Below are 144,179 nucleotides of genomic sequence, written 5' to 3'. Positions count from 1 at the left end.
TGTCAACTTCACTTCTAATCTGCACCCCCTTAGATTTCAAGATGATTTTCTCCATGATTTCTGATCCATGCAATTAGCTTGAGGGTGAAGTTATATATTTATATCCATAGGCGCCATCTTGATTTGGAAGTAGAAAGTGGAGGTAAGATAAGGAGAGCCAAAAAAAAAAAAAAAAAAACACGCTTCTTTTTGATCTGTCACACTCTAGTGTAGTGACCCATTCTCTCTGTACTGGTGTAAGGTCAGTGACTAAATTAGACAAAAATTTAGAACAAGGCAGCATGCCCCTAATATTTCCAGCAGCAGTAATGCTCCTGGGTTTCCTTTCTTCATGGGTTCATTGCCAAGCATTTCTATCAGATGAGGTGAGAAGGCTTCCCTTTAGTCAAATGCTTCCCTCTCTCCCCCAGCTGCCTGTCTGGTTTCTTTCTTCTCACAGTAAGTTCTAGGAAGCAACCCTCTTATTGTCAAAACTCACAGTCATAAAAGGGTCATCCTTTATTTGATTTAGCCAACAGTTTAGAAATGCTTGAGCAGTGCGGATTAGATTACCCAGTTATGGTCAGATCTGAGAAGCAAAGCAGAGAGATGACTGTTGGTCTACTACGGAACACATGGAGACTAAGTGGCTGAATAAAATGATGTCTGCCAAGCACCAGCACATTGCCTGGCGTGTTCTCAACATGCCTCTCTGAACTCCAAATGTCAGCGCACCCAACTCTGTTACAGCCTTGCCTCTTGGGTCTACACTATCTCTTCACTGGTGATTTCATGCAGGCCTGGGGCTCTAAATGGCCCCAATGTCTTCATGACCCCTGAATTTACCATGTAGTCCTGACCTCTGCTCTGAGCTAGAGTTATATATGCAATTGCCTATCTGACACTTCAGCTTGTATCTCTAGCAGGCCACATTCAGCATTTCCCAAAGAAAGCTCATGATTTCCTGCTCTGCTTCCAAAACCTGCCCCTCCTCCATCTCAGTAAAAGGGACCAGCATGTATCCAAAAACCTAGGAGTCATCGTCAATCACTCCCTTTCTTTCATCACCCCCTGCCCTTTCCCTACACACATCCAATCTGTCATCTAGATCCATAGGCATGTCCTCCAAAATGTCATGAGCTGGATAACTTATATCCACCTCTCTGGTTACTCTCCTAATCCAGACCACCATTCTCTTTTCCCGTGACTATTATAAACTAGCAAAATGGGTCTCCCTGCTCCCATTCATGCCTTCCCATGATCCATTCTCCACAGAGCAGCCAGTGCAAAATTCTAAAACAAAACTCAGACCATCTTACTCCCTTGTGTGACAAATGCCCACAGCTTCTCCTTGCACTTAAAATAAAATCTAAACTCCTTGTTCTGCCGCTGAGTCATGGAAGGCCCTGCACTGATTAGCCACCTACTTCTCTCTCTCAATCACCCTTCTGCTTTCTCACTAGTTCCAGCCACGTTCCCATCCTTAACTGGTGAACTTCTGTTTTTCCTTTAAGACTCAGATACTGCTTCTTCCAGAAAGACTCTCCTGAGACTTGCAGCCTGAGTTGGATGCTCTTCCTCTGATGTCTGGTAACACGTCTCTCTCTCTCTCTCTCTCATTCCACTCACACTACCCACATCAAACTGGATTTACTTCTCTGTTTAGGAACCATCAACCCACCATATTGTGAGCTACCTGAGGATGAAAATCATGTTCTATTCATCTCTGTGGCCCCGCATAAGTGGTGTGCTATCAATGTTTATTGAATGTAAAGTAAATTCACCCCTCCTTCTGGCAATATGAGCACCAGCATGCAGGAGCAGAAAATAGGGAGTTAGGTAGGCAGTACCTGCTGTTGCAGACTTTACTTCTTTCCACGTGGCCAAGTCCCGATCGGAGACCCTTACCTCATCCACAGGGCACACGTGCTCCACCCACAGGAGTTCTGGGTCTGGAGAACGCTGCATAGTCATTGAGCCGAGGAAATGTGGGCAGCCCCTATGCAGCTTGAGTCTCTGAGTTCCACCAGGTGCTCTGTCGTGCTCTGCAGATCACACGTGAGGCTCAGAATCCACAGTACACAACACGTGTTTCTGTCCCCCATCTGCCTTGCAGCAACCCTGACTTAAAGGAGCAAGCAGAGAAACATATGGAAATCCAACGATGAAGAAGTAGCCACGTGCCTGTATTTGGAATTTGCATAAGTTCTCACTTAATACAACTTTCTAGAAAATGTCAGTGAGCTTAGCCAGCAATCCTGTTGACTTGCCCCCAAACAAATGTGGACAAAACAGGTAATGCCATTGCTTTGATTCCATGGTTTACCTTTAGGGCTATGACTCTCAGGTTCAATGACTAGACCTCTCCCCATCAAAGGGTACCTCGATTGCTTTAGCTGCATGGCTCAAAATCCACTGCAAAGTCATAAGAAATGGAAGATTCAGCCATGTCAGTCCCCATACAAAGAATGTACCTATCTCCCTACTTTCTATAACAACACAAACTGGATGCACACAAGTATAAATGATATTTAGGATAAAAAAGAGTTGGCAAAGGATCAATGCCAGGTGTGGCGGCCATGAGAATATATCTCATAGACCTCTAACTATTACAAGGAGCATAATTCACCAAGGGATGCAGCTCTGAAATCCACTGCTGCATTTGTGCTGAGGCCACAATTCCTGGGAGCTGCTGGTGCATTAGGGATACCAAGGCCAACCTATTTCTGGGAAACACGGGTCTCCTGTGATGCCTAACTATGGTTCAGAGACTTACCAGCAGCCTAGCCGGGGCTTCCTTAGGCTAGACAGTAGGCTAGGACATTTCCGCCCAAACTTCCCTCCCTCTTTTCTTCACTTGGAGTCAGACTTGAATCACAGTCTGTCAACTCTCCCGAGCTTTTCCAGCTCCCTCCCCATTTTCTCTAATACAGGCATTTCTCCTAAGAAAATTCTTGCACATTTAATCCTGTCATGGCATCTATGTCTTGGGGAATCTGGACTAAAATACCAGGCAACATCAAATACCATGTTCGAGAAAAACACCAAACTAGAAAGTTGGAAACATGTCATTATCCCAGCTCTGTCCCTTTCTAGTGTGTCAGTCCACTTCTGAAAACCTCATTACCCCATCTGCCAAATAAATCAGCTAGAGTAGATGTCTCTAAGTTCTCTTTTGGCTTCCATATCTTGGATTCTATAGCTCCACATCCTGCCATTTATGACCACAGGATTACCAGCATCATAGGAGACAGTATCTCTCAGCATGAGGAAGTCTCAGGTGAGGAGGTACATTTCCACACACTGCCTTTGTCAAGAGAAAGCTAAGAGTTAGCCAAGCCCTCAGCAGCTAATGTAAGGGTGTCCTTGGGCTGGGCCCCACTTGAGAACTGAGTGAATGGAACCTACATTTTGTAGCCCAAGTTGCTGTGTGAGAGCCTCAAAGCAATGAGCTCACCTTGAAACCAGAACACTGGTATGCTACTCAGCTCAAAGAGATTCTACCCACCTCCAGAAGAAATGAGATGTGCCCCCTTTTGACCCCCTACAACACTGTGTCAGACCCATCTCTAGGCACTTAGCACTTGGACCTCACAAAGACCTTGGAGTCTGACAGATCCAGGCACACCTTGGAGATACTGCAGGTTCAGTTCCAGACCACCACAATAAAGCCAACATCACAATGAAAACGAGTCACAAGAATTTTTTGGTTTCCCAGGGCATAGAAAAGTATGTTTACACTACACTGTAGTTTATTAAGTTTGCAACAGCATTATGTCTAAAAAACAATGTCATAGGAGTAACGTCAAAGATCCCTGATCACAGATCACCATAGCAAATATATTACAATGAAAAGTTTGAAATATTGCAAGAATTACCAAAACGTGACACAGAGACACAAAGTGAGCAAATGCTGTTGGAAAAATGGCGTCTATAGACTTGCTTGATGCTGGGTTGCCACAAACCTTAGATTTGTAAAAAATGCACTGCCTGTGAAGCACAATAGTGAGGCACAATAAAACAAGGTTATGCCTGTATAAGTTAAAATCATTGGTGAGCCAGTGAGAGGTTACATCAGTTAGAATTAGGTATGGCCACCTGTGAGAGAAAATCCAAATTCACAGTAGCTTAAACATTCAAGATTTTACTCTCTCACAGAAAAAGAAGTCCAGAGGTAGACAGTCCAGGGCTGATAGAGTGATTCTCCAACTTCAGGACCTAGATTCCATTGGCCTTCTACTCTACTATCTGTTGATCCAAGGTGGCTGCTAGAGGTCCAGCCATCACATCTGAGTTTCAGACTACAGGGTAGAAAACAGAAGAAGGGACCACTTTCTCTCTTTAAGCACATTTTCTACAATTTTCACCATCACTTCCACTTGCATCTATCTTACTGGCCAAAACACAGTCATATAGCTACAAGGGAAGCTGGAGAATATAGTCTTTTAGCTGGTAGCAATGTGTTCAGCTGAAAATCAGGGTTCTTGTTACCAAGGGCAAAGAACTGGATATTAGGAGGTACCTAAGAGTTTCTATCACAAAGACTGATGGGAAAAACATACCTGGAGGAGTGGGAAGAAAAAGGGTTCACAGAGAAGGGGAATGAATCTAACATGGAAAAGAGGTATCACTCACCATTTGTGGGGGCCATAGATTGTGCCTGTCTTGAGTTTTTATCATAACCAAAAAAGAATTGGCAATATTTACTCTAAAAACAAATATGAACATGCCTTATATTGTACAATACATGGAGCTAATTCAAGTCCCATATTATTTTATGTTGTTATGATTCAGACATATTTTTATAGTGCTTTCTCTCAGAGTCAAGATGTAAAGTCACAACACAGGTGGGGCAGATCTGTGGTATTAGAAGTGGACAAGAGCTTCTCGGCACACACCCTACCACCCCCACCTCTCCCGCCAGTAAGTGAGATGCTCTTATGACTTAGATTCCCCAGTCCTCATGTTCTTCACCTGCAAAATGAAGATAGTAATGCTAGGATGGGCTAGCATGAGGATTAAAAGTCATGACGGTGGACTTCCCTGGGGGCGCAGTGGTTGAGAGTCTGCCTGCCAATGCAGGGGGCAAGGGTTCGAGCCCTGGTCTGGGAAGATCCCACATGCCACGGAGCAACTAGGCCCGTGAGCCACAATTACTGAGCCTGCACGTCTGGAGCTTGTGCTCCGCAAGAAGAGAGGCCACGATAGTGAGAGGCCCGCGCATCGCGATGAAGAGTGGCCCCCACTTGCCGTAACTAGAGAAAGCCCTCGCACAGAAACGAAGACCCGACACAGCCATAAATAAATAAATAAATAAATAAATAAATAAATAAATAAATGGATCATCACGTTTTTAAAAAAAAAGAGTCATGACTGAAGAGCAGCCACTGCAGGTCTGGCTCGTGGCTAAGTGCTCAGTAAAGGCTTCTGTTAGTTCTATATTGTTATTTCTGGTCTCCACTTCTAGGTGGAGGTTCTCAGAGAGGAAGAATCTGTCTTCTTTGTATCTCCTCCTTTTTCTGTTTTTTGAATCATAATATTGCAAAACAAAATTCTATTAAAGAGAACTTGTGGTGTCCCATTTAACATTTTTAAAGCTACATGCACGAAGAAACTATTTTCAACAAAACACAAACAGGCTTGGAAGGGAACTGTTGGGATAGTTACTCATTTGTTCATTTATTCAACATTTATTTGAGAACCAAGCATTGCGGACACAAAAATGAAAATGGCACAGCTGTGAATTCACAACGATTAACCTAAGAGGAGGCACAGGCAGAACAAATCATGAGATGCAATAATAACTACAAAGAAATGTAAATGGTGCTGTGGGAGCACAGAGGAGGGGCCAGTGATGCCCAGGAGACTCAGAGCTTCCCCCAAAAAGGTGAAATTTGCACTGGTGTTTTGAAGGATAAATAGGAGTTTACTAGATGGAAGAGGAGGGATTAGGAACTAACCTTAAGTATTAGACCTAGAAATCATGAATAATCAAGAGGGAAAATGTGGTTAATGCACTGAATCAGCAGATAAGGAGAAAGAAATCTCTTCTAGTTAGAACAGTATGGAAATGAAGATTGTGCTTATCAACATCATCAACATCATCATCATCATCACCATCATCTCTCTCTTACCTCATGCTTTGGAAGCCAAGCTGGCAGTGCGCAAGGCAGTTAGCCCCTCACTGGGAAACAGCACAGGGGCTGAGCTATTACATGTGTGGTCTGACTGCTTGCTGGCAGACTGAGAAGAAAAGACTCTTGAAAAGAACTTTCAAGACCATGCCAGGAAAAGACTCACAGTTAAATCATCTTCCCACTGCAGGTTTCAGAGATCCATATAAAAGCTCCATCCCACCAACCACCTGGTAGAAAGAAAGAAGAGCACGGCAGTGATAGATGGCCTCCTCCATAGTGTCATCACTGGGTTCAGAAATGCGTTCCCACTTCCATAATCCCCACAATTCAGAACATTGCATTGGAGTAAGGAGTAAGGAAACAATCGGAGGAGACCAGTGTGAAAACTCCTACATCCTCTTTGAGAAGAAAGGCAGTCCAACCAATTAACACACATTCAGTGATTTGTCATATCAAACCATTGCAGCAACTTGTGAAAGTAGAGGAGGTTCTCAGGAGCTAGGAGCCAAGACGGTGCCACCTTACAGAATCTAGAACTCTGTAATGCAGAAACACCTTTCCAGGAAAGCCCCTATGCAGTGGATATGGCACACTTGGGCCAGCAACCCCTCTTACTCTAGCACAGGGTTTATCAACTCGAGACTACAATCCCTTAGGAAATCTAAAAGTCATTTATCACAACAAGCTTTTTTGAAATCATGAAATAGAATGGAATGGGGCGGAATGAAACATGATGAATGGCATGAAATAGAATAGCATAGAATTGGAGAGAGTAGAGTTGCATCGGGTTGGGTAGGGTGGAGCAGAGTTGAGCAGAATAGACTAGAATAGAATAGAAAGTATAAAAGTGCATTGCATATAAAGTTAATACTGTTTTGTAAAATGTGAACCCATGGGTGCACATGCACACACACACACATACACAATCTGAGTGCTGATTAAAACGTATTTTTAACTTTGGTTTCCAGGCAAAAAATTTCTATACCCACTATCTTAGCATGTCTTCTAAAACTGCAAAGACTGAAAAAAACTAAAAACGGTATTTCCCATAATCTATTAGAGCTAAAATTTGAACATGATTGAGGTTGGCCAACCATATATAACTGCATGACATTTGTTCCATGTAATGAAGGTAAAGGTCTCATTTCAGATCCTTCTGATGTTGCTGCTGATCAACTTCATGGCGGCACTGGGTTTCCTGCAGTAGCAATGCCACAAGTCCCAATATCCAGTTGCTGACTTCACAGAAGTAAGAGAAGGAGTTTTAGGGTTCATGTTTTGCAGAGGTGGATCTGGAAGCTGTGGCATAGTTCTGAAAGCTGTTGTTGCTGTTGTAATCTATGCTTGGATTACAACCCAGAGAGTGTATTCCTGGACCCATCATTTGCTGCGTCAGCTTCCTGATTTTCTAGCTTCATGATTGCGGCTGAGGTGGTATCTACCCAAGCAGGATGATTCTGGACATCACTCCTGAAGTCTCAGCCCACTCTCCCAACCATTCAAGGATTTTATGAGCACCTAATTCCCTTTCTGATTAAAAATAGCTAGATTGGTTTATGTTAGCTACAATTAAATCCTGTCTGATAATGGAAAACATTCAGAGGCATTAAATAAATCACCCAAAGTTTCATCTCCGAGTTGAATTCATGGCAAGGCTGGTACTAGAACCCAGTTCTTTCAACACTAAGTCCTCTGTGCTTGGTATCCACTCAACTACATTTTGTAGGGATGGAAAGGGGGAATGAAATTAAGCCTAAGGAAAGGGCTTAGGTTTGGGATCAGGTTTGGTACACAAATCTTACTCCCAACTGCCCCTCTCCTCTGGAGTTGTTGGCTAAGAAAGCATTCACACAGCAACAACTATCAAATAAAAACAAAACATTATTCTTTTAAAAACAGAACAAGCCTCTGACACTCCAATAAAGTGGCTTCTAAGGTCAATGGAGGAGGTGCATGAAGTTTAGGCTTCTTCCCATTCCAACAGAGACGGTGGGATCTGTGAGCAGACCCCAAGCTTCTGACCTGAGCAGCCAAATGAATGAGGATGGCCAACCTGTAACAGGGGTCCTTGGGTGTGGTTACTACCTGGGGGCAGGACCCATAGGAGAACTTATCATACACATGGGAATCAGACAGAGAGAGAATGAACAATGAGTTCCATCGATATCTCAGGACCTGACCACCCGGAGTCATAGCTCTTTCTCTTGTATTGCAGTGAGAAAAAGGCAGCTAGAAAATGGGTGGAGAGAACAATGGGAGGACAGGCAGAATTCTGCACCCTTATTGGGAAGAGGTGAGAATGTGGGCAGAAGATCCTGAGCATCCTTCTCTCTCTACAGAAAGCAGACCTGATGGGGAAATCCAGGTCCTGGAGTCTAGGCTATCTTGACAACCAGGGGAAGCACGAGAGTACCATATTCTGGAAGAATTGGAGGAAAATTTGAGGAGAGAAAGGTTAACAGAAAGATACAGGGCATTGCAAAGATCCCTTGCCCTGTTTCACCATCATGCTCAAGAATCTTTCAGAATTTAGAATTCTTACATCACATGGCTGTAAGAACACATAAATGTGGAGATGATCATCTCCTCCAGATTGGTGTTGAGGAATACAAACCTCTTACATCTCTTGCTGGGCCAGCTTAGCTCCATCCCCTTCTAAGTGACATTTGTTAATAGGCTGGCATTCATCTCACTCAGGCGAGTTTATTTTATCACAGACACACGGAGGGGAAAAAAAAAATTGCAACTTACCACAAGAAAGTAAATATCACAAGATAAATGACATTGTTGGAATGGAAACCACTTAGGGACTCAGAATGGTCAGATGCAAACAGTTTTTAGACTATTAGCTGTTAAAGGTTATGCCTTACGTCACCCAGAAGGGTTTTCCCCTAGATTTATAGCATAATCTCCTAGAAGATTTATTGCCTTCTTAATTTTTTCCCCCATTTTAACTTTATGAACCACCAGCCTGGAATTCCTCCTAAGTCATTTAGGAATGAGGAGTTGCTGGTTTTTAAGAAATGCTTGTGGTACATTTTCTGCAATGTTAATATTCTTACCATGAATCCGATCATGGTGCCCTTGAGTAAGAACCAAATCATCTTCCATTTGCTTCCCCAGATTTACTCTCTAATGTTTTCCACCCTGCTGTCTGTCCCAGGAAACTGACCAGCAAAGATACAGAATAAACGTTCTTGCCTTTGGTTTCTAGTTGGGTACAGACACAGGAAGAACTGGCCAGAGACTGGAGGGAGGGGGGCATTTATTCCCCCATTTCCCTCGTCCGTGCTCCACGGCTGACTGTCCCCTCGATGCAGTCACCGCTCCTGTCAGGCAGCCGTCTCCTCATAGCTCTCTCTCTCTCTGTCTCCGGGTTCCAGTAATCACTCCCTCCCCGTGATCGACAGTATCATTTGTTCACAAATTTTCATTTTCACTCTCACGAGTATAACCCTCACCCTGCTGATTTTATTGGACTTGGCCACTTGCCTTGCTTTGGTCAATGGAACATAAGCAGGTATGACGTTCATCTCATCAGAGCAGAAGCATTATATGTGTTCTTGCATGGTTTGGCTCTGCCCCCTCTTATTCTGCCTTCCAGCATGAGAATAGTCTCAGTGAAAGACTACTGTCAGCCTGGGTTCTCAAATGAGAAGCTATATGGAGGTCACCCAAGCCTAGCTAAGCCCAGCTGAGCCCCAGTGAACCCAGCCGAGGCCAGCAGAGTCAAGCAGAATCACCAACCGCCTACACCCTTCAGGTAACATGCACAAGGAATGAATGTTTGTTGCCATAAGCTACTGAGATACTGAGGTTGTCTATTACCACAGCAAAAATCAACTGATACACTCTCTTCGCCCCTCCAGACCTAGGGGTTTGACCAGTACCTACTGCTACTCGGTTCAGAGATTTGCAACACTCCTTGTGGTTGCCCTACATCCTTCCGAAGCCTTTATAAACAGTTTCTTTATTAAAGACTCCTCAATCTACACGATATGATTATGTGATCTGTTTCTTACTGAGACCCTGACTGGTACCTGTCATGTTTAGAGCAGAGAATATTAGAAGAAACCACAAAGAAGCTTGATATGGAGTAATGTTTACCAAACTCTAAAAATAAACAATAGTAAGGAGAAAAAGAAAAATGGGAGGAAAGAAGAAGAGGAGGAAGAACACAAGGAGAAGTAGGAGGAGAAGAAAAAGATGAAGGAGAAGGAGGAGGAAGGGGAGGAGGAGAGGGAGAAGAAGAAGGAGAAGAGGAGAAAGGCAGTGGCAGGGGAGGGGAAGGAGAAATAATAATAATGAAGGAGAAAGAAGAGGTGGAGGGAGGGAGGGAGGGGGAGAGCAAGTGGAGGGAGAGGGAGAAGAAAGCAGTTACTGAGGTTTTACTCTGTGCCAGACACTGCACTGAGAACTTAAAGATAACCTCATTCCATTCCTACAACAATCCTAGGTACTACCAATTATGCCCACTTTATAATAAAAAAAATAAGATAAAAAGAGAGTAAGCAGCTTTTTCAAGGTCACCCCTAGAAAAATCCAGACAAACTGCTCCACAGCCTCAAAAATAAAGGAGAACACATCTAGTAATGGGTGGTAGGAAGGCCTCCTGATGACAGCATCTTGAAGGATGGTGGAGTGAGGCTGGTTATCCAAAACTCTTGACCAATGGATGCCAGAAAATCTTGCCAGCCAAGGGAAAATACATCAACAACTTTGCAAAATAGCAACAGATAAGTAAGCCAGTTCTTGCCTTTATAAAATATGAGTCTCTGAGTAGCTTGATTCATTTGGGTTCTAAGAATTTTGTGAAAGAAGCTCCATGAAACTGCCAAATATATGCACAAGTGAGCCCCTTGTAATGCTGGGATCATCCACGGCGTTGCAAAAAATAGTGAATCCCAGGGCTCTCCTCTTAGTGAGGGATTAACAAACAAGTTCCCATTGTCTCTTAGCATTTTATTTCTGCTTCAAGATTGTCCTCAAAGAAGTGACTGTTTGAAAGAAGGCTCCACCTTGCACAGATCTTCCAGTCATGTGCTGTCCATTCACCAGCCTTTCATGGAAGTCTGCCTCTAGAAATTCAGGCAGATGAGCCACTATTCAATTCTAACAAGCCTTTCGGAGGAAGCCACGCACAAGCAGCTCTGCTGCATCAGCAATGACCGCTTACAATCAACACTTTATCCACCGGCTACCGATTCCACTGTTGGATCCTCTAATTTTTCATTCCTTTCAGTTTCATCTCCTTGCTTGTAAGGACTTTCAATCACCTGTGTATCTGCCAAACTCCTTCACCTTCAAAATGTGACCCCTTCCCTTGTTTAGTCCTTGCTGAGCCGGGATGAATGGCTGGTTGAGAAACATAATATTTATTGACCGCTTGATACATGCAGCCCTGTATCTACAATCTCCCTTGATCCTCAACAACCCTGAGAGCACGATATTATTACCTCCACTTTACCAATGAAGAAACAGGATCAAGGGGTTAGGTAACGCCATGGTAACACAGCTCCTGGTCTTAAGACAGTCTTTCTGCCTCTCTTCCCATCTACCGTGCCTGTCCTGGTGTAGACCACCTGCAACCAGCCATGCACCAGCCACACCCAAGGCCAGATGGTCTCAGGGAATGGTGAAGTCCCACAGAAAACTCTTTGTTGCCTGTGTTCAGATATATTGATATTCAAAAGCATTTAATGCCCTCCCTGGGGGAAGACTTTCATCCCTGTCCCATTGGCAGCAGCCTTGGCAGTGCCACTTGATTTTGCCAGAGAAACATGAGCAAAGGAGATGTGTTCCACTTCCAAGCAGAGACTTCAAGAGCCAGCTGAGAGTTTGCCATATTCTGTTTTTCTTTCACTACAAGCAACACGACTTTCAAGGTAAAGGTTGTTCCATCAGTCTGAGTCATGGACTGAAGCCATCCACAATGGACACGAAGCATGAGTGCAAGATAAACCATTGGCTTGTAGGTCACTGAGATAGTATCATTTGTCACTGCAGCATGAATTAGCCTATTCAGGGCTCTGAAACTCCAAGGGGCAGATCCACTGCCCAATGTTTGTTAGCTTTTTTTTTTTTTAATTGATTGATTTATTTATGGCTGTGTTGGGTCTTCGTTTCTGTGCGAGGGCTTTCTCTAGTTGTGGCAAGCGGGGGCCACTCTTCATCGCGGTGCGCGGTCCTCTCACTATCGCGGCCTCTCGTTAAGGAGCACAGGCTCCAGACGCGCAGGCTCAGTAATTGTGGCTCACGGGCCCAGTTGCTCCGCAGCATGTGCGATCTTCCCAGACCAGGTCTCGAACCCGTGTCCCCTGCATTGGCAGGCAGATTCTCAACCACTGTGCCACCAGGGAAGCCCCGTTTGTTAGCTTTTTAAATGTATGATAAATAGTCGAGTGGGCCACGGGTCTACACTCAGAAAGAGTTGGGTTTGAATCCTCACTTGCCGTTTACAACCTAGCCATGTGCCCTCTTGGTCAGTTGCTTAACCTTTCTGAGCCTTCATTTCCTCATCTGTAAAACTGAGAATAATGGGGACTTCCCTGGCGGTCCAGTGGTTAAGACTCCATGCTTCCACTGCAGAGGGTACAGGTTCGATCCCTGGTTGGGGAACTAAGATCCCACATGCCATGCGGCGCAGCCAAAAAAAAAAATGAGAATAATGCCTGCCACATACACATTTGGAGTGAAATCTAAGAGATAACAAATGTAGAGGCCCTCACTCTGCTTCTGGTGCTCTATAAACATCCCCCCAGCCTTCCTCCATCTCTAAGTGCTGCCGCAACACACAAACCGATGTGTACACATATGCCCAGCACACCTTTGCCAAGTCCTCATTGCATTTCCCCACTCCCTGTGAGCCCTTTCTTCCTGCCCTGTCCCCATGACCAGTGTTCACACCATCCCCTGCCCTCCCCTACACTTCTGGACTTTCTCTCCTGTTCCCCTTCCCTCTCCCCAGCACCCTGCTGTCCCCTGCACCCACACCCAGACACTCATCTTCCTTCTGATGCCTTCCCTTCCTCTCCCTCCTCCAATAACAATTGTCTTACTTGACAGCCTCAACCTCCTTCCCTGCATCTGTAGTCATCACTGAAATGCTAAGCACAGCTTGATTTTCAAAGCCAATGGTTAACTGCAGGGAGCTAAGGGTGACCCAATGGCAGTTTCAAGTATTTAGAGTGTGAAGTAAGGAAGATGCTGGTGAGCAGACAGCCTGATAATCAGCATACAGTCCCCCTGAATAGGTTCCAAGGGTTCTGATGAAAGTGCCTCTCCCCAGCTGGTGAGGCTTGTGCTTGAGCTGGGAGGCAGACAAGAGCCAAAGACCACCCCAGGGAGATGCACGGCGGGGAGGGTGCATCCTCAGACCTACAGGAGGATTTTGATAACTTCCCCAGTTGCCATAGCAGCTGGGCTCAGAAAGGATTACACAGGAACTAAGCAGCAAAATCTTTAATGAGGTGATGACCTTCAGGGCCTAAGTCTCCCCTCACCAGACATAGTGGTCCCCTCCACCCCATCACCATTAATGAGTGACCCCATTAACACCCCTCACACAAAGAACAGGCCTACCCTCCCCCATGGATGAAGAGGGAACCTGATCAAATATGTCATATCCCAGCTGAGAGTTCTGAAAACCTTGAGAACAGTCAGTCTGTGCCCCTATCATAACTTTCTTTGTCTAATCCACAAATATTCAGACCACAATGGGTAGATAATACCCAAGGAGTATTACCGTATTACTCTATGGGCCATCATATGGTCATATGGGTTTATCTGAATGGAGGGAAGTTTCCTGAAGAGTCTTCAACTTTTAAAATGCAGCAGTTTTTTAAGTATTTACTCTATGTCAGCCCTGAGGACAAAGCAATGAAAAACTTAAGGCCCCTGCACTCAAGGAGTTTATCACCCAAGGAGGAGAAACAGAAACAAGCAATTTTAACAGTGAGGTAGGCCCAGGAAGTGTGGGGAGTGGGGAATGAAGAAAAGTGCTTACCTTGTGACAAGTGTTTGATAAAGGATTTAATGTAAATGAATTTTTTAACTGTGGAAATAATCAATAACTGGAACAACACACCAGGTACCTTCCTACGACAGGGCATTTTCACCTTCTGTTCCTCTGTTGGCAATACTCTTCCCCCAGTGACTACTGTATGAGTTTCCTGTTGCTGCTGTAACAAACTTCTATAGACTTAGCAGCTTAACACAACATAAATGCATTCTCTTACTGTTCTGGTGGCTGGAAATCTAAAATCAAGGAATCAGCAGGGCTTCATTCCTTCTGGAAGCTTCAGAAGAGAATCTGTCTCCTTATCTTTACCAGCTCCTAAAGGCCACCTGCATTCCTTCACTCCTGGTCCTTCCTCACATCACTCCAACTTCTTACTTTGGTTGTCGTATCTCCTATGACTGACTGTGACCTCTTTGCTTCCCTTTTATAAAAATCCTTGTGATGACCTTGGGTCCACCAAAAAAACTCAAGATAATCTCCCCATCTCAAATCATTAATGACATCTGCAAAGTCCCTTCCACCAGGTAAGGCAGCATAGTCCCAGGTTCTGGGGATTAGGGTGTGAATATAATTGGGGGGCCATTATTCAGCTTTCTGAAACTCTCATGACTCCTGTTCTTAACGTCTCTGCTTAGACACTACTTATTTCTGAGGTTTCCTTGGCCAATCTAGCATCAAATCAACATACTACCTGTACCTATGGCACTCCCTGTCTTCCTTACCCTGATTGATTTTTCCCCTTTATTTACTCCCATCTGAAATACTATGTCTTTACTCATTTATTATGTATTGCTCCCCCCTGCCAATAGAATGTAAGCTGCATGAAGGCAGGAACCTTGTTGACTCTGATGTCACCAGAGCCTAGAACACTGCCTAGTACTTAATAAATATTTGTCAAATAAATGAAAACCTATAAGCTGTAGAGGAGATGGCACTGATGATGAGAACTTGGCCAGGCAAAGGGCTAGTAAAGAGAAAAGGGGGGTAGGGAAAGTTCCAGGCAAAGAGAAACCATGAACAAGGCAAGAAACATCATTAGTTCCAGAAGCATAAAGAGATTAAATATCACTCTGAGGTGGACACTGTTGGTTGCCCAACTGTAATCCATTCTCCCATTTCTCTTCAAATGGAACCCCAGTTCTGAGCATAAACCCACTACTCATGTACAACACCACACATACACTGATCTGATGCTTTGTCCTATATCACACAGCCCCTGGCCTCAATGGGCTGCATTTCCCAGGTTCCCACATCAGCCACTGACTTGGCCCATGGAGGTGCTGGTAGGAGATAGGAAATGTAATGGACTATATTATGTCCCCTCAAAATTCGTATGTTCAACCCTTACTCCCAATGTGACTGTACTTGGAGGTGGGGCCTTTAAGGAGGTAATTATGGTGAAGTGAGATCGAAAGGGTAGGACCCTAATCTGATAGGACTGGAGTCCTTATAAGAAGGGGAAGGGACACCAGAGTGTGCTCTCTCTCTCTGCACACACAGAGGAAAGACCATGTGAACACACTGCAGGAAGGCAGCAGTTTGCAAGCCAGAAAGAGAGGCCTCATCAGGAACCAACCCTGACAGCACCTTGCTCTTGGACTTTTAGCCTCCAGGACTGTGAAAATAAATGTCTGTTGTTTCAGCCACCCAGGCTGTGGTATTTCCATTACGGCAGCCTGAGCAGACTAAGATAGGAAGGAAAGAGAAAGAAAAAGCCAGGATATTTCTCCCCCTTCTTCCCTGACTCAGACAGCTCTGTCTCATCAGTGGCTCCTGCTGGACAGGCCCATGTGGTCCCTGCTTCTGCCAGGTGACCGAGGCCCCATCTGTGGCCTTTGTCCCTACACCTATGACTCTCTGCTGGCTAATCTCTGGGTGGCCACATCATCCCTTGATGGCTTCTCAGCCCTTTTTTGCCTGTCTGATCAATTCCCTGTATTCAGTCCCCTCTGTTTTAAGAATTCACAAGGGTTTCTATTTTCCTGGTGGGACCTTGCTTGACATCCCTTATGGCACATAAGGCGTGTGTGAAGGAAGCTGCACCAGAGGATGCTAGAGGGTATTGCGGGGGCTAGTTCACCAAACTCCTTGCCCATCAAATTGCCGGTGGCAACGTCAGAACTCAAGGTGGGGTGTATCCAGGGAGCAATAAAGGCCAACACAGAAGCATTTGTAGCAGGGGGAGGACCATTTTCAGGGCTCCATTTTAGAAAGATCATGTCACAAAAGTCATCTACCTGTAGCACCTGTAGGATTATTATTCTCTGGGGCTTACATTTTCCACATGGGTTCTCGAACGCTGTATAGACACTACCTAAGATTTCTCTCCCAAAAGGAATGATAGTGGGAAGGAAAGGAGAGACAACACAATGATTAGAAGGCGAAAGCTGACCCTCCCACTGTCTCTGGACCTAGGCATTCTGACTCGTAAATTGTGTCTAACTCCTAAATCTTGACTAAACCACAGCTAACATGGTTGGGCATGCAATGGAAACAATGGTGTCCCCATATCCACCCTTCCTCCCTTTACAAACCCCGAATTCTTGTGCTTAAAAGCCAAGAACAGTAGGGGCTGAAAAATGCAAGCAAGAAACTCCCCGATCGGCACTTTGAATACAGGATTTATCGTTTCCAAGTAAGGGTGTCATATGGGTGATACAGCAAATACCAGCTGGTAGCTGTAACTCAGAGGGCCAACATTTTGATCTGTACAATCAATCATATGAAGCAAGCAGAGGCCTATTTGTTCTTTGTCATCCTTCAGCAAAAGTTCTCCAGTTGATACACTTTTCTCCCTCTTTCCTCAGCTCTTTCTTTCTCATTCTTTTCGTTTGTTTGTTTGTTTTTTTTATATTCTTGGAAACGCTTTTCTGCCAATCACTGTCAGCAACTACTCAGGCCTTGGTAAAGCAACAGCAGATGCGCATGAGACATACAGACTTGGAAATGAGCTACGGAGGGTGTGTGGGAGGGAGTCTTCCCCACAGAAAAGAGCAGATAAAACACTAGATGCTAATACAGCCTAAGACAAATTCTAATCTAATAAGAAACATTCTTCAGGTGCACAGACGGGCAGAAAACGGAATTGAACGCTTCACCACGCAGAACTGATTTCTTTTAGTATTAGAAATGTTATTTTCCTCCAGAGGAAAGCTGCTGAGATTTATACGTATTGCTAATATATTTAAGGCAGAAGAGGACAAGACAACAGCCTTCAACAGGATCAAGGGAACTAAATGGAAACAAACAACATCAGAGCTCAAGGTGGGTCCTCCTGTCCCGAGAGGCCAGGAATCATCTGAGATGCTCTAATGTCAGGTGCCCTTGATTATCAGGGTCAGAGGGTCCAGCTGGGGTGAACAGATGAAGGGAAACAGGGTTTAAGGACATTAGCCTATTTTAGAAATCAGCTAAGGTTTGAAGAGTTTAAGAAAAGCCATGGATTTCAGGAAAAGGCTCAAAAGAAATCTGGACGATCTCCTGGTCCCTCTCACTCAACACCACTCTGCACGAACCTGTTGGTCAGTGTACACGAGCCATCCTCTGCCATCTACACAGAGTCACCCACACGCCGAGGACTCAACAGGGCCTGTGGCTAGGAGGTAGCAGGGTTGGGTGGATAAGATGCCATCGGCCTCAGGCTTGGACTCTTGCTGTCAGTCTCCAAACATTAGCGTGTCATAGTGTGTCCTTGAGATACACTCGCAAGACTAATTTTACAACCTGTTTTGGCATTTCATCATTTTTTAATACAGTAGAGATGATTGGGACTTCTCCTAACACCGAGAGGCCCTTGGTATCAAGGATTTGATAAAGTCTCATCAATAAGACCTGCATGTCTCAATGCCCCCCGAGAAGCAGATAAACCCAGACTTCTTTGATACTTTATGTACGAGGTCTGAGTTGGGTCTCCTTAGAATGTATGCTTGGGGTGGGAGTGGGGGTCTTTTTCCTGGAAAAAAAATGGAACCATTGAATCCCAAAGGAGAGAACATGAGGAAGGAATAGGAATAATTCTTTTTTAAACCCCCAGAATTTCTATGACAATTTGTCAGACATCATCTCTGCCCTCTCTACCCTTCTCTCTTTTCTATTCTCTCCCTCTCTCTCTCCGGCCCCCCTGCCGAAGGTCCATAGCCCCAGCCACTCACTCTCTCTGGAATACTCTTCTAGCCCCTCTTTACCTGGCCAACTACTGCTTGTCTTTCCACCCTCAGCCCCAGGAAATCCCTTCCTCCAGGAAGCCTTCCCGACTTTCATAACAGCGGGCTCTCTGTGATACCACCCTGTGGTCTCCTATACTTCTCCTCCGTGGCTCTAATCACAATTGCAAGTCACTGATTGCTTACGTGACTGTTTGTTTAATGCCTGTCTCCCCCCTCCAGACTGTCCATACCAGGAAGGCAGTGCGGTAGCCCCTCAGGTCTCCTGCTGCAGGGAGGGTGAGTGACCACTGGCCCCAGCCGCTGTGCTCATCTGCATCCACCATGGTGTTGCACCAAGGCCTCGCTTCCCATGGGCTGTTCCCAGCCACTGATCAAGGTCAGCACGAAATGCAGGTCGTTCCTGCCAGATGCGGGACTCCTCTGACAAGACAACTTCACTTCAAGGGCTCCCTGTTCACCTGGCCAAAACTTTCTCAGAACCGGGCTGCAGTCTGAGACCCTTGCTACCTTGTGTTCCTCCCTGCCCTCTCTCCTTCACAAGCCCATCGGAAGTTTCTCCCCACCCCTCCAGCTCCCTCCTCTTTCTCTCTCGAAGGGCATCTGCTTCCTAAGGACCTGGAGGACTCGTACTGACACAGGCAGTAATTCCTGCTTATTCCCCACTGTTTCCCCAGGGCCTGGAACAAGGCCTGGTGTATATGTAACAGGTGCTCAAATATATGTGTAAAATGAATACATGCTCGCAGACATGGTGAAGATCAGTTGAGAGAGTGTAGATGAATCAGAGCATATCTAATTCATCCTCTGGGAGAACAACAACAGGAATATGCCCTATAGAATTGATACCAGTACCCCATTCGTCAGAATCTTTGTATTGTGAGAGTGACCATACCCATGGCTGGAGAAAAAAGCTGTTATCAACATCAGCACCAACACTACATTTTACTGAGCACCTTGTATGTGTTAGGCATTGACCACACAATTTCTAAACATTAATTTATTGCCTTCTCAAATAGCAGTACAGGGTTGATCTTACTCCCATTTTACAGATGAGAACACTGAGGCTAATCAGGATAAAGTTTTGCTGTGGTGATAAAAACCCTCAAATTTTGATGGCTTAAAAGTATTGTATTCAATACAGAAATACAAGTTCTGTTCCTGACATCTTGTTCCTCCTTCTAGCCTTTCAAAGGAGCTGATAAACCTTTTGAACCGTGCCAGGGGCTGTCTGACCTCTGCATCCTGAGTTGTTGGGGTCCTGCTTAGCTTGGACCTCGCATCACCAGGGAATATCTGTGACTTTCTTGCTGGAGTCGGGCTCCTGGGACCTGAGGTCATAGTGATAGACATGCTCTTGCACTGACACTCCCGGCTCTCACCAGTTCTGGCAAAACCAAATCAGCTGGCTTTCTATCCACAGTGCAAAGCCCACTTGCTAACCTTTCTTGTCCGTGATGAAAGCTGGCATCAGCCCTTCCAAAGACAAGGCATTTTATTATTTTTAGTCTTCACATTATCGCTGTGACTGTGTCCAGAATCCCCTTACTCTGAGCTTGTTGTTTTAGCCAGGCAACTAGGAAAGAGTCTACTTTTATTTCAGCCTTCCTTTGATAAACGTTAAAATCTCCGTATCTCCCAACAATTTTTAGACTGACTAGTTATCCCAAGTGACCAAGAAAATTTGATTGAGCTTCCCTTTTGGCAAGTGCCAAGATGGGCAAGTTACAAAACCAACAGATTCCCTTTTTATTTTAATTTCCCCAAATACAAAATTAAACCATAACATTAAAAAGTGTATTCAAACTAAACCTAACACTCCCACTCCTCTAGCCCTGCTGGGGACACTTCTGGAGGTTCTGCTGTGCCCCCAGTTGGTTACTACTGTTCAGTAAGACTGCAAGAGACAAATGATATCACAACCATCTAGATGGGAATCTATTTGGTTCCAGGATACTTCTCCGGAGAGACAACCTCAATACAGGCCACTCAAGGGACGGAAGAAACCAGCTCATGAAAGAAAGAAAAGAGACCCTGTTTCCACATTGCGCCGCTTGTCTTTGACTGACTGCAGCCTTCCGACTCACAGCTCTGATGCTGCCAAACTTCTTTCGCCCTGAAGCAGCATCTGGTTTCCTGATTCAAGTCTCTCTTTTGTGAAAACGGGTTCTCTCCCAGCAGGGTCTCAGGTCCCTCTAACGCTTCTTAAGCCTAATTGGAGTCGGGGATCTGAGAAGTCTCAGCCGCTTTGGAGAGTCAGGTAGTCCCCGGGAGAGAGACCTTGGTCCCATTCCTAGGACCCGCCAGTTGTGTTGGCCAGAGTCCTACGTCCGTGATCTAAGCCAATCCCATAACCAGTTTCAGTACCTCAGTTTCCCCACTCATAAAACTTAGCTCTGGGACTTGGGAGTCTTAATGAGCATTGGCCTTTCCTGGAGAAATTAACCAGGTGCCGGAAACATCTGTGGCTGGAAGTGGAGTCAGCTGTATAAACAGAATATAGTATTCTTATACACAGGACTGTAGCTAAAGCTCAAATACCAACGAAGCCTGACTTCATCCTAAGTCCTATTTAGTATGTCTCTTGGGAAAAGGCAATCTCTTCTCCTCTGGACTAGGTTATATTTGAAGAACTCACCTTCTCATTTAGCTCAATCTCTTCAACTCAGGACAAAGGGTCTTCTATAAAAAGTAGAGGAATCAATAATTTTTACATCACCACTTTCCATTTAAATCATGTAACAACACTCAAGAAATAAATACCCCCAAGGGAATGTGTGTTCCATATGGACATAGACAACATCTGTCTTACTTACCACGATATCTCCAAAGTGCTGATTCACAGAGGATACTAAAAAAGGTTTTGAATAAATGCAGAGATAATCCCCCTAGAAAACTAATACTATATGTTTGTATAGGTTTTAGACTGCCTTTATGGCTCTCCTTCCATGCTGTCCTCAGTTTATGAGCTTATTAGGGCAGAAAATACTTGATAAAGGCTCAACGAAGGCTCAGAGAAGTCAACTTGACACACCCAGTAGCAGATCAGGTCTCCAAATACCCAATTCTGTCTTCTTGATTTACAACCCACTGCTTTTCTTTGTCTAAAGTAAGGGTCAGAAAACTACAGCCCTGGAGCAAAATCCAAGCCATCGCCTGATTTTTGTAAATAAAGTTTTATTGGGACACAGCCACACCTATTCCTTTCCATATTGTCTGACTCTGTTTTCCCACTACAACAGCCCCAGAGTTGAGTAGTTGCCGTAGAGATCACATGGCCCACAAAGCCTAAAATATCTACTATCTAGCCCTTTACAGACAAAAGCTTGCTGACCTCTGCTCTCTAGCAAACTTCGCCTGGAATCCCGTCAGTCCTGGAGCTCTGTGGCCACACTGATTCAGTCACATAGCCCACACAACCAACTGGCCCTTCAGGAATGCTTGCTCCTAGGAGTGCAGAGAGCTGCACCCATGCTGACCTAAAACAAAGAGACCGCCAGTTATTTGTCCAGCAAAAATGGGTTTATTTGGGATCAACAGAGAATTGCAATTCTGCAACCATAGTAAGCTGTGTGCAAGTCCCCACATAGCAGGGAGAGGAGAACACTTTTTAAAAAGGGAAAAGGAAGTTGGGAGGGCAGTAGTGAACAGAGTCCGTTGGGGCAATTGAGAGTTCAGAGTATACCGGCTTTTCACTGGCTGAGCTGTGACAGTCTCTTATTGGCTGAGCTCTTGCCAGGCAAGAAGCCTTTCTTCCTTCTGTTGGGCTCTGCTATCTTAGGGCTTGGCTAAGAGTATAGGATGTGAGAGCGCCCTCTTCTGGCCTCCTGACTCTATTTTAAGTGAGGTTTCTACTAATTTTTATACCCACATTATCCTATTTAATTCTCCCAACAATCCTATGAGGTATGCATTATTGTACAAAGACATATTGTGCTAATAGCACTGGACTAAGCAATAAGAAATTGCTATTTTTTTGTAGGTCAAATACTGGCAATTTCAGGTAGGTCAAGCTAATACTATTATCTCCATTTTGAAAATGAGAACACAGGGGCAACTGGCCCATCCGCACTCAGTTAAGTGAAAGTGCTCAGATACTAACCAGCTCTCTGCCTAGGGCAGCCACTAGCTACACTGCCCCTTCTTAAAACTTTACACTTAGGGGAGGGGGAAGGGTAAGCTGTGGCAAAGTGAGAGAGTGGCATGGACATATATACACTACCAAACGTAAAATAGATAGCTAGTGGGAAGCAGCCGCATAGCACAGGGAGATCAGCTCGGTGCTTTGTGACCACCTAGAGGGGTGAGATAGGGAGGGTGGGAGGGAGGGAGACGCAAGAGGGAAGAGATATGGGAACATATGTATATGTATAACTGATACACTTTGTTGTAAAGCAGAAACTAACACACCATTGTAAAGCAATTATACTCCAATAAAGATGTTAAAAAAAAAACTTTACACTTCACTTTGTGTATTAAAGGTTGTGCTAATATTGAAGTAAAAAACTAGTCTAAGGCTGTTTAAGCAAGCCTTTTTCAAATTTATTTGACCAGAAAAGTTCTGGGGTTCCCTGCCTCCCCCAAGTAGCACCTACGAATATCCCACAAAACTAGTCTTCCTTGGCAAAACACATTTTGGGAAACACCTCCACTCCCTCCATCCCCATCAAAGAGCCTGCGACACTTCACAGGCATTGTCATCCTCAGTCCCCTGGCTGCAGCCACCTCCTGCCTCCCCAGAATGCCCACACAACTGTTCTGGGCATGCGCAATTTGAGACACACTGCCCCTTGCTCCACTGGCAAATGGAACTCCAATTTCACTAAGATAACCTGAATAGTTCTTGCTGTTGCTGCTGGCTAATTCCATTTACAGGAATAATGAAACTCCATGCTTGTGTGGCGTTGGATGTTCATTTAATACACTTTAACATCCCATTCCTCCCATTTGTAATGCAAATAAACTGCATCTTCCATCAAAACTGCTTGCTCTCCCTCTAAATCCAAATTCTTCATAGTATTTATGAGCCGAATCAGTTGCAAGCTTTTTTCCAACGGCAGTACCCAAAATCTGAGATTGCCTTTTAGTCCAGGTCAATTAAACAACGTGGTATATATACGCTTAGCGGGTTTATTTTTTTCCCTCCTTTTTAAAACAAAATAATGGAGGGTATATATAAAGTTTACAGTCAGGGCCTCATTTATTACAAATTTTCTTTAGGAATAATGTAAGTCCATAATTGTCATAGGCATCTTCCCCTGCCCCCTCCTAAAATATTAATTTGGTGGGGAGGTTAGAAATCTATCATAACCAATGACAGACATCAGGGCACAAAAATAGCAAGCCTCGAGTTTAATATTTTATTGCCATATTTTGAAACAACTGGTTAGGCAGATGCTACTGTTATCTTTCAATTACTTCTCATTTTTCCAGAGTTTTAAATGCAAGCTGTGACAAATTAAATCTAAATTTCTATATGCTTTTCTTTGAAAAAAAAAAAAAAAGGCAATTTCAGAAAACACTGCAAAAAAAGAATTGAAACAGAGGGGAAGAAAGGGACACTGACAGCAAGCAAGATGAGAACTCTATTCTCAATGCCTCCAATGATTTGTTTCGATGGCCTCAGGTATGCAGATATGCCTTCCCCACGCAGGCCACGCAGTCTCCATCCCAAAAAGATTCTTTGTACCCAAGAATATGCGGTTGCTAAAAATGCACTCTCCCTGCCAATTTTATGAAGGTGCTGAAGAAGAAATCCCATCACCGAATGCTGAATCTCTCTCATACTCTCGTGTAACACTCTACCAATGGTGCCCAAATATACAAGAAACCTCTCAAAAGATGTAATGGGTCATATTTGGGAGCTATCAGCTCAAACAGAATTGCGCATGATTTAGATTGACCACGGAGACAGCATACAGTGTGATTATCTTTTTTCTAACATCCACGTGCTTTTCACCATTAACTACGGGGATGGTGTTCAGCAATTACATTTCTGCTAGAAAAATAATATATATTTGAATCGTCTCTGTTTTTTAAAAATCTGACTCCTTGACCCTAATTAGGGGGAGTTAGGGGTGAAGGTAGAAGGCAAAATGTCACAACTCCCTCTCCTTCCTGCTGCCGGGATTCAAAGAGATTTCAAAACAGAACTCATGTCACTCTGCCTTCGCTCGGTTCAAGGATGTTAAGTGGCACACGCCGGTTTCCTTTCTCTGCAGTGTTAACACCGCTGCCTCTAGGTGGCCGCTGCCATCAGCAGTCAGGTAAACAAAGCCCCGCTACAGCTATTGTCTCAGGCTCTCTGCGCACCTTATAGCTATTGTCTCGGGCTCCCTGCGCACCTGCCTTGAAATGCTGGTGACTCTCAAGAGAAGGCTCCCTGGTGCCTGCATACAAGGCTCTCTGGAGGCGTGGGTCCCTCCACCCTCCGCCTTCTCCGTCCCTCTTCCTCCTCCTCCTCCCACTGCCTCCTTCCCCTTCTCTCCCACCTCTTCCTCTGTGCTGGTGTTGGCCAGGCATACCTGCAGCCCTGGCTTTATGCTCTGTCTGGAATCCTTCTCCAGGACTTGACATGACTATTACTCTTAACCTCTAATAGAGGTGACTACTCTAAAATAATTTATTGCATTCTGTCCTCCCAAAATCAGCTTAAGAAAAGAAAAAGATTCCCAGGCCTATTTCAGACCTGACTTTAAACTCCCCAGGCAATAATGACACACAGCCAGATTCAGGTGCCACTGTTCCAGAGCAATCTTTCACAAGCCTCTGAAACACCTGGGCACTTGTTAAAGCACCGGTTAGGCTCCACCCTCAAAGCTCCTGATTCTGTAAATCTGGGCGGAGGCCCAAGAATTTGCGTTTCTGACAAGCTCACAGGTGATGCTCCTCCAGGGGCCACACTTAAGAGAACCACTGCCCACGGGTAAGTCCCTTAGGGTCAGGACTGCCTGCAATTCCAGTCCCAGGGTTCAGCACCACGTGTGACGCATCTGCCTGCTGAACGACCACCACAAGGTGCTCCAACATTAATACGTATAGTACGGAGGAAAAAACACAACAGTTACCATTTAGAAAGTGTAAGTTTGTGATTCTACTTTCATCCCACAGCGATGCTCCATTTGCAAAGCTAAAACCCACTTGCCAAGTTAGACGTAAAGAGACTCAGAAGCACTGAACTAACAGAGTAAGCGACACTCAATTCTTTTTAAGGAAAAATGCTGCTCTTAATTGGTTGGTTGTTTGACTTTTCTTCCTAGAAGTAGTGAGAGACAAGCATCTACTACATAAAAGCATCAGGAGAAAAATCATCTTGTGGCCCAAGGGTGCTTAAATTGGGAGCAATGATTTACCGCTCACACTACATCTATTCAGAATCCAGGGAGGATTTACATGGCCAGCCTCTAATCACTTTCAGCAGAGCACCCCCCAGTCGCTACCGTCCATCCACACCAGACGGGAGATTGTCATCTGAGATTTGCCACATCAGGGCTTTGTCAAAACGCAAAATCAACACCTCCCCTTTCTCCTTCTCCTACCCCAGATGATTTCTGAATTTCTGTACATTTGTGAATTCACAGACGCATGAGCAGAATGACATGAACATCACAAATGCAAATGTCTTTGTTCCTAACAAACTGCTCCAGGTCCCCCCTCCCCTAAGTTTGGGAAGGGGAGGGGACGCACTCCACAGGTCATTTCATCCTAAGTTTCGAAGGCAGAGGCGAAGGTGAGTCACAGCATTCCAACATGTTTTGTCAGGAGGATCTTTTAAACACACACATACACACACCCCATCAAGTATCCTTTTTTCCAAAGCTGATTTGTACTTTGATAAAACTGACATCTGCATCTCTAAAGAAATATTTCACTGTCAAAAGAATCTAACTTAATTTTGTTTGCTTGAAATGTTTTCATCTCAGACCGAATTTAGAATACCCGGCCACCTGTTTACACCACCAATCTCCAGCAAAGTAGCAAAAGCTCACCTCTTCCATCCTCTTCCTAGCTGGAACAGTCAGGGTGACGAGGAGATAAATTACAAAAGGTTTTTAATTAGCCCCTAACATCTTGTTCTTTCTCGAGAGTGTGACCTTTGTGCTCCAAATGCTTCTGAGAACACACCTCAACTCCAGGGGGCATCGGAAAGCATCTCAAAAACAGAAAGGTTCAGCATGAAGGGGTAACACTCAAGCTCTTGAAGAAATGCTGAGACACAGAATAACACAAAAGAAGAGTGAATGATCTAGGCTATTTTGGAAACAGTATTTATAGCTCTTGAAGGCTGTTTCCTCATCGGTAAATAAGAGTGTGTGTCGTGCCACTGCTATATTTAAATGGATAACCAACAAGGACCTACTGTATAGCACAGGGAACTTTGCTCAATATTCTGTAACAACCTAACTGGGCAAAGAATTTGAAAAAGAATAGATACATGTATATGTATAACTGAATCACTTTGTTGTACACCTGAAACTAACACAACATTGTTAATCAACTGTACTCCAATATAAAATAAAAAGTAAAAAAAATAAATTAAAAAAAAAAGTGTGTATGGTGGCCAATAACTCAGGCTGGGTTCCCTCCTGCTCTAAAATGTCATTAATGTATTTGCAAAACAACTTTGATTCTTCTATTGCCTTGTAAGGCTGTACCTTCTCTAACCCATTCAGGCCTAATAGCAAATAAGCCTTAGTATATACATGAGTTGGATTAAGCATTTTTGAGGTTAAAAGCAACAGAAACCAACTCAAATTTGAAGGGGAAAAAAGGCAGTGTTATTAAGAAGATTCAAAAGTGTTTTTCTAAGACCCAAGGGCAGGAACACAAACAGGCCTCAGAAAGGGACTGGAAACAGAAAATCCAAGTGTTAAAGGAACTTGGAAGCATTCTTCCACCTTTGTACCTCTCTTGCTTCTTCCCCTAAGCTCTTCTCTGCTACTCAGCCCTATATTACAAAATGGTTAACAAGGTTAGATATTCTCTTGGCAAGAAATGAGCCCAAATGGACACTGGAATCCCTTAATTTCAATTCTTATTCATCAGAAAAGGGTCACTAATTGGGTGAGGTGTCCACCCTCCCTAATTATAAACATGGAGGTTGGGGGTTCACCACTGGGATCCTATGAATTTAGGGGGTGGGCTGAATTAGGGCGCAACACAGTTCGCCAAAATTGGTGGGAGGAGGGGAGAGAGTGGCTCACCACAGAAGTGAAGCTTTCATACAAATGGGAAGCCGTGCTGAACTGAGAACTATTTTCCTAGAGTCGTGTCAAGGAGGGAGAGTGTGCCGAGTACTCTTAAGAGAAATCAAGGCCTGAGCTCCGGTCTTGGTCCTGCCACCTAGCAGTGTGGGAGCTTTAGTTAATCACACCTTTTTGAAGTTTGGTTTCATCATCCCTGAGCAGGAATTACCAAGTACCAAACACACTGGCTTCATAACACATCCATACTCCTTTCCAATCTCAAATGAGAAAATACACGAGCGAGTACTTGGTGAACTGTAAAACAACGTGTTAATGTAGGAAATCGTTCTTCAAAGAGCTGTTTCAAATGCAATGCAATTAGTCTATTCACTTTCTTTTCCAAGTATCTGGGTCTTTCGCCTCCGTAACAGGAGTCCCCTTCCGCAGGTATGGAATATCAGAGGGACTACAAGCCAAAATAATACCACCCATCAAGACCAGACTAGATAGTTGTATGTAGGCAGCACATGCATTTTGTATTTCTTTGGCCCATTGCCTCCTAAGAGTGCATTTCTGTTATAGTACAGTGGGCTAGAAGTCATCAGCTGTAATTCCTCTCTGTATCTCATTAGAGGTCTAGTTTCCCACCTTTCATTAGTAGTAATGGTGGCTGCATGAATCAAAGAGAAAAATAATAGATAGACCCTCACCATTTTGATCAGGAGATGAGGTTACTGGGACACTTGCCTGCTTGACTGGACAATTATGACATTCAGAGATTCGTGATTCCATCAGGGAAAAAATTAAAATCTTTGCAACTGTTTAAGAAGAATGAAATGCAATTTAAAAGCCTCAAAATGGAGAAGGGTAAGAATCAAAACTAAAGAATCATAAGCAGACTGAATCTAAGAATGAGTTAAGCAAGTGAAAGCCAAATGACAAGATAAACAAAGGCGGGGAAAGATTACCCAGGGGATCTGACAAAACAAGAACTGTTTCCAATACATACAAAGTAAAACATTGGCAAAAAGAGACTCCAGTCCAAGAAGAAAAGGCAAGGACCATTTACCGTCAGAAGCAGTAAACACTGCTGAAAGTTAAACAAATCCTTTGCCTCCAGGTCCACAAAGGAAGATGGAAGATGCCAGAAATGTCTGTGCCCTGGAGAAGGGTCAATGAAAAAAAATATGACTGAAGGAAATAGAAATGACACCTGGGTTTATGTCTTGAGGTTGACACAAATGCTAGAAGCAATATTTTCCTACTGCAATCAACTTGACTGTAAATAAGGACACTTGGAAATTGGCCACCCTGCATTAAGGGTCTTACGAAGTGCTAGAGTCCTTCACTTTTGTCCAAATGTAAAAACAGTAATTTTTGGATTAAAAGAAGAGAAAAATCATTTTTACATTTCTTTACAGTACAGCATCTGTCAATTACAATTCTCCTATACTACTTTTTGGAGTAGGGAAGAATGCACATGGAAACTAAATGTGTATCTGCAACCTACTGAAAAGGACTTCCAACAAGTCCTAGGAGTGAGCATGGATTCAGCACCCCACCTACTATCCACTCAACTCCTGAAGGTTCCACGGAATACTTTAAGTTAGTGAGACTCTGAGACTGCATCCAATCTTTGGTAGTCTGCTAGCCATTGATTCAATGAAAGGATTGAAAATGGGTTGCCTAACTCATAGTTTTAAGAAAATGCAATTGACCTCAAAATCAATCCCACCAAATCAAATTGTGATTCTAATAAACTGATCATATGACAATTCATATGAGAACTTAGCCTCTGAGAACAAGGAGGATATAGGTATTTAAAGAAATATCTAGGACAGACCAAACCCCTACAGAATGACCCAAACTCCCCAAGCTGGGGGTGGTGGCTCTTGGAAACCATTCCGCATCCAGGAACTGTATTCCTAAAAATCACTACTGAGGCTTCAGTATAGCCATTCTGGGTTATGCTGCAGAGCCAAGCAGGCTTAAGGTGCATTATAGGGAGTATCTATGTAAAAAGGAAGCTGAAGGCAACGGGTATTAGGCCACAGCTGTTTGCTCCAGCAAACAGTAATTTCCCAATAGCTCTGGCTCCCCATTCCTCCTTCCCTATCTCAAGTAACTTGGAGTCAGATCAACCCCTGTTCCAATCCATTCAAAGAGGTTCAGACTCCAATTTGGGAGTCACTGCCCAACAAGCAGGTTTGAACTCCTCCACTGCACATTCTTAGGCTGTGGGAGGCAGAAACCATCTACTGCTTTTCTCTCATCTTTGTCAATATTAACAGACTCAGATCTTCATCCTTCCCTTCATTACTTATCTACTAACCACTGTCCCCCCCACTTCCATACATGCCAAATAAAGAAGGAATCCTCTGTTGCCAATGACGACTTGATCGTGCTTTCTATAGATGGGCACATGAGTCATTTGCTAAAATAAGCCCTTATAGGCATTTGGTTTGACCCAATTTGAGTATTATCAGCCCATCTCTATGACAGAACTATCAAAGAAAAAGATGCCTAATGAAAAGAGAAAACAGATAAATGGTATATTATATATTTAATTTGAATGAGAAATGTTTACTATAAGATGGAATTTACAACTTAAATAAAAAATTCTTTCATAACATTCTGATATCCACACCAGAGCTCAATGCCAGCATTGTTTGAAAGTAAAGCTGACATAGGTTTTCCAAAGAATGTTGTAAAAACATACTGTGAACAGTGTAGTAACATTTTAGAAGACACTAAAACTTAAATATTTAGATGCTGTAAATGAGAAATTACACTGAGCTCCATTAATGACGTTAACATTAGATAACCACATCTCCATTTCCAAGCTTCAAAAAATGGAGAAAAAAGTTCCTTTAGTTTACCTCCATATTAAAAGAATAAGGTATTTTGGGGAGGCTAAAGATTCATTCTCTCAGGTATTTTCAATTAAAAATGTTACATTATCTAGAAACTTATAAAGTATTATCCATGATTATGGGGTTAAATATCAATTAGGTTTTACTTTTCTTACTTTGTAACATTTAATTTTCCATTAGGTTAACATGCTAGTTTTTTCTGTTCTTTTTGTTCTTGGGTAAGTGAATGACTTATCAGACTTGGTACTCAGTTTATGAGCTTTTCTCATTTCAACTTGAAGAAACTGCAAATATTTATAGAAGATGAACCACATGTATTTGTTCCTGAAGACTGTCAGAATATAGCACTCAAATCAAATGCCGAACAGAAGCTATTCCCTAACACTACATACTGTGGAGATTTAATTTCCATTGACATGTTTTCCTAAACAGTTTTTCCCACTACAGTAATTCCTAACTCAAAAACTACTGAAATCTTCTGTTAAGTGTGTACTCACATATTACTGAGTTATGAGGACCTAAACAGTCACACAGAATTCAGAAAGAGCCGCATCTTTTAAAATACAATTGAATCCTGTTAAATTAAACATATACCATGAGGAAAACAATATATAAGATTATGTTTGAACTGACTTTCCTTCCTTTTTAGTTTGCTCTTTGATACTTCAAGGGCGCTTTGTTTATCCACAACAAAATTCCAAATCTAGGCAACTAGAATGCAGGGAAATGAACCAAGAGTATACCATCCACAAAGGCAGGGACCATGACCAGCTTTGTTTATGAATATAGCCCCTCTGCCTAACACAATCACACTCAAATGTGTTCACTCTAATAAGGAATCACCATGGGCGGGAGTGCAAATCAGTATCACCTTTCTTGAAGGCAATATAGCAATTAAAAGCCTTAGAATTATATATACCCTTTGACCAGTAAGTCCACTTCTAGGAATTTATCCTAGGAAAATTAATTACATGTGAGCAAAGACTTGAATTCTAGGATGTTCGAGGGCCAGATCTTTTTAAAAGCAAAAACCTGCTAACAACCCAATATCCTGAACGGAGGGCCCAGGGCGCGCCCTTCGTCACAGCTCCCTCTGAGGCTGCTCGACACCAACCACTGCTCCCCGTGGACCCTGTTAGCGCCCACAGCACCCTACACTGGTCTCCTTCTCTCACCTCCTCTGCACGAGGACAGGGAGGCACAACGTGTCTCGGGCCCACTAAAGGGAAAAGAGCCGGGGTGCGATCCAGCTGACTGATCCCAGAGCCCCAGTCTTGCCTCGAAAACAATGTTACTGCAAAAAAAAGGATTGCTCAACTCTTCTTACCCACCACCCATTCCTTTGATCATCTTCCTAGGAGCCATGTCTTCAAAGGGAAAACCATCCATAAGAGTCTCATAGGCACACCTCCGCTGGCTGGTAAATCTCACTGATTTTGGTGTTATACAAATGGCAGGATTTTTTTTTCTTCCAAATACAAAATTATTAAAATAGTCTTTTCCCCCCAGTGTAGCACTTGTCTCCCAATTCTTCTTTCCCCACTCCTAAAACTTGTTATTAGCATAATTATATTTTTGGTATAAAAGAAATAAACATGAAGTCCTCAATTAAAAAGAAAACACACACACACAGAATCAATTTCATTTTCATACAAAAACATGGTCCTTTGGTGAAATGATTTTTTTTTTTTTTTTAATTCTTGTGCCCGATGAATGGCCTATGAGCATGGGGACTGGGCAACAATCACCTGAAGAAATGAAAAGGCGGACCCACGGGAAGCACGCCAAGCGGTTCTAGGCCTGGGGACCAGGGGTGCCAGGGCAAGCACAGAAAGCCTGGGGCTTCAGGGGCGCTCACCTGGGAGCGAAGAAGTACCAGAACTCACAGTAGGCACCAGGGCCTCTGGGCCAGGCATCGGGACAAGCGGCACTGGATCCGGTGGCTGAAATGTGGCACCACAGAGGTGTGACAAAAGTGACGGAGCCTGTAGGTCTGAGCCTGGGGATGCTTCTGGTCAAGCCTGCTTTATCTTTGGAAATACATAGGTATAAGCTAAACAAAACTAAGAAGCTAAATATAATATGTCTAAAACCAAATGAGCAAGCAGTCGAGGTTGTTTTATTATTATTTTATTATTTGCTAGAAAGACTTTTCAATATGCAAGTGTGTTTCTTCCGAGAACTGCCCCAATGTGATCTCAAGAGTCCATGTTAACTCCTTTTCTGGAAACTTCCTTTTCTTAGTTGTTGTATTCTTGAAGAGCCTGGGCCATGAAGAGTTTGCCTAAGTTTTGAGCAGTGAACTCCTTGATGTTCTGGCAGTAAGTGTTAATCTGGCCTGTGCATTTGGGAAAGTGAGAAAGAGAGTCATAATGTTCCACAACTGTAAAATGACCCAGAATACTAATCAAACAAGAAAATCAGCATAATACAGCATCATCAGAATTTTATTTTATGTTTTGAATCAAAAACAAAAACGAAGCAGACACAGATATAGAGAACAAACTAGTGGTTACCAGTGGGGAGAGGGAAGGGGGAGGGGTAATATGGGGGTAGGGAATAATAAGAGGCACGAACTATTAGGTATAAAATAAGCTACAAGGCTACATTGTACAACACAGGGAATATAGCCAGTATTTTATAATAGCTATAAATGGAGTATAACCTTAAAAAACTGTGATTCACTAAATTGTAACCCTGTAACATATAATATTGTATGGCAACTATACTTCAATAAAAATTTTTTTAAAAGAATTAAGAATTCTATTCGTTCATAAGGAATAATAAAGAATATAAGTTTTGTTGTTTTTTTTTTTTTTTTTTAAATAAGCTATCTTCCACTCTTGGTTACATGGATAATGAAGAAAAACGACAACTTTTAAAAAGATTACCAGCAGTTAAGCACATATTAGCTGTCAATCAAAACGTACTGACTGTGCAGACCAGACCAACACTGTAACTAAGACAAGTGAGAAAACAGCACTGGCTCTTCTTAGCCAGGTAGAAAGGAGACACCAAATCACAGAACTGTAATTCTGGTGTAACCAGACCCACCTGACCCGGACGTTAACTACAGTAGTTTTCAGTCTGTGCTCCAGAAATATCAATAGCCTCCTCCTGCACCCCCAGAGCCCAGACAGAGCATGAGCAAGGAGCCCATGTGAGGAAAGGGCTCCACCACTGCATTAGTCTTAAAACAAATGATCTAATCTGATGCAACAGTTACACATTTCTTGAGAGTATAAGAAATACAGTTCTGCTTGAAGTGGCCCTTAAGTAAGTAATGTGTCTCAGTTTCCCGAGTCTCATTTATACAGGTACCAGAAAGCTTTAAGGAATTTGGAATTTCCCCCACACTAAAAATATATCAACAGAATTGAGAAACTGCAGAAGACCAGCTTTTCTCTGAGTTGGATTTTCATTCTAACAAATCTCTCAGACAACTGGCTGACTGAATCAAACAGTATTCAACAACATTCATACAGAAATAAGGTGATTATAGCTAAATAAGGGCATGAATGTTATATATTCAAAATCAAGTCCTAGCATAGGACACAACGGCTCTACTACCTTAAGGCAGTGTTAAATGTTTATCCCCAGAGAAAGTCCATGGAGAGTTACATTCATGTTGCTACAATACAAGTCAAAGTAAGGGAAATACCTCTTTGAATCAAAAACTTCAGTTCAATTCAAACACCCACTTACACACTGGGCTCAAGGCTAGGCTAGAACATCAAAAGTAAGGGGTTTGAACTCAATGGCCTTTTGCATTATGAGATGATAAACACTTTTTCTTGGTTTCCATGAAAGATGACTCACACAAAACCTTCCCATTTTAGAAAGTTTATATAATCCCATCTCAAAAGTGTTTGTTTAGATAAACACAGAGTGAAGCACTGAAAGGACCTTAGAAATAACAAAGACTGACAAATTCTTAAATTTCAGAAATTACAGGTGCTAGATTCAAGTTCATCATTTAACCATTTAAAATACACTAACTTTTAGATGTCTTACCCTGTGAATCTCTCACTGTCTTCGGCTTCCTAAAGAATAAAGAAAACCAGCCATGCTCTGCACTGGCTAACAGTACCTGCAATGAGCAGAGAATCCATCCTGGCAGGGGGTTGATGTGGTTTGAAGAGTTTGGACAGATCCTCCTCGGGGAGCGGGGGTTCTCCTCGACTCTGGCGCTGCATATTCTCCTGCTGGCGACGCTGCTGATACTAAAATTCAGAGAGGAAATGATTGGGTTATTTTTCTCTACCTGGGGAGAAAAAAGACCTCCCTCACTTATGTGATCAGCAAAATTCCACTGTTTTGAACTCCAATCTCGGTTTTATAAATGTAACCCTTCATAACTCTTGCTTCTAAGAGGCTAAATATGGTAACAGTCAAAGAAAACTTCCTTGTTGTAAACTCTAGTGTCACTCTGAGCTCTAAGATTATATAACTAATGATTCAGAAAAACAAAACTGGTTATGTGAGAAACGTGGGGCTTACAGGGAAAGAAGCTCAAGATTCATGAGCGAAAGGGAGTAACTTGACCAATTATGACAACTGGGTAAACAGCACTACAAGTATGATTCATCTTAACTTGAAGAACTAAGTAATGAAATACCGTATTGGGGAATTTTTTCAGCTTTATCCTTATTGACCAAAGTAACAATAATACTGATGATGTTACTATTATAACGTCACCATTCCTGTTATTATTATAACAGTAAATACTATCAATTCCTAACAACAGATAATCATCTGTGCTTTAGCTCTACACCGAAGAATGAATATTAGCTCAGATAATGCTTCAAAAACTTTCAAACTCTGGATTCTTATGACTCAATGCAGAGAAAGTGGGGTTATATATAAAGGTATATATCAACTATAAACTTATAGTTCAAACCACAATCAAGACGCTAATAGCTGTGGATTGCTTACGATAGCAGAGGAAATAATATCCCACACACAGCCTTAAAAGGTCAGGTAATGGGAAACCAGGGTAGGCTAGTAAAAATTTTAAGCCCTTAGATAAGGGAAGTTAACTTGCTTTGCAAAAATTTCTACTCATTATGGGGTATGAGAGGAGAAGTGAGACAAATCTAAAGAGGGTTATGAATGGTGCTAAGTAGAAATAAATGTCAAATGCAAAAATTTATGACATACTAGAATTCTAAAAACTATCTCCTAAGATTGGTTTCCAGAATCAACTGTTTCATTGGTGACAGATTTTCAATTTGATACTCCAGTTGGGTCTTTTACCTACAGGAAGAACCAGCAGGGAAATGGAATCAAGCTGGTTTTATTCTCCCCAGTTTATAAGAGATTTTCACCATCACCATCTTCACCACCATCTTTTCATTTAAAAATAAGATAGTTTAGGGCTTCCCTGGTGGCGCAGTGGTTGAGAATCTGCCTGCTAATGCAGGGGACACAGGTTCGAGCCCTGGTCTGGGAAGATCCCACATGCCACGGAGCAACTGGGCCCGTGAGCCACAATTACTGAGCCTGCACGTCTGGAGCCTGTGCTCCGCAACAAGAGAGGCCGCGATAGAGGCCCGCGCATCGCGATGAAGAGTGGCCCCCACTTGCCACAACTAGAGAAAGCCCTCGCACAGAAACGAAGACCCAACACAGCCATAAATAAAATAAATAAAATTTGAAAAGAGAAAATGCTCCCTATTAAAAAAAAAAAAAAAAAAAAGATAGTTTATAGATTTATATGTGTTTTAAAAATTCTATGTGTGTAGAAACACAGTATTTTAAATTTCACTAAATATATGAATATTGGTATTAAATTAATTTTTTAAATATGATATTCTCAGAACCACTTAGTTGTGCTTAAAATCCTACAGTTACCAACATCTAGTTTAAAGTACATTTTAATGAACAGAGTAATCAAACACTCACATGTATGTACATTCTGGAATCAACTTATCTATGAATCAAATGCTAAGAACATTTCAGAGCAATATAGTCCAAAACAGTATTCCAGGAACTGTGAAAATCATGTGGCCTTCAGGCAACACTAATAAAGATTAAGATTAAATGGCCAGAGCAGTGTGGATGTGCATATGAGAATATCCAGGTAATTCCAGGTAAATCTGTATTATACTATCTATTTCACAGCAGTTGGTCTATTATTTCCTATCAAAATTGCTTGCTCTTAATCACAACTGCTCAGTTTTTTAAATGAACTGAAGACTGATAACTGTACTGCAATGAGCCACTAGCAAACCAATTATAGTTAGTAAAGAAATGAGCTGTGACCCTCTAGACTCTCTCTGCCTCTGATTTTCTCAATAAATGTATCTCTTTTTTGCATAACCTTGGCATTACAATCTGAGCTTAATCTACCAGCTCTCTTCAAGATAGGTATTTTTAAGTACAACTTGTAAATAATATATTAGGAACATACTATATAAAGAATAATCTTTTAAAACATGATAGAGTTACTAGCTAAGGGTCAATGCTTTATCAAAGATAATTTAGATCATTTTGAAGATGACTCTTGAACCACCATACTTCGAAAGGAATTCTATGTTTGTTGAATTTTCCCATAATACCAACCTGATGTTTCTGCTGCTGCTGTTTACTCGTGTTCCTCATGTATGTGTTATATTTAACTATATCTTGGCTCATTTCATCCACTCTGTCCATCAGCAACTGGAGGGTCTTCCCCAAATGATTGCTGAAATATAAAGTAAGTATACTGACATGTCATACTTGAAAGTTATAGCTCTGCCACTGCTCTAAGTAGTTTTGAGATATTAAACTGATCTGCCATTTGCTAAAAAAAATGAAAGCACACACATACAGGAAAGCAAAGGCAGAGGAGAGAATGGTAGTCAGCTTGTTATTAAACTTTCCATATCGAACCCACAACTATTAACTACAAGGGTATCTGAAATAGCTCAATTTCTTAGTGTCAGAGCATACACATGTCAGAGTAGAAAGAGTTAAACATATCTAGCAGGGTATCTAAAATGGGTACTTTCTGAACAATCAAGTTTAACCTAGGCTCAGTACTCCTGAATCCGTTTCCTGAGCCCCACCTCCGCTCTCCCCAATTGTGCTCCAGAGCATTCAAATCAGTAGCCACAGAAAGGAAGAACCGGCAAACAGACTGAGACTTCTGGCACATGATTTCTCTACCCAGCAGGTTCTGAAAGAGTAACAATAGTATTTATTCTGCAAGGCCAAAGGAAGAAAGAGGGCTCCTTCCCCTCTGCCCTTCCCAGAATCTGAAGTACAATCATTCATCTTTCTTTTCCTCTCCATAAATTTCTACTGCAGCTTACTTACCAAAATCTTCTTACAAATTGATGCTAATGGTTAGTACGACACCCACCATATTCACTGATTTCTGCCCACAACTATCTCCTACCATGTTAAGGCCCCCTACACATATACGTACTCTAAAAATAACTAGCTGACAAATAGTACTCATTCATTCATTCCACACAGGTATCTACTAAACACCTATTATGTTCCAGCCTCAGTGTTAGCAAATAAGGAGACACTAGTGAATGAGACATTCCTGGTCTTGGTCTTCACTGAGCTTACAATTGATGGGGAGAGGGGAGGAGGGAAGAGGGGAGATAAGACACTTAGATAGTGTGGTCAGAATATCTCTTTTAAAAGGTGACAGGCTGAAAGCACAAGATTAGAAGGAATCAGCCATGCAGAAAGTATTCTAGGTGAAAGAAAGCCCAAGTGCTGAAGGCCTGAGGTGGGTAAGAACTAGACAGGTAGAAAGAGGAGGTCTGGCATGGGAGGAGCACAGAGACAGGCTAGGGAGGCCAGACAAGCACGTACGAGGAGCCATTAGCTGCCTCACACAACACCCCAACCACACGGTCACTTCGTGTGAATGAGAACCTGCGACTCTGACATGAACCCTGGTGACATGTTTTGCCTTAAATTTTAAAACGATTTAGACTGGCTGTTATGCAGAGAATACACCGGAGGGTAGCAACTAGGAGATGGTTAAGAGTCCACTGTGGAGTGCTGGCAAGAATGTGGAGAAATTAGAATACTCGTACACTGTGCGGAGAACGTAAAATGGTACGGCCACTGTGGAGAAGTTTGGTGGTTCCTCAAAAAGTTAAACATAGGGTTACCATATAACCCAGCAATTCTACTCCTAGGTATATACTCAAGAGAACTGAAAACTTATGCTTACACAAAAAAACTTGTACATGTATGTTAATAGCTGCGTTATTCAAAACAGACAGAAATTGGGGGAAAAACCCGAAAAGGATGAATGGATAAACAAACTGTGCTTTGTCCATACAATGAAATACTACTGAGTTATAAAAAGAACAAAGTACTGATATATGAATGAAACTTAAAGACATTATACTAAGTGAAAGAAGCCAGACACAAAAGGCCACTTACAACATGGTTCCATTTATAGGAAACGTCCAGAAGAGACAAATCCACAGAGACAGAAAGTAACTACTGGCTGCAAGGGGATGAGGGGAGGAGAAGTGACTACTTAGAGGCATGGGGTTTCTGCTTGGGGTGATGAAAATGTTTCAAAATTAGTGGTAATGATTGCACAATATTGCAAATGTATTAAAAACCACTGAACTGTATTCTTTAAAAATGGTTAAAATGGTAGATTTTATTTTACATGAATTTTATTTTAAAACTGCACGCGCGCGCACAAACACACACACACACACACACAATCTACTGTGGCACTGCAGAGAGAAGTAGTGGCAGCTTGGAACAGCCCAGTGGCAGTGAACATGGAGAAAAGTGGGCAGAACTGAGAGAGGAATCAAGGGCGACTCCCAGTTTCCTGGCTTTAGCAGCTGAACGGTTGGTTACGGCACTTACAGAGAAAGAAAAGGCTGAGGAAGAAACAGACTGGGAATATTGGGAATGACTAAAAGTAAATCCAGTTAAAACATGGATTCCATCTGTAACCTGAAGCTTTGGCTCTTTATCTTAAATAACAGAAAGAGCATAGATCTGGTGTGTGTGTGTGTGTGTGTGTGTGTGTGTGTGTGTGTGTGTGTGTGTGTGTGTGTGTGTGTGTGTGTGTGTAGATAAATTTATCTTTTAATCCCAGGTCTGGCACTATCTATCTTACCTCGATCCAGCAGCTTGGTCTAATGACTTAACTGAAGAATCAAGTGCTTTTTTCAAATTAAATTTTATTTCATATTTATCTTATTCCATTGTAATTTTGTGAACCATTTTTCACTTTTAAATATTTCTTCTTTGGACATCAGATTAAGTATTCACTTTTCTGTTCTTTTCCAATTTCTTAATAGTCTGATTTTAATTCATCCATAATTTGAGCTGATGGTGCAAGATCGGGAATTAAAATGATTTTTATTTTCCCCAATAGCTAATCAAATGTCCAGATCCACTGATTATTTAGTTACAATGCTTTCCAAGTAACTTCAGGGCTGAAATTTAACAATACTGTGTCCTCTCACATGCATTCTTTCAACACACATTACTGAGTACATACTTACTTTTCCAGTCACTCTGTTATAAGATACTATATAAGACATTGTTGCACTCAAAGCATTCTAGTGAGAAGCAAGGAACACAAAAAGAAATGCAACACAGTGGTAGTAGATTCTATAACAGAACAGAAGCATAAAAGATAGTTTGGTAGGATCAGATGAGACTTTCCAGATTACGTGACAGTTGAATTTTGAGTTTCTGAAGGAGCTGAAGATGGGAGTTGGAGACAAGGAAGATGCAGAGGGACACTGCAGATACTGTGTGTAGGTAGCATGGTCAGAGACACTGGCATGAAAAGCATGATACATCTGAAGAACTGCAAGTAACTCAGTCCATCAGAAGCACGGGAGAAGGGCAAGACTGGGAAAAAAGAGAGCAATGAAACTGAAGAGGCAAACAGTCACAGTGCAAAGACTCTTGGAAGTTGGGCTATAAGTTTGGATGCTACTCCAAGGGCAATGGGGACTCAGCCAAAAATTTTAAGCAAAGGAGTAATATGATCATACAATTTGCATTTAGCAAGATCACTGCAATGAAAGAGGAAAAGGTTAGAAGCAGGAAGTTAGGAGACTGTGAAAGTAATCAGGAAAAGAAATAATGAGGCCCTGACCTAAGGTAGCAAAAGACAAGGAATAAGATGAAATCACCCCAGGAATCACACACAGGAAGACAGACCCCAAGGAACACTGATATTTAGGGATGAGCAGAAGAAGGTTGACTGGGGAGAATGAGAAGTAACCCAGAAGTAACCTAGTGGTAGTATCCTAAACTACAAAGAAAGTATTTCAGGAAGAAGGTATTATCAACATATTAAATTTTCAACACTCTATAACATCCAGCAGTATCGTGATAAAGTCATCTTTTGCAACTTCAGCGAGAACTCTAACAACACAGAATAGATGGAATACTAAGTGTTTAGGATAAGTGGGAAGTGAGTAAATACAGACAGCGACATATAGAAAATCCTATGAAGAAGTCTGACTGTAAAAAAAAAAAAAAAAGGGAGAAAATGAAGTAAAAGGTTAAAGGAGATGGATAATAACGGCACGAGGTCAAAAGGTGTTTTTTTTGTAACTTTGTTGTTTAAGATGACGGTGACTTTACACAAGTTTAAATGTCCTTACTTACTCTTAGGAGATGCATGTTCAAGTATTTAGGGGTTAAGTGCCACGTCTGCAATTTACTTTCAAATGGTTCAGGAAAGAAAAGTACCCATTTACGTCTGGAGAGAGAACGAGAACAGGTGCAAATGTAGCAACACATACACCTGGTGAATACAGGTAAATGTTTATGGGTGTTCACTGTATTACTTATTATCCTTTCAATTTCTCTCAACTGTCGAGCATTAAAAAAAAAAAAAAAATTAATGGGAAAATCCAGTCAATAAATGTAACAGAAAAGAACCAGTACAGAGAGGAACTGGAAATACCCAAGGAGAGAGGGTGCAGAAAAAGAGAGACCTGGATGAGGCCTCAGGGGAGACACTGATCCCTCATTTTCACCAGTGGAAGAACTGAGGCCCAAAGAACTATATTAAATACAAGAAATACTGTAATTAACTACATGATTACTTGTTAAATAAGTCATTTATGTTCTTAAGTGCAAAAGAAATTCACAGAAGGGAAAGATCATCACCAATCCTTGACTGGGTGGTCGAGGAGAGAGCAGTGACACTGGAGAAAGCCATTAAGAAGAGTTAACTGCCATTGCAGAGAAAGATCTATTATTTTTTCCAGACCTTACATCTTGGAGACTGACTACACTGATTTTAGCAATGAGAAAGGTGCTACTAGAAGAGAACTTCCCTCTCTACTAAAAAGCGTCCTTAATGGAAAGTACTAACATTACGTGTTGTAGGTATATGTAATTATAGTGAAAGAGCACAAGCGCAGGTGTGTGGACTTTAAACATTTCATAACATTTCTGTTGCTACAGTGCTCTTCAGAAATCTAACCAATACGAAATACGTGAAAATCTGCACAGTACAGGTCTTGAAGGGCAAAAGGAATTAACAATAATACAGAACTATTTCACAGATAACACTCATAGGAAATCAGGTCCACTACCAAGAGCAATTTTATGGGGATCTTTTCAGTACCAGTTCAACGAGAATAGTGAAACAGGGAGTTATTGTTGCCAGTTTCAATAATACAGTCTTTTCTTTTATTGCCAAGGAAACAAAGAACTGAAAACAGATAACTTAAACAGATGTGAACAGAGGGGTGCAGTGATAAGTCTGCTCTGGCTACAGTATCAATTTGTCCTTATTTCCCTTCATGTATGATGCCCACCCTTAGTTTACTTTCTTAAAGAGGAAATAAGAACAGAATTGTTTTTGCATGTGTGAAAAGCCAAAGGCTTGTGTAACAGATTTTTAAAAATTAATAAAGGCTGCTATGAAATAACCATTACCAGAACTTCCATCTAATAAAATTAAGAATTAGAATTTTTTAAATGAAAGGGAATACAATATGTTTTATTCATAGCATAAAGCAAATTTATCAGGTAAATCAAAGAACTGGAACATGCATATGCGTTGTGATAAGCAAGACCAAGCAAAATGTTTAAGGAGCTACTTCAGAATGATTTCTGATGCGGTTTCTTAGAAAAAAATTTTATGGCAAATGATGATTAGCATCATCATGCTACTAATGTTAGAAATTAAAATTTGAGAGGTACAAAGGTTACACTTCAGTCTTTTAAATTAGTACTATCAATTTGTGCCAATGTAACAGTCCATTAGTATAAGCACGGCTTCAAGGTTGCTTCTTTTTTTTTTTTTTTCCTCCCAACAGGAACACCAATTTACCCTTTTAAATAACTTCACATGGAAAGCAAACGTCTTCTCTTCCTATTTCACATAAAATACAGAAGATAAAAACTATAATAAAATATTTGTCCAGATCTTAGTTGCTATGGCGAACTGGGAACATTTTCTTGGCTATTCTAAATGCTGCTTTGGACAAACAGACATTACAGACCAGCTCATTGGTAATGGGAAAGCAGAGAAGGGCTGTATTTGTTTTGTATCCTCAATAAAGGAAGCTTGGGGAAAGGTGAAGACATAAATAATATGTAAGCAAAAGCTTTCACATAGTAAATTTAAAATTATTATATAACTATATACTTAATACATCAAATTGCATGCTGAAAAAGGTTCTTAGCTCAATGCTTTAAATACAGGTGTGCCGAGTGTGTTTGTGAAAGCAATGAAGAAAAATATGACCTTCTAAAAGAGACAAATTAAAGGACTATTGTGAACATACGTTTGCAGTCAAACAGTACACTCACTCTTTAGTGCCAAATGACCCTTGCAACCTGGCTGTATTACTGAGCACTCCATTTACCATCCAGTTTCCATCTCCTTCCCCTGTTAAGACTTTCTAGTGGCTGCTGTGATGAATTCATGCAATGAAGGTGGCACTTCAACCACAGTCCCACCCATCCCAGTGCATGGAGAAGAACACTGGGTACACTGGTCCTTCTGGGTTTATCCCTACTTGTCTTATATTGAAGAAGTACAAAGCCTGCGTATTCTTTTGTACTAGCTTCTATCTGGGATAACTAGAAACCTGATAAATAACTGAGCTTCTGTTCCAAACTGGTTGCTTTATGAAAACACACCTTGTTTTTCTAAGCCATTCAGCAAATGCATACTGATAGATTACCTACTTGCTATTAGCCTTCTCCTGCCACAAAACAATCACTAACATCAAGCTTAAAGGGAATTTAAGAGGAGCTACACACATGACTCTCTTCATATTTCTGTTAAAAGCAATAAATGAGGGGAAATGAAACATTAATTCCATAAAGGAAATAATCTGTTTTAGAACACCTCAGTCAGCATTTTATCAATATAATAAATAATATCTTAGCAACTAGATAGCTAAAGCAGTCACGATGAAGCAAATGATGTCACCACTGTCTAAGATAGCAAAAGCCAGTGTCAGGTTCAGAAAATTCTAATTTTGGTTGAAAATTCAAATGGAAAGTTTACTGCTAAAAGAGTCTACATCTGAACAAGGGCAAATGCCACAGTAAAACAGAGAAGCATTTTTGGTCTTCTCCCAAGCGTTATTAAACATCCAGACATTATACCATAGCCTCTAAGGACACTGTACAATAAATAAAGCTGAGCCAAATCAAAACACACCTCCCCTGTGGGCATGTACCATCTCAAAGCAAAAATGACACAGAAAAGGCAGCAGAGGGTTCCTACAATAACAGGAGCTATTAGTATTCAAACACCATCTCACTTTATCAATAACCATGGTGTTCTTCCTGGGATTTTAGCAGAGCTGGACAAGTTCTACATGTTGTTACTATGTCTTAAGAACCTCAAAATGTGCTTAAGTAATTTTCTTCTTGTTTCACAGGTTAAAGTCTAAGTAAAAGACTCTTTTGCAGAAAGTGATTAAAAAAGGGACTTTTCATTAGACAGGGCCGCTTACCTGCTGGCAAGACTGAGCAATTCATGTTTATCTGCTACAGCTGACTTCTTCTCAAGCTCCCACATTAGGACGTTGATCAGATGTGAATTTTTAATTACAATCGGCACTTCTTCAAACATGTGCTCAAAGGTGATACTTCCCTTTTTCAATCTGTGAAGCATGTTAAAAATACGTTAGTCTGGTGGTCAGAAGTAAGTGTTAAAGTGATTATTTCATACATTTTCCCTAATTACAGGCCCTCTTCAGGATTTTTGTTTGTCTCATTAGCACTCTTTTAAAAAGGGAGAGAAACTAGAGTTTTACCGAGTCAAGCATAAGTCGAGTGATTTGAACAACTCTGAAAATGATCCGAGTTGGAGCTCTAAGACTAGAAAATAAGACTCTTAGCAAAAGAAACTATTGTTTCTTCACAATCAGGTATCTTCAAAATTTCAGATACGAAAATGTAAATGCCATAGGAAATCATGCTATATAATCTACATCTAAAACATTTAAAATAGCTAGAAAAGAGAAATACTCTAGTTTTTGGAAAGTTCACTTTAAAAGCCAACTGAACTCGAGAGATTAACAAGTAGCAGGACACTCACACGTTACTCCACACGCAGTGGCTGAGAACACAGCAAGAACGCAACTCCTCATAGTTTAGTTATAACTACCATGCCCAGGAATTGTTCATGAGTTAGCTTTTCTTTTTAAATTCTTTGCATCTTAACTTCTTTAGGAGCCAAATGGTAAACTAGTAATGAACTGTCTGTCCTACATGAAGTCAAAAGCACTAACTTTAATAAGAAATAAAAATTCCTATAATTAACAGAAAATGAAAGAATTCTGAATTTTTAAAATTTTAATGTAAATATTCCAATGCCATTATGTAGGATCACAAAACAGCTTTTTCAATTAATTCTTTGCATACCTGTCACCCATAAAATATCCAAAAAATCCACATTCCTTACTGAACCCTAAAAAATATTTGTATCTTTCCACACACCGCCCCCCCCCCAATGAAACAGGAGGTCAGAAAATAAGACAAACAGCTCACAACTGTTCTGACACAGAACTTACAATCTGACAGCCACTGAACACTCACTCATCCCATCTCCCTTTATTTAATCATATATTTCTTCAAATCCAGTAGCTAATTAATCCCGACTCTAACTGAATTCACCCATGCTGAGAACAACAGATGAGACATTCCATAAAGAACAGTTTAAACATGGAAAGGGAGAAATCAAGTGGCACTCAGCCATGCAGAAACTTCTACCGTCCACATGGCAAAAGCATTACCACACCACCACCGAGGATTCAATACATGTGGCAAACTAATATCTTAAAAGAAAAACACCCGATCCTTAACACATGCCTTATAGGCCCCCAAACACTTACGCTTCGGGAGAAAAATCCTTCTCTTTACAAACTTCCATCAGTTTAGGAGTCAGTCTGTATGCCTTTAGTGAGAGAGACCCTTGGGCAGTTTTTATGGGATCTCAAATAAGGAAAAGAAAAAGAAATTACTAAGAATTCTGTCGCTACCAGTGCCCAAATGACACTGGTTCTGGGCACATTCTGTTAATTATCATAGTCTTTGCAAAACGAAGATCAAAATAAATAATCAGAACACAGTTTGAAGCAGATTCAAACCAGCATAGCAAACAGTAAGTGAAAATTCAGGAACCTATCATCCTACTTATAATAGGCAGAATAACTTCCTCCCGAAAGTATAAACAGAAGATAAAAAAACACAGTTATTTTCAAATCTATTCCTCAGCTAGAACCAGCAATCTTGACAAGAATTAAATATAGCATATGTTCTATACATCTTACATACATCTTGTATAATTAGAAGGAAAATACTAATGAATACTAAACATGAAAATTCACTGGACGCATTGTGTAGTTCTTAGTCCACTAATTTAAATGAACAGCCCTTCCAAAATTTATCCATCCTAACAATCACTGTTCAAATTTTTTAGTTAAAGCAGATTCTAAAAACAAAACCACTAAAGTCAAAGTGCAATCACAAGTGTCTCTTTAGTTTTAGAGAAACTAATTTTGTCAAAGCTAACTGCTTAAACACTCCGTGAGTAAGGGAGCTTAGCACTTGCTGCATGATAACGGCTCCGGCATGCCAACATTCGCCTAAAACCTGTGTTAACATTCATGTTGCCTGAAACTTAACACAGTGAAACTTTTAGCAATAGGTGATAAAATGAAAACCAAAATAGATTGAAACAAGTGGAAAATTCATCAAGGTCTGATGATGCAATGTTTCCAGCCAGTATAAGTACACTTTAACAACTTGTTCTTTACTGTAATCCAATTGTTAACATACTGAAACAATTTGGGGGCAGCTCATAAGATTGATCGTATTCATTAGTATTTTTTCTGACAGATACTCAGGACGTTACATTTACTTCTCAGCTGGAAACTATATGCAAGTCTGCCAGATATGGCAAACTGTGAGTGTTTGGGGAGGGGGAAGGCTATAAAGCTGTTAAATTGCCTACAGTTCTGATACAGCACAGAACATCTGGTCTGGAGAGCTTGAGGAAACACCATTAAATAGGCCGAAAAGAAAAAAATCTTTGTGCTAAGAAACAGTCCAGGTTTTGTACGCTGCTGTCAGAGGTATAAAAAAAAAACTTGGCACACTGTGTTACGATTGGTCAGTCACGTACAGAGCCAGACACTCTAGCAATCGGGGTTTGTTAGACATCTGGTCTAGTTCCACCAGCCCCTTCAAATGAGGGAGGGGAGATGGAGGAATAAAAATGAAGCAGCTACTCCAGCATTCCAAAATGTACACATCAGGGCTCTGATAGCAAGAAAAATAAACAGAAAGAAGGAAACCCTGTCTAGACTTAGCTGCTGCTGAGGCTGCTGCAGAAACAGGCTTGGTATTTACTTGAGAAGGCCTGCCAGGCTGCTCTTAGAGGCGAAAAGACAGAAAGCAAAAATAGTAGTAGTAGTAATAATATTAAGGGAAGAAAAGAATAATAAAGGAAACTCCTACTAACCGTAAATGAGAACGACAGATTCTTCAATGGCATGCTGGTAACTGAACTGAGAATCCAGAAGCGCCCGGGTGACGAACGAGCCGTAGTATGTGGACTGGTACCAGCCCACGTGGAGATGGTCGATGTTTACGTGGCGAAGGCTCCGCATCATTTCCATCTGATATTGGACTAGAGGATGGGGACGAGAGGGACAAAAGAAAAACTATGTAATGACATTACCCAGATTAAAAACAAGCCCTTCTGGAAACAAATTTCTACACAACTATTTATTAGCTAAAGGGAACAGGTTTCCAGATTTTAAATTCATTCGCTTCACATGTAAAGAAAACAAATTAAGCTCTCAAATCATTAGGGCATTCCTTTTCTCATCAACAAAAGCACATTTTGTAGAAACAGAATTAAAAATGTAATAATAATGCCTTATTCCAAACAAGTAATTATTTATTAAATGTGTCTCCACTTTTAAGGAAAAAATTTGTGTAATTACTAAATTGGTTGGTTTTAAGAAGTTATGTTTGAATTAGTAAGTTGAGAGTAGTTATCGATGTCTTCAACACAGCTTTTAGAACTGAGAAGTTAAAACCATCAAGAAAACCAACAGGAAAACAATTAACTACCACATTATTTAAGTATGAACAGGATACAAGCTGTAGCTGATTAAAAATATAAGAATTCATTTTTGCCTTCAACTGGTGCCCCCTGCTGCATGTGCTAAATTTAGAAAAGAATTCTTTTTTCTTGTCTGTGTGTTCCTTTGTGTTAAGTAATCACCAGTATTTTTTTTCATTAGAATAGTTATATTTTAATCGCCATGTATAGAATGAAACAGTTGGATGACTTTTACATGTCAAATTAATGACTATAATGTATATTATTAACTCAAAGCCGTATTACTAGAAAAATGGGTGCAGACACTATAATAAATAATGTATTCTAAAAAGCAATATAGGCCAATAATGAGTAGCAAATATGTAAAACAGGAGAAAATTTTATAGTTAACATAATATTCAAGCTATTTCTATTATAATAAAAATGCATGACTGTGTTGAGTAAACATATTTGCTTAACTCAAAATCTAACCATTTCATTTTCAAAACTCTTAATCAGGTTTTAGCAAAAGTAAAGTTAAATGTCTGTCATTTCCTTGGTTATAGCACTACGGTTTTACAAAGCAAACAAAATTCAGGATCATAAAGTATAAAAGAAACTTCCCCAGATGGACACGGTCTTTTCAACACGTGTTACTAGGTAAAGAAAGTATAAATCTGCTTATTCCAAGGAAGGTTATATTTCTTATGATAAAAGATGGCAGCCAACTCATCAACTACTCAAGAATTATGTGTTTTTTGAAGTTTTCTTTTTATATACAATATGATGGCCTCAAGAAGAAGCAGTATAAAATTAACACGGTAATCTTGAATCAATTATCTTTTATCTTAATTTTTCGCTCTCTAGCATACAAGATACCCCTCTTCCTAGCCAGTTTAACAGATTCCTATCAACCACATAAAACTGGGATAGAACCATCGCTATTGTCTCTTTCTGCTTTAAAGTTTCATAACTCTTTTAAAGTAAAATCACTGATTTGGCTAGTAAAATTTAATCAAATGTAACTTATGAATGAAAAATTCTAATATCACCAGTAAAACAGGAGCCAGAACTAAATTTAATATTTATTTTAAAGGGATAGGAAAGAGGAGACAGGGAGCAATTACCAAGCAACTGACAGTACAAACACGATTTTATAGGATGAGTTTTTTAAAATTGGTACTTCTAAAACATCTGTCAATGTACAATTTAGCTGTAATATAAGCAGAAGACAGATTCTACCAACTGGCAATAGTAGAAAAGAAGAAAAGACCCGGAATCCTAGACCCGGATCTAGGTTCTCACGTCGGCTCTGAGATTTCTGCCGTGGGGAATCTTGCTGTCCTTCTCTGATGCTCAGTTTTCCCATCTCCAAAAAGATCTGAGAGCTCATCCCAGTCAAAATGCTACGATTCCACACTGTTCACTGGATATGCTAATTACAAGTAATGATTTTTCTATAAACTAAAGCAGGTAGCATGCATTAATAATTAAAATAAAAGTGCTTTCCTATGAAAAATATTCTGTAATCTTACTAAGTCAAACAGCCTGAATACAACAGATTTTATAATAGCATTTTCAGGATGCATGAAGTAGAAAACTTTACAATCAGTAGCAAACCTCCAGATTCCTTCTTCATCCAGAGTCTTACCCATCTTACAGCCCCTTGGTTAACGATAAGGAGGAAAATGAAGTGTTTCTCTCAGCTAGAGAAGAGACTAAATACTAAGCTTATGAATGAAGCCTGTCGCCCTCGGAGTTACCATTGTAATAATTGCCAATGTATTTATTTCTGGGGATTGAGGGATGAAGAAATAAACCTCTATATTATGGGTGAGGTTGGAGGTGGGGGGAGCACTTCTATTTTCCTCTTCCACAGCTTAGAAAATCATGACATACAAGATTTTACGAGGCTTTAATAAAAATTTATTTTTAAGGTCATAAGAGTTTTCATAGGATGAAAATACAAATTTAAGGGTTAAAAGCAATGACAGGTGAGTTAATAAAATTGCTTTTGAAAATCTACAATGAACTGGAATTTCACTATTACACACAAAAAACGTATGTGAAATTTCAGGTCATTCTTCATCTAGGTTTAGACTTACCACTCCAATTTTTTAAATTAAGAAACACAACTTTTTTTTTTTTTTTTTTTTAAATGAATGTCCTCTTGGAGGTATCAGAGCAAGAAAGGATCTAAAAAGACTACAAGTGATCCTTGAAAAGGTGAGGGTAAGGGTGCTAGAGCTCCAAAGTGAAGTTGGGGTGCACTGAGGTCCAGTCCTCGCTGGAACTACACATATGAGGCTCCAATAAATGCACAGTTTAAAGAGGTTACTTCGTTTAATAAAAAAAAATTTTTTTAAAGAAGTCATATTTGTTCTATTATATGCAAGCAAGAGACAACTCAGAAACAGCCAAGTGAATTTTGATCTCTGCAGTCTTTTAGGTCTATGTCCTTGTTCTTATGTTAACACAGACATGTGACCCTTGTCTCCTTTCACAGTTTTTCCTCCTCCTCCAATCCAAGTTCTCAAAAAGTACAAAATCAAACCCTACAAAAGCTTCCCGGTAAACCTAAGTGGAGATAAGAAATGCACAGCAGACTGTCCCACTAAACTGTCTCAAAACTGTGCTCCCAACACACCCATTAATCAACTGAGCTGAGCTGCCACACCAGCTGACACCCATTTACCCTCTGACAAGGAAAAAAAAGTCGTGATACAGTGACATGCCAGTAAACTTTACACAGGAAATAAGGAACGATCATTCCAGATTCTAATCTCCCAGGCAAATGCCACTGTTTTAGTGGCTCTGCTAGTCTAGTCCCTCTCAGGAGTTATGCTGGAGGTGGAGGGGAGGGATACCGGGGGCGGGCAGGTGAGGCACAAACAAGAGACCCAGTTTAGCTAGGACACTGGGTAAACAGAAAGGGGAAGGGCTCGTGCTATCTGGAAAGGACTGTGAGGACGTGTGTCCCAGCCCGCAGGCTCTGGTGAGTAGGGGCTGGTGCTATTTCCTTCTCATTCCCAGCCATCCTCACTTACCCTCTCCCCGCCACCACCCGCCACTGGAGTTTTAAAAAGAAGGGTAGAAAAGATGTGGCTAGACAGATAAGGTTCACTCCTATCTCTCAGAAGGAAGAGAATTACAGCAAAAGAAACAAAAGAGAAAGGAGAAGGAAAAGAAAACCAAAGTTCCTTGATATAAAGTGCCACACCTCCCTATAGTTGAGTTAATGCAGATCAATGAAATAAGAGACAAGCATTTATTGGCAACTCTGCCGAGTTGGCTCAGGGTTAGAGACACTTTCATTTTTGTTCTAAAGTTCTCGTATTTAACAGAAGCCCAAGTGGCAATTTCAACCAACGATATTAACTTCTGAGTTAATGGCTAAATATTTCTGGAGAACTTTCCAAAGATGAATAGCAAGGGAAAACTTTTGGGGAGAGGGGGATTACTTTAAAATATGATAATATTCAATAGAAAGGCTCAGAATTGTGTAGTGAGAAGTTTAGGAAAGAACATTTTAAACGTTGTTAGTTTAAAAAGCAAACCCCCTGCCGACTGACTGAGGAGAAACAGTGCACAGCAAATGAATTTCAAAGACAAATTGGTAGTTACTACCAAGCCAACTCAAATTACTAATACAAAAGCTACACTTAGATGCAATTGAGGTGGTGCTACAAAATTTGGAAGGATTATAAAAATGAGGTGAAGTTTTATAAATCTCTTCAAACTCTACAATTGCCTTCATTGCTTAAGCCGCTCGCAAGCAAAGGAGAGCTTGGTTTACAACACCGAGTAACTGCCCGCAATCTGGCACCAGTGTATTCACATTCACTTTTTCCAGATACCCTCTTTGCAAAACAGTCAATTTTAAACTGCCTAGAGCTAAACAGTCTTAACTGAGGCAGGCTGCCCAATAACTATTCCTTACAAAAATCCACCACATTTGTTGGGCTTTCTCTCGTTTTATCTCCAAATATGAAAACACTGAAAATAATATGCTGCCTTATATTTAAATGCTGTATCTGGACTCACACACTGGCAAACAACCGAACAAGAGTTTGAGATATGAGTTCCCCTTAAGATCACGGGGAAGGACAATGAATTCGAAGCTTTTCAGTTCAGCACAATAATTAATCAGCATTCTTTTCACCTCCAATTCCTCACCTTCATTTTAAAAACCATCTTTATTTTATTATTTTAATTGAGCCCTCATGAAATGCAATTTATTGCCAAAAAACTGGAACAAAGAATTACCACAGTTGGCCAGGCTGGGATGAGCTGAAAGTAGAAAACTGAAGCTGAAGCATACTCCAAAACTATCTGTCTGGCAGACTGTTGGGCGGGTGGCGGGGGGGGGTGGTTATAGATGTCTTATTGGGGAACAATTAAAGGACCAAGTAATAAACTAATTTAAATTTTAAAAATTAAAAACAATTCAATGGATCTATTGTCTTATTTGACTACTTAATATTGTATCAAATAAACCCAAATCATTTAAAAATATATTATAATAAAATCTTATTAAAAATATACATAGATATAGCCTGGAGGAAAAGGACAAGACTAAGCACCAGGAAAGAAACTAGCACTTAGTGAGCACTTATTATGTCACACTTCCTGCTAAGTGGTCTACATATGTTATCTGACTTTATTCCTCACAATAACTCTAATGAGCTAATCACGATTATTGAAATCCTTTTAGAAAAGCTGTTTACCACAGCTTGTAAAGTGGCAGGACTCAACTGGACTTTAGACTTTCTGACTCCGAAGCCCAGGCAACCATCCATTTACAGAATCTCATCTCTTCTTTATTAGTAAAGTGTAGAGTGAATTATTTCTGAATCAATAAAGCATAATAGAGATACAGCAGAAATACACAATTTCTAGGTTTTCAGAAACCACAGCTTATGCATGTTTGATCACTAAATTAACTAGTAATTTAGCACTACCAGTAAGATTTTAAGTGATAAAACCACCTTCAAAGATTTTTAAATGTCAAAGTTGAAATTATCACAAACATGTAATCAAACTCCTAAAACACTGCATTCTATGTTACTATTTGAAACTAAGCACTGGACCAGATCAAAGATGACCTGCACAAACAGATCAAGAAAAGGAACAAAGAGAGACCAGATGTAGTTGTACATGCTCTTTGAAACAAAGAAACAAACTAAGCTCAACCAAGAGATGCAAACGGCTTTAAAAGCAAACAAACAAACAAAACCCCACAACTCTGAAACAAATCAATGATAACAACAAACATGACAGGAAAGTGGAATACATCAAAATATATCTGTTCTAGCATTAGGGCTAATCTAAGGAGGGCTTTTAAGAAAATTATCACAACCCTCTTTCCCAGCAGCACCATGAGACACGGTGAGCGCCGGCAGGCTATGAACTGTGAAGGCTCTGCCTCATCATTTAATAAGACAAACTATTCTGTGCTTTCCTCTTCATATCAGATTTTCTGCCAAGCCACACATACGTTTCAGGCAATGCTCAAAGCTAGGAGCAGATGTAGATTTAAGCAAACAGAATGTGCATTTGAAAAAAGAATTAAATAAGAGTCTACTTTGGGTAGAGAGAACTAGAGAGTACGTATTTCTTAAAACTTCCATATTCTCTTCACCCAGTCTGCATTACGTATTCATCCTTTCCCCCTCACCCCCCGCAATTAATACACCTGTTATTAAGGCCACGCTGGGACTGCTTAAGAACTATGGTAAGAGTTCAATTTCTCACAATATAGAGAAATATAGAGTCCAATATAAATTCTACTCTACCTAGATATTAACCTGTTCTATTTAAAAAGAAATAACAAAAATACTGCCTTTCTTAATCTTACCAGAAATATTTTTTAAAGTGTTCATTAGTCCTGGGTGGTTTAATTTCTTCTTTAAAGTGTTTATGAATTCTGACAAGTAATTTCTTCTGTATGCCAAGCTGGGAATAAAGGAAGAGGATGTGTGTGCTACCTTATCTTTTAAAACTAGTAAGAGCTTTGAAAATTATTGGAAATCAGGGTTTTTTAGAGGTTTTAATGTATCTCAAGAAGTCTCCTATGAAATAAACTGGATTCTTCACAGAAAATACTGTGTATATCCTGCAACAAATTCATATTGTATCTTCTTAACCAAATCATGAAACACAGCCAAGAAATCCTATTTCTCTAAGGTTACGAGAATTTTTAAAATATATATACATTTATGTCCTTGGTCATGAAAACAGATGCACGTAAGTGAATGACACAGAACAGCAACTAAGTTAATTGTATGTCATTTGAGATCTGTTTACACAAACAAAGTAAATTCACTTTGATGGGAGCAAGGGGATATAGACCCCCTTTCCTTACCTATCACCATGAAGAATTCTCACTTAAAGAATAACCTACTGACCACTGCTACCACTTGCTACAATTAGGAGCACAGTATGTTAGAAGACCAAATGAGAATCTCTGGGTTTAGAAAAATATGTATTTCATGCTCTTTCATGAGGACAGGTAACGCCCCTGTCATATTTACAGCTATATATCAAGTACTTGTTTAATGCTGGCACAAAGTTAGGTACTAAAAGAAATATTTCAAAAACCTAATTGTTGTTAATGTACTAGAGAAGGGTCACAATTATTAGGAAATTATAGATAGATAAATCAATCCATCTCCATCTTACCATGTTCACAAAGGACACGAAGTAGCTTGCATTAAAAAGCATAACCAGTAAAATCACATCTAGGGAAATTACAAATTAGATTAAAGAAGGTGGAAACTGAAGGTGAGGCAGAGACCTGAACAAAGTGAAGCAAGCCATAGATATTTTGGTTAAAACACACAAATTTAGTTCTGGGCTCTGGCAGTCAAATCAAAAAGGGAAACATGGTAATTTATATTATCCAAAGGGAGAAAAACATAAGATCCCAAAGTAGGTAAGACTTTTATCTCGTTCTTAAGCCTAAAATGAAATTTTCATGTGGGGTTTCAAAGGAAAACCATTGTACAGTTTTTTGAGAAGCAAAAGCATTTCTCTAATAGAACAATCACAACTGATTTACCTTTTTTTTATAAATCTAGGTTTTTAAAGTAAAACAAGGAGAGAACGGCTCATGAGTCATAACACAGAAAAAAGTTTGTACAAGTTACAAGCAGCAGCAGCAGCAGGGGAATAAGAGAAGAAAGGGCTACGAAAATGAATTAATAGCTTCATCCTGTAAGAAACTACCTATCAAACTCAGGCTGTTCAAAACACAGAATGGGATGCATCAGTAGTGAGCACTAAATATTCAAAATACAGAACAAATGATCATTTTTTGGAAGTACTGTTTGCAGTATACAAGCAATACTGTTCATTCTGAAACCATTTACTGAGTATCACCTGTGCTGGGAGCCTGATAAAAGTTACAGTGACATGAGCTTTAAAGGTACCCTCTCTTCAATAGGAGCTGGTGGTCAATTAACGCATTTACTTCTCTCTCTGAACCTTAACTTCCCCACCTAGAAAATGGTGGTTTCAACTTCCAACCATATGATGATGGCAACTTAAAAAACTTACCTCCAGTCCAGATGGCTGTTTGCTTAACGAGCATTTTTCGGTAAAAGTATACACTGACTTTATCAATCCCACCCTCCATGCCTACTAATTCTATGTTTTCTCCCTCAGTGAGAGGCCCTGAGTCATCAATCTTGTCCACCTTCTCCCACACTCAGCTCATATAGTCCTCTACTTTCTTAGTAGCTCTCAAATCTGTTTTCTCCAAGGCAAAAATCATTTAGAATGTTTCTAAAAATTTTAACTGGGAAAATGCTCGTGAGATGCCAAGAGGAGGAAAAAAAGCAGAATATGTGAGTAACCTAGGTTGCGCCCTCCTCCGAAAGAGAAAAACTAGAAAGAAATATGCTAAAATGGTAATGGCAACAGTTCTCCGGGGAGTGGGATCATAGATGATTTTTGTTTTCTTATTTATTCTTACCTTTATTTTCCATGGTTTTCGGCAAAAGAAGTGTGCAATACATACAATATTAAAGGAGTACGTACACAAGTATCAATAGCATTTTCTTTTGCTGGCCAAATTATTACACTTAACATGGTCACCAAATAATCTGGATACCAGAGCTCCTAAACTGTGGGAGCAGAGAACAGAATATGGTACCAGACTATTCAGAATCTGAAGTAGCCAACCTGGTCTGAATACCATCTGCTATGGACTGAACTGTGACCCACCCCAAATTCATAGGTTAAAAGCTTGACCCTCAATGTGATGGTATCTGGGGACAGGGTCTTTGGGAAGTAATTAGTTTTAGTTGAGGTCATGAGAGTAGGGCCCTCACGATGGAGTATGTGCCTTTATAAGTAGAGACACCTCAGAGCTTGCTTCCTCTCTCCATCCATAGGCAGTACTGGGTCATCAGGCTGTGTGAAGGCACAGTGAGAAGGTAGCCACAACCCAAGGAGACGGCCTTCACTAGACATCAACCCTGCTGGCACCTTGATCTTGAACTTCCAGTCTCCAAAACTGAAAAATAAGTTCCTGTTGTTTAAACCATCCAGTTGTTTAAACCATCCAGTCTATGGTATTTTGTCAGGGCAGCCCAAGTTGACTAAGACACCATCTTTAACATATATTAGTTGTGTGACTTATGACAAATTGTCTCAGCCTAGGTGTCTGCCATTGTAAGATGGGAATAAAAACAGTATCGACTTCATGAAGTAGTAAAGAGGATAAATGAAAGCCTTAGCAACAAGAGCCTGGTGCACTGAATGACCTCAAGAAGAGCTCAGTGGGTTTCCACCATCACCTATCATTCAGAAATGCTATTTATAATCTAGAGGTTATGGTATTTATCTGAGTCAAAGGAAAGTTTATGTACAAATATGAATATGATCAAAAAACAGTCTACCGGGCTTCCCTGGTGGCGCAGTGGTTGAGAATCTGCCTGCTAATGCAGGGGACACGGGTTCGAGCCCTGGTCTGGGAAGATCCCACATGCCACGGAGCGGCTGGGCCCGTGAGCCACAACTACTGAGCCTGCGCGTCTGGAGCCTGTGCCCCGCAACGAGGGGGGCCGCGATAGTGAAAGGCCCGCGCACCGCGATGAAGAGCGGTCCCCGCACCGCGATGAAGAGTGGCCCCCACTTGCCGTAACTAGAGAAAGCCCTCGCACGAACCGAAGACCCAACACAGACAAAAATAAATAAATAAATAAATAAAGTAGCTATAAAAAAATTAAAAAAAAAAAAGTCTACCATGAAAAAGGATCACAAAAGGAAAAAATACTTCTTAGATACTAAAACTATAAGCTAATTATTTTCAGTACAATAAAGAACAGAGTCAATAAAGAGACAAGCTACAGAAATTAGATTTCGAGAAAAGGTAATCTTGGGTGTTCTATTATTACTGGGTATATAACAATATAATTGCATTGTGCTATATAAGTTTCTATCTCCTGATTGCATTTGTAACTCTTCCAAATAAAGGAAATAAGCTCCCTGCCCCCTCCCCAACAGGTGACTTTAGAAACCGTGCTGAGAATACGGGGGGGAAATGGGAAGGAAGAGTGAGCAGCAGTGCCACCTTACACAAGGCACTGACTGAGTAAAGGTTACTGGAAATACTGCCCACGCAAGTGACGGAGCTCAGCTCAGTTCAATACAGCAAACAGCTTTCTAACGTGCCACCTATCACTTAGTAGGGTGATCCACTCCTGCAGCCTCAACTGTCCAAAGACAGTGCCCTTTACCTTCAAACATCAGGACAATTTGGATTAGAAAATCAGTATTAAAGATGCTATAAGAAGAAAGCTTGAAGGACACGAATCTTTTAAGAGTATCCTTAACTGCAACGCAAAGAAGGGAAAGCTGGCAAGAATGGAAAGTGACAGGAGTTAAAGAAAAGAAAAGGTGAGGAAGAGCAAATAATTTCCCATGGATTATTTATATCATAGAAACAGAAGTACTTGTAACCACACTCTCCATCCAACCCTTTCTTGCCCCCATCTCTTCCCCTACACACTCAGCTTCACGCAAACTTATTTTTATGGGGTAAGGAATAAAGAGGTCTATGCTGAGAAAATGGACAAGCAGAAGCCCTCATAGCCACCACAATAAATCTGAGGCTTGATCCTTGTGGCTTGTTTTTAATGAGGCCGTGTTACTTTTCCTGTTACAATCTCTTTTTCCCAAAACCATACAAATATGCACTTTTGTGGAGAGAGGGTGTAAAGCTTTCACTAAATTCTCAAAGGGGCTAAGATCCAAAAAAGAGTAACAAGCACTGAGATGCAATGGAGAACAAGCCAAATGTGGTCTCGGCTCTCAGGGAACTTCCACTCCTCTGTGCACATGTAGGGGGAAGGTGGAAAGGAGGCAAGATGTGAAGCAGTAATCAATTCAGTTCAGGGGCAGCCAAACAGTAGCACAGACAGCACTGAGATCACCAAAGACACACCATTCAGGGAGAGTAAAAATGACAGGCCGAAGGTCCCAAGGAAACCCCAGCAGGACACCCAACAGATTGTCACTTTTACCCTTGTCCTACCAGGACCAGGAAGTCCATCATGAAGGAAGCTGGATGGAGGCTTCATCTAAACAACTCTGTGATTTAGATTAGTAATTCCCAAGAGAAAATACACTCCTTTACCCACCAGGTGATATGACCGGAGCTAGTAAGCTAAGACTGTTCTAAAGGCAAGGAGTGGTGATCCCAACAGAGAGGTAACCTTTCTCCATTTGAGAAGAATACACATTTTGCGGGAAAGCTCTAGCAAAAGTGTTATGTTATAAAAATACACTTAGCACAAATTTTATCCTGCTATGTTACAAACGTTCCTTGAAATACAGTTCTACAGTCAGTCACACACTAAAAACCATCTTCAAGCAACTCAGTAAGCCTGTTATCTTTTGGAGTTTTTACACAGAGATCTCTAGAAGCCATTACTGAGACTTGTCTAATCAGTTGTCATTATGTAATCTGAGGTTCCTAAGGATGCTTTTCTATGGCGGACCTCTTGGATTAGAGAGGAAGATGAAACAGCGTACAGGCAAGAAGTAAAAATCATTGAAAGGCAAGAGAAGTATTACAGAAAGATGCTGGAAGGCTACAAAACAGACCAAATAATTCTCTTCCGCGATTGGCAGGCAGGATCCTGCCAGATGTTTGAAATAGAATTAACCTCTATGGGCTGCACTGACAGAAATACACTGCACAACTATAAATAAATAAATATCTAGGGAAGCATAAATAACTATCTAGGAAAAGGCTATCTTTGTTTTACTTTCCCTGAACTTGTTTCAGATTGTTCACCCCCAACTCAAACCGCCAAAAAAAACTGTCCCTCAATGCAGTGTCCAGATACAGAGCGAGCTGGGTATGCCGAGCCTTGAAAAAAGGTGCCATCTGCAATCTTTCAAAGCATTTTCAAACCAGGTAATATCACCTTAACAACAACAAAAAACCCTCTTTTATCCCCAAAGGATATATATATCTCTTCCTTGCAGAATAGATTTTGATGGTCAGATAAAGGCAATACAAACAGCTTACAGAGGCTTCCTCCTTATATTCTGGGGAAGAAAAATCTTGAACAGCAAATTCATACATTCATCCCTTCATACATTCACCCCTTCATACATTCACACAGCAAGTATTTATTTCAAGCTATAATGTGCTGGACTTTTAGGTGCTGTCCAGCAACAGGGCAAAGACAGAAAAGGTTCCTGCAGCTGACATTCTAGTAGAGAGGAGCAGGGTGACAGCCAGCATTCCTGGGTCTGCTCAAATGCTTAATGTTCCCTAGAGAAAATATCTGGATAATCACATATAGTTCTCTGGGCCTTTAAAATGAACAAACTATCTCTGTTAATAACAACCAGGAAATCAAGCTTGGGAATCAAAGGCCTGGCTTCTTACTTTGCAAAATAATACAGCACAGAAGAATAGTTGCAGGCTGAGAAAACAGCAGACCTGAATGGCATGTTTGGCTTTGCCATTAAATACAATAAAATAAAGCAGAGGAAAACCTCCAAATAACCAAACTGCCCTTAAAAATACAGTTTTAAAATCATCTAATTTTTAATGTATCTCAAATGAAAAAATGATTTGGATTAATGCTTATCACATGGTCATGGTGATCATGATAAACAGTAGTAAAATGGCAATGATTACCATTGTGAGAAAACTGACATTTTTTAAAAGAGTTAAGGCAGGACAACTACTGAGCCTGCGCGTCTGGAGTCTGTGCTCCGCAACAAGAGAGGCCGCGATAGTGAGAGGCCCGCGCACTGCGATGAAGAGTGGCCCCCGCTCACCGCAACTAGAGAAAGCCCTCGCACAGAAACGAGGACCCAACACAGCCATAAATAAATAAATAAATAAATAAATTTATTAAAAAAAAAAAAAAAGAGTTAAGGCAGGGACCAGATAAAAATCCCCCACGAATAAAAATTCATGTGTTTCTTTGCTAGGTTTTGAAATTGGAATCAACTATCTCTATTGTGCCTTCAGGTGCTAATATTCCAGAGATAAATGGGGGACAAAGTCAGTTTCACTAAAAACTATGGTCTAGAAACCCTAACAATAAGAATGGTCAGAAGAAGGGGAGAAGTATAACAAGGATCACAGTTTAAGAAGTGACAAGAGTTCTAGACTACGGAGCATAAGTGGGTTCCTCACACAGCAAACAGGCCTGAGGCTAATCCCTGAAGGAGGGGGCAGAGGTTCAAAAAAACATCACTAGATTTTCCTCCCAACACAACCTTAGTTCAGACAAACAAGCAACTGGGACAACCTCTCTCACACTTGAATCATCTGCAGAACGTTTAATGGACATTTGCACTCATGAAAACCACTGATTTCAAGTTTTTAAAAAGCTATTCTAATTTTAATTATATAAATAAAAGTTTTAATAAAATTAAAAACGAAACAAAACTGCTGTGTATCAGTGACAGAGATGATTTGCATTTACCTCCAGGGTTTAAATATACAGCCTGGAGATGGGTGACTTGGATTACAGGTTATATATCGAAGAAGGTTCTTTTCTCGTTCTATTTCTACTAAATCAGCAGCTCCTTACTCAGACTTGTAGGTCTCATCAGGAGAAGCAGCCAGCATTTCGTTCCTGTCAGATGATGCTACATATATGAATGAAGTAGACTAGATTCTAATCCTTGATTTCATTAAGCTCTGGAGCTATTCATATCCTGCTGCACTATTGAGATGTAGTTTAATATGCCTAGCAATCTCATCCATTTCTTCCTCCAATAAATTAAAATTATCCAGGCTTAGTAAAGTGGGGACACTTTCCTCATCCCAGTATCATAATCTCAATGTTAAAAACTGTGGTATTTTTACTCAAAATTAATACTATAAAGCTACTCAAGATACTACATGTTTAGCTAAAACATGCCACTTTAGCAAATTATTTGAAGGAAGGAATGAAAATAGCTTTTACTGTCATTGACTGTGTTATAAAGAAGGTATAAAAATGTAACCTCTACTCTCACGTCAAAGATTCATACAGGTATCTTTCTCCTCACAGGCAGGTTAGAAAAGCAGGGTCAGATTTAATCTCTTCCCACACATTTTTCATTGAACATATTCTGAAGATAAGTATTGAAAGATTGAAATTTCAATTTTATTATCTTCACTATTTTCTTCCATACTAAATTAAGATTGAAAAGCATAATAGCATTATTCCATCAAGTCTAAAACTCCACTAAAGCGTAAGAAAGGAAAGAGAGCTAGCAACTTTAATCATAAAACACCATGGATTAAAAAGTACATCCCAATTTCACAGATGTTCAGGTGCAAAAAAAAGGAGAGGAGGGGAGGAGAATTCTAGAGCCAATGAAGCTGTTCCCTGTAAATAAAGTAGTGTGTGGGCAGGCACTGTGGCAGCAATGCTTTTTTCTTGCCAGAAATACAACTGTACTCTATCAGTACTTTTTCTAGTCTATATAACTCACAAAACAGTTGTTAAATAAAAATTCTTCTCTTGAATCATGGATTTTCCATGATGAACAAAAAAATCGCCTGGCACTTTTCCTTCATACAAGAATCACATATATGCTAAGGATGACTGCTTCTGTGCACATCAACAGTGAAGCTGAGTTGGCTAGTAACATGCACATTTAATAGGAAGTGCTTTTGCATCTTCTATGTGATTGAAACTACAAAATATTAACTAACAGTAGTTTTGTAAAGGAAAGGATATAGGTACTCTGCTTTCTCTCCAAACAAAGCATTTGTCACTAACTTTACAGCTGCTTTTACAAGGTTATCTGCAATAGTGCAACTTCTACTTGTGTTATTTTTAAAAAAAAAAAAAAAAAGGTGCTACTTTGAATGATGCTCTGGTAGTTGGGACTCTTGTCCATCTTTAGCGACAAGATTCATTATTTTTGGAAATAGTTCTTTGGAAAGTATTACATTTGTCCTGGAAAAACTTTATGGATTTATAAAAATTGTCATTGTAGTTTTAAATCACACAAATGTTTTGGTGGCACTGTGCCACCACTTGACAAAGTTTCTTAAATAACCAAAAACTTTGGGAACTAGGGGCAAATTATTCAAGAAGTCCATAAAAACTACTTTCGAGGCATGTGCCACAGTGATTCTTATTCACTTTTCTTTTATTGCTTGTATAAATCATCACATTCTTAGATTCTCATTCCTAGCATATACAGATCCACATTCCACTGAGGCCAGAGTTTCTGCGGACATTCTGGGCCAGATAGTTCTTCGTCGTGTGGCTGTCCTGTGTGTTGTAGCGTACTGCACAGTACCTCTGGCCTCCACACACTGGATGCCAGCGGTGCTCCCCAAAGCGATAACACACAGAATGTCTCCAAACACCGCCAATGTTCCCTGAGGAGCAAGCCCCAACTCTCCTCAGAACACTGACGTAGGCACGGGAACCCTGTTCCATTATCACATATTATTCTGAGACACAGTTATTTTGTTACTATTTTTACGATTGAATGAACCATTCCACCCCCCCTCATTTTTGAGATGGAATTACAATAATAAGAATGAAAAATCCAAATTCGACAAACAAAAATATGTAAATGATGTAAAAGTGGTAACCAAAACAAACTACCATATTAACTATCATCCGAGACACACTGACCAACTCACTATCCTTTAGAGCACACATACAAGCTTTAAGAACTTAACAATTATTAGGAATGTAGAGAAGTCTTCCAGGAAAGTCATAATCAAGCTTACACTTCAATATGTAAAATGTATATGAACACAATTGTTTCAATGCCTTTTCCTCTGAAAACACCAAAATTTGAAGGCAGAAAGTGAAGGATAAATTTTTTTAATGTTCATATTTTAAGTGTTTCAATATAAAATTCACTACTATCAAACTGTGATATAGGCCAGGGACATGAAGGACTTCCAATTGGTTTAGAAAAACTATTAACAAATACATGTGCAGTTGAGATCTGCAAGTTGGGGGCCAATTATGGCGACCATGCTTTCTTACAACTTGTCTCCTGATACGATACTATTTACTAACACTAATTATAGAAAGACCGGAGGGTGGGTAGACCACAAGCCTGAATTAATACAGCAGTACTAATATACATGGCAGACAAGGGAAAGGCTAGACATGTATTACTCATCTTTCAGGTCTTAGCTCAGAAACCCCTTCTTTCTGGAAACTTTCCAGGTTCCCTAGTCCAGGCTAAGTGCCCTTACTTTGTGTACCGTGCTCCTGCTTTTATAAGATTATTCCACTACACTATAATCACCTTGTTGTGTTTACATTTTCACAATAAAACCACTGTGTCCTCAGCACCAAGTACACTGCCTGGTACAAGTGGTGCTTTAGTAAGTCCTTCTTAAAAAAAAAAAAAAAACAACTCAGATGAATCCTATGATAGCTTTCCTTATGATATACAAAAGGAATAATAATAAATGCACGTTTATCCAGAGTAATTAATATCAAGGAGTGAGAAAAAAAAATCCTGAAAGCAATCTGGAACACTGCAAACACTGGATTAGAAACCTCAATGAGCACTGTAGAAGACTGTCTCTATATTTAGAAAGAATGAATCGACATTACGTAGCTAATTTACTTATGTCTTTTTCAGAAGAACATACTGTGGGAAAATAAAGATAATATTTAAGATTATGTTTAAATGGAGAATTTTACTCCATTGGGCAGACTGTAATTCAACATTATTTGTAATCAAATAAATCTGAACCAAAATATGTCAATTTTCACCTGAGAAATATGTAACTTTAAAAAAATATGCACAATGATGGTGAAGATGTGGTTTAATTGCAGGGTGACATATGTTCCAAGTGTGGCTGGGCTCCAGTTTATATTTGTCCAAAGCCCACATTACTTGGCATTGGTTTGGAACTAAAGTTTCCCAATTTGTGTGGTAAAGTATATGGTCACACTTAAATGATACTCTCATATACTACTGAGAGCAACAACCTTTAAGGAAAAATGCTGGCTCTAAGAAAAGCTTCTACTTACTGAGCACCTATATTTCAATCAATAAATCAGATACTCCCTATACTTCATATGTAAGGAAGATATTACTTTTTCCATTTGTTACATGAGTAAATTGCCCACATAATAGGTAAGTGACCACCATGGCTCAAAGCTAGATGTTCCCAGCTACCAAGCCAAAATTCTTTTCAATATACCATAAAAACATTTATGTCCTTTAACTCTGATTCCTCTGCTGGAAATCAGCAAAAAGGTTATAATTCATAACTGGAGGGAGGGGTATGTTTTTAAGTGATCATCAAAAACTTTATAACAAAAAACTAGAAATTGTCTAATACGTCTGACAACAGGAAGAAGTCAATTGTGATACATTTATGCCTTCAAAAGTTCACAATACAGCTTTAACAATGGTGAAAAGCATTCAAAAACACAATAATATGCAACATAATATGAAACAGATACAAAAGGTAAAAGCACTCTAAAATTTAAAATGTTAAAGCATACTTAGAAGGAAATATACCAAATTATTAATCATCATTATGTTAAAGATACAAGATGGATAATTTTTCCTCTTTTCCAAATTCTCTGAAATATTGTTCTATTAATTTTTTATAATTCAAAAAGCTTACTTAAAAAAGAAAAACTTAACAAGGGCTAAAAGTTCAAACAGAGTACATTCTGTTCTCTAATTCATAATAAAATTCACATGCTCACAAAAATGATAGTTAAGTTTAAAGATATAGATAAGATAGGAAGAGAAAAAGCAAAAAAGAGATGCAAGAAATTGAGAAGTTCAGTAACAGAAGCATTTCAAGAGGTAAACCAGATGCTCCTATGGAAGTGCAGCAGAAGGTCCAGGAGACAAATTCATAATGTCAAAGGCTATATTCAGATCAAAGAGCATAAAAGTAGGGTCCATTTGCTACAGAACTGTCCATTACACTGAAGAGATCAAGCCACACTAAGCTCTCAGCAAAACTCACAATTAAAATCAGTTGAAAGCTGTTGAGTAAGAAAGCAATGGAAAGATGAGAAGACTGCTTCCTCAAGCATTTCACTGGGAAAAGGAAGCTTGGCAATCGGGTCAAAACAAAGAGGTCAAAAGCATAAGTTAAGTGAACAGTGTCTCATGTGAGGCCATAAAAAGTTAAGTGACCAACAGTAATTAGCAAATATCCATGATATTTGCTTTCAGTGCCACAATGCCTCTCTCTCTAAGCATCTCTCTTCTGTTTTACTTTTCTTTAGATTAGGCAATGTTACTGTCCTTTCTCCAGGACTTCTCAAAACCAAATGAAAAACTCTTTAAAAAGATATTCCTGTCTTCAGAGGCAGCATGGTTCAAATGCCCTCACAAAAGATTTTACAGGTCACATTTCAAGAGGGTAGAAGATGCATACTCTGGTGAAATTACTCACAATAGGTAAAAAGTAAAAATTATTCTAAGTGCTTGGTCTGTACCTAATAAATTTACCTTTCCTACAAAATTAAAATGGAATTTTATTAAGGACATGTAGGATGGTATGAAGCCAACTGAGCAGGAAATATTTGATTTCTTGGAGGTAAAAGTCTTAGCTTCCCATTGCCTGTTACTTCTATTCAACAACCTAATCAAGAGAATATATAAAAATGAAATGTTGTGATATGTTGTTTGCTATGGTTGTGGTGCATGAACTTTTCCTGAGACCTCTGCTTAGATGATAATCATCTGATGCTGAATTATGACTACTACATTAAGTGCCTGTCCAGAGAAAATCAACTAAACTCACATGATTGTTTAAGGTCAAAAACATCTCAGAATACCTACCATCCACAAACAATAACATTTTACAGATGGTGTCATAAAACAAAAATTTCAATAGACATCTGCTGTATCAGGAATAAGAACAGACAGAGCCATACCCCAGACATTAAACAGAATGCCTTTTCATTGTCACAGTGCCCTATATGATGAATGTATCCCTTCAGTAAGAGAGAGATCAGCTTACTTCCTACCTAACTACTCCAATTTTGAGCTTCCCTTGGGCTGCCATAACAAAATACCAGAGAAGTTTACTTCCTCATAGTTCTGAAGGCTGGGAAGTCCAAGATCAAAGTGCCGGCTCATTCAGTTCCTGGTGAGAGCTCTCTTCCTGGCTTGCCAGCCTTCTCCCTGATGCCTTCACATAGTGAAGAAAGAAGGCGAGCAAGCTCTTGGTATCTCTTCCTAGAAGGACTCTAACCCTATCAGACCAAAGCCCCATCCTCATGGTTTCATCTAACGCTGGTTACCTCCCAAAGGCCCCATCTCTAAGTACCATCACATTGGGGGTTAGGGTTTCAACATACGGACTTTGGAGGGACACAAACATTCAGTCTATAACAACTTCTATTTAAATTTCTCAATTTGGCAATGGTGTGTGTGCATAGGGATGGATGACATAAGCTAAAACTGTTTATTTAAATCATAACAATTTTTGAATAAAAAAGGTTGATATTAGTATTCATAAAAAGGACTATAAGAAAACAATACCAAAATTGGGCAGAAGCAAAAAATAAAAAATCTGCTTATCATGAAGATGCTGTTTTGTAAATGCTCTGGTCATAGCAGTATTCAGTGATTTATATAACCCAGGCAGGTTATATACATTGAATTCTTTTTAATTTTAGCCAGCTTTATTTTTTTAAGCCACAAGATGAATAATAATAGCCTACATTGATTATTAGCCTACACACCTCACATGTATTTATGATAATCCTCCCAACAGTTCTATGGTGTAGGTACTATTATCCCCATTTTACAGACAAGGAAAGTGTAAGAACTGTCCATTATACTAGTACAATTTTAGAATACAGAGTTTAAAAGAAGAAAATAAGACCTGTCTCTAATAATTCTCTATCTGGAGAAAGGACTATTCACAAATCTGCAGCCTTTCATTTGACTATTAATAAAAAGAGCCTGTCTTTGTTCTGTGTTTTAATCTCAAAGAGAAGCTATTATGCTACAACCACTGGAGAGAGCCAAGATGAAACTGGGCAGAAAGGATCAAGTTCTCACCAGATGGCAGTCCTGCAGACATGAGGGCTTTTACCAAAATATTTGATTGAAAGTAGGAAGAAGGGAGAGTGTATCTTCTGAAACGCACTATAAAACTGTTCTTGCTGGATCCCCCCCCCTACAGTGAAGATGTAGAATGAACACGAAAAAAGCAGTTTCCAAAAGAAAAGATGCCAGGATTCCTCCCTTTCTTCAATTAATACACATTTTTCAATTACATTGCAGCTATTATATTCATATTATTCAAAAGAAACAAGATGATGCATTCCTCGATACTGCTACTTTTACAAAGTAATGCTTCTAATGCTACATAAAACTGCTAAACCATTATTGATGGGAAGGAAAAACACAGAAATTTGGAATATCGTGAAATCTTTTCCAGACTCAGAATTATGACTAGTGCTAAAATTCAAAGATTGAAGGAAACAGATAAGAAAATAATTCTTTTGAACTGTAAGCATACACTACAGGAAGTATGCATAGCATGAAAACATTTTATTGTTTTTATAAATCAACATCCTGCAGATGTTATGATTAAGAATATCCACAATTTGTTCAATTATAAAATGTTTTAAATTGTCAAATTAGCAAGAAACTCATATCTGCTTCAAATGCTTTTTTGGAAGGAGTATGTAAATCATAAATAGTTGTTGCACAATCAACAAAGACTACTACTTTACTGTTTATTTCATAAGAAATAAGTATATTGTTGAAATACATATTTCCCAAACCTTTTCAAACAGAATATACAGGCAATATCAATTACAAAATGTAAGATGTAGCTGCAGCACAATTTATTTGATATTATGCAAATCACTCAGTCTTTCAGGTTATAAAAGACTGTGCCTTTTCTCTTATTTATAAACAACCATAGTCTGCCTAAAATAAACTTCAAATTCTGATTTCTTATAGTGGTTGATACAAGAAACTAACCAGAAGTTTGCCCTAAAGAGAAATGGAACATCTGGTGATATGAGTAACATGCTTCAGGATCACATCTGTTGCTAAGGTCAGTATTCCAATGTGATGGCTGTAATCTCCATGCTAAGTGGTAAAAGCCCAATGGAGAATAAAAAGGTACTAAAGAGGCATCTTCTCCAACCACAGAGTGCTTTCTTTTTCTCAGCAATGTTCTGACAACTGGGCCTCACAGAGTACTTGGAGAACTACTTCTGTAATAAGTAAATCCTTCAGTTCAAAACACGGACCTATTCAATAGACTGCTTCTACCATGGGATGGCTGAATGAGTCCCTTCCCCCAAGTATATTAACCTAGGACATTAATCAAGACAAAATGTACGCTATTTCTTGTCTGTGATTCATCTATCTATTCTGCTTTTATTTTTCAATTCACCAATAAGAGAATCTGGAGTAGAAGAAATAGGAGAGGAAAACTGAGAGAAAGCCCAGGTGACCAGGAGAGATGGCATTATTAATTCAAAAAAGGCTGCTTTCACAAGCACACCATGCTCAGCAACCTTTCTCCTCCATTTACTTTTAACTTTCAATTTTCTGCCATAAACAGCAACAACAAAATTCTATGCTTACTACAGTATAAATTGCCTTACATTTGTGACACTTTTAAAAGCCCCTACTGTGCCATCAAAGGTTCCCAAACAAGGAAAGATCTGTACAGCAGGAGAGGAACCCACTTGCATTTTCTAACAGCTGTGAAGGATCAGTCCCCTCGAGTAACAGAAATCAAATGCAAACTGAAAAGTGTTTAGAAATCAAATGCTTCCATCACCTCACACTATCAGCTACTTCCATTAGTATCCCTGAAAGAGACACGGATTTTATACAGCATTTCAATACAATAAACTTTACTGACAGTAGAAAAGAGAACACAATTACAGACTAATCCTACTATTAAACACAGGAAGTCATCAATGAAGAAAATGAATACTCAACTTCCCATTTCTGCCGCTTCTCTACTGGACTAAACAACTAATCACAAATGCCTTAGGGAAGAGTTCACAAGTGTTATTTATGAAGCTTATCTGGGGTTCCATATTCTGAATTAAAACCGTGTTACTTAAAATATAAAACATTTAGCATCACATCAGGAATTGATTTTACACCAAGTTCAAAGTCAATGATAAGCCCTATGGAGGGAATTTTATATAATCTGTGATGGTTCTGTAAATATCTTGACTACCTACTAATCAGAAAGGATAATACAGTCTACATATCCTGGAAAATAAAAGATGAGTGACCAAATGGGCTCAAATCATCCATATTATGCTAAAAATAGGAAGATGTGAAAAGATTTTCAAATGTCATTACAGAGTGAGTCTCAACTCCAGTTCCAGATGACTTCTGCCAGCATGTCCTGAGCACCTATCTCTTTTTCTAGGCACTAAGGTAAAAGTTGACAGCCAGCCTTGAATCAAGACATAATCCTTGCCTTCAAGCAGTTCAGAGTAGGTAAGAAAGCCACATTAGCAATACCATGCGATAAATTCAAGGTATATGGGTTGCAGAGTTAACACAAAGGGGACTATGGGGATAGGGGCATTAGGAAAGGCTTTACAGAGGTTCAAAACCTGCGCTAAGGTTTGAAGGATGGGTAAGAGCTTGCCAGACAGGAAAAGTAAGAGCCGGAGTCGAGCCTGAGGAAACCACCATGCAAGGCACAGAAGCGTTAAGAGACTCCAAATTTTTAGGGAACTCTGTAAAACAATCTCATACTATATAACGTGCACAGGAAAAAGAATAAGAAAGAAGGTGGAAACCATCTGCCTGAGCCAAATCTCAAAGCGTCATAGGCCAGGGAGACGTGGACTTTACTGTGCAGGTACAGAGGTGCCAGAAAAGGGTTTTAAGTAGGAAAGTGACACTCTGAGACTTCTGGTTTTTTTTTTTAAGGCATCACTTTGGAGGGGAGAATGCACTAAAAAGGAAAAGACTTGGGCAAGGAAACCTGTTAAAAGGCTACCACAATAATTCAGGCAAGAGATGATAATGAAAGCCTGAAGTTAGGTAATGTAGACAAACTGAGCAGTTAACATGAAAAATGGAATATGCTCAGCAAGTTTACACGGTAACTTTAAAATTAGCTCGTGCAAAAAGCTTAAATGAGCCACCAAGAAAACATCAAAATTCCAAAAGGCATTTTAGGTTGTGTACCACATTAAAGGAATACTGCAAAACAATTTCAATTAGTAGGAATCAACAAAGTTTACACATTCAAGAAAAGGACTAGAAATCCACATCGTGCCTGCTCCAACCTTGGTGCTCCAGCAAAAGAAACACACATCACAAAGTGGTATAACAAAATTCACAAATCAAAAGTGCAACCTGAAAGTTTCCAAATAAATAACTGCGATAATTTATGATTACGTAATTTGTTACTATATTATCTAAAGAAAAATAGATGTAGGACTTCAAGAGAAACTGATTCAGCCATTTGATAGGCTTATGAAGTATTTTCTACTTGGCTCTTAATTTTTTCTTTTTTTCCTTTTAAGAGAAGGGCCAAGAGACATTTGTTTAATCTGGGGGCATTTTTACAGGGTTTTAAAACAGCATCATTTCCAAACTGCTTTTCCCATGACTGCTTTCATTTCTGGAATAATTTTCGAATATACTGAAAACCACCTAAATTTACAAAAACCTCTAACAATGAGGGCTGCTAAGTTATTTATATACTTCATGATTCCTTTTAAAGATACTTGTAATAAAAACTTGGTCACAAAAGCAATCATTCATTCAAGTAAGAAACCTAAAATGCCCAAGACACTAAGCTAGAATGAATCAGGTCCGACTACTGCCTACGTATACTTACAAAATACAAGCTAAGGTTAGTTAAAAATATAGTACTTCAGAAGGTCAAGAGACACATTCCGACCACAGCTTAAATGCAACACAACAAAATGTTACTGTCAATGCAAAGCAATAAAAAATAAAGATAAATACCATATTTAGTCAGCCCAATTTAACTCATAATTTCCCTCACTTTTATCTATATGATATTCATATAATGCAGAAAAACTAAAGAAACATTTGAATACCAAGGGAAAAGTTCCAAAAACTTTGCAACAAGCACCTACTGTCAAACTCACCACAAATATATTAGACAGTAGTGAAATGCCTTCTTCTGAATATGCTCAAGTACGAGCGCTAAACACAGAATGGTGTCTAATCTCTCTGGTATTCATAACTTAAGGAGGAGTCATAAATGGCCAACTTTTTAGCATACAGAATGTTCTGACATATACAGCACTTTTAAAAACCTAGACATTTCACATAAAAATTGGAAACAATTCAAATGTCCATTGAGGACAGAATGAATAAATAAAATGTGATATATTCAAATAGAATACAGAAATAAAAAAATGAATGCACTACAGAGGATGAACCTCAGAAATACAATGCTGAGTAAAACAAGCAAGACATAAAGAAAACATATACTGTCATTACATTTATAAAGTTCAAAAACAGATAAAATTAAATTCATAATGCATACAAACATACCTGGTAAAACTATAAAAGATAAAGCTTCAGTGAAGTCAGAATACTAGTTACTTCTAGGGGGAATGCAGGGGAGTTATGATCAGGGAGATTCTGTGGTGCTATCCATGTTCTATTTCTTGACTAAAGTAGCGGTTATTCAACAAATTGTGTTTGTTTTATTTACTTCTCCTGTAAATAGATGTAGGAATTCAAGAGAAACTGACTCAGCCATTTGATAAGGTTTATGAAGTATTTTCTACTTGGCTCTTAAATTTTTTTTTTTTTTTTTTTTTTTTTAAGTTAGAAGGGGCAGGAGACATTTGTTTAATCTGGGGCATTTTTACAGGGTTTTAAAACTGTATATATTCTTAAAAACTCAAATGTAGTCAGAGGCCCTATCACATTGAAAAGTCAGATTTTCTGTATTTTAATTAAACTACTACAGGTGAAATGAATCTCACCAATAGGAAAGTGTATATATTCCCTGGTGATGCAGTGGTTAAGAATCCGCCTGCCAATGCAGGGGACACGGGTTCAAGCCCTGGTCCGGGAAGATCCCACATGCCACGGAGCAACTAAGCCCCTGCACCACAACTACTGAGCCTGCGCTCGCTCTAGAGCCCGCGAGCCACGACTACTGAAGCCTGCATGCCACAACTACTGAAGCCCGTGCACCTAGAGCCTGTGCTCCGCAACAAGAGAAGCCACCACAATGAGAAGCCCGCACACTGCAGCGAAGAGTGGCCCCTGCTTGCCGCAACTAGAGAAAGCCTGCGCACAGCAAAGAGGACCCAAAACAGCCAAAAATAAATAAATAAAATAAATTTATTTTTAAAAAAAACATGAACATATCCCAGAAAATCGAAGGGGTCTGATATCTTAATGCCATATCTACTCCTCCCACAAATGAGAATATATTTCTACCCAAAATAATCACTATCGCTTTAATAACTGCTGAAAATCACTTCTACTTTCACAATTATTACTAAAAGTCAGTCATACTTGTTCTTAGAAGATACCAAGCCCAGGACCTTCATCTCACTGGCCCTGCTTCTTTATGTTTTTTTTCCCTACTATTTGGCCTTAAACAAAAGCAAAGAGCTGGCCTACGACTTGGAGCTGACAGTTCTCTGATGGACCACTAACACTAACTACCGAAGTCACTTGTCTATTTCTGAAAATACAGCAACCTGAAACAATCAGATGGAGGGCAATAAAATTAAAAAGAAAAATAGCTCCTCTCCTCCTTTCTCTCTCAACCCCAGCACAATAGCACTTGTTGGAAATGCGGGGCGGGAGGGGGGGCTAAGAAATTTGAAAATAAGTTCTAGCTGAGCTAAGGCAACTCACTGAAAGGTTGCAGACACTGAAGCCCAGGAAAGGGTATACTGGATTTATTAATCCTTCAGACTGCTGTTAACATTACTTTTTGATCCCAACTACCATTTCTAGGTTGACTTACACTGGGATCTAATTATAACCTACTTTGCTTATCATTCTCAGCATGTAAAATAAAAATGTCTAATATAATTGATACAGCAAATATTCAAAGATTAGTTCTGTTCTGTGTATTCATTTTAAATAAAGAGAAAATTTAAAACACAGGTAGAAAATGCTTTAAGTATATTTGCTAAATTAAGCAAGTGACTAAGAAGAAAGCCATTATACTCAACATATGAAAGGCTCTGACAATCAAATAAAATGTGAGAGCAACATGAACACGTATCATGGCTAATCCATAGAATTTTCACCGAAATTAGTGACAGTGTTGTATCTCTGAGAATACACTCAACCCCAATGCTCACTGTTCTGGTAAACATTGTTTCCTAGTGTTCTTAGATCAAAGGTGCATTTAATAAACAGTCTTAGTGCAAACATAGTTTATTACATTACTAAGCCTGATGGCAGCTCCTAATGACAGCAAACACTGCTTAAACTATTAAGAAATGCAAGAAAAACCTTCATTTTCCATTTATAAATAACAACCCATGTGTCCACTGCATCCACGATACACATACATACTCTACACTTTGAAAAAAATGCTGCTAACAGTGCTAAGAGCAGACTCCAGTTCAAGGCCAAATGGCACCTTTTGGGTTTGACCATCACTCCCCCACCCCCTACAAACCTAGAATTTGGGGGGGGGAGGGGGGAGGGGTGTGCTTACAAAGCCCCAAGGACACTCCAAATAATGTACTCAAGTGTTCTTTGTCTTGGTTGTTTAACATGTACTAAATAATCTTGCAATTCTTGCCTGTCACTCTATATGTACTCTTCAGTCATTTAAATTTTAACTTTGTTTCAAAAACACCACCACAGGAACCTCTATTAAAAAGAAATAAATTTTTTAAAGCCTACAAAAGAAATGCCCTTCTATTTAAAAAAAAAATGAGGAGGGGGATGTACAAAGTCCCTATTTTCAATTTTAAGGTTTGGTAGATTAGACAAAATTACTTTTTATATTATTCCTCTTGGAACAGAGGTTTTTCTCATAGCTAGTGAAATCACAAATATGAAATTCCCGCTTCCCAATGCTCACTTTTTTACACTGGCAGATAAGGTCTTGTGTTCTAAGTTAACAACCTCCTAAGAAATACTCCCTAGCATCCCACTGCGGCACCACCCTCTTTACTGACTGGACTGAACGAAATCTAATAGACTACAGGGGTAAGCACAGAAGGATATACACATAATTTCGCAAGCACTCTGAAAGGCTCTCAAAATCCAGTAAAAGTTTACCACGACGTCAATAATATGAAACAAACTGAAAGAAACTAGAGGAAAGAACCACTCGCTTTATAAAACTCACCCAAGATTCCTCTTAATGGCAAATTCTCAGTGCATTTGAAAAGACTGTTAGATTTACAAACCTATAAACTATGCATTTTTTCAGGACCTCGATTATACCAAAAAAAAAAAAAAAATCATCAATGCAGTAAAGACCAATTAAATTTTGGTTTACAGAAAAGACCACCTTGCTTATTATCTTCTACTAAAAGTAAGTATTGCCTTAAAATCAAACCTAAGTGGAACTTAGGCAAAACATTTAGAGAATGTATTGGCGTAATAAATGACTAAGAATCAAGACAGGATTCCACACCACAATTAAGGAAGACTCAGGAAAAGTATTATCTGTCTTTCAAAAAAGAAATCTTTTTCCTGCTACCCTCACTGTATATTCATCTTATATAGTGGCACTGAGATGTTTATTTACAAACACTCTTCATAATAATATGCTTAATGAGTTGAAAAGGTCTCCCTCTCACTCCTACGCCCTCTGACATCACCACTTTTTCTGGTTTATAGATGTATCCTTAAAGAGGTAGTCTTAGCGTATACAAGTCTGTTACACATAAAAATACATAAATTCACATATTTTCAACAAAAGAGTAGCATGCTCAAAAAATAAACAACTGAAAAATGTACTCCCTTAAAAATATATCTGAGGGGTTCTCCACACTTGTTCATAAAGCTTTTCATATTTTTGTACAAACGTGTGGCATCCCACTGAATGGATGCACCATATTTTAATCATTCCCTTACTGGCAGGCATTAAGTTATTTCAATCTTTTGATATTAAATATCCTGTAATAAATATCCTTGTACATACATCACTTCACATACATGGTAAGGAGATGTGCAAATCAAATTCCTGTAAGTGAAACTGCAAGGTAAAGAACTGTGAGCAAACATTTCCATTTTTGATACCGCCAAACTTCTCTTCGTACAGTTTGTGCCAGGTTAAACTCTCGTCAGTAATACATGAGTGTATCTGCTTCCCTACACGGTGTCTATCAAATTCAGTGCAGTGTGCGATAAAATTTTTTAATCTTTCCAAATCTGAAGGCTGAAAACTAGTATTTTCTTATACATTTTAAATTGCATTTCTTTCATTATGAAAGGTTGATTTGTTTATCTTTTCCTATGAACTGCCTGGCACCTTTGGTCCACTTTTTCTAGTGGTCTGTTTGTTTTCTTTTCTCCTCCCATTCGATCTGTAAAAACAATTTTTTTATAATTAAGAAATTAGCCTTTTGTCAGTGCTGAATTGCAAATACTTTCTTTCGCTTTGCCATATATATGTTTGTATTTTTATTCTTTGAATTATCAACCATTCATTTTATGCCTTCTGGGTTCTGTAACATACACAGAAAGGTCTTACCTAATCTAAGACTGCATATTAAATAATTCACTTACATTTTCTTTTAGTTCTTTCATGATTTCATTTTTTTGTTTTGTTGAAATCTTTGACCTATATATAAATTATTCTTGAGAAGTAGTTCTACAACCTCTCCTTAAAAATTCCCCTAAAACTAAATCATGTTCAGATCAGACAGAGATACTATGTGATGCTGATAGTTAGTTTAACCCTTCAAAGAAGGAAGCATGAGATAAAACTGACTCGTGAAGGTGTATTGCAACACAGTAACAGGGAATAAGAAAACAAAAGTTTCTCTCCATGCATCCTCTATTTATCCCATATCCATGCCCATAATGTCTTTAAATACAAAACAGCAATAAGAAAATCCCATCTAATGCAAAGGTCTTAAAAACTAGGGTCAACCTTACTGTGCACAGGTAATTAATTAAAAAAAAAAAAAGTTCACAGCCTGGAGGGGCAGCGGTGGGCAGGGGGGGGCGGGGATGGGATGCAACGGTCCAGAGCAGAGTGTCACAGCCCAAGCAGGTGTCCGATACTAAACAGAGTAAGAAAGGCGACCTCACAAGGCAGTAGGTGGCATGGGGAGTCAGAGACTCAGTAAAGTTGGGGGCGCGGGGAGCAAAGTAAAGAGGGTCAGCATCTAAGCAGGGTGAGGAATGCAGGGCAACCCAGGGACACGTGGTCTGGCGTAGGGTATCAGAGCCCAAGCGGGGTGAAGAAGGTCACATGGGAGAAGGGGATGGAAGGTGGAGTCAGAGCCTGAGCAAGGTAAGGAGGACATGGGCATGGGAAAAGGTGTGACAGCAGAGATAGCTGAGTTACACGAGGGAGAAATTAACCAAATAAGTAAACATATTAAGAATAGCAAAGGCCAGTGTTTTTACTGTCAGAGAAGGGAGTTATAAATATGGAAAGGGAGAAACCTAAAATAAACTCTATTGCAGTACACTGGAGTTAGCCATTTCAGTGTGAACTCATGGTTTTCAATATAGATAAATATAGAAGTACAGATATGAATGTGTTTTCTGTGTGTTATTTGTGTACTTAAATACATACATTCCCTAGATCTGTCAGCCTCAAAAGGCCCATTGCTATACTCCAATAGCAATGAGTACACTCAATGCCCAGTTCTCTCTTCTAGATACCATTCTTCTCTACGAGGATATGGGGCTCCTTTGAGAAATGACTGATTCCAGACCTGTGACAGGGAAAGTACAAAATGAGCCTCGAACATCATATTATGCCACAAAGCAATAAAATGCTCAACTAATTGATGGAGACATTGTTGAAGGACACAGCTACCTTGAATGATAACCTACTGATCAAACGGGATAAAATGAACATCAAAATAAAGTGATAGCAACATATAGTAACCTGTTGAATAAAACAGGAAACCATGGAATATACAGACATGTAAGGATATATGAATAAACTGAAAATTTTTTTAAATAGCATACTTTCAAAGTATCCCTAAATACTTGGAAAATCCCCCAAAATACTTGGAAATAAGATTTTTCCTCATACTACTCAAATTTTTCTAGCCCTAAAATTAATAATCATGAATAATAATTAAGGCTTGATAAAAGATAAGCATATTTCATGACTACATCAAGAATCAGATCCCAAAGCACTACACAAATTGTTTCTGAAATAATTTGTTATTTCTGCCGAAAACACAGGGTTCAATGACTAGGGGCTTCAGAATACTTAAAATACGGGTGAGGGGGGAGGTGCTGTTAGCATGATATTGAACTTCTACTACATACTCATATATTTAATCCTTGTATCATGCTTAGTCTCCTTGAGAAAAAACAATCAAAATAATTCGAGGGTAAAATTGATGAAGTGTAAGTCTGACTACAAAATATGTAAGGCAGAACACCCTTGCTCCAAAAACAGAATGACAAGCACAAAAACAAAAAAAAAATTTTTTTTTAAGAAAACAAAATAAAATGAAAACAGTTAAGGCAGTACATGCAGTCAAATAAAAAAGGCTAGGACACCAAGCCTGCCGGTATTACACTACGATCATTACAATAAGGGCACAGACATAATAGTCTCACTGTGGCTTTTCCAAGGGGTTCCAGATCACCCCTAAGGAAATACTGGGCCTGGATGAAATTTTTTTAAAAGAAAAAATGAAAAAAGGATTGAGTTTTAGGATTTTAGAAAAGCTTTTTTTTTTTTTTTTAACGCATGCCTATTTGCATACATATGGACACTGAAGACCTATTGTTGCCTTCACCAACCCAAAGGCTGGCAAATTTGCTCACTTTCCTCCTCTGTTCTGCTACAGACTGGGAACAAAGTGGAGTTCACTCCACCAGTGAGCTTGTGAATTAAAATGGAATTAGGATGGCCACAGCCCTCTGAGTCTGTACTCGAGCCACTTTCCCTACTGCTTAAAGCCACTACCAAGAGGTGAGGCTCCCTCTGCATTATGTTACAACATTTTTTTACCCACTTTACCAGGAACCTCTAGCTGAGCCTGTCCTCCTCACACTGAATTAGTACTAAAGGTTTATGTTTCTTCCCTCAGGGCCTAAACCTTTATTTATTCCTATTAAATATCACACTGTTTAAAAATCTTCTAAATTTCAACTTGCCCTGATTAGTTTGAATTATACAATGCAAATTAGACTACTCAATAAGGCTTGATCTTGAAATGTGATAAACATAATCTCAACTGATTAAGTTAAATTATGCTCCAGTAGAAGACAGACCCTACATATTTCATATGCCTCCAAGCTACAATGAACTCAAAATTTTACCCCAAATGTACCCAAAGTTATGCTTTTGTGAAAAATAACAATGCCTAACACTCGTTAAGTGTTTACCGTGAGTCAGGTACTGTTTTAATGTTTTACATGCATTCTTACTTAATCCCCAGAACAACCCTACAGGTAGATGCTATCACCATGGTACAGATCAGATCACATTCAATCGCAGCAAGAGCCCACCCCTGGACCACTACACTAGAGAGCTATTATCATGGCTTGGCTATTAGGTAGCTATTGTTTCACATGCAAAATAATTACAACTGCAGGAATTTTTACATTTAGCGTTAACAAGTTGATCAATGTGATATAAAATAAATTTGACATGGCTGAATATTCAAAAAAGTAAACCTATACATTTCTTATACATTTAATGCAAAACAGAATTTAAGCTGCAATTTTCTAGATCATCATATTAAGTCTAGTCTACAAGTCAAGTTAGCTGTCACTCACTAATGCGAATCACTCCTTTACTCAGAAGACATCAAATTTCTCGTATCTACCCCTTCTCTCATTCCCACCACCAGTGCTCAGACTGGTCTTAAAACAGATCTGAACACTGTCATAATACAAAAAGCTTTCATAGTTGCCCACTGTCAGTGGTACAAAGGCCAAACTCTTGAACAGAATGATCAAAACTAATATAAATCTATGTTGTAGGTATTGACTGTCTCCATTTTACAGATGAAGAAACTGAAGCTGAAGGACTTTTACCATACTCCGCATCTATCTATCAGTACCTTGCTCATGTAACAGCCTCTATTTTAAAACCTCTCCCCGCAATCAACCTCTTTCTCCATTCTTAGAAATCCTAATCTCTCATGTGAACGCCAATTCTTTAATGCTGCCAACCCCTAAATTTCATTGTTTATGATTTTTTTCTACTGAGATGCAAGACATTGTTAGTATCAGTGGCTCATCTTAACAAGGGACAGCAATGGGGCTGTTAGGAATTTATACATATCAATTTTACACACAGACATATATACATTTATTTGCATGTGTATGCCAAAACTCACTGAGTTATAGGTCCCATTTTATTAATTAAAATTGATTTGATAGGGCTTCCCTGGTGGCGCAGTGGTTGAGAATCTGCCTGCCAATGCAGGGGACACGGGTTCGAGCCCTGGTCTGAGAAGATCCCACATGCCGCGGAGCAACTGGGCCAGTGAGCCACAATTACTGAGCCTGCGTGTCTGGAGCCTGTGCTCCGCAACAAGAGAGGCCGCGATAGTGAGTGGCCCGCGCACCGCGATAAAGAGTGGCCCCCGCTTGCCGCAACTAGAGAAAGCCCTCACACAGAAACGAAGACCCAACACAGCCACAAATAAATAAGTTAATTAAAAAAAAAAAAGAAAAAAAAAATTGATTTGATAACATTTGCTTACATTTCCATCCATTTCATAATTCAATTTCCCAACAATTTTCGTCATCAGTAAAACACTTGACATTTGACTCATCTAAGCTCAACAAACTTTTTCCTTAACAGTTTATTTAAATGAACACATAGGTGCTCTGATTATTCTCTTCGAATGGCAAGGGCCCTTAAGATCAATGGCAAATGACAGTGTAGTTTTTTTTTAATGGAAATAATGAAAGAGAAGACAGTATTTTAACAGTCTCAAGTAGCCAACGATAATCTGGCATTGGAGCAAGACTGCTTAACCATCTACGGAAAAAAGCAGGTAACAAAACTCATCCTTAGTGGGATGGTGGCAACAGCAGCTGAAACAAAAGATTATCCAACTGATTAAGCAATCATCAATCTCCTGAAGTCTTCAACATCTTCTTAAAAGAAAACTCCTCTTCGCTTTTTAGTCACTACTTAGCAGAAACACCAATGGTCAAATGCAAGTATGGTTTATTGTTCCTGTTTTTAGTGGATCAACTGACAGTCTTTAAAAAAAAAAAAAAGCTTTATACAGTTTGAAGGGAAGTCAGAAGCATCCATAAGTAAAACCGGCATCCAATATGGAAGTTAAATTTAGCATGCTTGGGGTTCAGAGAGTCCATTTATATTGCAAAAGCTAGGTTAAACATAACATTTGTAACTTTTAAACACCTTTTTTGAGAAATGGGATGGGATTTTTCTATCACTGCTAATTTACTTAGAAATTATATGCTTTCCCAAGTTAAATCCACCCTTCTAAATATAGAGTATGCTCAAAACATTCAACCAACTATCATATAATAAGACTTCTGGCCTAAATTTATTTTGTTAAATTTCTTTATTCTAATCAGTTCTCCTTCAAAGCTAAGAAAAAAAAAATACTTTTTCTAAATATGTTAAAATTAGGGAAGAATCTATTCTTCAATCACAAACAAAATTAAAACGAAGGAAACTAAAACAGTAAAATTTTTTGTCACATTATTCAAACACTGTTAATACTATTCCACTACCTAAAGGATCAAGTTTAACTAATTTAGCTTTGTGTGCAATTTACAATCTCCTTTTTTTGGTTCTAGCCATTCAACAAATATTTTATTGAGCATTTACCATATGCCACTGTTCTATATACAAGAGAAACAATACATCAGTCTTAGTTCCTGAGCTCAATAAACATCCAGTCTAATAAAAGTGAATAATTGAAAAAGATAATTAAGATTAATCCTGATAGTCTTCATAATATTTATTAATTTACTGGGGTGTTTTTCACTTACCTCCAAAAATTCTTTGCTACTTGTCCCACCAGGAGGTGGAACTTAACTCCCCTCCTCTTGAGTAGTAACTCACTTCTAGGGAAAAATAGTAAATATTCAGTGGAGAAACCTGGCAGTCACCCCCTAAACTGAGCGGCCAAGGTTAGTATCACCAGTACTAAAACATGTTGAGATGATGTACCCCCTGATATGATGTGATGAGAAAGGCACTTCTTTTGTATTCTTCCCCAAATTCCACAACCTCAATCTAACCACGAGAAAGCATCAGACAAACCCAAACTGACAGACAGTGGACAAAAGACCTGATACTAGTACTTTTCAAAATGTCACGGTCAGGAAAAACAAGGAAAAGGCACAGACTGCAGGAGACTAAAGAAACATGACAACTAAATGCAACATGGTATCCTGGATTGAACCTTGGAACAGAAAAAGAACATAAGTAGGAAAACTGGAGAAATCTAGATAAAATCTGTACTTTAGTGAATGGCCCCAATTCTTAGTTTTGACAACATCATGGTTATGTAAGATGTTATGGTTATATAAGATGTTAACAGTAAGGGAAACCTGGTGAAGGGTATACCAGAACTCTCTGCAATTTCTGTAAATCTAAAATTATTTCAAATTAAGAGAACAGAATAATCCACTAACCAGGAACAAGACAGATCTTGGTTTGGGTAGAAAACAAGTGGTTTAGCACAGCTGGCATATTAGGGGGGAAATTGAGGGTAATGTCGAAGGACATGTCAGAGAGAGAAGCAGGAACCACACATCTTCAAGATCTAGTGCAAATTCCACTAGTTCCAACCTAGTGCTGAAGTGACTTCCTCTGCTGAAATCATTTCCTATACGAGCCATTTGTATATAACCAAGTATTGCCTGGGAATAGTACAGTACTGACTTCATAAAGTAGCCATGGGGATTATATTTAATGCATACCAAATGCTCAACACAATTTTTGGCACTTGATAGGTGCTCAATAAATGTTAGCCATTACAACTGAGGTTGTAATGTTATCATTACCAATACAACAATAATGATGATGGTGATGATGATGACAACATTCAAAGACTACTGCCTCCCCGTGGCTAACTTTCAAGATTTTTACTTTTTAGTGATCTTTCCCAGTTAAAAAGAGAAAAAAGACAATTTCTTCCTACTAATAGCTAGGGGAAATACCTATTTTACTAATAATAGTAAAATCTTGATGTACAATTGCTTTTTTCCCCATACACAGAAGAGTAATAAGGTTAGTCAACAAATATGAAGAGATACTTGGAGCCAATAATCAAACAAAAGTTTAAGAACTGCAGAAAACGGAAATCAAAGGAATGTCCCTAAAATTTCAATACAGGCAGGCTTCCATATCCCCCGTGTTCGACATCTGTGGATTCGATCAACTACAGACTGACAGTATTCAGGGAAGGGGGAAAAAAATTCCAGAAGGTTCCAAAATAAGAATATATAAGATAAAAAACTTGAGCATCCGTGGATTTTGGTATTCACTGTGGAGGCCCTAGCACCAATCCCCCGTGGATACCAAGGGATGGCTGTACATCCTTTCTTATTTTCTTAACTGGAAAGCTCAAAATCTAGTAGTTTAAAAGCTGAAATGTTTCAAACATCCCAAAGAAAACACAAGCTATTTAAGGCTGGTTTTTAATTATTTCAAGCCTTTTTTCTTCATCTCTCAAATAATTTCATAGACTGTATAACACTGTGTAGCTCTCACAGTGGTAGTATATTCTATGTCAGCTCTCACGACATCTCTCTATGTCAGCGGACAAAGTTGTGTTCACACCAAATGTAAAAGTTTGGCAAGTTCCTCTGTACAAAAGGCATTTTGAAGTGGATACAAACTATTGCCAATAACACTGCGTAGGATCACACAGGGGAAATGTTAATTCCTGCATCAAATATTCCTGATATTGAAGTACTGATGAGCTACAATGAATGTTCTCCAACATCTAATTCATATTCTGTCAGAGATAGATCCCAACTGGCCTGAATGAATTTAGATACCCAATAGTATGTCTGAGATGGTATAGCATAAAAGTAAAAAAAAAAGTTCATCTAAACTGTGAAAAGTTACATATTAAGGCACATAATACATAACTCTACCCATGTTGTTTAGCTATTACACTATTAGGAATAGACAGTATAAGGAGAAAAGTTGAGTTGTTTCTTCCAAGAGAGAAACTCTACTTTTTCAACCAAAACATCAATGTCCTAATGCTTCCATAAATTATAAAGACTTCCAAGACAGAGTGATAATTCAAAAAGGATATCAGACACCACCATACCCATGTGACCAAAGTTAGCATCACTAGTGATGTCATGTGGATAACATTCTACCCTCCAACAGGATGTAATAAGAAGAGCACTCACCGTTGTGGGTTTACCCTTCAAAACTCCAGTCTAATCATGAAAAAATATCTGACAAACCCAAACTGAGGGACATTCTACAAAACACTTAATCAGTACTCCTCAAAACTACCCATATCATGAAAAACAAGGAAAGACTGAGAAATGGCCACAGACCAGAGGGGACTAGGGGGACCCAACAACTAAAAGCAATGTGATGTGGTATCCTGGACTGGATCCCAGAAAAGCAAAGGACATCAACGGAAAAACTGGTGAAATCTGGATAAAGGCTGGAGTTTAGTTAACAGTAATGTACCAAAGTTGGTTTCTTAGTTACACTTATGTACCACAGGAATGTAAGATGATAACATTAGAGGAAGCCGGGTTGAGGGCTATAGGAAAACTCTCTGAACTATCTTCGCAACTTTTCAGTACACCCCAAATTTTTCCAAAATAAAAAAGTTAATAAAAAATAAAAACTCCAGACAAATTTGTTCATAAAAGTTATCTAGTAGCCACAGATAAACTTCCTTGGAATAAACACTATCACCAATGCATTCAATCACCAAGCTGAGTTTTCATAAATATTTCAAATACACCACCAAGAAGAAAAATAAGTCTTAGATTAAGTCACAGAATTATAAAGAACATGACAGTCATTAACTCAACCATTTAACTTAAAACCCTTCAGTTCAGTAGCCTCTTGCTGCTTACTAAACAAAACCTAAATTCCTATAAGGCTCTGAATGACACAGCCCCTTGTTTCTCACTCAGAAGGATTTATTCAGACGGCCTAGCTTTCTAAAAGTTGCTAAACAATGGCAAGCTCATTCCCACCTCAGGGAGGGCCTTCACACTTCGTTTTCCTCTACTCCTGGCTCTCACACAGCTGAATACACCTCAGTATCAGGGACTCGGGGAGGGACCCATTTAAGGTGGGGCACCACCCGCTAAAGCATCTGTTTATTTCTTCCACACTACTTAACACAATTTGTAATTACTTTATCTGGTTAACTGTCTTATGTCTCTCTCCTCAACGTGTTCATTATGTTATCCCTCAATATCTGGCAAAGTTCCTGCGGTAGCTGGCACTCAGTAAATATCTTTTAAATGAATGAATGAATTCACCAGCTTGTAAAAACTATTCTCAAGACAGGACACAACTGTCTAAAGAATTCCATCCCATGAACGGACAGTTCTGTTGGAAGAGTGAAGTAAATCTACTTTACTCTTTATTTCTATTTTTAGAAGATCTTAGTTCTGCCCTGTGGAGCTTTATAGTAAAGATCAATCCTCTCTCCTTAAGACAGCCCTAAAAATATCAATCCACATCTATATCATATTGACTATTCCAAACAATGCATGTACTTTTCAAAATGGCCCCGAAAGCTCCCTGAATTGAAAAATCTTAAATATTTAATATTTTAGTAAAGCTCGTATTGCCCTGCCGTTTATCAACAGCTCACATTTACTGTACCCACCTGCTCTGTCATACATACCATTATCACAGAACGGGGGTGCTTTTTACAAATTATTCAAGAGGAAAAGGGATGACAAACAGGATTTAATTCTTCTAGAATATGTCAGGTATCAAAGCTATTTGATACATGAAGTCAAGCCCTCAAAATATGTGTATAACCTTGAGCTCAACCTTTTACAGTTTCTTCCATCTCTCTAGTATTCACCTTTTCATTCTTAATGCTACTGCTCACATTTCATTCAAACCTTCATTATCCATCTGTTTTTCCTGCCTCTAGACAAAAAAATATTGATTTTATACCCTTACACCTCTGCTGGGGAACCCAGAATGAAACACAACTGTTTCAAGTCTAAGCCTCGTTTTCAAGCACTCTGTCTTCCATAATCTGACCCTATCTATTATTATTTCAGACCATTTCCCCAAACTAAGTCTTTGCTCTAAGTGACAGACCTCACTTTCCTATGTTTGTATCACATGCTTGTCCCTAAATCTATGCCTCTTCATTTTGTATGAGTTCACCTTTCCTCAATGAGTCACAAACCTCTAAAACTTAAAAGTACTACCCTACTTTCTAAAAACAGAAAGTTACAAACTCTTGGTAAGCAATCTTTCCAATGCTCAAATCTCTTCCTATTTTTAACACTTTTCTCCTTTGTCTTATCAGGGAAAACAAAAAGGCTGTTGATTATCACTTCCATATGTCTTTCAGTACCAAGGGCAAATCAGGTATATTAAAAGAAGACCATTATATTTTTAAGTGCCCTTCACCAGGCTTAAAAGTTACACTGGGACATGGAAACTTCAAGCCAAACTACAATAGTTGTAAGAGTGCTCAAAAATCAAGACAGTGAAAATTAATCAGCACATCAATAAATGTACAAAGCATTTTACATGTAAATTTTCAAAACAGCACTTTTAATAATGATTATTATTACTATCATGCTAAGGACAACAATATCTTAAGTTATTAAAATCTTCCCTGTCCTCCATTTACTAGTCCAAATGAATATTTATTTTCCTAAGCCGAAACATTTGCTTAACTCCACAACAAAGATACTATTAAATACCTGTGAAAGACTATTTCTAAAATTAGTGGAAGGAAAGTCTGTTGATTTTGATGACTAAAAATTTCATTGATCTATATTAATAGACTAGCTAAAGTTTAAAATTTCAAGTTCAAAGACAAAGCACGACAATTTATCAAACAAATTAAATTCTGTGATTAGTATAATTCATTCATTATGGGTGAAGTAGTTAAAAATCTTTCCATAAATTCTCAAAGATGCTCATCAAAACCACTTAATACCAGCTGAAGGGAAACCGATAGCAGTTAGTTACTACATTCTCAAGACATGAAATATATATTTTAAATGGATGTATTTATATCAAACAATAATTAATTGAATTACACCAAACAGCATTATAGTGCTCCACTACCACAGGATAAACAAAAGTGTAATTATGATCCAAGCAAAAAACTAAAGAGAAGCAAGGTCGGATGAACTTGATACTCAACTGCTGCACTTTCAAGCTTTTAATTTTGTTTAAAAGGTTTTCTCGTTCTAAGGTTCGCTTAGCTGTTGAACTTGCACCTCCCCAGAATCTCAGCTTGGCCAGAGCCTTTCTTTTAAAAAAATCTCTTTGCAGTGAAAGAAATTATGGTCTAAATCACAAAGATGACAAGAAACCTTAGCAATTTAAATAGACAAGCCTTGAAATAATATTGTGATCAAAGTATCAAGCAGCCTAATAAAACCCAGGTGGCTCAAGCTTATCATATACGGTACTCATTACCACAATTGCACTATTTAATCTACTTCCTGGTGTCAACAAAAACTTTCTGTTATTAATTCCCTCCAGTTATGGATCTGCTTAAGTTACTGCAGTTTTCTGATAAGACATCTCTTTGTCCAAAAAAATTTTTAAAGAGGGAGCAAGTCTCATTTTAAATGTTTTAGAACTAGAGCCATGGTTGGTAAAACCACAGAAACCACAGTGGCTTTGTATTATTAGTCATCTATATAAGGTTATGTTAATTCCTAAGGAGGTACCAGATGACTCATGATTAACAGTTTCATAAGAGCTCATATGTTTACATCAAAAAGGTAACCATATGCACACACAAAGAACTGTTTTACAAGTTATAAGCCTCAAAGTCAAATAAGAGATTTACTCACTGACAAAGGTATACAGGATAGATTCTGCCAGTCAACTCCTCTTACCCATACACAACTTCTCCATCATTCATATGGTTGGTTCCCTGTTGGTTGCAACTTTTAAGATTTTGAAGCAATTTTCCCATCTATAGGTCTTACTGACCTTTTTTAAAGTACTTAATTGTTTCTCAGGAAACTTGTTTTATGGCATAATTTGTTTCCAAAAAGATTCCATTTAGGCAACATAAAAATGCTAGCTAGCATTATTAAATCTACCTCAACAATGGTGTCAAACACTGAAGCAGCAAAAAGATTTTATCAAAAAAAAAAAAAGAGAAAAATAATAAGAGGCTGGCATGATCATGGTTGCTATCCCTGGATTTTCTAGTTGGTCTCAAGCATAGTTACCACAACATCCAAAAGGGGAAGTTGAGAGCTGAATGCATCGCAAGCCTCCAGTTTACAGACAGCTGGTTGTACTGGTTACAAAGGAAAATCACTCACTGCTTCGTGTTTCATGAGTGGCACCCAGTGTTCACACAGATTCCTTACAACTTACTAACTGATCCATTTCCTTTCCACATTCTCTTCTCTCTCACTCTGCTTGCGCAGATGGCAGTCACAGCAGATTGGAAGCATTGCACAACATATCACTTAAGCATACTGTGTACTCAGTAAAGAAGGAAATTCACATGACAAGCTTTATCAGTATTGTCTAAGTCATCTGCAAAGCAATGTATTCTAGAAAGTCTTCCTGTGTCATCAGTCAGAGGCTGATCTCCTAAGTCAAATTAAACCATCTATTCAACCTATTGTTTGTAATTGCATTCAACAGCATTTAATAAGAACGTGTTTTTCCTCCCTTAACCCACCCAGATCAATTTATACTTTCAATTAGTTTCTCCATTCTTTCAGCACTGAAATGGTCTTAGAGTGCCGGAGGTGACTGTATATATTCAACTACCACTAATTTTCTGTTGACCTAAAGGTTAGAATTGCCCTTCATTTTAATTTAATACCTAGTATACAGGCAGAAACTTAAGAAACTTTCTGAGTCTAGTGTTTAATTGAACAAACATTTGATTCCAGCTGTGCTGACAGTAAATGATAACAACAAGAAGTCACTTTTAAGTACATACATCATGCCTACAAGTCACAATTGCATGCATCTATATCACTCACAGTGCTTTCAACAAAATACTGGCATTACTGAAAACCCTCCTAAATTGTGGTGAATTACATATTAGATGGGCACGTTGGAATTTCTAGTTCTGGATTAGCCACTCATTTTAAACTTGGGCCTCTTTGGGCTTCAGTTTCCCACGTGCAAAAAGAATCACAAAAGTTCCTACTGTGATCCACTCTGCAAATGTTTAAATTGAGGCTAGAGACAAATGATTACAATCAGTAATAAACCAGAACTTTACCAGAACTCAATCTAAATTCCCTTCCTTTTATGCCTTTCAGAAAGTTTGCAAGAGCTGTATAAAAATGATTTAAAATTTTTTCTCAACTAACAGCTATAATGGTAAATGTGTACACACACCATTTCCATATATACGGAATTGGCTACTACTTATTTTTTATCAGGCTGCCCATAGGATTAGGAGACAAGAACGAAATACAAATCTGGATTATAGCAAAACATCATTCTCACGGTTCATCATGTAAAACATCTCCTAAAGGAGCAGGGAAGTAACCCAGACATGCTTACCGTGATTTTAACATTTCACAGTATGTCTATACCATCCCATTCCTCATTCATTCACCAGGGAAAATGGCTAATACCCATAAAGGTGTTATATCACCACTCTTCATACAACCCTTCACTCTCTTCTAGTAATGAATCTTTTTAATGTTTTGTTTTATCTGTGTTTTCAAGGTAGGAGTGGTGATAAGAGTGTTATGAAGAGGAAAACAAGAAATTTCAAAATTAAGAAGAAATAATTCACCTCACCAAAAAAGTCTTGCTAATAGACTTTTAAAACTGAGTACATTTGATTACAGATTAAATTACTGACAGAAAAATTTTCATCTAAAGGTTCGGGAGTCCCTACCAAGTGAGATCAAAAATAAAAATAAAATATTTCTAATATGAAAATGAAAAACATGATGAGTTTACAAATCTTTAGGAACCAAATTAAGTTACGAAATAATGGAATCACTCTGAATCGCAAACTTGGAGATGTGTAGGCTTGCAGGCACATGTTTATAAACCCAAGTCATTCTCCAACTACACAAAAATTTTTCTAGACACTTGCACCTGAATAGCAACATAATCTTCACTTTATACAATAATCTGGTTTCACTAACGTAATGTGCTAACAAATCCCCCCATGCTTCAAGTCAAACACATTGCTCAGAACAGCTAAGTTCTTCAACGAACACTTCAGAAAATATCCTTAGCAGATACAGGCACAAAATGGCCAGTGGAAATGCCTGGCACAAAGTTCCCACTGAAATACTGACTTGATGAATGAATAACAAAGGAATAAAGAAAGAAAAGAAAAGGAGAAGGTAAAGTGAGAACAGAGGAGCCTGGAAGCTACAGTAGCGTGAGGACAACTGTTATTTGTGGAGTGCTGCTGCCTTTGCTGCCTGCCGGGGCTGCTGACACGGGCCCCAAGTCCAAAGTTCCCTAACTAGGACTCTGCTGCCTGACTCTTAACAACCACTGCTGCTGCTTGTGGGACGAGTAGCCTGCCGCCAAAAACCATGTCCACAAGGTCCTCACCTATCCAATTCTACAAAACAGCAACAAGACAGATACGTTTCTGCAAAGACCACTGGAGTAATTTTTGTGATCCTCTCACCGATCAAGGAGGGAAGAAAGGCTGTCTGTATATTAAAATGTCTGTAGGTTACATATTAGAGAAAACAAAGGGTGAAGATGTACGGGGGGGGGGGAAGAAGGGGGGAGATGTAGGGTTGCATTATAAACCTATGCCGTTATATTGTTACTTAAGTCAAAATAAATATTGTCTTTGTTCTCAAATGTATCAGAAAGCATCCAAAATGTACTGAGTAAAAATTACCAATTTAAAAAAAAGGCAGCAAATAATCCTCATGTTGAAAAGGGATAAAGGTATGAAAACACCTGTCTGAAACGGATAATAGGTAAGCCTTGAAGAGTAACCTCAAACAGATAAAAGTTTCAAGAGCTATGAAAATTTCACCTAGAGAGATGAAAACAAAACAAACAGAACGCTTCACTGGCATGACTAAGATATCACTCTATATTAAAGGGCAGTTTGCAAAACTCAGTATTAGTACCAAAACGTCAAATCTAACTGTAAGTAATCTATCAATCTATAAAACTTGCAGATCAGGTAATGTATTTAATTGGGGGGGGTGAAGCCAGGTAGCATTTCTCCAGGGCAAGACAGGAAGCTAGCTTGAACTGTGATGGTTAGGACCATTTTTGGAAAAACAGAAATAGCAAGGATCTTTGATTACACACTGTAGCTGTGGCTTTCTGACATTTTAATTAGTGCCAAAACAGTTCATTTCTAATGGTTATTACCTTAAAGTTTAGTAATAAATTCAAATATCTATACCTAATGTCGCTGTGGTTCAAAAGTAAGGCAATTTTTATTTAATTAAAATTTAAACCACTGGGAATAGTAATTTAAGGATTACATTTTTAGACCTGGGAAACTTAGGAATTTTAAATACTATTTAAGTATTGTATCCACCTGTAATTTTCAAATCTTAAAGTATTACTTTAAGTCTGGACAAAATTTGAACAGGTTTTACTTGGCTTCTTTCCAAACCATAGCACTTACGCTTTAGGGACCGAGGGAGGGTACAGTGTAAAGCACTTTAATTTCTTAAAGCAGAAAAATCTTTTACCTTGACCACATTTTCAATAGTATATCCTTCCATGCACAGGAGTTTCTCATTTAAAAGGGGGAAAAAACCCTAAATTTTAAAACATGCAATAAACACAAAAATATTTTTCAAGCTTTTAAAATGAAGTCAGACTTTGTTCCTACTCTTGTATTTAAAATCTTGAGACGCCCAAACTGAAAGAACAAAAAAGGCATAAAAATAATCAGGACTGATGCTTTATATCTGGATTCTACTTCTCATATTCTAATCACCCTAATAAGCCAAAACTAAACATATAAAGTAAGGTTAAGGTTTTTAAGTTAGTTTCAAATCTCAAACTATAGCTTTCTGAGTGAGCAAAATAATTTAAGCAATAATTTAAAGTTCATTACCCTGAATATTCAGTGATAACTCACTCAATGTGAATGGTTTAACATTTTCAAAATACTACCATGAAAAACAACAAAGACATCAGTACCCTGGAGAACTGTGCCATAATTCAGTGTACAGATTCTCTCTAGTTACCTGACTATAAAATGTTTCATTTAAAATGAAATATATATGAAATAGGTTAATAAATATTTAAAATTTATTAAGTATCCTATTTAAATATTTATTAAATATTTTAAATAGAGCTAACTGCAGCATGGGTCCTGAGTTTCTATAAACAAGGCACTCAGTTATTATTGTCACGCATCTTTTTACGTATCGAAAGAGTCTAGATGTCAAAAACAACTTCTCCACCTAATATAAAATCAGCAACAAAATCTGAAAAATATTATCAAGGAACATAATTAGCTCTGAACAATAAATATGCCAAAATGAATATATATTAAATTCTAGAGATGCTTGTGGTATTTATGAGGGCCCAGAAATGTGAATAATTGGAACAAACTCACAAAACATAACTTCCTTAAAAATTACTTAAAATGCAACTAATAACCACCTACAAACTCAAACTTTACCTCCCCTGTGATGTCATCCTCCAAAAGGAATTAGTAGCTCATATCTGAGTGTTGCCATCATTTTTTCCCTTCCTCACATTAGACTTAGATTAATTCTGTTTCACAATTCTTTATTTACACACTTGTCTCTCCCACTTAAAATCTTTCAAAGCAGTAACTAGGATTTCATATCTGTATCTTTTTCACCACCCACTCAATGTAATTTTTTTTCACCACCTACTCAATGCAATTTGCTGGATAAAAGCTGAAAAGGAATTTTTTTTCTGATATCTGAAACATTATCATACCTCCACTTGATGATCTGAGGTCACAAAGTACACATGCTCCTACTTCTCCAGTAAGTTTCAAAACACACTTCAAAACTATCTATATATAATATTTCCAATATTTCCACCAAGAAAAGCTCTTTGGGGGGGAAAAAAGCAATAAAACAGGATTTTTAAAAAAACGAAATCTGTCAAACAGACCACAGTGATCAATGACTGTTCATACAGATGGAAGATAATACAAAATAATAAGTAAACATCATGTCTTTTTACAAAATGTCCCCATCTGTCTGAAAAAACATGAAAAGCTTTCTCCATTCTGACTCAACCCTTCCCTGAACTCAAAAGCAATACAAAGCCGAAATAGTGATCATCAGCTAGGGTTAAAGCAGTTTTGCACTCGGTGTGGGCTGCAAGCAAACTAAGGAGAAGGAAGGCGAGACTTCAGGAAGCAAGTAATTAAGCAGAGACTTTCTCCAGTGTAAAATATAGCTTACCTATGCAGAAAGTATTGCAAGTAATATAACTATACAAACCCACTCTCTCCGAACCCAGTGACAGAAAAGTAACACCTATGCCATGAAAAATTACTGTGATTACATTTATTTTAATTACATTTTTGCCAATTCTTATTTTAGCCTTTGAAGAGTCTGTTTAAGACGATACTACTTACTGCTCTTCTGTTGGTAGCTTAATGATAAAATGATAGCGTATAACACAGTCTTTAGTAGTGTTTCCTGCTCTAACACTAAACTTGAGTTTAAGAAAATAATTTTCAAGTACCTGAAAATAAACAGAGAGGTTAAGAGCTATGTGTGTGTACATATCACTTCACTGTGTGGAATTACTTCAGTAATTACACATGCTGCACACGTCAATACTGTCTCAGTTAGGCATCACTTCATTCCCCTAACTGCATTTTAGTAGCACAATACAGTCTTCATGCTTCATTTCTGAAAGAAACTTATTTGAAGGCCAAGGATCATCCTTTGTGACTGACTTAAAGGAGCAAAATTTAAAAAATTGTCTATTCCAAATATGAAAATTATGGATTTGGCTCTGATGCAGAATAAAGTAAGCTTCTTGTATCACCTACAATATTATATTGATTTAGTCTGCTGAAAAACAAGACAGTGAGTTATTGGATCTGTGTTTAATTCACTGCACTTTATAACATATTTAAGGAATTCAGTTGTATAAAACAGTATCTGAATCTTATCGGATGAAAATATTTTTCCCTTTCAGCAAGCCTCGGGTTGCATGTCTGAGAAAACAAATTAGTCTCCAGTTCTCCTAAGCTTGATAATAGTGCCCCCTAATGGGAATTTTAATATGAGTTTTTCTACTTAATTTTTTAAATATCATATATTCTCTAATATGAGCATATTATCTCTCTAGAAAGTAAATTCTGTAACATAAAAGTTTATCGAGATTTAAACCACTCAAAGGAGAAGTTATCACATATGCAAAAAAAAATGTGAATTCATGGAAAGAAACAAGAGAAACTTCATGCCACAAATGTTTCTTGTTTTCTGTATCAGCTTATTGTAACATCATCCATGGTAGCACTACTCAGAAAGTTAATCTCATAAGGAAATTATCCTTCAGCTATGTTCCCAATGTTCAGTATATAAGCAATTAATACGTGCTTGATGAAAAACATTAGCGAGTCAGATAAAAACAGGTTCAGAAGTGAATTATTCGGCGTCACACAGATCCTAAGTATAGAGCTGAAATTTCCACCCGGGTTTTCAGGCCTCATACCACTACCTTTCCACAATACCTGGTCACAAGTCTACAACCATTAATTGAAAGCCTTTCTTCCCTGTTATCCACAGACAGTCCCCACAAATATCAATAATATGTGGGATTTTTTTGAAAAGAAAAATGCATTAAAATTTAAGTGAATACCATTCTGATACCTTCCAGGTGCATCAGAGAAACAAACACCTGATAATACCAGCATTTTCATTACAGTGCCCATAATACATTCTGGATGAGAGTCCATGTCAAGGGCAACATCTAGAAGGAATAAGTAACAAACAAAAAGCCATCAATTTATGATGAAAAGAAGGAGCTATCTTTAACTTTTGAGAGCAGGAAAATAACAAGAAAAAGTTATATATAAAAAAGAAGTAGTCAAACTTTCTTAAAGAACCAGACAGTAAAAAAAAAAAAAAAAAACATTCAGGCTCGGTGCCCATATGGTCTCTGTCACAACTACTCAACTAAGCCACTGTAGCAGGAACACAGTCACAGAAAATACATAAGTGAATGGGCATGAGAGTGTTTCAATAAAACTTTATATGCAAAAGCAGGCCCACAGATCAAAATTTGCCAGGCCCTAATTTAAAACATCTCTCTTTTGGACCACAGATTAGAAATCTCAACTTTACACGAGGCACAAAAACACACAAACCAAAAAAAACCAACCTAACACAACTCGAAATACATAATCACTAAACTTATTAAATGTTCAGTGAGTATTTTACTTCCATAGGGTGAAAAGCAGAGGAAAAGATCCTTCCCTGAATAAATACTAGTTTTAGCAAGCATATAATACCAGAATAGCAGTAAGCAAAACAACAGGCCTTTACTTTAGCACGATTTAAAATAATCAACATGCAGGACTATAATGGGAAAATTTAGCTTTTATCAAGGTTTGATAAACATCTAATGGTGACTGCATACCAATGCCCATTAAGATAAATAAATGGGGACTTCCCTGGCAGTCCAGAGGTTAAGACTTCGCCTTCCAATACAGGGGGTGCGGGTTCAATCCCTGGTCGGGGAGCTAAGATCCCAAATGCCTCTCCACCAAAACACCGAAACATAAAACAGAAGCAATATTGTAACAAATTCAATAAAGACTTTAGAAAATGGTTCACATCGAAAAAACTTAAATAAATGGATTAAGTGAGAGAACCTAAAATTTAAAACTACTACAGGAGGCTATGAAGAAATACAGAGCATTGTCTTAGATTATTCACATACATAAGAAAAATGGCAAAACCTACTAGCTTCCAAAGGCAAACCAAGAAAATCTAATTCAAATTCAGGTGTTTTTCCCAAAAACAAATTTATGATATAGAATAATGATGCTCTGCACTCAACACCCTTTAATCACTGGCTTCTACTTCATTAAATTTCTAAAATCAACACCATTTTAGTGGGAAAATCATGGGATTTGGGACCAGGAACCCAAAGATCTCAATCCCTATTCTACCAATTGCCAGTTAAATGATTCTGGACAAATTGGCCTCAGTTTCCTAATCTGGAAAATGGGACTGATAAAACCTTCAACTATGTAAATGATTATAGGAAATGCACATATAATATACAGCAAACAATGCCCTGTAATTTTTTTTTATTATTTAACATTAAATTGAAGTCTGTTCTAATCTTGGTGTTATTAAACCATTTTTTAATGAGCTTCTTAAAGCACATGTTAATGAAAAGGTACAAAGGCCAATTATCTCAAGTCCATAAAAGAAGTCAGCTTCCATGGAGAACAGTATGGAGGTTCCTTAAAAAACTAAAAATAGAATTACCATATGACCCAGCAATCCCACTACTGGGCATATACCCAGAGAAAACCATAATTCCAAAAGACACATGCACCCCAATGTTCATTGCAGCACTATTTACCATAGCCAGGTCATGGAAGCAACCTAAATGCCCATCGACAGACGAATGGATAAAGAAGATGTGGTACATATACACAATGGAATATTACTCAGCCATAAAAAGGAACGAAATTGTGTCATTTGTAGAGATGTGGATGGATCTAGAGACTATCAAACAGAGTAAACTAAGTCAGAAAGAGAAAAACAAATATCGTATATTAACACATATATGTGGAACCTAGAAAAATGGTATAGATGAACCGGTTTGCAGGGCAGAAATTGAGACACAGATGTAGAGAACAAACATATGGACACCAAGGGGGGAAAGCGGCAGGGGGCGGGTGGTGGTGCTGTGATGAATTGGGCGATTGGGATTGACATGTATACACTGATATGTATAAAATGGATGACTAATAATAAAAAAAATTTTTTTTTTTAAAAACAGGAAAAAAAAGTTAGCTTCCAATGATCAAGATCTAAAATTAGTCAGACATTTTGCTTTGTTCATCTACCATATTTGCACTGAACAGCTATTTCTTGCTCATATTCTAAATTGAGAATTTTATAAAACAAAATTAATTACCCGAGAAAGCCACGTGACAACGCAAACTGTTCAGGAATGGATTCTGCTCCCAACTGTGCCACTAACAAGGAAACTGAGTAAGTCACTTCAAATGAACCTCTCAGGCTCCTAACCTGTAAATCAAAGAAATTGGGCTAACAATCCCTGGTCTTCTCCCTTGTCTTCCAGATCTAAAATAGTTATTACTGAATTATAATTAAGTATCTCCAGATAGGCTGGTGAATATGGGAATAGAGATAACTTAATACTGCCAAAACAGACTGAAGAGAAATCCCAACCATAATCCTATGTGAGTATTACACACATTTAATATTAATATTACAGTAGTTCAAATGAAACAAGGAGACCCTGACTGGCTTAAAATAAAACAAAATAAAATGCATATTGCACGAAAGTTTTTTAATAATGCAAATACTTAAGTGCCTAAAATAAAACAGCCTTGGTTAGTTTCTAGAAGTATTATCTTAATGCAAAAAAGATGTGCAGACCAAACTGAAATATCAAGGTATTAACCTCAGTAAGAATATACTTTGTGTTATTAAATGTTCAAGGTACTATAAGGATGTGAAGTCAAATGAGATAACATTTTATCAAAGTTAAAGTTGATCAATTAAAAGTTATATAGAAAATGAATGATAAAAAGAAACTTAAAAGACAATCTCATTTACAATAGCACCAAAAAAGAATGAAATACTTAGGAACAAACTCAACCAATGCAGCACAACACTTGTACACTGAAAACTACAAAACACTGCTGAAAGAAAGTAAAGACGACACACATAAATGGAAAGACATCCAGCCTGTATTCATGGACTAGAAGATTTAATATTGTTAAAATGTCCATACTACCCAATGTGATCTACAGATTCAATGCAATCCCTATCAAAATCCCAATGGCATTTTTTTTTTTGGCAGAAATAGGAAAAAACCATCTAAAATTTGTATGGAATCCCAAAGGACCCTAAATAGCCAAAATAATCTTGAGAAAGAAAAATAAAGTTGGAGACCTCACACTTCTTGATTCCAAAACATATTACAAAGCAACAATAATCAAAAGAGTACGGCACTGGCATAAAACTCCTAGAAGAAAATACAGGGAAGAACCTTCATAACATTGGTCTTGGCAATGGTTTCTTGGATGTTACACCAAAAGCAAAGGCAACAAAACCAAAAATAGATAAGTCAAATTATATTAAAGCTTCTGCGCAACAAAGGAAACAAAAGAGTGAAAGGAACAAAACATCTACAAACCATACATACGAGGAGGAGTTAATATCCAGAATATATAAAGAACTCCTTCAGCTGAGCAACAACAACAAAAGAAATCCTAAAAAATTAGCAAAGGACTTGAATAAATATTTCTCCTTCTAAAGAAAACATAAAAATGGCCAACAAGCATATGAAGAGATGCTCAACATCACTAATATCAAGGAAATGTAAATCAAAACCACAATGAAAGATTGCCTCACACCTGTCGGAATGGCTATCATCAATAAGACAACAAATAACAAGTGTTGGCAAGAAGATCGAGAAAAAGGACCCCTCACGCACTGTTGGTGAGAATGTCAACTGGTGTAGTCACTGTGGAAAACACTATGAAAGTTCTACAAAAAAAATTACATACAGAATTATCACACAATCCAGCAAATCCCACTTCTGACAAGATTATATATCCAAGAGAACTGAAAATAAGATCTTGAAGAGACATTTGCAGCATTATTCACAGTAGCCAAGAGGTAAAAACCATCTAAATATCCATCAATGAATGAATGGAAAAAGAAAGTACAGTATATACATACAAGGGAGTATTATTCAGCCTTAAAAATGAAGGAACTCCTGCCATATGCTACAACATGAATGAGATTTAAGGACCTTAAGCTAAGTGAAATAAGCCAGTCACAAAAAGACAAATACTGCACGATTCCACTTATAAGTGGTATCTAAAGCAGTCAACCTCTTAGAAACAGAAAGTAGAATGGTGGCTGCTAGGGGTTCGGGGAGGGCAAAAAGGGGAGGAGTGGTCAATGGATATGGAGTTTAAGTTTTTGCAAAATGGAAGTTCTAGAGATCTGCTGCACAACAAGTGGCATAAAGTTAACACTATTGTACACTTAAAAATAATTAAGCTGATAAATGTTATTTGTCTTAACTGCCATTAAAAAAAAAAGGTATGTACAAAATGAGTTCTGAGAGTTCAGACAAGTGAGAAATTATTTTCAACTACATTTTTTTTTAAATCCTTTAGGATGCTGACCTTGGCGTTTGGGATGAGCTTTTAACTACTATTAGCCTTTGCTAACAAAGCAATTATACCTGTAGCACAAAAATAAAATGCTCCTGAAATGCTTAAGGAGTGCCGTCTTTCTGAAGTAGATAGCTCAACTCATCTTTTCTTAAACAGTAAGCCAAATACTATAGTAGGAAATGGGTATTGGACACAATGACAATCCCTGTCCTTCACAATGTATTTGGCAAGCTGGTTTCATAATGGGAAAGTTAACATCAGCACAGCTCCTATCCAAATTATCAGAATCACAAATTCCAAATAAGTAAAGGCCAAACTAGTGAAGTTTTTGATAATAAATCTTCATTTCAGAGAATTTGTATAATTTTTTTTTTCAAGAAACTCAGAACTAGGCTACCCTGATAGACTCCCAATAACAGATTATCCAAGGTTATGGTGAACATTGGATTAATAACCATTTGTGCGCACTGCAAAGACACAGTAAGACGAGTACCCTTACCTTCATCAAAGTCAGCATCATCTTCAGTGTGCTGGGGGAAAGGAAAGCAGTTGGTAATTTCAAGCCGATCTTCTACAACAAGGCCCAAAAGCACTCCTTGAACCACCTCAGTTCCCTGTCCTTCTTCTTGGTAATGTTTGATAATCTTTAATACCACCTAAAAGAAAAAAAACAGAAAGAAGCTTAAATACCATCTTATAGTTTACACTTCCTTTATTTCAAAGAAAAAATAAAACGTGCCTAACCAAATTCCTTACAAATCATTTCCTTTACCCTTACATAAATAATAGAGTCTTACATAGTCTAAATGTACATCTGAAACTCTTGGAATTTGAAGACATGTCAAAAATGTCCATGTATAGCACTCACAACCTTCAAGTCAAGGCTCCCTAAAGGTCTGCCATCCAAGAGTTCCTTCAGTCAAATCAAACAACATCACCTCAACCTGAGATCATTACAAAGTGATCCTGTTAACCTTTGTTAATAGTAAGATAATTTCCTGCCACAGATGATAAAAGTATCATTAAAACACAGAGATAAAGACCTCAATTATCTGAACACCTAAAAGCAGAACCCTCTGACAAATTCTCAACACCTCAAGATGGTTCCTGAACAGAGCATCTAATTAATCAGAGGAAGCAACAATGGGAACATGTATCTAAGAAGAATCTGCTTGGTAACAGAGAACACAAAGAGAACCCAGTCTCTAGCACTACCTAATTTTTCTCAACCAGAAGGATACACCAAATAATCTCTAATGGATTAGTCAGCTCTTACTATTACTCTCTCCTTTAATATTTCCATAAAGATAAAGAGGTAACATCATTGAACAGGCAATTAATTTAAAAGTTCACAGTAACAGTAATGATTAATAATAATTCCTACAACATGAGATTGGTAATACATTAATGGGCTTTGAATAGTGCTTGGCACATAGTATTTATTAATAGTAGTCTATTATTCAGTACAAGCCCATGGCCTGAAGACTAAAGGGCAATACAGTCTAAAATATAACAGAAAGTCCTCAGAGGGAAAAAATAAGTCTAACAACAAAATGATAATGAGTATCTTACTGATTAGCGTTTCATTTAGAACAAGTATATTATTGACAGAAATAAATCATTGGTAACTAGTTAGTAACACAGGTTACAATTATTGAACATCATGTGCCAGGCAGTATTCTAATTATTTTACATGTATTATCAATCACGTAATTCTCACAACTACCTTAGGGAAAAGGCATTATTATACTCATTTTACAAATAAGAAAACTGAAGCAGAGAGGAGCACATGACTAAAGATCACACATCCAGGAAATGGTAGAACCAAGATTTAAACCAAGTCAAACTCCAAAGCTCATGTGCATACTTTAACAAGGAGATGACTTTCATATCAGTAACTTAATAATTAAAACCATGAGTTAGGAACAGATATGAAGCAAAGACTCTGTGATGAACAGACCCAAAAAGACTTTACACCAGTGTAAGATCCAGACCTCCTAAGAACAGCAAGCTGTCAGCAGGGAAAAGAGCTTAATGTAGGACTGGCAGTACTAGCTGGTGTACTACTTCAATGCTGTGAAGTGGCGCGAGTGTACAAACCTTACACATTCCTGTATAAAAGACCTCTCCACTTCTTGAAAGGCACAAAATGGGCTTAAGGGGTCATGCAGGAATAGGAATGATTTACAGCTCTAGCATTTATTAGCTGTGACCTTGGGAAAGCTATTTAATCTTCCTAAGTCTTAGACTTCTGACTTGCAAAATGGAGCTACTTCATAGCATTATTGACACTATTAAAAATGAGAAAATGTACAGTAAACACTTCACACAGGGTCTGCCATGTAATAAATGCTCAATAAATCATCAATATTACTGACTTTATCAATAAAAAGAAAACAGAACTGTTTAATTCCTATTCAACTTGACTCTCTGCCAAGAACAATCATTTCACACACTTAAAGAACAGAAGAAACATGAATGACTAAGAAGGGATAAATAAAACTGATAAAGAGTTATCACAAATACACCTACCAACTTGTGTAGTTTACCTAGTTTCCTGGATACTTAACCCTATTAATGAGATCACTGAACCACAGTTGAAATCAAAGTAAATGAGAGATGCTAGAAGGTATCTGAACTTAACGTAGATCTTTGCACAAATCCTAGAACTGATTCCTAACAGCTGGTTCCTGTGTGTGCAAAAAGGAGTATTGATGACTAGGGCCCAGCATAGTTTCACAAAAAGCCAGGCCAAAATAACCTTATTTCCTTTTATAAAGAAAATAGAGGTGAGAAAAAATAATTATTATGTTTAAAAACAAATTAGCATAGTGTAAAAATATCTTATATTGAAACACTGTCTTCACTCTTACCAAAGTGAACTGTAAAGGGATTGGGAGCAATGTAACCAAACAGCATAGCAGCCTCATATGCTTGCCCCAAGAATCAACGCAACTTATACAGCTCCACAGAAGCACAGCGCTCCAAGCAAAAGAAATGATTATCTCACTCCTTCTAGCATCGCTGACCTGTTACAGCCAGTTCTCTATGACAATCAAGAGAAAATTTACCAGTAACAGTATTCAACCGAGCAACGGGAAAAGCACAGCGGTTTAACCATCGGCTAAACACCATCAACATGAATAAGTATACCCCAAAAGGGCTAATTATAAGAGAGAGAGAGTTTAAAACTCTGTGATGAGAACCAGTTCAATGAATTCAGATCTCTCTCCACGCTAGGGACACTCACAAAGAGCACTTTCCAAATAGTGAAGCACTAGAGGATGCGTCTTACTTTGAAAGGCAAACTAAGGACCACAGGTGACAGTTTCAGGAAAGAGTATTTCAATTTTAAAGATGAATTCTCTCTAGCATTTATGGCTGTCCAAAATAGAAGCCTTTAGAAAAGGCCTGGTGATCACTAAAATGATCTTACCAATTAAATAAAATCTGATGAAATAAAACATTCAGAAAAAAAAAACTTTATCAAAACTAAGCAAACTCATTCTTCACTTTGACATTTTATAGCCTTCCTATTTCCTATATACACATTAAAATCTCAATTCTTTAGTTCAAAAAATAATGTACTAGAATTGCATTACAAACTTCAGAGTAGGCTCATTTAGATGTCAAAAGGAAACTCCTGAGCAGAGGGAACCTACTGACATACAGCCTTCTGATATTCTACCCAAATAACCAAGAACTTACTGTACATAAAAAAACATTCCACATATTATTGGTATTTATAAGTAAGAATCCATGTACTGCTCATGGCCTCCCCTCTTAAATGTCCTCGTAAAAATGAAGGGATGCTTTTACTCACCGCATCTTCAACACCCAACACAGGTACTAGCACATAAAAAATACTCAAAATATATTTGCTAAAGGAATGAATGGTAAACATTTATCAATCACTTATGTCAAGCACTCCACCAAGTGCCTCACATGCAATTACTCATTTAATCCTCACAATCACTCTACAAAGTCAGTAATATTATTTTCCCATTTTACAGAGGAGGAAACAGATAATCTGACAGAGATTTATTAAATCAGGAAAGGGAGATTGACTTCTGACACCAAGGTACGTTTAATTACTTACTTCACAGTAACTGAGTAACTTTAGGCTCCAAATATGTTTTTCATAACAAGGCTGAAACAGAATGCAGGGGCAACAGCTCTGGAAGAAGTCTCTGTAACTAAGTTGTAGACGCAGGGTTTCTGCATGGAGTAAGAAAAGTTCAGTGAAGGATTTACAGGGACCTGCAGCAAAAAGACTGAGGGAATGGTACTGGTGGTCACATTTTTTGTGCCCTGACAACAAGAAGTAGCATGAACAGGAAACTGCCACTGATTGTAAGAATGCGATTCAGCTCTTTATCTTTAGCAGCACTATCCTCACAAGCCACAAGATGGGAACGTTCCACCACACATGTCCTGTTTCAGTCATGCTCACTGGCCTTTCATTTTTCTCTCCCTCCAACCAATCATATGTTTCTGTCCATAAAACAGTGCTGATATACTCTTAATTAATCCTGTTTATTGATGTCATGCTACCTGTCCTGACTCTTGAAAGCAAGGTACATGGAAAGCTTCATAGCTCCCCAAAACAAAAACATACCCCTCTATATTTTGTTTATAAGCATCACAAATGTTCTTAGCGTATCAAAATGACCTGGGGAGCTTTTTTAAATAAATGAAGAGAGGTCTTCACCCCGGCTACATATGACAGCCATCGATATTTTTAAAATACTGATGCCTGAAACCCAATCCCTGAAAATCAGAGTTAGTTAACCTGGGTTGGGGTTCCTATACTGGTTTTTTGGGTTTGGGGTTTTGTGGGCTTTTTTTTTTTTTGGTTTGGGTTTCTATTTTTGTTTTTAGATTCTCCAGGTGATTCTAACATCCTACTTCACTCTAACTTTTAATGAGGTGGTATGGACCAGCCTTCCTTTTTTGTTCTGTTTTTTGTTGTTTTTTTTTAATGAGGTGGTTTTTTTTGTTTTTGTTTTTTTGGCTGTGTTGGGTCTTCGTTGCTGTGCGCAGGCTTTCTGTAGTTGCGGGGAGCAGGGGCTACTCTTTGTTGCAGTGCATGGGCTTCTCATTGAGGTGGCTTCTCTTGTCGCGGAGCGTGGGCTCTAGGCACACGGGCTTAGTAGTTGTGGCATAAGGGCTCAGTGGTTGTGGTACATGGGCTTAGTTGCTCCGCGGCATGTGGGACCTTCCCAGACGAGGGCTTGAACCCGTGTCCCCTGCACTGGCAGGCGAACTCTCAACCACTGCGCCACCAGGGAAGTCCTTTTGTTCTAACTTCTCAGGTGATTGCAATGCACTCAACTGGTTAAACCACAAGTTTTCTTTCCTGTTTTACGACTCCCTGTGTTGCTAAAAAGTGAGTACACTGAGAAATACAGACCCAAGAATGAATCTTTTATTTATAAAAGCATAAAGAGAAGCTCAAGCCCTACTTGGAAGGATCCCTACAATAAAAAAATGAGAGGAAAGGTAATGTGAGCAGTTCATCTGAGAAGTATTCACGTGTCTACAGCAGAGTAAAACTTACTCTTTATAGCTTGACCCCATATTTATGACTACTTATGAACTAGTGCCAACCAGGTTCCTTTATCCTATAAATTAGCAGGTAAGTGAAGATTCTTCTACAAATTATGCCTTACGGGACAGAAACAAACTGGCCAGCAGAATCTGAAATTACCATATTCTTCTACACCTCCCTAACATTGTCATATTCTGAGTCTAAATGCTTATTAACCTCCTTGATATGCCCTGCACAGTAAGTACTGCTCTTGGACTAGGTCAGCAGTCTCTAGAACCATCTCCTAGTTTTCTGAAGTTTGCACGTTCTCAGGATGGGCAAATCTTGCCAAACAATCCCAACCTGCAAGACAGTAAACAGACTTCCTGTCTGCTGAAAGTACCCTAGAGGAACCATTTTTTCCTACTATTGTTTACTATTCAGTGCAGACAATTTGAAAAAGCAAAGCAGACTGTTTCTAATCTCTAATGAACAAAATACTATTTCTTTAAGTGTCTGGCATTTAAAAAAAAAAATGAAAACCTAACTTTGCCCAAAAGGCTAAAAGCAACAAAGAATTTAACTTCCAAGACAGAAAGTATTCTCAATACTACAGGATAAAATATGAATAATAATCTAAAATATCTAAATAAATTAATTATACCAGAAGTCAATCAACCTAAACTTCGAGTTAATTAATAAGCATGATGGGTTAAATCTTCCATCCTTCCTGGAAAGGAACACTTAGCAGAATCTTTAATCAAAATCACATCAAAATAAATAAATAAATAAATAAAAATAAAAATAAAAAAATAAAAAATAAAAAATAAAAAATAAATCACATCAGAAACTTCCAGTTCCATACCAGGGAACAATTTAAATCTGACCAAAATAAAGATTATGCTTTCTGATGAACTGGAGTAATTTTCTATCAAATATGATGTCTACAAAGACCCGTTACTACAGAAAAACTTGGAAGTCCTGCACAGAATCACCAGAATTCTGTTATTTTCAGCTTCTTTCATTCACTCAATTAATCCATTCACCCAGATATTTGCTGAGTGACTTCTACAGGCCAGTTATAGCAATGCCAGGCCCTGTGAATATGAAACTAAATCAAATACATAAGGCCTTTACTTTCATGGGGCTTATATTTTAGAACATCAGTTCTCACATATTTTAATCAAAGGGCCCTTTTAACACTCTTAAAAACTACTGTGGGGCTTCCCTGGTGGCGCAGTGGTTGAGAATCTGCCTGCTAATGCAGGGGACACGGGTTCGAGCCCTGGTCTGGGAAGATCCCACATGCCGCGGAGCAACTGGGCCCATGAGCCACAACTACTGAGTCTGCGCGTCTGGAGCCTGTGCTCCGCAACAAGAGAGGCCGCGATAGTGAGAGGCCCGCACACCGCGATGAAGAGTGGCCCCCGCTTGCCGCAACTAGAGAAAGCCCTCGCACAGAAACGAAGATCCAACACAGACAAACATAAATAAATAAAATTAAATTAAATTTAAAAAAAAAAGCATCATGTAATGGCAATTCTATAAATCTGGGTTTAAAAAAAAAAAAAAACTACTGTGGACCTCAAAGAACTTTTATATTGATATTTACATATGAAAATTCAAACCAAAAAATGTTCAAAATACCTTATTCACTTAAAACAATAAATGCATCACAAACTAACTTAAATTACATTTTTATGAAAAATAACTACTTTCCAAAACAAAAAACGTAATCAGGATACAAAAATGACATTGTTTCACATTTCTGTAAAACATTTACGTTTTCAAAAATAAATTTTAACCAGGATAGGAGAATGACACTGTTTTATAGTTTTGTAAATCCTATTAATGTCTAGCTTAATAAAAGACAACTGGATTCCCCTATCTGCTTCTGCATTCAGTCTTTTACATAACACATCATGTAGCATCTGAAAACCTCCATTAAACACTCATGAAAGAATGAGGGTAAAAGTGACAAATAATGTTTATAGTTATTATTACGAAAATAGTTTAGATCTCGGACACCCTCTAAAAGAGTGTTGGGGATTCTCACAGTTTAAGAACCACTATTCCAGAATGACAATTAATTAACGTGCTTATACATTGTTAAAAGCACCATGAAGAAAATAGAGAAATGTGCTGTTAGCTAGGTTGATCTGGAAAAGGCCTCTCTCTGAGATGACCCCTGAGCAGAGAGCTGAAGAACAAGCAGTCAGCCCTACGAAGAGCTGGGTGAAGTGAATATTTGCCAACTATGGGTTTTAAACACTAGTTCAAAAAAATACTAATATTTGCTTTTCATAAAATATACAAGTTGTATTTTAAGGGAACAAAAAGGCCTAAAGAGGGATGAACAGTAGGATGGGAGGAGTAGTACACTTTCATGTTTTTACCAAAAGCTCTGGTATATAAATAATAAACCCAATCTCCTAGCAGACTCAGTTACATCCTAAGATACTACTACATAATTCAAAACTAACAATTTCATATCATTTTTGTTGATGAATTATGAAACAATATGTTAATAAAATCCTTTCAGGAAACGTTTGCCATGGCTTTTATAATCAGCAATATTTCTAATACCACTGTCAAGGTTAATCTTTACCTGGTAAACATACATCTACGAAGTTACCACCCAAAATTCTTCTAATCAAGGTAGCAACTCTAATGAAGTTCAAAGTTAAAAAGTAATTTAAGAACTGAATCTGGAACTTTCAGGCCTTGCAATATACGAATACGAAGTACCTCAACCCCCTCTACTCCTGTGTGCATGGAGAAATGATGAATAAGCTGCATTTCTGAAAAGCTTAACTAGACAGTCAACCAAGCTAGAAGAGAAAACTCACAGACCAGAGCATTAACCCTGTGAGTTAACACAGCAGTATCCAAAGGTACATCAGACCTAGATACAATCCCCAAGGGTAAGGAACTGGTCTGCAGCCCAATCTCTGTCCTGGGTCAGCAGATGGGGTCTTGACTTGTTTGACTCAAGGAAGTGGAAACTAAGACCTTTCCAAAAAGCTAGAGCTCCATGAAAATTGTTGGTGGAAAGAGAGAAAACAGTAATTGCAATATCGTAGAGTTAAATATAAACTTACTACATGATCCAAATTCTTACTCCTCAGAATTTACCCAAGAAGAATAAAAACATATTCACACAAAAATATGTTCACAAATGCTCACAGAAGCACTATTCATAAGAGCCAAAACCTGGAAGCAACCCAAAAGTCTACCAAACACAGGTGGATAAACAACTGCAATAGGCCATCCATTCTATGGAATACTACTCAGCACTAAAAAGGAACAAAGTATCAATACAACAACAGGGAATCTCAAAAACATTATACTGAGTGAAAGAAGTCAACAAAATGCTATGTACTATATGACTTCCTTTATATGGAATTCTAGAAAAGGCGAAACCACAGCTGATAAGTGGTTGCCTTGGGGCCAAGGTGAGGGGGAGGATACCGAGAGCAGAAGGTCACAAATAACTGTATAATTGTGGTTCCCATTATATAATTATTTACAACTACTAAAGTTCATCAAACTGTACATTTAAAATGAGTGGGTTTTATTGTGTATAAATAAATAATACCTTAACTTTAAAAAAAACTGTATGTACTTTTTAAATGTCTATATGATGAAGAAACAATTCATATGTACCCACTCCAAATTTTATCCCCAATTTCAGAGTTCAAAGATCCCCTGAAATGCTATAAGGCCCAAGGAACTAGATTAAGAACCACTGCTATATTCTGATATTATTTATATTTTATATGTGTATATATAAACTCAAGTTCAAAATAACTCAAGTTTATAATAAGCCTAAGTAATCAAAAATAAATCAAAATAAATCAAAAACAAATCTGTATTATTTTAGAAGTCAAAGTATAACATTCAGAATTTTTCTTTTAAAGTACTTTAGAATTTAATCAGATTAATTAGGTAATTAATAGACAATTTCAGTTACCTAGAAAAATCTGTTTATGTAAAACTAATTCACCAGAAATTGGATGTTTACATGTTTACAAACAAACACACACCCCCAAAAAAAAGACATGGCTAAAAAAAGAATCCACACTACCCAAAATTCTACATTAACAAGTATACTTCTCCAAGTCTATAAACCCTAAAAGCAAACATTCAAACCTGAAGGTCACAAATGAACTTGAAGAGATCTAAGAACCTCTTAAAATCAAATGCAATATTTTGTGTCTACATACTTAAGGGCATTTTCTTGGAAAAAATGTCCATGGCATTTGCCAGATTCCCAGAGGCCCATGACACACAAAGGGTTAGAAAGAGTTTTAAAAAGTACTAATAAAAATGTATTACATACGTGCAGTTATGCATTTATGTTTGTATGAACAAGAATGGTGTGGAAGGACATACCTTTTCTTCTATAAATCTTTGTATTATTTACTTAGTCTTAATAAGCATGTATTTGCTTTTAATTCAAAAAACATCAAATAAAGAAAAAATTAAGGGAAATTATTTTAAAATACAGCAATCACTGCAATTTACTGTATGGAGTTGCACAAAGAAGAACGAACTAATTTAAATTCCTTTTTTGACAGTGCTCCTGAGTTGACAGAATGGTGTGGACATACTATATCTTGATTTTAGCATGTTCTTTGGGGTACATTAAAAAAAATATGGACTGAATGAAGCATGGTTAAGTGGCTCTGAAAGGAAAAGAAAAAGAAAAAATCCACACACTATAAGCCTGAGCACCTCCTGACTTTAAATTCTAATCTCTTGTTGATACGGTCACTCTTCAACTCAATTCACAGATGTCGCTGCACACATACAAAAATTACCAGAAAATATGCATATGTACACACCATTAAGGTGAAAGAGGTAACTTCTAGATACATAGACTGGTTTTCAACAAGCAGAGAGATCTGTTTAAGAGAAGCCTAACCTAAGCCAATTATAAATCAGCAAAATATCAATTCAAACTTTGTGCAAACTTATGGCAATAAATCTTCACCAGGAAAAGCAGCAGGTTTCCCACTGTCTCTGTACTACACATAAAAAGGATCTGTTGAAAGCCCAGTTTAAATGATTTGGGACCTAAGTAGTTCCAAATTGTTAGAACTATACCATCTATCATTTTTAACCTTCTTTTATAAAGCTGAGCTCATAAGGACTGCTCTGAGGTTGCAACCTGCACTGTGCACCTAGGGAAAACAAACACTGAATCTATTTGTTCATCTTGTTAGAGTTCACAGATAAGAAATGTTGACATTATTAAAATGTTTTACCATTAAACCTGATAATAAAAAAAGTAAAATTAGTGGTATTTAGTGACCACAATATTATTTTAGGTAGGTTCTACTAAATATTATTAGACTCTGGTTATAGGAAGATGCTATTATCTAAAATAGGCATAAAAATCATTTATAACAGTACTTCTCAAACTACAAGCAGCAAAGAACTCATTTTCCTCCCACCCACCACAGACCAATATTTTAGTCAAAGAATAAAAATTACTTACTAGAAAGTGAAAACATATTTTTAAAGACATAGAGAACACAAGCCCAGAGGTCACACGCTTGGCTACAAAGCAATATTAAACTGCTGTCAAAGTTTCTAAAGACTCAGTCTGAATCCCGTGCTTGTCTCAGGCAGACCAATAACAGTTCACACTTAATCAGCACTGGTTTATAGAACCTGTAACGTTAGGCAGGTACCGTTCTCTCCCAACTCCAGGAGTGGAACATGGAGAGTTTATAATCAAACACTTCCTAATTTATGTCACTGATAACGAAGTCTCTCAAAATATAACATTATCTCAATAGATGTGAACTCTAAACTGTGTAGCTATCAAACCCATAGCTTCCCCCCAACCCCCACTTGCTACAGGAGAGGACAGGCACTTGCTGGGCTCAGACCACTATTCTCTTAGTTTTGATTCTATTCTGAACTCTGTATTTTTAAGAAGGGTAAAAACAAACTCATTCCAGCAGCAGAACTCCACTTTGAATCACATGCTCTGTAAGACAGAGGTAAGACAGTAAATCATGTATCGAATGAGTGAGCCCAGCTGAAGCCCCAACATGCAAACCTTGATTTGCTGTCTTCCATTTGTTGTCTAGTACACAGTAACTCTAGAATTAATCTTTATTTTTGTGGAAAAAAAATAATGTTCAAGTGAGAGAGAAAACTTTAGTAAAAGCTTAAAATTAATTCTTACAAGTACACACAAATGTGAACCTCTGGTCTGTACAAACAGGAAAACCATATAGCATAGTTTAGTCTGGGCAATAGAATTCAAAATTAAGCTTGAGCGCCAGCTTAAGCAGGTTACCTTACCACCTATCTCCTATGGAGATAAATCAGTCAGTACCTATTCTCACAGCATAGTTAACAAGGATTAAAAAATAACCCACCCAAAGTACCTATCACACTGTGCCTAGTAAAGCCTCAATAAACGTTAGCTACTATTACAACTACTATTTTACAATAAATATTTTACCTAATCTCTTTCATTCATCCATCCATCTATCTATCCCACAAAAATTTAGTGAGTGACTAGACTATGCCAGATACCCTCATGGCACTTACCCTTGTCTCCTCAGAATGTTCAGAGTCTATTCCTCAGAGATTTTTCTCAGTCTTATAAGATATAAATATGACTTATTAAAAATCAGCCACCTAATGCCAAATTTCCATTTTTGTTAAGACTTATCAGGCATCTGTACCTAGAGCTATCTCTTATAACAACCAGTACCACAGGGTTTCAGGACAAGATTTTTTTAATCTGCATTAAAAAGTCAAGAGTGTGAGTAAATTGATTAACTGATTTATTCAAAATATTGTGTATATGTGTATGGATGGATGGATGTAAGTTTCCTTAAAAACATCATTATCCTTGCTAAAAATAAAGACTAGATCCACTACAAGAGTTTCTTAAAAGTCTGAAATAAAAAGGTAAAGCCCAAACTGCACCAGTTGCTAGCCAGACAGAAGAGGTCAGACAGGATGCATGATTCCTAGCTGGCTTTATTCCATTTTTGTAGATTCTGGGAAGTAAGGTCCACAGCCTGAACTTCTCACATCAATCACCGTCAAAGAACAGCTATTACTGTAGAAGAATTTTAGTCTCAAAGAACCTGTAATGCCACAGACTCTCCCCTTAGCATATTCTGTAAAGTCAATATCTAGACTTTCATTTAATTCTGGCTTCTCTCACTGACTGATCTGTGAACTTGGCAGTTTTCTTATTTGCTTAAGCCTGGATCATTTTTTCTAACACTGAACAAAGAAGGTAGTTACTGCCAAAATGTAAATTCAAAAAACAGAAAGCAGCATTAGTCTTAAATTTAACACATTTTATGGCTCAAGTGGGATGGGGTTCCATTTCATAACTGGCTGAGTCAAATAATAAATAGGATTTCAATCACTGCTGTTAAGTTTTGATGTGAAAGAAATTCAAGTAACTTCAATAAAAAAAAAAAAAAGATATTTTGCTCCTGACACATATGGGATTAGTTACAATGTTCCAATACACTTAACCAATATTGCTTCTATAATATTGCAGTTGAAAGACCGTATTTCATAATTATTCTCTTGAATCTAATGCTCACTGATGGTCCACAGTTTTAAAGTTAAATCAACTATTAATTGTTGGGGAAAGGGGAAGAAGGACAATGCAGCCTCAAGAAATTCAACAGAATAGCTCTGCTCTCATCATAAAAATTAGTCATCAGAAAGGACAATGATGCAATCAAACATACAAATGTATAATTTCAATTAAATGTTAACTGAAAAGGATATTTAACTTATAATATTAAATTTTTACTTTACCAACTCAATATACATAACCAATAAGCAAATTTTCCCACATATAGCTAGAAGATAATTTTCCTAAAGTAAAAGGCTTAGCTGGAACAAAATTCATTTCCCCTCTAACACAAAACAAACAAAATTTCAAAGCTGTTATGAGCTGTCTGCTTCCCAACACAGTTTAAGTTTATTATATTCAGCAGCATGAACCACTGCTTAATTAGAAGGCCTTAAGGTGATTTTTAGGTGCTTCGATTACAGTTTGTTTCTGCTTCCTTAACAGGAGGCAATACTTGCCAAAATAGGTCCAGAAGGAAACATTCAAAAAGAGTAACTATGACTGCCCCTGAGAAGAGGGTGGTTGAAGATAGCAATGAAAGTGACAGTTTCTTTTCACTACCTACTCTTTTTTGCGTTTTGATTTGTGTACCATGCGTACCCAGAGAAATGGCTGTGTTTAATTAAACAGGTTTAATAAATTAAAAGCACTTGAACTTTCCAGCATAAAAACTATACCACAATAATCCCAGGAGGAGGTGATTATTCACCTTCTTTATCCTCAAGAGGTCCTTCAGAACAAAACTGAAGGTTATGCATTTCTGTACAAAATCTAAAATGGGTTTTCTTCTACCCAAAAGAAAAAGATGTTGGTTTTGTTTTAAAGGCTACCCTTAAACCAAACTTGAAAACAGTATATCTACAAGCTCTCATTTGCAGGCTACAAACAAAAGGTAAAGAGGATCTTAAAAGTCAGGCTGTAAAGTTTGATTTCATTTTGTGTAATGAGAATTTTTCCAAGGAGTTTCTGCATTCTAGGACCACAGCTACTAAGTAAGTGACTTTAAGAGAATCCAAGGGAAACCCTAAGGAACAATCAAAGATAATACCAGAAGACTGGGTGACTTGGGCAGATCTGTGAGTGTTATCACTATCAGACAGGAAATGTTTACTGAATTGATGAATCACTGTAACAAGCATACTAACAGGCATACTTAATTTTAAAAATAAAGGCTAAGATTTTTAGAAACCATAACTTTCAGATGGCAATGGTATCAAGAAACAGCACTCTATACTCTGTAAGTGGGAAAGCACACTGAACTATACAACTGTTCTGGAGAGCAGTTTGACAACACGCTTAATATGCTTAAAAATGTGCACAACCACCTTTAACCCATTAACTTCAACTATAGATATTTATTAAAGCATTGGAGAAACGCTAGAAGAGAAAATTCCGAACTCTTAATAGTGTACCCACCCTCAAGTTATGAGCTTATAAACTAATTTCCTTTGTGTTTTTTATATTTCTCCAAAGTTTTCTTACTATGAATGTATACCACTTTTTGTTTTCTAAAACATCCAATTTTAGCACATTACTGCTATCCCATAGATAAACATTTGCTACTTATATCAAATGAAACTAGTTGGGGACAGGGATAGAAGGTAAAGGTATTGAGAAAAAAAAAATGTTTTGTATTAATCATCAAGATACAATGAATACCTGTGGCATTTAGGTACTATTTGGGAGGAAAATAAATCCTTAAAATTTTATGCTAAAATACAGTTGATATGCAGACTCAAAGAGTAAAAAAGTTTTATATTTTGAGTAAGTTAATACTGAGTTACCACTATTTTGCTAAATCCATTTTTTTTTTCTTGTATGCTTGGGCTTGGTACCAACATCAATAAAACTCCAGAATACGGCTCTGGTATATACCAGTACGCACTTCAGCCCTTCAGTTTTGATGAAACAAGTACAGTTTGTCATCAAATAGATGGATATGTAAATTATACTATACTTTGCTATCAAGTCTAATCTTTACAGGAGATAACCATTTTATAGAACAATCTTCTACAAACAGTAGTTTGCAGGGGGAAAAGATAAAGTTATTTTCTCTTTAAGTATATTTTCCCATATCCTGCCAAATGAAATAATATCCAAGTACCGTAATTTAAATATTTTACAAAAACAAAATTATGAACTAATTTCCCAGAGAAAAGCAAATGCGACCAAGTTTTCATGTAGTGCTGAAATCAGGAACTTTTATCTAAAAAAACATCTATAGGAGACTTGGTAAAGTAAAAGTGAGAGTATCCGACCACAAAAATAAGAACTGGCAAACACCCTCTTCAAAGCCTAATGATTTATAGAGGCTTTTCTCCCCAATATTGGTACTAAAGGCCCAGAAAAAGGTTGCCAAGGCTTAAAATATCTGGATAAACTTATGAAATCCTGGATAATAAGATAAGAACTTCTAATTATACAGGAGCTAGTTGAAGCCAAAGGTGACAAGAAAGCAAAAGATAAAAAACCAGTAATCTGATGTAAAAGACTTACTGTGCCCACACCTTTTAATGTCGAAGCAGGCATTTGCGAAGTGATACATGCCATTTCATCTAGACTGCAACAACTACAGTTTAAGTTTCTCATTACATTCCATTTACTTGGTCAGGCATCCAGTTTGGAATCCCACTGTAACTAATACCAACTATTAAAATCAATCCCAGCTACTAAAACTGTTATTGACAATGATTAAACATCAGTAGGAAATTTTATATGTTAAGCTTTTATTTATTACAGTAGGAAGGCCATGCCTTATCCTCACATTAAAGCAGAAGAACCTAAGGTCCAGAAATGCTATTTATTAAATCATCTCCATGTGAAATACCATGTATGCTAAGCTCCTTCAATCATCCCCACAAAGCTACAAGGAACAACACTAACATAGCTCGTCACCAGTGGTGTATATGCCATAAACACAGGAAGCAAGCACTGTCATGAAGTTTTTTTAAAAAAGGAAATGGATTTCAACAAGCTTTCTCGCCTTAAGGGAAAGAAACAATGCCCAGGATGTCTGCAGGGTTATCCAAACCTTGGAAGCAACCTGAGATGAAAAAGTCAGATGGACTTAGGTTTGCCTACCTAAGGCAGGTAAACTACCTTACTTAGGGATACCTTCTAGTACTCCTCCTGACTCTCCTTAATATACAGTAAACCTTTCATTCACAGCATATGATTACACGCCAAGATGAGCAACACAAGCTGTCACCACAAGAAGTTCAGAGAAAGGAAGAGACTGATGTGGTCCAGAGCAGTACTACTCAACCATTAATATGCTATAAATTACCTGCAACAGTAGATCAGGAAAAATTCTGAAATACTGTATTTCTGCATTTCTAACAAGCTACCAGGCGAGGCCAATTCTGCTTGTCTTGCTGGTCCTTGGACCATACTTTGAGTATCAGAAGTATAATGTACATAAGAAAGGTAAGATTCAGCCTGGTTTGGGGGGAACAAGGTGGGTTTTACATGAAAAGTCCAATAGGAAGAATTACCTTGATCTTCTCTAGGAACAATGAGACCACTTGACTACAATGAAGACTCACTCATCCATTCTACAAGGATATACTGAGCACTGACTCTGCACAATGTACAACTAAAGACACACTGACAAGCCTACTGAAATGCACAATTAAGATTATTGAGAGATATCATTTCACACAACGAAAACAAGCCATCTAACTGTCCATTAACATTTAGATGAGGAAAATTATGTTCTAGTCATACAATGAAATGCTATATAGTAATGAAAATGAATGAATTATAGCTCCTCACTCTAGAACAGAATAATCTCAAAATCATGGTATGAGATACACATACATATGATTCAAGACACAGGTGAACATATACTATGATTTAATTAGTATTTCATTTTTTATTAATATAAACAGAACAAACTAAACAAACTGGGAATACTCTGTGTGGCAAAGCTATAGAGAAAACTAAGAAATCACTGAAACAAAGCTCACAAGAGTGATTATAGGTTTCGAAGAAGGGATGGGAGAAAAGGATGAAACAGGGGAAGGGGCTTCAAAGATACTCATAATGTTCTATTTCTCAAGTTAAATGCCAGGTAAGTGGATGTTTACTTTGTGATTATTTAAATTATGTACTACAGACACTATTTTGCATGTATAATATATCCTAATTTTTTTTTTTTTTTTTACAGTTCTTTGATAATGTTATCAATGACCTTTTTAAAAACTAAGTCAGGGACTTGGTGATGGCAGATTCTAGTAGCAGTGAGTTAAAAAAAGAATGGAAGACCACGAATATAGACAAATTCTTTAACCACTGACTTCAAGGAAAAAAGTGGGGACTAAAAATGAACACAAAGTACTAAGCAAAAGGAGACAGGGCTGAACATTTTAATATGGGAAAGTCTGACAATGGTCACATGTTAAGAGAAAGGTAACATTAAAGATACAGAAAAAATTGATGAAACAGGACTAAAGCTTAGAAAGGAAAGGCTCAAGAAAAAAAGAAGAAAAATTGGCCTTGGCCATTACCAAGACACTGGAAACAAATGTGATTAAACATGAGGCTAACCAAATTTGTCCTGTGTGGCTGGAGTGAACCGTTCCTACGTAGAAGCTTGGAAACAGTAGCAAATAAATGTGAACACAAAAGCAAGGACAACATCTTGGTGGGCCTTGAATTCATTGCAAAGTCACTAAAAACATTTCAAGGGACTTCCCTGGCAGTCCAGTGGTTAAGACTCTGAGCTCCCACTGCAGGGGGCACAGGTTCAATCCCTGGTCGGGGGAACTAAGATCCCACATGCTGTGCAACACGGCCAGGAGGGGAAAAAAAAAAACATTTCAAGAGGAAAGTTAACAAGGTCTGAACGTTCACATTAAGTGAATGTTTTAATAAAAGTATGCAGGCTAAGAAAACAAGTCAAGATGCCATTAATATAATCTTTATAAAAGAAGATATCGGGACATGAAACAGGAGCAGTACAAAATTCATCAGTTTATCCTATCTATGTCAATTAACCTGTTCAGTTTTGGGAACAGGTGAAAAACCATAATCCCTGCCTGCCCTCAGTAGCTTACATTCTAGTGGGGGAGACAAACAAGAAAGCAAACAAGACAATTACAGGCAGTAGAAAATACTACGAAGGAAATAAAGGTGATGTATGAAGAGTGATGGGGATGGGGCTATTTTTTACCGGGTTGTTAGGCAAGGCCTTTCTTGAGATGCTGACATTTAAGCCAATACCTAAAGGCTCAAAAGAAGCCACGGAGAAGGAAAAATATTTGAGAGAGTATTTCAGGCCGAGAAAACAAAACTCTGAAAGCTCATTGTGACTGAAGCCTAGAAGAAAGTATGAGGTGAGTTTGAAGAAAGAAACAAGAGTAGCAGGGCCCTGAAGTCTGTATAAGAAGTCTGTACTTTATTTTAAGTAGATGTGGTTGGAGGCATAGAGATGAGAAGCAGATGAATTTGATATATTTTGAAGGTGAAACAAACAGAATTTGCTGAGGGACTGTATGCTGAGGATATAAAAAAGAACATGCATACATTAATCCCTAGGTTTTGACTTTTTCAAATGGAGAGATAGTAGTTCCATTTATTAAGATGGGAGAGACTGAGGTAAGATTAATGAGTGGGAGAGAAGAAGGAGAGGGAGAGTCAATAATTTTATTTTGGACACGTTAAGCTTGAAGTATCTATGAGATATCCAAACAGTGATAGCAAGCAGGCAGTTGGATATATAAGAGTGGCATTCAAGAACCAAGTCTGGCAAGAAATATAAATCTAGGAGTTATCAAAATACAAATAATATTTAAAGCTTTGAAAAGGGGCCTTAAAGAAAGTCTACCACTGTAACTTCTACAAATCATAACAGCAGCAGCTAAAATTAAATGGTAACATGTTTTGTCATTTAATTTACCAAGTACAAAGAGATTAAGTAACATGCCCAATGTCATTCAGGTAATTTTAGAGCTGGATTCCAACCCAAGCAGTCTGACTCCAGAGTTGTGCTTTCATCTACTTTGTCAAGCAGAGACCAGGTGGAAGGAAGCCTAAACCCAAATCCTGAGGCACTCCAATGTTCACGGATAGGGAAAGGAGAAGCCAACTTAAAAGTTATTTATTCCAACTACGCGGTGTCAGGTAAGCGCTGAACCACAGGCTCAAAAGTGCTACAAAGTAAATCTCCACTTGTGAAGTTACAGATGTCAGATCCCAGCAGGGAAGCAATAAAGTTTACTCTCCCCTTCCAAAAGCCCTAGAGTCCTAGATCCTTTTCGACACCTCCGTCACCTACTTGTCTCCCAGAAGAGTCATTCTCCAAATAACCCTCTCCCAGGCATCTCAAAACAAGACCCCAAGAATCTGTCACACACACACCCTAGCCTAGGTCCCCTTTCTCAGCCCTCACCTCCCCCATCAGATGGCAGAGAAGGCGGCCGCGTCTCCCGAGCAGAAAGTGAAGACAAAGAAAGGTTTTAGGGAAAAACCTTGGCCCAGCCTCAGCAAGCCCAGAGGGGAGGCTGCCGGGAAGCACGTCTGGCGGAACCGGGCTGGGAACTGAGCTCCCCACGTGGGCCTGGGGAGACGGAACCCCACTCACCAAGCCATCTATCTGCACTTGCTTCACGGCTGAATCTCCGGACCCCCCTTTGCCTTTGCCTTTCCCTGCAGCGCCGGTGGTGGAGCTGGAAGAGGTGGCAGCAGAGCCGGTGCCTTCTTTGCGGGACGCCATTTTTCCAGCCGGACAGGAAAAGAGAGAAACGTGAGTAACCGGAAGCGGAAGTACAAGCTTCACGTAACGTCAGACGCAGTCTGGCGTTCGAGAGGCGGAGCTCTTAGGAAAGGCCGGGGGAGGCCCCGCCTCCTTCCTCACGTCCAGTCACCTTCTTCGGCAATAGAATTCTCTGCACATGCGCGTTGTGCGTTTGCGACTTACGGAAAGCTTTCAGAAAGGCAAAAATGGACTTTTTTTTTTAGCTGTGTTGGGTTTTCGTTTCTGTGCGAGGGCTTTCTCTAGTTGCGGCAAGCGGGGGCCACTCTTCATTGCGGTGCGCGGGCCTCTCACTATCGCGGCCTCTCTTGTTGCGGAGCACAGGCTCCAGACGCGCAGGCTCAGTAGTTGTGGCTCGCGGGCCCAGTTGCTCCGCGGCATGTGGGATCTTCCCAGACCAGGGCTCGAACCCGTTTCCCCTGCATTGGCAGGCAGATTCTCAACCACTGCGCCACCAGGGAAGCCCCAAAAATGGACTTTTTAAAATGTTTTGCACTTTATGTTTAGTCCGTTTCCACAAGGCAGTTGATCATAACTGCATTATAGCTCGCATTTATGTAGCGTCCCATTCGTAAAAAATGCTTTCACTTCTAATTTCTTAAATTAATCCCCATTTCCAATCTTCGAAACTATGAAGAGCTATACAAACTCCCATGTTAGGAAATTGAGACGTGATTTGTCTAACGTCATTCTGTTAATTAGTGGTGAGCCATGTTGCAGTTTGTTTAAAATTTCTTTGCAATTTTTGTCCTTTTAAATATCCCACTAAGATTTTCCAGTCATGTATGCTAAACACACTTACATGGGTTCTTGTAATCTGAACAAAGACAGTGTATGTGGGCCCTCTGCATAAAATAGCCCAGAGCCAAAAGATACAAATACAGAGAGAGAGAAAGAGAGCGAGAATGAAGTAGAATTTTAAATAGGAAATCAATATGATCACCCTAACTAGAAAGGGTCTAGAAGCAATGACATTCCTTCACTTGGATTCCTAGTTTCCTTCCTATCTCACTGACTGATCCTTTCTTCTCAGTCACCATTGCTGATTTCTTTACCCTTTCCTAATTTTAAAATTAAAATTAAATTTTAATTTATTTTAATTAATTTAATTTAAGAACAGCAGCAGTGTTCAGTCCTGTACATCTTCATTCCCTTATCTTTACTCCCTATCTCAAGGCTCATCATGCAATGCTGATGATTCCCAAATTTATATTTCCCCAGACCTCTCCACTGAACTCCACACCAGCATATCCATCTGTCTATTCAACATCTCCACTTAAATGTCCCACAAGCACCTCCAACTTAACCTTTCAAAAATTGAGCTCCAAATACCACCTCCCCTCGAAAAAAATGTTCTTCCCACAGTCTTCCCCCTGTCATTTGATGACAGTGTTATTCTTCTAGTTGATAAGAACAAAGCCCTTGGGGCCATCTTTGACTCCTCTGTTTCCTTCACACCCTACCCCTGATTCATTGGAAACTTCTGTAGGCTCCATATTAAAAATGTATTCAAAATCCAGACTTCTTTTGGGAAGATGAAGTAGAAATATTTTTTCCTATTCCTCCCTATAAGTACAACAAAATCCCAGGCTATTATATATAAAAGAAACATAAGAAGACTCTGCAAGGTGAAGAGAAGGAGAAAGACTGGTTAGGGACATGGGGACCCAAGGAGCAACACAGTGGTGATTTCCCAGTTTCTATTTGCCACATATATCCCAGACTTGGAGCTGAAATCCAGTCACCTGAAAATATCAACAGGCACAGATTTAAAAACTCCAACAAAAGTCTGTTCTCTGCACACTGCCAGTAGAGACCATGTGGGGAGCTTGAACTTTCACCCCCACCAGGCAGTAATAAGGCACCCACTCCATCCCCCAATGGAGTGATGTCAAAGAAGGCCTAGTGGAGACTAAGGATTTCACCACAGCTGGTAATGAGGCCACCCACTCCTAATGCCAGTGAAGGAAACAAGAAGAGCAGTAATGAAGCATTACTACCCCTCCCATCCAGGAGGTATAAGTTCACGTGTAGTGGGAGCTGGAACTCCCATCCTCCAGCAGTAGCAAGGAACTAGTCCTACCCCCAAGGGAATCAATGGAGGCTGAACGTGAAACTTCTATTTGTACCCTCCTAGGGCAGTGATAAGAAGGACTCCGTCCTCCTTCCATTGCCAGAGCTGTGTCAGAGGAAACCAGCTAAAACATATGTCTCAAGATCCATTGTTCTGCACAAATAACAAATGTTGGCGAGAATGTGGAGAAAAGGGAACCCGCACACACTGTTGGTGGGAATGTAAATTGGTGCAGCCACTGTGGAAAACAGTATGAAGACTTCTCAAAAAACTAAAAATAGAGCTACCATATGATGCAGCAATTCCACTCCTGGGTATATACCCGAAAAAAACAAAAACACTAATTCAAAAAGATACATGCAACCCAATGTTCACAGCAGCATTATTTACAACTGCCAAGATATGGAAGCAGCCTAACTGTCCAAGAACAGATGACTGGATAAGGAAGAGTGGTATGTATGTATAATGGAGTACTACTTGACCATAAAAAAGAGTGAAATTTTGCCATTTGCAGCAAAATGGATGGACTTGGAGGGCAAATGGTTACCAGTGTGGAGAGGGAAGGGGAAAGGAGCAATAGGGGTGGGGGAATTAGAGGTACAAACTATTAGTTATTAAATAAGCTACAAGGATATATTGTACAACATGGGGAATACAGCTAATATTTTATAATACTATATATGGAGTAAAGCCTTTAAAAATTGTGACTCACTATATACCTGTAACCTATATAATATTGTACAGCAACTATACTTCAACTTTTTTAAAGTTTAAAAAATAAAAAAAGAAGATCCAGAGTTCTGTAACAAAATACCCAAAAGTCTATGTCTCAATTAAAAAATATCACTCATCATCACATCAAGAACCAGGAAGATCTCAAACTGAATGAAAAAGACAAATAGATGCCAGCACTGGAATTACAGAGATGTTAGAATTATCCAACAAGGATTTTAAAGTAGTCACCATATAATGTTTCAACAAACAATTACGAACACACTTGAAACAAATGAAAAGTGTCAGAAAAGAAATTCAAAGTCTCAGCCAAGATATAAAAGATATAAATAAGAATGAAACATAAATTTAGAACTTAAAAAATACAATAACCAAAAATAAAAAAACTCAATGGAAGGGCTTAACAGCAGAAAAGAAAGGACAATGGAAAAAATCAGAGGACTGGAGATAGAATGATAAAAATCACCCAGTCTGTACATAACAGAATATAAAATGGTACAGCCACTGTGAGAAAGAGTACGGCAGTTCCTTGAACAATTATCATAGAATTACCAATTTCACTTCTAGGAATACACCCAAAAGTATTGAAAGCAAGGACTCAGACAGATATTTGTACACCAGTGTCATAGCAGCATTATTCATAATAGCCAAAAGGTGGAAGCAACTCAAATGTTCTTCAACAGATGAATGAATAAATAAAATGTGGTATTTACATACAAGGGTATAGAATTCAGCCTTAAAAAGAAATGAAAGTCAGAGACGTGCTGAACCTTTTCAACAAGGATGAACCCTGAAAACAGTATGCTAAATGAAATAAGCCAGACACAAAAGAACAAATATTGTATGATTCCATTTATATCAGGCACCTAGAATAGTGAAATCTGTAGAGAAAAAAAGTAGAATAGCAATTACCAGGACTTGGAAAGAGGGAGGAATAGGGTTTTACTGTTTAATGGATGCAGGGTTTCAATTTGGGGTAATGGAACAGTTCTGGAGATGGACAGTGGTAATTGTTGCACAACAATGTGAACATACTTAATGGCACTGAATTGTTCACTCAAAAAAGAGTTTTAAATATAAATTTTTATGTTATGTATATTTTACCACAACTTAAAAAAAGGAGACTGGAACAAAAAATGAACAGAGACTCAGAGGTCTTTGGAACTATAAAAAATACATATCTAACAATCCTGTCATTGACGTCTCACAAAGACAAAAGAAAGAGAGCAGGGGTTAAAAGGTATTCGAAGAAATAATGAATAAAAACTTCCCAAATAGGGGAAAAGTCATAACCTACAGTTTCAAGAAGCTTGAGTGAATGCCAAACAGGATACATCCAAAGAGATTCACACCAAGACATATTACAGTCAAACTTCTGAAAACCAAAGAAAAATCTTGAAAGCAAAAAAAAAAAAAAAAAAAAAAAGCACCTTATATTGATATAAGAGAAAAACAATTAGATTAGAGTGGATTTCTCATCAGAAACCACAGAGACCAGAGGAAGTTGCATAATATTTTCAAACTGGTAAAAGAAAGAATTGCCAACCCAGAAACCTATATCCAGCCAAAATATCCTTCAGGAATAAAAAGGAAATCAAAACATTCTTGGATGAAGAGAAACTAAAACAATTTGTTACTAGCAGACCTACCCTAAAAGAATGACTGAAAGAAGTTCTCTAAAAAGAAAAGAAGCAATAAAAGAATAAACCTTGGAACATCATAAGGAAGAAAGAACACAGTAAACAAAAATATGAGTAATTACAATAGACTTTCCTTCTCCTCTTGAATTTTCTACATTATTTTTGAGAGTTAAAGCAAAAATTATAGCATTACCCAGTGTGGCTCTAAATATACGTAGAAGAAACACTTAAAGCAAGTAAGGGCTGCTTAAGGGACATATAGGAAGGTCAGGTTTCTACAAGTCACTTGAACTGGTTAAATGACTTAACAGTAAACTGTGATGTTATTTTTATCTAATATAATACCTAGAGGAACCACTAAAAATGCTTTACAAAGGGAGACACTCAAAAACACCATAGATAAATCAATATGAAATTCTAAAGAATGTTCAAATAACCCACAAGAATGCAATAAAAAGAAAACAGAAATAAAAAGAGAATTATAGGGGAAAAAAATGAAATGGCAGTCTTAAGCCTAAATATATCAATAACTAGATTAATATAACTGTTCTAAATACACCTATTAAAATACAACTATTGGAAGAATGGATTAAAACAACCTAACCATAGGCTGTCTAAAAGAAACTGATTTCAAATATAATGATATAGGCACATTGACGTAAAATGATGGAAAAATGTATCATGCAAACATCAATCAAAAGAAGAAGGACTGGCTGTATTAATATCAGATAAAAGAGAATTCAGAGCTAAGATAATCACCAGAGACAGTGGGAAATATATAATGATAAAATGGTCTATCACCAAAAACACACAGCAATTCTAAATGTGTATGTCCTAGCAACAAAGCTGAACTTATGTTGAGAAAAAACTCATAGAGCTCAAAGGACAAATAGACACACCCACAGTCATAATTAGAGATGTCAACTCTCCTCTCTTAACAATTGATAGAACAACTAGAGAGAAAATCAGCAAGGATATAAAGGAATTTAGCAATGTCATCAATCAACAGGATCTAATCAATATTTATAAAACATTCCACCCAACAGCAACAAAATACACATTCTTGTCCAATCCCCATGGAACACAGAGATCATATCCTGAGTCATAAACCAACCTTGACAAATTTAAAGTAACTGAAATCATTCAGAGTATGTTCACCAACCACAATGGATTCAAACTAGAAATCAAAATATAAAAGTAACAGAAAATTTTCCAAATACTTGGAAACTATACAACATGCTTCCAATAGCCCATGGATCAAACAGGAAGTCTTAAGAGAAATTTTAAAACACACACAGTAAACTGAATGAATATGAAAATATAAAATGTCAAAATTTGTGGGGCACAGCTGCGTTAGTACTGAGAGGAAAGTTTATAGCTGAATGTATACATTATAAAAGAGGATATATCTCAAATCAATAAACTAAACTTCCTCTTCAAGATCCTAGAGCAAAGTAAGCATGCAAACATGCAGAAGAAATTAAATAACGGAATACTGAATACATTTGATCACCCAAAGAAGATTGCTCACAACCATTATATTGTACTTTAGTCGCCCTCCAAAAGGCAGTTTTGATGTTGTGGTTATTAATTTCACTGTGGATATTCATATACTGGATAAAATAAATTTATCCTGTATTCCCAATAATATGTTCTTCATTCTCTCTGTCACTGGAACTAAAGATTTTAGCATACTTCTATATTTGCTGGAAATATTTCAAATTTAGTCAGAGGCAAAAAGAGAGAGGATGGTAAGGCCTTCCAAAGCAAGCTGTGGGCCCTGTCCACGGTGATTACCGCATAAGGACAGGAAGCAAAGGATAGCCTGCCATGCCTGAGCGAAAAAATGAAAAAATAAACAGTCTGACTAGTTCTGCTTTTGTGGCATCGTAACTCAACCCATTCGGAAAACACAGCCCAGTGAATGTCAGACTGTGACCAGTCCATGCCTTAGACCCAGCCAGTACTAGAGCTGTTTTCCCTCACTTGGCTAAGATTTACCTAAATCCCTTTCAATGCAATAAAATAGAAGAGTCAAGACACCAAAGATGAGCCAAAGGATTTCTTAAAATGTCATTTTATTCCTATTCAGTATTCAGATGAGCCAAAGGATTTTTTTTTTTAATGTCAGTTTATTCCTATTCAGTTGTTGCCTTCTTCCATACCTCTATGGAAGGCAAGTTTCCTTTGGACATCTTGACAGTCTGAGTTGAGCTCAGGGTTGGCAGGCAACCTCTATAGGACCAACTTAGCATCGGTTCTAGCCTTGGTATGAAGGAAGAGGGTAGAAAGTCATCTGACCTTTCTATTTACTGTCCATCTGGAAAGTAACCACACATTCATGACATACAACCGAGGAATGGTTCTGCTTTAGTACCCATTAGAAACAAAGGAATCAAGGAAGCACCATTTTCAATCAAATTTTCAATGAAAGCCTGTAAGGGGTGTATGTTCTTATCTCTTCTTTGTAGATCATTTTCTAGGAAAGGAACACAAAGATCTTTTTTTCCCCTTGAGAAGGAGATACCATTATGGCATGGTGACAGGATCTCCCCAAACATCAGATTAGTCACTCCATTTTTAGGGAGTCATAAGTAACCAGGTATAGAGAGAAACAGGAAGCCTACCTTCCAATACTATTCACTCATAAGGAGGGGATCAGAAACTCCCTACTCTATAGAAAAGGGAGGAAAGGGCAAAAGCCGTCCTATCTCCTCCCCTCCAAAAGAATATGCTGTGCCATCACAATTCATGAACAAGGCCTGGGACACAAAAATTAGACATAAGCAAAGCCAGAAGAAACAACATATAAATAGGGCAAAACTAAAGTTCTGAATTAAGTTCATAAACTCTTCAGAAGTCCACAAATATTCATTTGGCCAAAAGAAATCATTTGGCTTAAAACACTAAACGCTTTCCTTAATATTTAACTAGAATGGAAAAGATGCCTTTGGGAGATAGTTGAAAGCAGCTAACAGCAACACTTAACTTTGCATCGCAGCCTCTTCACAATGGTGTCTAGGATAAAACAAGAACATATGCAGAACATCTTAAACTTCTTTAAGGCAAAATATTATACAGGTAATATCATTTTCCCTTTAAAAGTACATTTTGTTGCATAGATTTAACAAATATTCCATCAGTTAGGATGATTTGGTCTACAAGCAACCAAAAAAAAAGTAAACAAAAAACAATTTAAGTTATTTTAAACAAGAAGGAAATGTATCTATCACATAACTAAATGTCTAGAAGGGGGCAGACTCCAAATGAAGCAGCATAAAGACTCCGGTTCTTGACTCTGTCTTTTACCGTGTTTTGGTTCTGTCCACAAACTGACTGGCTACCCCTATAACCTCAAAATAGCTGCCAGTAGCAAAGAACACAATGTGCTTCTTTTTTCATGTTTATTATAAGAAAAAGAAAACCTCTCCCCCTAACCATGGGGAAAAAGTCTTTCTCTTTAGTCTGGGATCAATTTAAGTCATATGTCTTCTTCTGTGTACGTACATACTATGTGAGGTTATACTTTGAAGAACTAAGTGATTTGTTCAAAATTATGAAAAGTCACAATAGAGAGGGTAAAGAGAGAGCCAATAAAAAGAAAATAATATTCATTTATACCTATGACTCAGCATGTGGGTATTTTCTATATGTTTGCTGAAATAATAATAATTTTTAAAATGACATTTGATCTTCTCATCCCAGTATTTTGATGTATGACTTACCAACTAATATTAAAAGAAAGTGATCTCACATTGAAAACATTTGCACAGATTCTAAGAGAGACTTTTATTTGGTATAATATCATGTAACTAATACCTTGTATTGGTGTAATTCAATTATAAATACAAGACTTTGAAATAATATTCTACTGAATTATTGAAAGCCTGTTTAATTTCTTGCCACCAGAAGTTCAGTTTCTGCCCTGAAGTCCTCCTGCTGCTTAAAAATATATACGAAACCATGAGTGAAAGGATTGTCTTCAACATTTTGTTCAATATAAATAAATAGTGTTTTTAGGAACTCGTTTAATGCCATAATCTGACATAATTCTCAATCTTTAAACTCCTTTAAGTAACAGTAATAATATTTGCTTACTTAGAGTAATTTTATAAGGATTCATTAATCTTCTAAAAATGCTTTGATAGGTTAAAAATGAATGACCCCATACAGTATGAACTTCTCTACCCGTTTCAGTTATGATTTAATTAAATTTCAAAGGGCAGTTTGTTATGTACGTATCAAAGTAAAACATTTTGCACATTGCTACCACTTCTTAACTTTTCTTTTTTCTCTACCATTGTATGTTTTTACTACTTCAATTAATGCCACTGAACATTTTGTAGTAAAATCCCAATGGAGAGCACTATTCAGATCTATTGTGAAATAATGAATTCCTTTCAACTTACCTCACATGGCAGTATTTGTTCTCTGTATCATTTCATTCAAATAAACTATTTAGCAAGCAAATTTGCTAGTCTCATTTTACAGCCATCTGACAACAGTCATCTGATAACCAATGGTGAACTACTTCCTGATCACTGTCTTGTTTAGAAATATCCTTGACAAAGAGCAATCCATTGAAATTTTTTTCCAAGAGACAGTTTCTCCTTTGTCATTTAAGGAAGAGCCCACTGGTACTAACTAGCTGGGCCGACAGACAGACAGAAATTCTGCTCGCTTTCTTTGATTGACAACTGGGTGACACTAACATTTCCTTGATGTTTCTTGCCCAAGCAGCTGGGGTTCTTCATATTTAACTAACTTTTCCAAACAGGAGATATATCCCACTGACATTCTCAGTTCAAATCAAATTGTTTATACGTTCAAAAGAAACAAATGTCAAGATAACTTCTATAGTATGTAAAAAGGATTTAGTTTATTTTACTTTGAAAAAGTCTTTTACCTTTCACAGAAAACTTATAAACTAGGATTTTGAACCTGTTCAAAGAAAGGGTAATTGTATTGGCAAACACTAACCAACATCAAACTTTTATCAAAAACCTCTGCCAATATAAAATTCTCTAATTCTGGCAAGTAGTTTTAACATACTCTGTCAATTAAGATTGGGTTTGGCTGCGTATAAAAGAAACAATTTATCAATGTAGGTTCCTTCTTGTTTGAAAAAAATGTACCATTCTGGTAAGTGATTTTTTTTTTTTTTATAAATTTATTTATTTATGGCTGCATTGGGTCTTCGTTGCTGCACACGGGCTTACTCTAGTTGCAGAGAGCGGGGGGCTACTCTTCATTGCGGTGCGTGGGCTTCTCATTGCGGTGGCTTCTCTTGTTGCAGAGCATGGGCTCTAGGTGCAGGGGCTTCAGTAATTGTGGCATGTGGGCTTAGTAGCTCCACGGCATATGGGATCTTCCCGGACCAGGGCTCGGACCCACGTCCCCTGCATTGGCAGGCGGATTCTTAACCACTGCACCACCAGGAAAGTCCTGAGTGATGTTGATAATGGGGGAGGCTATGCATGTGTGGAGTCAGGGGCTACATGGGGAGTCTCATATCTTCTCTTCAATTTTGTTGTAAACCTAATACTGCTCTAAAAAAAATACAGTCTCAAAAAATGAAAAGAAAAAAAAAGAAAATAATTTTTTTAAACTAAAATAGAAGTTTATTTTTCTTCTCATGTAAAACAAGGCCAGAGGTAGAAAGTCTAGATTTGGAAAGGTAGTTTCATAGTCATTGATGGCCCAGGCTGCTTCTCTTATCTACTTTGCTAGCTTAGCACATGGCCTCCATCCTCAAGTTTACTTCTTGGTCTAAAATACGTTGCTAGGGTTCCCTTCGTCACATCCAAATTCCAGGGAGTGGTTAGAAAGGCAATGGAAAAAAACAAAAGTGCCCGTCACCAAGTTAAGTCAAGTTCCTTTAAGCAGCTTTCCCAGAAGTCCCTTGTAACACTTATGCTTACATACACTTGGCTAAAACTTAATCGTATGACTGTACTTCACTGCACAGAAGGCTGGGAAATGGATTCTCTTTTCTGGGCACACTATTGTCCAGAATAAAATTAGGATCGTATTACTAAAGAGAAGAGATATTGAGCGTCAATTTACAGTCTGTGTCACAGTCATTATGTTAAATGTGGTGATTTTGTGGGAAATTTCATGCAGCCATTAAAAATAATGAATAAGAACTATGCCAATTGACTTGGAGTATGTGTGGAGAGGATTTCCACAAGGATTGTTGGGTAAGAAAAGCAAAGTGTACAGAAGTGATAAAATATGATTCTATCTTTGAATAACATAGAGTGACAAAAATCTCTACATATGTATGCATATATGTAGGCAAATAAGTATATGAATATTAAAAAAATTACAGAAGTTACACAGTAGATTAACATGTGTTATTTGGGCAAGGAAGAAGGGATGAATGTCCTGTGTTGTTCCACTGTTCCTCTTGTTATAACAGGCATGTGTTATTTTTGTAATTTGAAAACCGTAAGGATGTTTTTTAAAAATGTGGCAGCCTCCAGAACCAACCTTCATAACACCTTCCCCTATATATAAAAACTCACAGTAAGCAAGTCCCAGATGGAGTTTATCCTAGGGAATCTTAGTGAAGGACTAATAAGCCCTCAATACAAACCAGTTTACCTAAGTTGTTTTAAATTATTTATTTAAGGAAATTATTTATTTAAAGAATATGTTAGCTGGATAACGTTAGGGAAAACGTTGTATTCCTTTGGAGCTAATGGATGTTAACAAACATAAATATTTAAATATGAATATAAGGCAGAATAATATCACAATAGATATCTTTGCTGAATTATTTGGTATACTAGTATTTATGAAATTAAACAAAATAACCTTTATGAATTGTATTTAATATTTACCTATTTAATTCCATTTAGGACATGAATCTTTCATGAAAATTCTTGTTTGGGAATTAGTCATAACTTGCAGGAATAAATCATTTTCAGGTCAACTTGGCTTCATCAAAATTTCATGAAGAAAGAACTTCAAAATCATGTACAACAACATCATATTATAAATTATATTTGATCCAGATGTAATAAAGAATATGAAGAGTATGAAAAAATAAAGAAAAATAAATTAATCCCCTACCTCAACTGAATGTCTATTTGGCCTGGAAAATATCCAGTGTACTGACCTGAGGAAAAAAATAGCAGCTAGCAATACTGAGACATTACTGTTCCTGTACTCTAAGGTCAAAAAAATTTTCAATGACTATTAAAAATTTTAATAATATTATAATAATTTTCAAAGTAAAATTTCAGATTTAAACTTATATCCAAATAGTTTCTCCAATAATGGCAATATTTGGCTTCTGCCTTTGTTGTGGCCAAATATTGATTTTCCAATACTAGGTCATTTGGCATCAGGCCAAAACGTATTCAGTGGACCATTTAATGAAAATGTCCCATTGGGTAAACAGTGATGCTTTACTGCAGACAGTCCTTCTGGAACACCAATATGCATAATAAATGACTTGGGGATATTGTAATAAATGTCACTTCCTCTCTGATTAGTATTCCTCTCCCTCAGTACTTGTTTTGCATCAGAAATGGGCATATTAAACAAGCACACTAAGAACTTTTCTGCATGTCCCAGGATCATGTTTTGAGAAACACTGCTGTAACAGAAAATTCTGTTTTAAACTTGATAATCAGCAGTATAGACTGTCTTCTTATTGGTGAAATAAGGGTCAGTTGTGTAAATAGCACTGTCATATACATAGAGTTTGAAAAAAATGCTACAGTCTAGTAAATTAAAAAAAAAAACAAAACTAGAGTATGACTCAAATCCCTAGTCCTGAACCTCATTTTTCTTAGTAGTGAAACGTGGCTAACAGGATGGAGCTGGTAGATAAATCTGTGAGCCTGTTTTTAAAACTGTTTTGCAAGGCTGGGAGAGTATATTTTCTGTCTTTGGTGGGATTATAGTCAGAGTGGGGTGTTGGCACACAGGGATAAAGAGAGTATTCAGACTGGAAGGTCATGAGCAATTATACTCAAGAACCATGAATCCAATCCTACAATAACTCTTCATGGCTTCCAATTCCTAAATTTACTTTCAGTTAAATGAAAGCAGTCATCTAAGTGATGTTGTGCTGTGAATCAAGACAGGGTTAACATTATAGAAGATTTTGGTTCCAATTTCATAAACCTATATCTTCAAATAAAACCCCAAATGCAAATAACACACCTCGATCACTTTGTAAGTTATTTTTCTGCATTGGTTCTTTCTCTCAATCTTTAGCTAAAACAAGATCTGGGACAGATTCCAGGCCAGAAGAAAAAATGCAAAATTCCATACTCCCCATTCTTTGATTATTATATTTGAAGTGGATATGTGGCAGTTAGCCACGGGTGAACTCAAAATTTTCAGATTTACTCTCTTTATTAATCAAGTTGACCAAATAATTTCTAAACTTTCGGTCAGCTTTGTACCTCCCTGTTAGTAGCCCAGTATGTCGTTCTCCTACCTCAGAGACTACAGACATAAAAAGCGTTCTTAAAAGTCATATAGTCCTGCCAACCTATTTGACAGTGAGGAAGCTGAACCCAGGTTTCTTGGGGAGTTGCTCAAGGTCAAATGGCTTGGGTGAGGGGCAGAATTAGCACTCTAATTTAGGGACACTGACTCTTGGAAAACGAAGCTCTTGAATAAGTCCTCCGGAAACACTCCTTGCGAGTGAGTTAGGATGGTCTCCAGGAAAAGAGGAAATGCAAAACGATGGGGACTTTTTGCCCTGACATTTGGCTTTTCAGTGGGGGTGGTCCTATGGCGGGAATGTGTGCGGGAGGTGAGGGGAAGTGCAAGAATATTTGAACTTCAGGCAGGGGACCTGAGTTCCGGTGATAGTTCTGACACTAAAGAACCACGTGCCCTTAGTAAACGTGCTTAACTTCTTTATAGGAAGGCAATCACTACAAACCTGCCCAATCATAGTCGCCCAATATACTTTGGTCGCTTTCTTCCCTCATTTGAGAATTATTAACATTAAAGGGAAAAATATAAGGTGTATTACCTAGAACAGTGCCTAGGACATATTAAGGCTCAATATCTTCACTGTTATTATACCGCGGACTTTTCAGATGCCGTGCCAGGTAACGCGCAACAGGCAGTGTGTATTTTTTTTAACCTGGCCCATGAATGCGCATGTGCGCCTCTAATCGCGCACTTAGTCGTTTTCCCACTTACGCGCAAGCTCCGCCCCCGAGGGCGTGCCCCTTAAAGCGCGGGCACCGGGTAAAGCGCGCTCTCGTTTGGGAGTGACGTAAACCAGGCCCACAGATGGGGGCGTTTGCTTCCGGGGCCAAGGGTTCTTCATTTCCGGGAGAAGCCCGTCTTGCCAATAGCGGGTTGTGTGGCGGGGGAGTTCGCTGCTGCTTTCTGGTCCGGTGGCTCGCTCCGGGAAAGCCAGGCATGAAGATCACGAGGCAGAAACACGCCAAGAAGCATCTTGGCTTCTTCCGAAACAATTTTGGGGTCCGCGAGCCGTACCAGATCCTGCTGGACGGCACCTTCTGTCAGGCGGCTTTGCGGGGCCGCATCCAGCTGCGGGAGCAGCTGCCCCGCTACCTCATGGGGGAGACTCAGCTGTGCACCACCAGGTGGGCTTGGCTGGTCCGGGTGGAGGCGCGGGGGCCCCGCGGGTGCGGTAGAGGGGAGGCCGCTGCTCGCAGGCATCCATTGGGAGCCCTCGAGGGGCAAAGCGCGCCGCCCACGAGGAGTTGACAGTTCAGCGGGGCCGCTAAGGAGGGTGGGCGAGTATCTACCAAGTGGATAGACAGTATAAGGTCCGGCGAGTATTCATCTTATCCTGGAGGATAAGAACACGTGCGTTGCCGTTCGACCTGGTTTCCACTATTGGACCCGGTTCTACCAGCTTTGTGATTTCGGGCAAGTTACTTAACCTCTCCGAGCCTTGGATTACTCATTTGTAGAAAAAAGCTCGTAACTACTTACAAACTTGCTAGAAGTCGGACGAGGTATAGTATATGTAGAGCATTTATTGGTATCTCAGATCTATATCCTCTAAGTGATTGCTTGTTGTTTGCATAGTTTTTCCCAGTTTAAGAATTTTTCAAGCTTCACAACTGCCCCATGATGTAATATCTTCGATTCCCAGAAAGATAGGTCAGGACTCGATGTTTCAAGAACTTTGTGCAAGGTCATTTGTTTATTCAACTGTGTTTATTGAGCACCAGCCATACGCCGAGCACTGCTCTAGCCAGAGGATAACTTGGTGAACAGGATGATCTCCCAGCTCGTATGGCCAGCAAAGTGCATAAATCAACCTCTAATTGGTGTGTTTTGACCCCTAGTTTCCTCACTTCTTCAAAGTGTGGGAACACCTAAGATGGAATCTTGGGGGGTTGATTGGAGGAAGGATGGAATCAAGGAAGGTTCCACAGAGGAGATAACTTCTGAGCCCAGTCACGGTTCAGTTCTGAGGGGAAGGACATTTTTTGAGTGAAAGAAAAGGGAAGTGACTTGTAGGGACCTCTTGAACAAAGGAGTGGAGTTGTGAAATGACAGGGAAAGAGATTAGAGCACAGCGTACATCTGGGAAAGAAGCTGGGAAGAAGATAAGTTGAGGCTGCATAATGAAGAACTACTATTCATAAACTTAGTTTTGTTTTTTTTATTCCTTTGTAGAATATTTCCTTTAAAAAGTGAACAGAGAAAATTTAAATGACCCATAATACCACACCAGTGACTTACCACTGTTAACATGTGGTGTATCATCCAGTTCTTTACACACACACACACACACACACACACGAATGGGTTCTTACTCTGCATGTGATATTAATGGCCTGCTTTTCTCACATAACACTGCTCCATGAACAGCTTTCTATATTCAGAACTTCATGTGGGTTTCATTCAAGCAGAGCCTCACATGGGTCATAGATGCCCCCTAAGTTTTGATCTCCATCTCCTTCAGAGCCGCCAGACAAGTCCTCAGATGGTCTGTGCCCCAGAGTTGATTGCTTCTGGCTACAAGCCTTGTCCACTTACCCGTCTGCCATAGAAATACTAACATTTTTAATACAGGGCTGTAATATAAAAAAGGTTGAGAAGTACTGCATGAAATTACATTCTGCAGCATTTTCCCCCTAAAGAATTTATTTTAACTTCTGGGATATTTCATACATATCACAAAAATAGAATAGTATAACGAAATGTCTATCACCAAGTCTTTGCAATTATTGACATGGCCGTTCTTTTTTTTTTTTTTTGACTCCCTCGGGTGGGTCTTAGTTGCAGCATGTGGGATCTTTCGTTGAGGTGCACAGGCTTCTCTCTAGTTGTGGCTCGTGAGCTTAGTTGTCCCGCGGCATGTGGGATCTTAGTTCCCTGACCAGGGATCGAACCCGCGCCCCCTGCATCGTAAGTGATTCTTAACCACTGGACCGCCAGGGAAGTCCCGACATGGCCATTCTTATTCATTTAAGAATAAGTTACTGCTAGTTTATTTTAAAGCATATGATTGTCAATTCTTGGTGTGTATCAAGAGATAAATGCTATCAGACCTGATAAGTATCTTCTAGAAAAGATAACTGCAGCTATGTGAGGGGTAAGTTGGAGAAGCAAGAGAATGAAGACAGGCAAATCCGTTTTGTGGTTGTCTAGTCAAGAAATAATGGGAGCCTGAACCTGAGAGAGGAGAGGTGGGAACTTCCACAAGGAGACATTACAGAGGTAGATAGCAACAGCTGAGATAGGACTACCACTGATGGGGTAGGGGCAGGGGTAGGAGTGAGGAAGCAAAGGTTAAATAGGATTTCTGATTTCGAAACAGTATCTGGGAAGGTAGTAAATTCAAAGAGATAGCAAGCCCTGGAGAAGTCTGGAGGCAGGAAAGTAGTTTGATTTTAGACCTTGTGAACTTGACGAAGAGCTGATGGCGGGCCATCCACAGGAAATATTCAATAAGTAGTTGGCAATTTAGGCCTGAAACTCAAAATGGAGTTCAAAATGGATGACTTTAGAAAGCAAAATCTCTTAAAAAAAGCAAAAACGAATGGTGTGATAAAGCCGGTGAGGCAAGGTAGAGTCAGGCAAGGGCTGGCTAGGGTTGAAGAAATCTTTGACTCAGTAGTTCTCATAATTTTTAAGTGGGACAGAGGAAGTACCTGGGGAGCTTATTAAGATGCTAATGTTTGACTCTACAAGAGGTTCAGATTTGGGGATGAGAAAGGAGCTAGAAATTAATATCACTGTGTCATTCCAATAGGGGTAGTTTATAGATGACACTTTGAAAAACATTGCCTGATATTAATATGAAAATGCAAAGTGAAAGAAAGTTGTGATTGTTTTTAAACACGCTGGTGACTTGAGAATGTTTACTTTTCTAAGCTGAAAATATTCTGAAGGTGCACCGATTTGCACTTGAAGAAGAAGCCTGTAGCACTGTGGTTGGTGCAAAGCATCTATCGTCAAACTACTTAGATTCACATTTCAACTCTACCTCTTATTAGTTGTTTGAATTTGGGCCTGTTACTTGAAATCTCTCAGAATGAGGTGTTGTAAATAAGGATAATTTTACAGTAAGCTGCCCTCATACTGTATAGCACAGGGAACTCTACCTTATGCACTGTGCTAACCTAAATGGGAGGGAAGTCCAGAAGGGAGGGGATATCTGTATGTGTGTGGCTGATTCCTTTTGTTGTGCAGTGGGAGCTAACACAACATTGTAAAGCAACCATACTCCAAGAAAAATTAATAAAAATAAATAGAATAAAAGTAGAAAAAAAATAAATAAAGTAAGCTGCCCAACTTTGTAGGGCTGTTGTGAGATAAGCGAGAATTTATGTAAAGGCAGTTAGTATGCTGCCTGCACATCATAAATGCTCAGTACATGTTAACTTTTTATTATTTTCCTTCTACTTCGTGTATGCATTTTTCGGGTCTTTTAATAGTGAAATGCTTAATGTATGGTTTGTAGCTTAAAAAGAAGAATTGAGTGTTTTTTTTAATAATTTATGTGAACAACAGATATGCGTCTATTATAATTGTGAGCTGCTAATAACTTTTTTTTTTTCAGGTGTGTGTTAAAAGAGTTGGAAACATTGGGAAAGGACTTATATGGGGCAAAGCTGATTGCACAAAAATGCCAGGTTCGAAACTGTCCCCATTTCAAGAATTCAGTGAGTGGATCAGAATGTCTGCTTTCCATGGTTGAAGATGGGAATCCTCACCATTATTTTGTGGCAACACAGGTGATACCACTTTTAAGACCAGAGTCAATCTTAATCATTTCTATTTATACTCCATATGGAGCTATTTATCATTAGAAAAAATTAGGTGGAAGTGGTTTAAGTGTTTCAACTTTTTAAAACGCACACTTTCAAGTTAATTTGTAGTCAACAAAAGCAATTGTCATTTGAGAGTTTGAGGAGAGAACCTTAAGCATAATGATTTTCTTCTAAATTACTGAAGTTTCCTTTTGTAAAATAAAAGTTATTGACAGATGTGATGATATGTTTTAGGGCTCTTGAAGGGAAGGTAAGTAGAGCAAAGATTTTACATTTTATGTTTATGCATGTTTTTTCACGTTCCCGTATTTTATATTATTTCTTGGAAAGTCGTGTTTCATATTGTTTGAGACTATACCACCAGTATGGAACTGTTTCAGGCTTTTAAAGACTGGGAAGCAGGGGAGGAGAGACTCTCGGGGTCGATATTAATGAATAAGCTTGCATACATACAGATTTCCTTAAATTTGCTTGTAGGATTATAAAATTACACAATTAGAAGCAGAGCTGAGTCTAGAATCTGAGTCAGCTAATTCCTACTTTATTTCTATTCTTTCAATCTCTGTGAGCATTCTTGACCCTTTCTGAAACATATCTCAGAGTAGAAATGAGGGACATCATCTAGTATATTTACCTTTGTATTAGTTTGTAATTCGAGGTCCTAGAAAATTTGTCATCTTAGAATATCGATCAATATAAAATATTGATAAATCCAGTTCACATTGTTGCCACTTAACTGTGCTCAGTTTTTATGTTTTTCTTCCTTTCTTTTTTTTTTTTCCTAAATATTTATTTATTTATTTATGGCTGTGTTGGATCTTTGTTTCTGTGTGAGGGCCTTCTCTAGTTGTGGCAAGTGGGGGCCACTCTTCATCGCGGTGCGCAGGCCTCTCACTATCGCGGCCTCTCTTGTTGCGGAGCATGGGCTCCAGACGCGCAGGCTCAGTAATTGTGGCTCATGGGCCCAGCTGCTCCGTGGCATGTGGGATCCTCCCAGACCAGGGCTCGAATCCGTGTCCCCTGCATTGGCAGGCAGACTCTCAACCACTGCGCCACCAGGGAAGCCCTCTTCCTTTCTTTATCATGAAATATACTCCCATTAGTAAGACATACTGATTTGAAAAGTAAAACCTGTGATCTCTTTAATTTTCAGTATAGCCCTCTTTAAGTTCTTAGAATCTCTTTAAGGCATCTGATTTAATTGATATATTTGAACTAAATAATTCTATTTTTGTTTTTAATAGGATCAGAATTTGTCTATGAAAGTAAAGAAAAAGCCTGGAATTCCTCTCATGTTCATTATTCAGAACACTATAGTCTTCGACAAACCTTCTCCAAAAACAATTGCATTTGCTAAAGCAGTAGAGTCAGGTCAGCTTGTCTCAGGGCAAGAGAAACAAAGTATCAAGCAACTCAAAGAGGAACAGGGTTTAATAAAAGACCCTGAACAGAGAAGAAAAAAAAAGCGCAGGAAAATAAGTGGCCCTAATCCTCTTAGCTGTTTGAAGAAAAAGAAAAAAACACAGGATACAAACTCATCTGCCTCTGAAAAGAAAAGAAAAAGAAAAAGAATCCGAAACAGATCTACCTCAAAAGTACTTTCTGAAAAGCAGAATGCAGGATAATGAGTCCTTTGGATACCTTTAAAGACATGCAAATATGAAAATGAATTTCTTTTTGAAACTGTGGAAGTACTTATGTTAAAAGACTAAACTTATTTTTGTAAATGAATATTGACCCACAAGCCTTTGTTTAAAATTATTTGTTTAAAAAAAAAAAAAAAAACCAGAGTGGATGGATTTAGGTGTGATCATGTTCACTTTTCTTAGAGAATTTGGAGGTTGTTTTTTAATGTAAACTGTTGTCTCTTTCTGTCTTACTGCTGTCCCCCACCCTCCAACATTATATGCAGATAGTTTAAAAAAATCGTATAGTACCAAAACACTTGTGACAAAAAAGAGATAATCCCTTTTTCACATTCACAGAGGAAACTTTCTCTTTCAACTCATGTAGTGGTTGTAGAATTTACCTGTATATTTCCAAATAATATGAATCTGCTGCTACCTTTGGATGGGCCCATTATTTATTGACTTCCTACTAGAAATAGTAGAAATTTTGCTTACTTATTTTACTCCACCATTTTTCTAATATATTAATATTTCAATCTTTATACATCCCAAATTCAGTATTTTCATTTTGATGACTACAAACTCTGTTTACTACTAAACCAAGTAGCATGCTATGGTTGAATTTGGTTTTTATGTTACTTTTTTGTTATTCTAGAAGTTAATAATGGCCTCATTTTCTTCTAGCATCTGACTTGATCTTGCCATATTCTCCAGTAACTCTGGAAAGGATCTCATAATTTTCAATATAATATCGGGTCATTTCTTACCCCTGGAATACTTCTGGAGCCAGCCCTCTGTCCTCCAATGTGGAAAGGTTTTCTGCCAAGCATGTTGCTCAGCTATCACCCAGGCATTTCCTGTCCTTATCCAGAGAATCTACTTTGTCACTTCTGTAGCCTAGATTCTTCATTCTGCTCGCTCTTGATTTCCTCTTCTGCTGTGGTGGAGCGTAGAGTGTGTAGGAGGTACATTTTTTGAGGCTCGACCAGTGTGTCTAAACCTATATTTGTTGCACTGATAATCTAGCAAGATAAAGAATTCTTTGTTGAAAAATCATTTCTCTCAATTTTTCTTGAGAACGTCTTAATTTTTTATAAGATCCTAGGGGGGAAAAAACATCCCTTTACTTTTTTTGAGTACTGGAAGATGATTTTCTTTTAGATGTAAATGTTATCTTAAATGGCAAAAATTCCAAAATAATACTCTTTCAGGTTGGCTTTAAATGTTACTTTAAAAATGTCTAAAGGGGGGGGCTTCCCTGGTGGCACAGTGGTTAAGAATCCACCTGCCAATGTAGGGGACACGGGTTCGATCCCTGGTGAGGGAAGATCCCACATGCTGCGGAGCAACTAAGCCCATGCACCACAACTACTGAGCCTGCGCTCTAGAGCTCGTCAGCAACACCTGCTGAGCCCATGTGCCACAACTACTAAAGCCTGCTCGCCTAGAGCTCATGCTCCGCAATGAGAGAAGCCACTGCAATGAGAAGCCCGCACACTGCAACGAAGAGTAGCCCCCCTCGCCGCAACTAGAGAAAGCCTGCACACAGCAACGAAGACCCAACGCAGCCAAAAATAAATAAAATTTTAAAAAAATGTCTAAAGGGTTAATTCAATTAGGAATTGAATAATCAAGCTTTTCTTTTTCGGCCCCCTCCCCAATTGTTTAATCATCCTTCAGGCCAAAATTAAAGTATTTTTGCACTATAAGTTTGAAGTATAAAGTTGTCAGATTGATCAGTAGCTCCTGACTTTGAGCTGCCTGTGATACCTTCAAATAGTTGTTCTAATCTGTATCCTTAGAATATCATGATCATGTATGAAGTACTTCATGAATAAGTTCTTATTTAGGCTAAAATAAATAACTTTTCTTAAATATGAGAAAATTCAAATTTATTCCTATAGAAATGTCATTCTCAGTTGAATTCAGAGGTGCTTTTCTGGTGGAAAGTGGAATTTTAGCTTTACACCAGGAGGACCACCCAGGCTATATTACCTGTCAAGCCAGATGAGTGTTTTCTATTGTCATTTCATGATTCTGGTTTAAATTCTTAATGGTAGGAATACTTTTTTAAAGGGAAAGCAAAGGTACTGGAAAAAAGTGAATATAGTTCTGTAGTTCTTGTGAGGAGAAGTAACATTTGTCAATAATGACAAGAGTTAAGATTAGCAAATCAAATGTAGATGAAGTGATAAAGCAAATGAAATGTACACTGATGATACTTGTTTCAATATCCTCAAATGCACAAATTTTAGGTATTTTTAACAAGGTTTATGTTTATTCAGTGCCATCTGATTGCCTATTATTAGAGTCCAAACTGGAGAGCTGGAAAAGTCAACTCACTTTTATAAAATAGTAATTTTTAAGTTAAAATATAAAAAATAAAATTCAAGGACTTTCCTGGTGGCACAGTGGTTAAGAATGCAGGGCTTGAGTCCTGGTGCAGGAAGATCCCACATGCCGCGGAGCAACTAGGCCTGTGCGCCACAACTACTAAGCCTGCGCTCTAGAGCCCGCGAGCCACAACTACTGAAGTCCGCACGAAGCCTTCCCCAAAGGGACCTGTGGCCTTTTTCTAGAGTGAATGTGCTTTGGGGAATAAAAATATCTAGAACTTTTGGAGATTACTACACCCTGACTCTGAATTGATGCTGACTGCTAGGGTTTCAAAATGCAACTGGTCCAACATTCAAAATGGAGGTTTATGGTGGTCAGGTGATAAATTGAGTTACATGCCAAGTTTGAATCACAGTAGGTCCATCAGCCCACCCTGTGTTTTTTCTCCAGTTCCAGAATGTGTAACTTAAAGACATACTAGGCAACTGATTGTGTCCCTGTATTAGCGCTCTCATTTATGAACTAAGGGTCATTAGGGTATGAAGGGTCAAAGGGAAGCTATTGGAATTTCTCCTCCCTGCCAGGATAGTAAACCAAAAGAATAAGACATCTTTGGAGGAATTGCAGGGATTACTACCATCACCAAATACTTGAATGATGCAGAAATGTTGATTCTTATTTCATCTCCATTTAACACATCTATTTGGTCTGTGCAGAAGGCAGATGGATCTTGAAGCATGACTAGATTATTTTAATGTTAATCAGAGGGTAACTCATTTGCAGGACCTCTTCCAGGTGTAATATCTTTGCTGGAACAAATCAACACAGCTCCTGGCACCTCATGTGGAAAATCCTTTTTTTTTTTTTCTCCTTCAATTTTTAACAATTTGCTAGGACCACCACCAAAAATCAGTTTGCTTTTCCTTGACAGGGTCAATAGTATACCTTTACAGTCTTGTTTCATGCTAAGTCAGCTCATTTGCCTTCAGCCATAGTATAGTATGTGGAGATCATGAGCATCTTGATATTCCACACAATGTCACACTGACCCACTACAATGATGGGATTTCGCAGGTTGAATCTGATGAGCAGGAAGGTGCAAGTACTACAACCATGTTAGTCAAGTTAGGGACTTGGAAAGAATAGGATTGGAAGATTTGTGAGAAAGATGTCTGGTGAAGAAGTATATAGATGGATCTTTTAGAATGGGCACAAAGTATGAAGATAATTGTGTCCCATGTGAAAATCCATCAGTAGGCATTCACTGCAGAGGAGGCTCTCAAAAATCAGGTGAACAGAATGGCACTTTCTATAGATGTCAGTTAGATGTCTTTTCCCGCCGCTGAGTGCTTGTTCACTGGGCCCATGAAAAAAGTGGCTATGGTGACAGAATGGAGACTATGTATGGGCTTCAACAGCATACCTGACCTAGTTATCACTACTGCTGAGAACAACACTGAGCCCACAGTATGGCACCATTCTGGTGGGGAGGGGAAAGGAACCCATCAGCCACCTGCAGGCAGGTTGATTACACTGGATCCTTTCCATCACGGAGGGAATAGAAATTTATCCTTAATGGAACAGAGCCTATTCTGTATATGAGTTTTCTTTTCTTTCCCATAATGCTTCTGTCAGTATCACTTAACAAAATGCCTGTTTGCCATCATGGTATTCTGCCAATACTGCTTCTAATCAAGGAATTTGTGGTATTAAATGGTCTTGCTATAATACATCATTATGTAAGTAATGCCAGTTTGGAGACAACACCTTGAAAGGATGGATATTCTCTTACAAGATGCAGTATAAACTTTGAACCAGAGGTCAATATATGGTGTGTCTCTTCCATACCTAGACTACATGGGTCCAGGAATTAAAGGATAGAAATGGGAGGAGCTCCTCTCACTATTACATTTTGTAACCCACTCAGAGAATTTTTGCTTCCTTCCCTCACAACTTTGAGCTCTGCTGGCTTGGAGGTCTTGTTTCTAAGGGTGAAATGCTCCTACCAAGGGTGCAACAATAATTCCATTCATTTGGAAGATGAGACTGCCACCAGGTCATTTGGGGGTTTTTTCTCATGCCTCTGAACCAACAGGCAAAGAAGAGAGTTACTCTACTGGCTGGGATAATTGATCCCAATTTCAAAGAGCAAATTGGATTCCTGCTACAGGGTGAGAGTAGGGAGGACTATTTCTGGAACTGAGGAGAGTCTCTAAGATGCCTCTTATTACTTCTATATCTGATAGTAAATGTTAGTTAAAAACTACTACAAACAAAGAGAGGCAGAACCACGGTGTATTCAAACACTTCAGGAATGAAGGTTTGTGTTGCCTCACCAGTTACAGAACAAATTGAGGTTCTGGCTGATGTCAAAAGAAACATGGAACACATAGTTGCAATAGCCAGCCTCCAAGATGGTGCCCCCAAATTCTCACCTCCTGGTATTCATAAGTTTGTGTGTCCTCTTCCACACTTGATCGAGCTGACCCATATAACAAATAGAATACTAATACTATGATGGCATGTACCTTCTGAAGCTAGGTCCTAAAAAAAAGTAGCTTCCATCTTGCTCTCTTTTGGATCACTTGTTCTTGGGGGAAGCCAGCTCCCATGTCATGAGGCTATTTAAGTAGCTCTATGAAGAATTCCACGTGGAGAGGAAAGGAAGCCTACTGCCAACAGCCCACATTATCTTACTTGCAATGTGAGTGAGCCATCTTGGAAGTGGATCCTCTAACCCTGCTCAAGCCTTCTGATGACTGCAACCCAGCCAACATCTTGACTGTGATTTCATGGGAGGCAGAACCACTCAGGTAAGTCACTCCTGAATTCCTGACCCATGGAAACCATGTGAGAGAAATGTTTGTTGTTGTAAGCAACTAAGTTTTGCAGTAATTTGTTATGCAGCAATACCACTAATACAATAATGGAAAAGTTTAAAATATCAAATATGACCTTGTGACCAATTACATAAATTATGCCTCTAACATCTATGAATATTTTCTTCCTAGTTATGTGTATATGTATCTATAGCTATATGCATATATGTATATATAATATACATATGTACACATATATTATGTAAATGTTATACATATATAAATATATGTGCATATACATTATATGTACATATACAATATATATTATGTATAAAAGAATCATACACTCACACATATATACTATTTTCTTTTTTTCTCCTCCTTTCCCTAATTATTTTATACAAGTGTTTGTTTTTTTTTTTTTTTTTTGGCTGCATTGGGTCTTCGTTGCTGCGTGCAGACTTTCTGTAGTTGCGGCGAGCGGGGGCTACTCTTCCTTGTGGTGCGCGGGCTTCTCATTGCGGTGGCTTCTCTTGTTGTGGAGTGCAGGCTCTAGGTGCGTGGGCTTCAGTAGTTGTAGCACATGGGCTCAGTAGTTGTGGCTCATGGGCTTAGCTGCTCCGCGGCATGTGGGATCTTCCTGGACCAGGGCTCGAACCCATGTCCCCTGCATTGGCAGGCGGATTCTTAACCACTGTGCCACCAGGGAAGCCCCAAGTGTTTTTTTAATTTTTTTTTTTTGAAGTATAGTTGATTTACAATGTTGTATTAATTCCTGCTGTATAGCAAAGTGACTCTGTTATACACACATATACATTCTTTTT

At 38.5% G+C, this 144,179-nt stretch overlaps 2 protein-coding genes across 2 annotated transcripts; one reads left to right on the top strand and one right to left on the bottom strand.

The window, feature by feature from the left end:
* Positions 1-32,471: 32,471 nt before the first annotated feature.
* EIF3H (eukaryotic translation initiation factor 3 subunit H) lies at positions 32,472-118,881 on the bottom strand. Its single transcript, XM_082364417.1, has 8 exons — positions 118,714-118,881; positions 99,467-99,623; positions 47,306-47,473; positions 45,675-45,774; positions 44,292-44,441; positions 36,922-37,042; positions 34,448-34,580; positions 32,472-32,695 (listed from the first exon to the last, which is right to left on the bottom strand). The coding sequence occupies exons 1-8, from the start codon at positions 118,843-118,845 to the stop codon at positions 32,598-32,600; spliced, it is 1,059 nt and encodes a 352-aa protein (XP_082220543.1). The 5' UTR covers positions 118,846-118,881; the 3' UTR covers positions 32,472-32,597.
* A 13,725-nt stretch (positions 118,882-132,606) lies between these two features.
* UTP23 (UTP23 small subunit processome component) lies at positions 132,607-140,084 on the top strand. The gene is made up of 3 exons (XM_082364429.1): positions 132,607-132,920; positions 136,361-136,535; positions 137,816-140,084. The coding sequence occupies exons 1-3, from the start codon at positions 132,733-132,735 to the stop codon at positions 138,194-138,196; spliced, it is 744 nt and encodes a 247-aa protein (XP_082220555.1). The 5' UTR covers positions 132,607-132,732; the 3' UTR covers positions 138,197-140,084.
* The last annotated feature ends 4,095 nt before the right edge of the window (positions 140,085-144,179 follow it).

The sequence above is a fragment of the Balaenoptera borealis genome (genome assembly GCF_965194805.1).
Source record: "Balaenoptera borealis genome assembly, chromosome: 17".
NCBI classification, from domain to species: domain Eukaryota; kingdom Metazoa; phylum Chordata; class Mammalia; order Artiodactyla; family Balaenopteridae; genus Balaenoptera; species Balaenoptera borealis.
Note: the sequence above shows the minus strand (reverse complement) of the source record. Positions and strands in the feature narration are given on the sequence as shown.

Bases quoted from the DNA above. Each gene is read 5' to 3' on its own strand.
- UTP23 (XM_082364429.1), top strand. From the start codon at position 132,733: ATGAAGATCACGAGGCAGAAACACGCCAAGAAGCATCTTGGCTTCTTC. The intron at 132,921-136,360 runs GTGGGCTTGGCT...TTTTTTTTTCAG, and splicing joins ACTCAGCTGTGCACCACCAG to GTGTGTGTTAAAAGAGTTGG. The intron at 136,536-137,815 runs GTGATACCACTT...TGTTTTTAATAG, and splicing joins ATTATTTTGTGGCAACACAG to GATCAGAATTTGTCTATGAA.
- EIF3H (XM_082364417.1), bottom strand. From the start codon at position 118,845: ATGGCGTCCCGCAAAGAAGGCACCGGCTCTGCTGCCACCTCTTCCAGC. The intron at 45,775-47,305 runs GTTAGTAGGAGT...TCCTTATTTGAG, and splicing joins ATCTGTCGTTCTCATTTACG to ATCCCATAAAAACTGCCCAA. The intron at 44,442-45,674 runs GTAAGTGTTTGG...CATGCTTCACAG, and splicing joins AAGGATTTTTCTCCCGAAGC to ATTGAAAAAGGGAAGTATCA.